Genomic DNA, 144,179 nt, shown 5'->3' with positions numbered 1-144,179 from the left:
TCTCTGGATGGCCGTGATAATCCCAGGTATCTCACGCTGTCAGCTTCAATTTGGTGTGTGGTCTGCATCTCCATGGTTTTGTCTGGGCTGAGGGGTCAGTCATGAACACTTCAGGGTTATTTTGCATCAGGCCACTTAGTCCTATCTAGAATATGGCAAATCACTCTTAGATCTAAGATAACAATTTAGCAGAAACAGCAGTCAGTGAGTGAAGTCAAATAATTTAAATGGTGCACTATGGATGTATTAAATTTTATCATAGCACTAACCTCTTCTATCAATTGTGTAAGATTACTTTTCTCTTGAAAGGCCAGTACCCTTAGAAGAAAGATCAATCTTCTCTTATTAATGCCTCTCTTAAACAGAGGCATTAAACTTACATATTTGCAACTTTTGCTTAACATTTATAATTAAGAATTTCTCCTTAATTTGGCGTAAATTCTGTAGAACTAGACTAAAAGATGCGTTCCATTTGCCAATTTATAGAGCAGGAGCTGGATAAAAGGATGCGGCCATACTGCTTTCTTCTCAGAGCTATATCTGCTCCAGTGCCTGAGGAGATGCCCAAGGCACAGTTGAAAGTCTCTATTTCTAATCTCTAGTGAGAGTTTGATAGGAAGAATGTGGACTTATCCTTCCTTGGCCTGAAATTGAGAGGAAGAGAGGGATGTGTGTGACTCCCCTCCCCATGTTCAGGGACTTTGCCATCAAAGCCTTGCATTATTCCAGGACTCCCCACTTGCCTTAGTCTGATGGAAAGAGCATTTAGCTGGATGGAGGAATCAGGAATTCCCCCTGAATATTGTGTGCCAAGGAAACCTTTTTTGTTTCCAGTAATCATAAAATAACCCATAACACCCAGATGGGTCTGACTCCTGGACCTCAACACAAATGTCCTCTCACTCTCTACTCTCTTTCAGATATAAAGGTAAATGCTATCTAAGCCACAGTAACCTTGGGATACTGTGGGCCTTGGGCAGAGAAGAGCACCTGTAGAAGAGGCAGTGGACCACAGTACTGGATCTGGAAGTCCTGAGCCTTTTCTTGTTGAGGAGCAGTGAGTACCTATTTGGGATTTCTGGTGAGTAACATCACCTGCCTCCTCTGACAGAACTCCATCATCATGTCATTGATTTCTCAGTCAACCATACTCTAAAGGTATTACTAGGAGAATCTGGTCTGTGAACCAACCCTCATAGCTGTGTCATAGGAATAGGTATAAGAATTTCAAGGAAATAAACATATCAAATGGTCACTGTGGAAGACTAATTCGCTGTCTACATTGAGTTAGCATTTGCACATTTCACATGACTCCACATCCATGATAAATGATGAAGAACAACAATAGGAAGCATGCAACCAGCCAACTGCTCTGAGGGCCCAGAAGTGCTGACTTTGGGAAACTGACTCTCCATCCTTTGGAAAACAAGGCTAAAGGGTCCTGACTTTTTCAGCACAGCCCTCTCCATGCAAACTGTCATTAGGCAAAACACTGGGTCATAGACCTGTGATTCCCCGCCAGTGTGGTGTAGGTGTCAGAGGATATGTTCATAAGAACATGGTAAAATGAGAAAACTCACAAAATGGAGTGAGTTTGTAAATAGGGCCAAGATTATTACATTTAAAGGAATTTTCCTTATTTTAAGATTATACTCGGGGATGTGGCAAGATGGCCAAATAGGAACAGCTCTAGTCTGCAGCTCCTAGTGAGACCAACACAGAAGAGGGGTGATTTCTGCATTTCCAACTGAAGTACCCAGTTCATCTCACTGGGACAGGTTAGGCAGTGGGTGCAGCCCAAGGAGGGTGAGCAGAAGCAGGGTGTGGCATCACCTCACCCAGGAAGTGCAAAGTGCTGGGGACCTCCCTCCCCTACCCAAGGGAAGCCGTGAGGGACTGTGCTATCCAGCCCTTTTCCCATGGTTTTTGCAATCCGCAGATCAGGAGATTCCCTCATGTGCCTACATCACCAGGGCCCTGGGTTTCAATCACAAAACTGGGCGGCTGTTTGGGCAGACACTGAGCTAGCTGCAGGAGTGTTTTTCATACCCCAGTGGTGCCTGGAACCCCAGCGAGACAGAACTGTTCACTCTCCTGGAAAGGAAGCTGAAGCCAGGGAGCCAAGTGGTCTAGCTTAGTGGGTCCCACTCTCACAGAGCCCAGAAAGCTAAGAAGCACTGGCTTGAAATTCTCACTGCAAGCACAGCAGTCTGAAGTCGATCTGGGACAATAAAGCTTGGTGTGGGGAGAGGTATCTGCCATTACTGAGGCTTGAGTAGGCAATTTTCCCCTGACAGTGCTAAGGAGGACAGGAAGTTTGGACTGGGCAGAATTCACCACAGCATGGCAAAGCGACTATGGCCAGGCTCCCTCTCTAGATTCTTCCTCACAGGGCAGAGCATCCCTGAAAGAAAGGCAGCAACCCCAGTCAGGGGCTTATAGATAAAACTCCCATCTCCCTGGGACAGAGCACCTGGGGGAAGGGGAGGCTGTGGGCACAGCTTCAGTGGACTTAAAGGTTCTTGCTTGCCAGCTCTGAAGAGAGCAGTGGATCCTGATAAGGAAAGATCTCCTAGCACTGTGCTTGAGCTCTGCTGAGGGACAGAGTGCCTCCTCAAGTGGGTCCCTGATCCCCTGTGCCTCCTGACTGGGAGATACTTCCTAACAGGGGTTGACAGACACCTCATACAGGAGAGCTCTGACTGGCATCAGGCCAGTGCCCCTCTGGGATAAAGCTTATAGAGGAAGGAGCAGGCAGCAATCTTTGCTATTCTACAGCCTCCACTGGTGATACCCAGGCAAAGAGCGTCTGGAGTGGACTGCCAGCAAACTGCAGCAGATCTGCGAAGAGGGGCCTGACTGTTAGAAGGAAAACTAACAAACAGAAAGCAATAACATCAACATCAACAAAAAGGACCCTCACACAAAAACCCCATCCAAAAATCAGCCCCAAAGATCAAAGGTAGATAAATCCATGAAGATGAGGAAAAACGAATGCAAAAATGCTGAAAATTCCAAAAACCAAAATGCCTCTTCTCCACCAAATGATCGCAACTCTTCTCCAGCAAGGGCACAAAACTGGACAGAGAAGGTGATTGATGAATTGACAGAAGTAGGCTTCAGAAGGTGGGTAAAAACAAACTCCTCTGAGCTAAAGGAGCATGTTCTAACCCAATGCAAGGAAGCTAAGAACCTTGATAACAGGTTACAGGAATTGCTAACTAGAATAACCAGTTTAGAGAAGAACATAAATGACCTGATGGAGCTGAAAAACATAGCACAAGAACTTCATGAAGCATACACAAGTATCACTAGCCAAATTGATCAAGTGGAAGAAAGGATATCAGAGACTGTAGATCAACTTAGTGAAATGAGGGGTAAAGACAAGATTAGAGAAAAAAGAATGAAAAGGAACAAACAAAGTCTCCAAGAAATATGGGACTATGTGAAAAGACAAAACCTACGTTTGATTGGTGTACCTGAAAGTGATGGGGAGAATGGAACCAAGTTGGAAAACACACTTCAGGATATTATCCAGGAGAACTTCCCCAACCTAGCAAGACAGGCCAACATTCAAATCCAGGAAATACAGAGAACACAACAAAGACACTCCTCAAGAAGAGCAACCCCAAGACACATAATCTTCAGATTCTGTAGGTTGAAATGAAGGAAAAATGTTAAGGGCAGCCAGAGAGAAAGGTCAAGTTACCTACAAAGGGAAGCCCAAAAGACTAACAGTGAATCACTCTGCAGAAACCCTACAAGACAGAAGAGAGTGGGGGCCAATGTTCAATATTCTTAAATAAAAGAATTTTCAACCCAGAATTTCATATCCAGCCAAACTAAGCTTCATAAATGAAGGGAAAATAAAATATTTTACAGACAAGAAAATGCTGAGGGATTTTGTCACCATCAGGCCTGCCTTATGAGAGCTCCTGAAGGAAGCAGTAAATATGGAAAGGAAAAACCGGTACCAGCCACTGCAAAAACACACCAAAATATAAAGATCAATGACACTATGAAGAAACTGCTTCAACTAATGTGCAAAATAACCAGCTAGCATCATGATGACAGGATCAAATTCACACATAACAACATTAACCATAAACGTAAAGGGGCTACATGCCCCAATTAGAAGATACAGATTGGAAATTGGATAAAGAGTCAAGACCCATCAGTGTGCTATATTCAGGAGACCCATCTCACATGCAGAGACACACATAGGCTCAAAATAAAGGGATGGAGAAATATTTACCAAGCAAATGGAAAGCAAAAAAAAAAACAAAAAACAAAAAACAAACAAACAAACAAAAAGCAGGGGTTGCAATCCTAGTCTCTGATAAAACAGACTTTAAAGCAACAAAGATCAAAAAAGACAAAGAAGAGCATTAAATAATGGTAAAGGGATCAATGCAATGAGAAGAGCTAACTATCCTGAATATATATGCACCCAATACAGGAGCACCCAGATTCATTAAACAAGTTCTTAACTACCTACAAAAAGACTTGGGCTCCCACAAAATAATAGTGGGAGACTTTAACATCACACTGTCAATATGAGACAGATCAATGAGACAGAAAATTAACAAGGATATTGAACTCAGCTCTGCACCAAGCAGACCTAATAGACATCTACAGAAATCTCCACCTCAAATCAACAGAATATACATTTTTCTCAGCATCACATAGTACTTATTCTAAAATCAACTGCATAACTGGAAGTAAAACACTCCTTCCGCAGCAAATGCAAAAGAAAGGAAATTGGCCAGGCACAGTGGCTCACACCTGTAATCCCAGCACTTTAGGAGGCTGAGGTGGGCAGATCATGAGGTCAGGAGTTTGAGACCAGCCTGGCCAACATGGTGAAACCCCGCCTCTACGAAAAATACAAAAATTAGCCAGGCATGGTGATGCATGCCTGTAATCCCAGCTACTCAGGAGGCTGAAGCAGGAGAATCGTTTGAACCCAAGGGGCAGGGGTTTCAGTGAGCCGAGATCTCACCACTGCACTCCAGCCCGGGCAAAGGAGCAAGACTCCATCTGAAAAAAAAAAAAAAAAAAAAGAAAAGAAAAGAAAAAAGAACGGAAATCATACCAGTCTCTCAGGCCACAGTGCAATCAAGTTAGAACTCAGGATTATGAAAGTCACTCAAAACCATGCAACTACATGGAAATTGAACAACCTGCTCCTGAATGACTACTGGGTAAATAATGAAATTAAGGCATAAATGAAGAAGTTATTTGAAACCAATGAGAACAAAGAGACAACATGCCAGAATCTCTGGGACACAGCTAAAGCAGTGTTAAGAGGGAAATTTATAGCACTAAACACCCACATCCAAAAGCTAGAAAGATCTGAAATCGACACCTGAACATCAAAATGAGAAGAACTAGATAAGCAAGAGCAAACAAATTCAAAAGCTAGCAGAAGACAAGAAATAACTAAGATCAGAGCAGAACTGAAGGAGACAGAGACATGAAAAACCCTTCAAAAAATCAATGAACTGTTTTTTTTTTAAAAGATTAACAAAACAGACTATTAGCTAGACTAATAAAGAAAAAGAGAGGGGTGGAGCCAAGATGGCTGAATAGAAACAGCTCCAGTCTACAGCTCCCAGTGTGAGCGACGCAGAAGACGGGTGATTTCTGCATTTCCAACTGAGGTACCAGGTTCATCTCACTGGGGAGTGTCAGAAAGTGGGTGCAGGACAGTGGGTGCAGTGCACTGAGCATGAGCTGAAGCAGGGTGAGGCATAGCCTCCCCTGGGAAGCTCAAGGGGTCAGGGAATTCCCTTTCCTAGTCAAAGAAAGGGGTGACAGACAGCACCTGGAAAATCGGGTCACTCCCACCCTAATACTGCGCTTTTCCAATGGCCTTAGCAAATGGCAGACCAGGAGATTATGTCCTGTGCCTGGCTAGGAGGGTCCTACGCCCACAGAGCCTCGCTCATTGCTAGCATGGCAGTCTGAGATCAAACTGCAAGGCGGCAGTGAGCCTGGGGGAGGGGCACCCACCATTGCTGAGGCTTGAGTAGGTAAACAAAGCCACGGGGAAGCTTGAACTGGGTGGAGCTCACCGCAGCTCAAGGAGGCCTGCCTACCTCTGTAGACTCCACCTCTGGGGGCAGGGCATAGACAAACAAAAGGCAGCAGAATCCTCTGCAGACTTAAATGTCCCTGTCTGACAACTTTGAAGAGAGTAGTGGTTCTTCTAGCACGCAGCTGGAGATCTGAAAATGGACAGACTGCCTCCTCAAGTGGGTCCCTGACCCCCGAATAGCCTAACTGGGAGGCACCCTCCAGTAGGGGCAGACTGACACCTCACATGGCTGGGTATTCCTCTGAGACAAAACTTCTAGAGGAACAATCAGGCAGCAACATTTGCTGTTCACCAATATTCGCTATTCTGCAGCCTCTGCTGCTGATACCCAGGCAAACAGCGTCTAGAGTGGACCTCCAGCAAACTCCAACAGACCTGCAGCTAAGGGTCCTGACTGTTAGAAGGAAAACTAACAAACAGAAAGGACATCCACACCAAAGCACCATCTCTACGTCACCATCATCAAAGACCAAAGGTAGATAAAACTACAAAGACGGGGAAAAAACAGAGCAGAAAAACTGGAAACTCTAAAAATCAGAGTGCCTCTCCTCCTCCAAAGGAACGCAGCTCCTCACCAGCAATGGAACAAAGCTAGATGGAGAATGACTTTGACGAGTTGAGGGAAGAAGGTTTCAGACAATCAAACTACTCCAAGCTAAAGGATGAAGTTTGAACCCATGACAAAGAAGTTAAAAACCTTGAAAAAAAATTAGACGAATGGCTGACTAGAATAACCAATGGAGAGAAGTCCTTAAAGGACCTGACGGAGCTGAAAACCAAGGCACAAGAACTATGTGACGATTGCACAAGCATCAGTAGCCAATTTGATCAACTGGAAGAAAGGGTATCAGTGATGGAAGATCAAATGAATGAAATGAAGCGAGAAGAGAAGTTTAGAGAAAAAAGAATAAAAAGAAACAACCAAAGCATCCAAGAAATATGGGACTATGTGAAAAGACCAAATCTACGTCTGATTGGTGTAGCTGAAAGTGACGGGGAGAATGGAACCAAGTTGGAAAACACTCTGCAGGATATTATCCAGGAGAACTTCTCCAATCTAGCAAGGCAGGCCAACATTCAAATTCAGGAAATACAGAGAACGCCACAAAGATACTCCTCGAGAAGACCAACTCCAAGACACATAATTGTCAGATTCACCAAAGTTGAAATGAAGGAAAAAATGTTAAGGGCAGCCAGAGAGAAAGGTCAGGTTACCTACAAAGGGAAGCCTATCAGACTAACAGCTGATCTCTCGGCAGAAATTCTACAAGCCAGAAGAGAGTGGGGGCCAATATTCAACATTCTTAAAGAAAAGAATTTTCAATCCAGAATTTCATATCCAGCCAAACTAAGCTTCATAAGTGAAGGAGAAATAAAATCCTTTACAGACAAGCAAATGCTGAGAGATGTTGTCACCACCAGGCCTGCCCTAAAAGAGCTCCTGAAGGGAGCACTAAACATGGAAAGGAACAACTGGTACCAGCCACTGCAAAAACATGCCAAATTGTAAAGACTATGGAGGCTAGGAAGAAACTGCATCAACTAAAGAGCAAAATAACCAGCTAACATCATAATGACAGGATCAAATTCACACATAACAATATTAACCTTTAATATAAACAGGCTAAATGCTCCAATTAAAAGACGCAGACTGGCAAATTGGATGAAGATTCAAGACCCATCAGTGTGCTGTATTCAAGAAACCCATCTCACATGCAGGGACACACATAGGCTCAAAATAAAGGGATGGAGGAAGATCTACCAAGCAAATGGAAAGCAAAAAACGGCAGGAGTTGCAATCCTGGTCTCTGATAAAACAGACTTTAAACCAACAAAGATCAAAAGAGACAAAGAAGGCCATTACATAATGGTAAAGGGATCAATTCAACAAGAAGAGCTAACTATCCTAAATATATATGCATCCAATACAGGAGCACCCAGATTCATAAAGCAAGTCCTTAGAGACCTACAAAGAGACTTAGACTCCCACACAATAATAATGGGAGACTTTAACACCCCACTGTCAACATTAGACAGATCAACGAGACAGAAAGTTAACAAGGATATCCAGCAATTGAACTCAGCTCTGCACCAAGCGGACCTAATAGACATCTATAGCACTCTCCACCCCAAATCAACAGAATATACATTCTTCTCAGCACCACACCACACTTATTCCAAAATTGACCACATAGTTGGAAGTAAAGTACTCCTCAGCAAATGTAAAAGAACAGAAATTATGACAAACTGTCTCTCAGACCACAGTGCAATCAAACTAGAACTCAGGATTAAGAAACTCACTAAAAACTGCTCAACTACATGGAAACTGAACAACCTGCTCCTGAATGACTACTGAGTACATAACGAAATGAAGGCAGAAATCAAGATGTTCTTTGAAACCAACGAGAGCAAAGACACAACATACCAGAATCTCTGGGACACATTCAAAGCAGTGTGTAGAGGGAAACTTATAGCACTAAATGCCCACAAGAGAAAGCAGGAAAGATCCGAAATTGACACCCTAACATCACAATTAAAAGAACTAGAGAAGCAAGAGCAAACACATTCAAAAGCTAGCAGAAGGCAAGAAATAACTAAAATCAGAGCAGAACTGAAGGAAATAGAGACACAAGAAACCCTTCAAAAAATCAATGAATCCAGGAGCTGGTTTTTTGAAGAGATCAACAAAATTGATAGACCGCTAGCAAGACTAATAAAGAAGAAAAGAGAGAAGAATCAAATTGATGCAATAAAAAATGATAAAGGGGATATCACCACCGATCCCACAGAAATACAAACTACCATCAGAGAATACTGTAAACACTTCTATGCAAATAAACTAGAAAATCTAGAAGAAATGGATAAATTCCTTGACACATACACCCTCTCAAGACTAAACCAGGAAGAAGTTGAATCTCTGAATAGACCAATAACAGGCTCTGAAATTGAGGCAATAATTAATAGCTTAACAAAAAAAGTCCAGGACCAGATGAATTCACAGCCGAATTCTACCAGAGGTACAAGGAAGAGCTGGTACCATTCTTTCTGAAACTATTCCAATGAATAGAAAAAGAGGGAATCCTCCCTAACTCATTTTATGAGGCCAGCATCATCCTGATACCAAAGCCTGGCAGAGACACAACAAAAGAAGAGAATTTTAGACCAATATCCCTCATGAACATCGATGCAAAAATCCTCAATAAAATACTGGCAAACCGAATCCAGCAGCACATCAAAAAGCTTATCCACCACGATCAAGTGGGCTTCACCCTGGGATGCAAGGATTATGATTATCAATAAATGTAATGCAGCATATAAACAGAACCAAAGACAAAAACCATATGATTATTTCGATAGATGCAGAAAAGCCCTTTGACAGAATTCAACAATGCTTCACGCTAAAAACTCTCAATAAATTAGGTAAATTAGGTATCGATGGGATGTATCTCAAAATAATAAGAGCTATCTATGACAAACCCACAGCCAATATCATACTGAACGGGCAAAAACTGGAAGCACTCCCTTTGAAAACTGCCACAAGACAGGGATGCCCTCTCTCACGACTCCTATTCAACATAGTGTTGGAAGTTCTGGCCAGGGCAATCAGGCAGAAGAAGGAAATAAAGGGTATTCAAGTAGGAAAAGAGGAAGTCAAATTGTCCCTGTTTTCAGATGACATGATTGTACATCTAGAAAACCCCATTGTCTCAGCCCAAAATCTCCTTAAGCTGATAAGTAACTTCAGCTAAGTCTCAGGATACAAAATCAATGTGCAAAAATCACAAGCATTCTTATACACCAATAACAGACAAACAGAGAGCCAAATCATGAGTGAACTCCCATTCACAACTGCATCAAAGAGAATAAAATACCTAGGAATCCAACTTACAAGGGATGTGAAGGACCTCTTCAAGGAGAACTACAAACCACTGCTCAATGAAATAGAGGATACAAACAAATGGAAGAACATTCCATGCTCATGGGTACGAAGAATCAATATCGTGAAAATGGCCATACTGCCCAAGATAATTCATACATTCAGTGCCATCCCCATCAAGCTACCAATGACTTTTTTCACAGAACTGGAAAAAACTACTTTAAAGTTCATATGGAATCCAAAAAAGAGCCCACATCGCCAAGTCAATCCTAAGCCAAAAGAACAAAGCTGGAGGCATCACGCTACCTGACTTCAAAGTATACTACAAGGCTACAGTAACAAAAACAGCATGGTACTGGTACCAAAACAGAGATATGGACCAATGGAACAGAACAGAGCCCTCAGAAATGATGCTGCATATCTACAAGTATCTGATCTTTGACAAACCTGACAAAAACAAGCAATGGGGAAAGGATTCCCTATTTAATAAATGGTGCTGGGAAAACTGGCTAGCCATATGTAGAAAGCTGAAACTGGATCCTTTCCTTACACCTTATACAAAAATTAATTCAAGATGGATTAAAGACTTAAACATTATACCTAAAACCATAAAAACCCTAGAAGAAAACCTAGGCATTACCTTTCAGGACATAGGCATAGGCAAGGACTTCATGCCTAAAACACCAAAAGCAATGGCAACAAAAGCCAAAATTGACAAATGGGACCTAATTAAACTAAAGAGCTTCTGCACAGCAAAAGAAACTACCATCAGAGTGAACAGGCAACCTACAGAATGGGAGAAAATTTTCACAACCTACTCATCTGACAAAGGGCTAATATCCAGAATCTACAATGAACTCCAACAAATTTACAAGAAAAAAACAAACAACCCCATCAACAAGTGGGTGAAGGACATGAACAGACACTTCTCAAAAGAAGACATTTATGCAGCCAAAAGACACACAAAAAAATGCTCATCATCACTGGCCATCAGAGAAATGCAAATCAAAACCACAATGAGATACCATCTCACACCAATTAGAATGGCGATCATTAAAAAGTCAGGAAACAACGGGTGCTGGAGAGGATGTGGAGAAATAGGAACACTTTTACACTGTTGTTGGGACTGTAAACTAGTTCAACCATTGTGGAAGTCAGTGTGGCGATTCCTCAGAGATCTAGAACTAGAAATACCATTTGACCCAGCCATCCCATTACTGGGTATATACCCAAAGGACTATAAATCATGCTGCTATAAAGACACATGCACACGTATGTTTATTGAGGCACTATTCACAATAGCAAAGACTTGGAACTAACCCAAATGTCCAACAATGATAGACTGGATTAAGAAAATGTGGCACATATACACCATGGAATACTATGCAGCCATAAAAAAGGATGAGTTCATGTCCTTTGTAGGGACATGGATGAAGCTGGAAACCATCATTTTCAGCAAACTATTGCAAGGACAAAAAACCAAACCCTGCATGTTCTCACTGATCGGTGGGAATTGAACAATGAGAACACATGGACACAGGAAGGGGAACATCACACTCTGGGGCCTGTTGTGGGTTGGGGGGAGGGGGGGGATAGCATTAGGAGATATACCTAATGTTAAATGACAAATGAATGGGTGCAGCACACCAACATGGCACAGGAATACATATGTAACAAACCTGCATGTTGTGTACATGTACCCTAAAACTTAAAGTATAATAAAAGAAAAAGAGAAAAATCAAATAGGCACAGCAAAAAATGATAAAGGAGATATCACCACTGATCCCACAGAAGTACAAACTACCATCAGAGAATACTATAAACACCTCTGTTCAAATAAACTATAAAATCTAGAAGAAATGAATAAATTCCTGGACACATACATCCCCTCAAGAGCAAACCAGGAAGAAGTTGAATCCTTGAATAGACCAATAACAAGTTCTGAAATTGAGGCAGTAATTAATAGCCTACCAACCAAAAAAAAGCCCAGGACCAGATGGATTTACAGCCGAATTCTACCAGAGGTACAAAGAGGAGCTGGTGCCATTACTTCTGAAACTATTCCAAATAATAGAAAAAGAGGGACTCCTCCCAATCATCCCGATACCAAAACCTGGCAGGGAGACAACAAAAAAAGAAAATTTCAAGTCAATATCCCTGATGAACATCGACACAAAAATCCTCAATAAAATAGTGGCAAACTGAATCCAGCAGCACATCAAAAAGCTTATCCACCATGATCAAGTCAGCTTCATCCCTGGGATGCAATGCTGGGTCAACATACACAAATCAATAAACGTAATCCATCATATAAACAGAACCAATGACAAAAACCACACAATTGCCTCAATAGATGCAGAAAAGTCCTTTGATAAAATTCATCATCCCTTCATGCTAAAAACTCTCAATAAACTGGGTATTGATGGAACATATCTAAAAATAATAAGAGCTATCTATGACAAACCCATAGCCAATATTATACTGAATGGGCAAAAGCTGGAAGCATTGCCTTTGAAAACCAGCACAAGACAAGGATGGCCTCTCTCACCACTCCTATTTAACATAGTATTGGAAGTTCCAGCCAGGGCAATCAGGCAAGAGAAAGAAATAAAGGTATTCAAATAGGAAGAGAGGAAGTCAAACTATCTCTGTTTGCAGATGACATGACTGTATATTTTAGAAAACCCTATTGTTGGCTGGGCGCAGTGGCTCACACCTGCAATCCCAGCTGAGGCAGGCGGGAGCCCGAGGCAGGCGGCTCACCTGAGGTCGGGAGTTCAAGACCACCCTGAACAACATGGAGAAACCCCACCTCTACTAAAAATACAAAATTAGCCGGGCATGGTTGCGCTTGCCTGTAATCCCAGCTACACAGGAGGCTGAGGCAGGAGAATTGCTAGAACCCGGGAGACAGAGGTTGCGGTAAGCCAAGATTGCACCATTGCACTACAGCCTGGGCAACAAGAGCAAAACTTCATCTCAAAAAACAAACAAACCCATGTCTCAGCCCCAAAACTCCTTGTCTCAGCCCCAAAACTCCTAAAGCTGATAAGCAACTTCAGCAAAGTCTCAGGATATAAAATCAATGTGCAAAAATCACAAGCATTCCTATACACCAATAATAGACAAGCAGAAAGCCAAATCATGAGTGAACTCCCATTCACAATCACTACAAACAGAATAAAATACCTAGGAACACAAATTACAAGGGATGTGAAGGACCTCTTCAAGGAGAATGACAAACCACTGCTCAAGGAAATAAGAGAGGACACAAACAAATGGAAAAAAATTTCCTGCTCTTGGATAGGAAAAATCAATATCATGAAAATGGCCACACTGCCCAAAGTAATTTATAGATTCACTGCTATTCCCATCAAGCTACCATTGCCTTTCTTTGCAGAACTTGAAAAACTACTTTAAATTTCATATGGAACCAAAGGAGCCCGTATAACCAAGACAATCCTAAGCAAAAATAACAAAGCTGGAGGCATCATGCTACCTGACTTCAAACTATACTACAAGACTACGGTAAGCAAAACAACAGGGTACAGGAACCAAAACAGACATATAGACCAAAGAGGAGACAGAACAGAGGCCTCAGAAATAACACCACACGTTTACAATCATCTGATCTTCAACAAACCTGACAAAAACAAGCAATGGCGAAATGCTTCCCTATTTAATAAATGGTGCTGGGAAAACTGGCTAGCCACATGCAGAAAACTAAAACTGGAACCCTTCCTTACATGTTATACAAAAATTAACTCAAGATGGATTAAAGACTTAAACCTAAAACCATAAAAACCCTAGAAGAAAACCTAGGTAATACCTTTCAAAACATAGGCATGGGCAAAGACTTCATGACTAAGACACCAAAAGCAATGGCAACAAGAGCCAAAATTGACAAATGGGATCTAATTAAAGAGCTTCTGCCCAGCAAAATATCGTCAGAGTGAACCGGTAACCTACAGAATGGGAGAAAATTTTTGCAATCTATCCATCTGATAAAGATCTAATATCCAGAATCTCCGAGGAACTTAAACAAATTTACAAGAAAAATCAAACAACCCCATCAAAAAGTGTTGGAAGGATATGAACAGACCCTTCTCAGAAGAAGACATTTATGTGGCCAACAAACATATGAAAAAAAGCTCATCATCACTGGTCATTAGAGAAATGAAAATCAAGGCTGGGTGCGGTGGCTCACGCCTGTAATCCCACCACTTTGGGAGGCTGAGGCAGGCAGATCACGAGGTCAGGAGATCGAGACCATCCTGGCTAACATGGTGAAACCCTGTCTCTACTAAAAATACAAAAAAAATTAGCCAGGCATGCTGGTGGGCGCCTGCAGTCCCAGCTACTCGGGAGGCTGAGGCAGGAGAATGGCGTGAACCTGGGAGACGGAGGTTGCATTGAGCTGAGATCACACCACTGCACTCCAGCCTGGGCAACAGAGTGAGACTCCATCTCAAAAAAACAAAAACCAAAAAACAACAAAAAAAGAGAAATGCAAATCAAAACCACAATGAGATACCATTTCACACCAGTTAGAATGGCAATCACTAAAAGTCGGGAAACAACAGATGCTGGCAAGGCGCTGGAGAAATAGGGACACTTTTATGCTGTTGGTGGGAGTGTGAATTAGTTCAACCATTGTGGAAGACAGTGTGGGGATTCCTCAAAGATCTAGAACCAGAAATACCATTTGACTCAGCAATCCCATTATTGTGTCTATACCCAAAGGATGATAAATCATTCTACTTTAAAGACACATGCACACATATGTTTACTGCAGCACTATTTACAATAGCAAAGACTTGGAACCAACCCCAATGCCCATCAGTGATAGACTGGATAAGGAAAATGTGGCACATATACACCATGGAATACTATGCAGCTATAAAAAAGGATGAGTTCATGTCTTTGCAGGAACATGAATCTAGCTGGAAACCATCATTCTCAGCAAACTAACACAGGAACAGAAAACCAAACACCGCATATTTTCACTCATAAGTGGGAGTTGAACAGTGAGAACACATGGACACAGGGAGCAGAACATCACACACTGGGGCCTGTTGGGAGGTAGGGGGCAAGGGGAGGGAGAGCATTAGGACAAATACCTAATGCATGCAGGGCTTAAAACCTAGATGATGGATTAATAGGTGAAGCAAACCACTGTGGCACATGTATACTTATATAACAAACCTGCACATTCTGCATATGTATCCCAGAACTTAAAGTAAAATAATAAAATAAAATAAAATAAAATACACCTACTATAGAATTAAGCCATTTCACTCCTAGGTAATTATCCAAAAAACAAAAGACAAAAAACAAAAACAAAAAAGAAAGCATGTATCCACACAAAGACTTGTGTATGAATGTTAATAACCATTTCATTTGCAACAGCCAAAAATAGAAAAAAACCTAAATGGTCTCTTTTGCTGATGCCCAGATAAACAAATTGTTGGATATCCAAACAATGGAATACTATTAAGCAAAAAATACAGTGAACTTCTGATACATACAACAAAAATGAATTGTATAATAATTATGCTAAATATGAAAAGCCATAAAGAGTTTAAAAAAATCATACTCTTAATTTTTATGTGATAAAATGTCCTTCTCCTTAATGGAATACTGTGAAGAGAGATTCTTTTTTATGGAATATTATCTGGTTATATGTGTGTGTGTATGTGTGTGTGTGTGTACAGATACACATGTGTATGTTTAGTGTGCTTACTTGGCAAAGGAGGAGTGGAAAACTCTTTGTCTTCTCCCCTTAACCTTTTAAGAAAAATTTTATTGTTTCTAAAGTTCCAGGATCTGGGAATCACTGTTTTGTTCAGTATCAATCATAATCCTAAAATACATAGTCCCAAATGTTGAAATCCTGAAAACTCAAAATCCGTAAAAATCGCTAATATCTAAATCGCTAATAACTAAAGTCTTGAAAATTATACCCCTGAAAGATTAAATTCCAAAAGTTTAAATCCTGAAAGCTGAATTCTAAGGAAGGAATTAGTGTGTTTTTGATTTTATGCAAGATAGATGCATTATGCTCGTTGCATCATGTTAGGCAGAACTATTACCTCTTTACTGTCGTTATTTGGAAATTAAGTATGGTTTAAGGAGATGCATATGGGTGCCAAGTTTTGTGGATTTAATTTTAGATGTTAACTTGAATGGATTAAGGGATACCCAGAAACCTGGTAGGGCATTATTTTGGGTATGTGTGTGAAGGTGTTTCTGGAGAAGATGAGTGTGTGAGTCTGAGTGGACTAGGTGGGGAAATCCTTCCCTCTGTGCTGGTGGACACCCTCTAATCGGCAGGGGGCACAGAGTGAACAAATATAGAAAGATAATTGGTCTCTGAGAGCTGAGACACTTTTCTTTTTCTTTTTTCTTTTCTTTTTGTTTTTTTGAGATAGAGTCTTACTCTGTCCCTCAGGGTGGAGTGCAGTGGTTCAATTTTGGCTCACTGCAACTTCTGCCTCCCAGGTTCAAACAATTCACCATGCCTCAGCCTCCTAAGTAGCTGGAATTACAGGCATGAGCCAGCACGCCGGCTAATTTTTGTATTTTTTAGTAGAGACAGGGTTTCACCATGTTGGACAGGCTGGTCTCGAATTCCTGACCGCAAGTGATCCTTCTGTCTTGGCCTCCCAAAGTGCTGGGATTACAGCTGTGAGCCACCGTGCCTGACCTGGGACAGACTTTTCTTCTGCCTTGAACATCAGAACTCCAGGCTTGCTGACCTTTGGACTCCAGAGCTTACACCAGTGGTCCCCCAGCTTCTGAGACTTTTGGCCTCAGACAAAGTTATAACATTGGCTTTCCTGGTTCTGAGGCCTTCTGAGTTGGACTAAGCCACATTACTCACATTCCAGGGTCTCCAGCTTACAGACTGTTGGACTTCTCGGCCACCATAATTGCATGAGCCAATTCCACTATTAGATTCCCTGTCATGTATCTATATACGTATCTTATTGGTTCTGTTACTCTGGTGAACCCTAACACAGATTCGATACTGGGAAAGCCAAATATTATTCCTTCTTACTGCATTTCTTGAAACACAAAGGAAGAGATCTGTGAAATTATCTCCATGCAAAAAGGCTGTGATAAATTAAGTGTACAAAGCTACTTAACTATGAAAGATATAAGTTTGAAAATTAATTATTATTGGTGTTGTGAAAGTAGAAAATTGTTTAATTGCAATGGCCAAGCAATAATCAGATTTTCAAATGGACAGCATATACTTACAAAATTTATAGGTTACAACCACTCTCTAAACACAAGTGCAGCAAGTATTTCGATCATAGAAGTGAAAACACAGAAGAAATCTCTTCTGCCAAATTATTCACTCACATATGACTTCTGCCACTTCCACATGGTGTCAATTTGCTATGCTACATATCTTATCTTTGCATCATTTCCAATACTGGAGGTATAAATTGTGTAAAAACTTTTAGAGAGTGCTAATTTATTTTATGCATTTTTTTTTTTTTGCAAATTTGACTCCACAAAACTGCATTGGCACAAGGTTCTTTCCGTGTAAGCATTGTGTATGTACATAAAAATGTTGAAACTTCCTCAGTAAATGAAGAGATGTCCCTTTTGTACATCTGCATTTGTGAAAATTCTCAAGCTCTCAACTCTTTGGGTGACTGCATATGTGGTGATGACCCCATCATTATCTTTGATTGATCTTATTAAAAGAATTAGGTTAGGGGCCAGGCACGGTGGCTCACGCCTGTAATCCCAGCACTTTGGGAGGCAGAGGTGGGTGGATCACGAGGTCAGGAGTTCAAGACCAGCCTGATCAACATGGTGAAACCCCGTCTCTACTAAAAATACAAAAATAGGGGTGTGGTGGTGTGCACCTGTAATCCCAGCTACTCAGGAGGCTGAGGCACGAGAATCGCTTGAACCCAGGAAACGGAGGTTGCAGTGAGCCGAAATTATGCCACTGCACTCCAGCCTGGGCAACAGAGTGAGACTCTGTCTCAAAAAGAAAAAAAAAAAAAAATTAGGTTGTCTGATATGGTATTTCAGATTACTGCAGTTATAAAGCTGGGAGCTCACAACTACCAACCATAGTTACATGGGTTTGTACATTTTGCTTTTGATGTATTTCTTTTTTAAAAAATAAACTTTTATTTTATGTTCAGAGGTACATGTGCAGATTTGTTATATAGATAAACATGTGTCATGGGGGCTTATTGTACAGATTATTTTGTCACCCAGGTACTAAGCCTAGTACCCCATAGTTATTTTTTTCTGATCCTCTCCCTCCTCCACCCTGGCTCCACTCTCAACTAGGCCCCAGTGTCTGTTGTTCCGCTTTTTGTGTCTATGTGTTCTTATCATTTAGCTCTCACTTATAAGTGAGAACATGCAGTGTTTGTTTCTGTTCCTGCATTGGTTTGCTAAGGATAATGGTCTCCAGCTCCATCTATGTTCTGGCAAAAGACAAGAGCTTTTTTTTTTATGGCTGCATAGTATTTCATGGTATATATTTACCATATTTTCTTTATCCAGTCTACCATTGATGGGAATTTAGGTTGATTCTATGTCTTCGCGATTGTGAGTAGTGTTGCAATGAACATTCGAGTGCATGTGTCTTTATGGCAGAATGATTTCTATTCCTTTGGATATATACCCAGTAATGGGATTGTTGGGTTGAATGGCAGTTCTGTTTTTAGCTCTTTGAGGAATCACTACACTGCTTTCTACAATGGTTGAACTAATTTACACTCTCACTAACAGTGTACAAGCATTCCCTTTCCTCTGCAACCTTGCCAGCATCTCTTATTTTTTGACTGTTTAATAATAGTCATTCTGACTGGTATGAGATGGTATCTCATTATGGCTTTGGTTTGCATTTCTCTTACGATCATGATATTGAGCGTTTTTTTTTTATATATATGCTTCTTGGCCTCATGTATGTCTTCTTTCGAAAAGTGTCTATTCATGTCCTTTGCCCACTTTTTTTATGGGGATGTTTGTTTTCTTTCTTGAAAATTTATTTAAGTTTCTTATAGATGCTGGATATTAGGCTTTTGTCAGATGCATAATTTGCAGATATTTTCTCCCATTCTGTATGTTTGTTTTTGTATGTTTGCTTACTCTGTTGATAGTTTCTTTTGCTGTACAGAAGCTCTTAAGTTTGATTAGATCCCATTTGTCAATTTTTGCTTTTGTTGCAATTGCTTTTGGCATCTTTGTCATGAAATCTTTGCAGTTCTTATGTCCAGAATGGTATTGCCTAGGTTGTCTTCCAGGGTTTTTTTAGTTTTGGGTTTTACATTCAAGTCTTTAATGCATCTTGAGTTGATTTTTGTATATGATGTAAAAAAGGGTTCCAATTTCAGTCTTCTGCATATGGCTAGCCAATTATCCCAGCACCATTTATTGAATAGGGAGTCTTTTCCCCATTGCTTGTTTTTGTCAGCTTTGTCAAATATCAGATGGTTGTAGGTGTGCAGGTTTATTTCTGTGTTCTCTATTCTGTTTCATTGGTTTGTGTATCTGTTTTTGTACCAGTACCATGCTGTTTTGGTTACTGTAGCCCTGTAGTATAGTTTGAAGTTGGGAAATGTGATGCTTCCTGGTTTGTTCTTTTTGCTTAGGATTGCCTTGGATATTAGGGCTCTTTTTTGGTTCCATATGAATTTTAAAATAGTGTTTTTCTAGTTCTGTGAAGAATGTCGTTGGTAGTTTGATAGGTATTGCACTGAATCTGTAAATTGCTTTTGGCAGTATGGTCATTTTAATGATATTGATTCTTCCTATCTATGAGAATGGAATGTTTTTCCATTTGTTTGTGTCATCTCTGATTTCTTTGAGTAGTGTTTGTAATTCTCATTGTAGAGATCTTTCACCTCCCTAGTTAATGATATTCCTAGGTATTTTATTCTTTTTGTGGCAATTGTGAATGGAATTACATTCCTGATTTGGTTCTTGGCTTGGCCGTTGTTAATGTACAGGAATGCTACTGATTTTTATATGCTCATTTTGTATCCTGAAACTTTGCTGAAATTGTTTATCAATTACAGGGGCTGAGACTATGGGGTTTCTAGATATAGAAACATATCATCTGCAAACAGGGATAGTTTGACTTCCTCTCTTCCTATTTGGATGCCTTTTATTTCTTTCTCTTGCTTGGGTTTCCAATACTATGTTGAATAGAAGTGGTGAGAGAGGGCATCCTTGTCTTGTGCTGGCTTTCTAGGGGAATGCATTCAGCTTTTCCCCAAGACATATTTCTTTATGAATACAGTTTGTCTGTCTGTCTGTTTGTTTGTTTGTGTTTTGAGATGGAATCTCGCTGTGTCGCCCAGGCTAGAGTGTAGTGGTGCCATCTCAGCTCACTGCAACCTCTGCCTCCTGGCTTCAAGCGATTCTCCTGCTTCAGCCTCCTGAGTAGCTGGGATTACAGGTGCCCAGCACCATGCCCAGCTAATTTTTGTATTTTTAGTAGAGACAGAGTTTTACCATGTTGGTCAGGCTGGTCTCAAACCCTGACCTCAGGTGATCCACCCACCTCAGCCTCCCAAAGTGTTGGGATTACAGGCATGAGCCACTGCACCCGGCCAGTTTGTCTGCTTATAACTGCCACACTTGTGCAACTGTTGTTAGTATACCTGAGTTTTATTCTTGCAAAAATCTGTCATTATCATTGCCTATTTTATTGCAAAAAGTGGCATATGAAGTGTTCAGCCATGTTTTTACGTGTTTCTCAAGTAAGTTTCCTTTTAAAAATGTAGGCTGGGTGCGGTGGCTCATGCCTATAATCACAAAAATTTGCGAGGCTAAGGTGAGTGGATCACTTGATGTAGGAGTTTCAGACCAGTCTGGCCAACATAGCGAAACCCCATCTCTACTAAAAATACAAAAAATTAGCTGGGCATGGTGGTGTGCGCCTGTACTTCCGGGAGTTTGAGGCATGAGAATCGCTTGTACCGGGAGGCAGAAGTTTCAGTGAACCAAGATTGAGCCACTGCACTCCAGCCTGAGTGACAAAGTGACTCTGTCTCAAATAATAATAATAATAAATAATAAAAATAAAAATGTAAACAAATGTCTTTTAAATAATTTTTTAAATTTATTTTTTCCAGAGTTTTATTTTTGGAATTTTGACTTTTCAAGATGGTGATTTTTGGGATTTTAAGGATTTTGATCTTTTGGGATTTCAACATTTGGGATTATGGCCTTCAGGATTGTGTCTTTTGGGGTTATGGCCCAAACCTGTATTATCCATGGGTTGAATCCTATAACACTGGAAGGTCAAAGTGAGAGAGTTCATCTTAGCCTATTGCTTAAAAAATTAATAAATTCTATTTTAGAGCAGTTTTAGGTTGACAGAAAAATGAGCAGAGAGTTGCCATAAACCTCCTTGTATTCCTCTACAAGTTTCTCATAGCAACATTTTGCATTAGTGCAATGTATTTGTTGCAATTGATGAGCCAATATTGATACATTATTATTAACTAAAGCGCACTGTTTACATTAAGCTTCACTCTTGGTGCTGTACATCAGGGTTTGATAATATATAATATATATCCACCACTACGGTGTATACTGAATAGTAGTACCATCCTAAAATGCTCTGTGTTGTACCTATTAAGCATCCCTGCCTCCCCTCGGCCTTTTGGCAACTGTTGATCGTTTGATTGTTGCTATAGTTTTGCCTTCCCTGGAAGGTCACATAGTTGGAATCATACAGTATGTGGCCCTTGCAGATTGACTTCTTTCATTTATCAATACGCACTTAAATTCCTCCATGTCTTTTTGTGGCTCGATAGTTTATTTCTTTTTATAATATTCCATTGTATGCCTATACTACTGTATAATATTCCATTGTATGCCTATACTACTGTTTATTTTTACATTCACCTACTGAAGGAGATCTTGGTTGCCTCCAAGTTTTGGCAATGATGAATAAAGTGGCATCTTACCCTGTTTTTTGCATTTAAAGATACATGATGTAGTATTAATTTGCTACCTATAATGTATTGATTATGAAATTTTAGAAAGAGCAGGAAATATTTTAAAAAATACTATTGGTAATCTCATCCCAAATATAACACTAGTAGCTGTTAACGTATATCTGTGTTTTCTTTTCTTTTCCTAAATCAATATCTATGTCTGAAAGCTTATTTATGCCTATATATGCCGCAATTAATTGTTCTTATAAGCTCGAGTATTATACTGTATAGTTTTGTATCCTTGTTTTTTTCTTCCCACTCAATATATGTACATCATGGGAGATGGGATATTCACTCCCTCAAGCATTTATCGTTTGTGTTGCAATCTAATTATATTCTTCTGGTTATTTTTAAATGTACAATTAAATTATTATTGATGATAGTCACCCTGTTGTGCTGTCAGATACTAGGACTTATTCATTAATTTTAATTATTTTTTGGTACCTATTAACCATCCCCTCCCCCTCTCCTCCCCACCCCCCGGCAACCTGTTTTGTTCATCGATGATTCTTCAGTACACAGAAGAGTGTCTACTAGGCACCCCAAAAACATCTGTTGAATAAGTGAAGGAATTGTATTTTTGTAATTTGCATGATCTCATTAGCTGTTACTTAGAATCAAACCAGAACTTACTTGTAGTAAAAGTTATTGCCTGTTAAATTGAGGATCAAAATAATCATGCAGTCTTACAGTGTTTTTAAGGAACTGATTTCTATAGCGACTTTCTCATATAGTTAGTGATGTCAATGTTTTTACCAGCTCATCATTAGTACGTTGTGCAACTTGAGGGTTTTTCAGTGATGGGGTAATATTGTTCCTGCCCTGCCCCTTCTCTTGAGAATAATGGTACACTGTTGCTAAGAGGCTGGTAAGGATTCAGCATTCTCTTGAGCAAAACAACACTGGTTTATGCTGGAAATAACTTTAACTTGGTGGTAGCAATGCGCTGCTGACAGGGTCCCAGCTATGACATGCATTCCTCACCATCTTAAGGCTTCCTGGACGAGAACCACTCACTGAGAGCAGTTCGTAAGGTTCATCAAGGCTGTGCCTTGCCCTCCATATATTTCCTGTAGATTTCCTGGGAAACCAACCTCTTCACTTCAGCTGACCTGAAATCCCCACAGGTACGCTCAAATGCTGTATTTGTTTGCATCCAACAAAGTGGAAGTACAGGGAGTGTCAGCGATAACATACTGTTTACATGGGTGATAGCTGGGAAGAGAAGTTCACCAGGAAATCCTGGTGAGACTCTTATATTCACCAAGGTGTGTGGCAGTGGGCAGACTCAGGAGTCTTCAGATTTCAGAGCAAGGACCTGCAGCATAAGCAGGAAGAGGAGAAAGGGTGCTGCCAGGGTGAGAAATTATGGAGTCAAAGGCCTGGAACAGATGTTACATACTTCTCAGTCTTAGTGAAGGCTAGCTCTGTTCAACACCTTGCAGTTCTATTGGGCGAGTTCATAAATTAAAGCCGTCTCCATAGAATACCATTCCAGACTAACATATGGGATTGACTTAATTTTTCCATTTAAAAATGCCTGCTTTATAGTACAAGCTTTAAAATTGCTTTCTAAGTAATGGATTTAAAAAAATCTGAGTAGGCGTGTATCCATGGTTATAGCAATGATGATAGCAAAGATTTCTGAAGATAGAGTTTTTGTCCTAGATTTTTATAGGGTTTCTATTTATCAACCTTGCTTCTGTTTTCCTTCAGCTCTTTCTATATGATCTGAAAATTTGTTTGCCAGTTTTTTGGTTGTTAAAAAATTTAACATTAACATTTTTATTTTACTCGTTAATTCATTTATTCTATCAGTATTTATTGAATACCTAAAATATGTGGAGTATTTTAGACACAATGGGAAATCGAAAACTTCAAACACTCTAATTGAATAGATGACATAAACAAATCTCAACAGGTAATTAAAATACAGTGTAATGTTTTAAGAACACACAAGAGGGGCACCTAACCAAAAATTAACATGAGAAGATTTTCAAGAGTAAATGCGGTCTAAACTAGAAGCAGTAAGAAGCTGGAAGTGGAGATGAGGAACAAAGAAGAGCATTTCAAGAGAAGGAGGCAGCATGTACAAAGGTCCTGAGGTGACAGACCACATGGCTGGTCAGAGATCTGAGAGTAGCTCAGTGTGATTAGTGTATGAAGTGAGAAGTAGGAATGGTGAGAGATGTGACTGTGGAGGAAAACTAGGTCTTTATTAGGACATACCTCAAAAATCATATTAAGGAACTCATATTAAAGACAATGGGAAATAATTGAAGGTTATTATGAGTGAGTAGGATTAAATAGTCCATTTAGAAAGCACACATTGACTTCCCCATGGAGAATAACTTGGTAAGGGACAATTTGCAAGGCAGGGAGACAGAAGATGGCAAATTATCCAGGTAAGGGTTGATGATAGCCTATCTTAGGATAAAGGCAGTGGACTTAAAGAGAGTAGGTGAATTTGAAAACCATAGTAGAATTACTATGATTTGATAAGTGATGGCCAGAGAGGGTATATACAGGAGAAAGATAAGGGAATGATATTGACTCTCTTGGTGTGGTTTCTCCCTAAAAGCAAGTCTGTGTCAATAACTGGGATGCAGAAAGTTTATTTTAGAGATGATCCCAAGAAATAAGAGTGAGAGAATGAGGAGAGTGTATTAGGGAAGGAGAAAATCTAATTCAGGGAAGGAAGAAAGCCAGTAAAGTATGCATTATTGAACTATTTATTGCTGTAAAACCCTGGGGCACATATTGTAGGAATTCCCTGAGACACCATGTTGAAAGCTTCTCAGAAGTGACCCTTTGAAAGACTGAAGACTGAGCCTTTCTTCTCTGACTCTCATTTCTCTTTGATTTAGGGTTGCCTCCAGGGATGTTAACTCCTCTATGCTTGAAAGCTGCTGAGGAGGTTATTAGAATTCTAAAGAAAACCTGAGGTAAAAAATATGAGAGAATGACTTGAAGTGAAACTACAATTAGAGGTGGGCTAAGAGGATATGATGTGGGACACAAGTAGGGTCTAATACAGTGACCATGTTTCTGGCACAGGTAACTGGATGAGCCAACACATGTTGAATTCTTGAAATATTTTTGAGACATCCATGTGGTAAGATCCAGTAGGTAGAGGGATACAGTCTGGCATTCAGAGCTGGTACCACAGTAATGAGTTTAGGAGCCACAGTCTAATCAGAGGGAGAGTATTAGTTTTCCAGGGCTGCCCTAACAAAATACCACAGGCTGGATGGCTTAAAAAACAGAAACATATTGTCTTGCAGTTCTGGAGGCTGCTGACAGGATTGATTTCTTCTCAGGTCTCTCTCCCTGGCTTGTGGATGGCTGTCTTCTCCCTCTGTCTTTACATAGTCTTTCCTCTGTGTGTGTCTGAATTTCGCCTTTTTATAAGAAAGTCCAATCATACTGTATTAGGGCTCACCCATGTGACTTCATATTACCTTAATGACCTCTTTAAAGGCCTTATCTCCAAATAGAGTCACATTCTGAGGTACTGGGGGTTAGGAATTCAGCATATCAATTTTTTTTTGTGGCGGGGCGGTGGGACACAACTAAGCCCATAACTGGTAGTAATCGACACAAAGGGAATAGATAAGGTGTTCAAGAAGCATGTGTAGAATGAGGGAAAGAACAAGGTTTGAAGGGATACCAACATTTAAAACGACTAGCATTTAACACTAACAAAACAATACAAAAAATGGAAGGAAAACTGGGAAAGTGTGGCTTCCTGGAAGTCAAGGGCAGGACTGCTTGAAGAAGGATGGGGTAGTCAGCCAATGCCCAGTGCTCCTGAGAGGCCCAGTAGAGGAAGATACTGTGAGATTGCTGAGCTTATGGGTTGGTGTTTGAAAAGAAGGTGAAAACTTGGGCTGGGAGAAGGAGCATCTTCAGGACACCACCAAGTAGGTGTATAGGTTTGGGTGCTGCTGGGAAGAAGCCGCAGGTGGGTGAGGAAAGGGCTAAAGAGGCAGGAAAGAGAGCAGCTGACTGGCTTGCAGCAGTGGAAGAGAAAAGTGTCCATAGCTCAGACACAGAATTCATCTTAGATGAGTGTAGAGACACCACATCCACGTAACTAGGGTGGAAGGAGGAGATAATGTGAAAAATGATTGGAGAGTAATAGGGGATGGTTATACCAGCAGAGCTTTGAGGGAGAGAGAAGTTCGTTTGAATTAAACTAAAGTTTGAAGTAAGATGTGATAAAAGAGCATACAAGTGTATGTTTAAATAATTTCTATGTTGTGAAGTCCAATATCACTTCATCATTGAAATTTCTCAAATCTTTCTTCATGAAATCAGTATTGTCACGACATCCTTTTAAAAAAGATGAGTTCAGTGGAAATATGAGCATAATGTATTAATAAAATTATTGTTATTATGTACACACATAGATGACTAAAATGCTGTTGTTATATTAACTAATGTCCAAAAGGTAGCTTGAATAAAACATATAGTGCTCTTCTTCTGTGGAGGCCTTGATAGAAAGTATAGCAATTTAAGAAACTGTAACAATTCATCCCTGATATTTTCAGTTAGCAAAGTTACAGTATCTTTAATATGCTGCTTTATCTTGCTATTAAGCTGCTGTTTACTACCTATAAACAAAGCAACCAGAAAATGGAAAAGACAAATTTATGTGGATATAAGTGGTGATTACTGTAAACTATCACATCATAGACTAATGTGATCATAGCCCCCTTCAAATTAGATACTGCATTTTATGAATACATTTAACAGTGCTCCTTAATTTTCTCTTTTTACTCAGTTCATTGTGCTAAATTTCTGCTGGCCCACAGAATAAGAACTGAGCAAGAAATCTTCATTTATTGCATATATTTGCATAATATCTGATTTCATGTTCCTCATCTGTAAATTGCCTTAATATCCAGGAGGAAGTTATTTTTTCTCATTTAATATAATTAATATAATAATCTTACATGCCAATGAAATTATAAGGTGGTGTTGCTGCTGAGGGATTTTAGTGGAAATTAAACTGATTTGATAGTTCAAAGTTCTTATCCCAGTTTGCATTTTATCATATATCCACTTAGATATCACAGAAAGGCCCTTTGGTCTTAAGTCCCTTAATTTCCAAATCTGTAAGATAAAAGTTAAACACCTCTTTTTCCTAATACATAGGATGAATGTGAAGATTAGTATCTGCTAATAGCTGTGGAAGGTGCAATATAAAGACATCATAATTTACCTTGGGATAAAATACAAGTGATAATGTATGCTGGCACAGCATGTATACTTTATATTAGTAGTAACTTCCAAATTCTTGAAAAATTATAACAAAATCCTTGCAAAATGTTACCATCCATAAACAAAGAGTGTTTATATCCAAATGGAAATTTTATGTACTAAATGTAATTAAAAATCTAAAAGCAAATGTATTTCATCAATTTTCTTTGAGGATATATGAAGTACCAGGGCCTGGAGTATGGTTAAAAAATACATCTATCCTGTCTTTTTGGAACTTACAGAGTCTAGTAAGTGAAACAGAGAATAGCTACATTAAAAATAAACATACAATATTACATGTCGTAAAGAAAAATAAAGTACAATAAATTACTTTGACAAAACTATCTTCTGGGGAGTGGAGAGTGGGATGAGGGATCATGACCAGAATGAGTGCATTCGAGAATGGGAGGAGAAGAAGTAAATACAGCAATTGTAGGTAACTCAAGAAATTTGCCAACAAAAGGAAGCAAAACAATAAGGCAGTAGCTTAAGAGAGATGTAGGGTCAAGGAAACTTTTAAGAGATAAGAGATAATGTTTTCTGCTCATGGGAATAATTTAGTATAGAGTGGAAAACTGGTGACCTATAAGTCTCCTAGGGCTGCTGTAACAAAGTGCCACAAACTGGGTGGCTTTACTGTCTCGCACACAGTTTTGGAGGCTAAAAGTCTGAAATACAGTTGTTGGCAAGGGCCATGCTCCCCTGAAACCTCTAGGGTAATCTTTACGTGCCTTTTCCTAGCTTCTGGTGGTTGCTGGCAATCTTTGGCTTGCAACCGCATAATCCAATCTCTGTCTTTGTCATCACATGGCGTTCTCCCTGTGTATCCCTCTGTGTCTTCACGTGGCTACCTTCTTAAAAGGACATCATTCATATTGGATCAAGGGCCCACCCTGTTAGTTAAGATGACCTCATCTTGACTAATTCCATCTGCAGCAACCCTATTTCCAAACAAGGTTTGAAGGAGGCTGAGTGGAGAGGATGGCTTGAGCCCAGGAAGTTGAGGCTGCAGTGAGCTGAGATTGTATCACTGCACTGCAACTTCGGCAACAGAACTCCTTCAAACCCTGAGTTACTGAAGGTTAGGACTTCAGCATATCTTCCTTTTAGGGACACAATTCAACCCATAACAAATAGAATGGTAGCTTGACAGAGATGTGGGGTGAAAGGAACTTTTAAGAGAAAAGAGACAATATTTTCTGCTCATGGGAATGATCTAGTCCAGAGCCGATGATATAGTAGGAGAAAGAAGGTTAGAATTGTGGAGACAAATAACTTGAGTAGGAAAGAGGATGAGATCCGTTGGAAGGCTGGTATTACAAGAAAGCATGGAAAATTCATTTGCTGTAATAGAAAAGAAGGCAGAGTTTAAGAATTCTGATAAGGTTGGGTTGTAGATTTTATGGTGGCAAAAGTTTCTGTTTTCAGTGTTTATATTCTTTTGGTAAAGAAGAAATAAATTTCCTTCCTTCCTTCCTTCCCTTTCTTGCTCTCTCTTTTCTTTCTCTATTTCTTTCTTTTTCTCTCTTTCTTTCTTTTTCTTTCCTTCCCTCCTTCCTTCCTTCCTTCCTTTCTTTCTTTCCTTTTCTTTCTTTCTCTCTCTCTCTCTCCGTCCCTTCCTCCCTGCTCACTTTCTCTCTCTCTCCCCTCCCTCCCTCCCTTCCTTCCTCTTTCATTCTCTCCTTTATCTTTTTTTTTTCTTTTTTTGTGATAGGATCTCTCTCTGTTGCCGAAGTTGCAGTGTAGTGATACAATCTCAGCTCACTGCAGCCTCAACTTCCTGGGCTCAAGCCATCCTCCCCACTCAGCCTCCTTAGCAGCTGAGATTACAGACGTGTGCTACCATGCCTGGCTAATTTTTTTAAAAAACTTTTTGTAGAGATGATGTCTCACTATGTTGTTCAGGCTAGTCTAGAACTCCTGGCTCAAGAAACCCTCCAGCCTCGGTCTCTCAAAGTGTTGGGATTATAGGCAAGAGCCACTGCATCTGGCCACGAATGTTTCTGATATGAAATTCAGACCAATGTCATAATCATCATTAGTATTCTTTTAGGGCATTGTGGGATATACTGGAAAAGGAAAGAAGTATATGAAAGCATAGCACCATGCTTGAGATACACATGCACATACTTTTATACATTTTGCATTTACTGAGCCTCTGCTATGTGGCTTTATGCTAGACACTTTATATATACTATCTACTTTAATCCTCACAACATTTCTAATGGCATTCCCTGGCCAAAAAATGCCTCTTTTTCCATATATACTTATAGTATCTAAATATTAAATAAGTTCACGTCATAGGCCAGAGGCTAATAGTGCACAGTCATGTGAACAGGTCCTTTGAAGGTTTTTATGTAGTCAGTACAAAGTTGAGAATCATAGAGTTTTACAACTTTTTAAAAAGAAATATTTAGGATATAGATTAAAGACCAATTAAAAAATAAAAAAGCAAGTATTTTAACAATTTTAAAATAATTGAAGGTAAAAATACACTGTGACCAAGCACACTTAGGTTCTTCATAACAAACTTCATGGGCTGATCAAACACTGCAGTCTCTTTGTACTTTAACCTGGGCTGTTGGCAAGAAGCCCGGTCAGTAGGCATTCTTTTGTTTGTTTGTTTCTCAAATGTAGATCAGCTTATTAATAGGTAATGGTCTTGATCATCTCTATCAATGTTTATATCAAAAGAAGATTATAAATATGAAATATGTATTGCTTATGATTTTTAATTTTGACTTCTGTTTTAAATGAATTGACATTTTAAAACAAATTTGTTCTTCTGTACTTTGTCTTTGATTTAAATTCACTCAAATATTTAAGAATATAGACCATATGCAAAGTGTTCTTGTCTGGTTAAGGCAATAAATTAATTTTCTACATATTCACATGCCAGAATTGAAATGTCAGATAACAAGTCAAGCAAAGGTTATACAAGGAAATGAACATCTATAAGAAAATGATGGCCTTTAGCCGATGACATGTTAATCTGAATGGTATAGTGAGAATACTGTTATCTTCAAAATAGGCTTCCATCAGTTCTGCCCTATAGACCTAATTTCTCCAGAGTGATTATGTCATCATAATAACTGTGGATTAGAGAGGATAATTATAGATATTATTTTTGTTGATGGTATTCTTTCTATAGTCAAAAACATTGAGTTCTACAGTGTCAACAGGGACACAGATGAGTTTAAAAAAGAACAGTGATAAACATTCTCTATTTATCTTAAAACCCAGGCATCTCTGAACTAACTCTGCAGACAGGTTTGTTATGATTTGGTCTGTGATGATGCCCAACTCCATTCTTCAGTTCTATACCTATCACACAGGCCAGGTGTAGTGTTTGCAGACAGTAATGCTAAACATCCTGCTTCCTTTTCTAGTCCCGTTTTTCTAATCTTACTCTCCAGCATTGGCTAAGTTGGAGGACTTACAGGCTTCTCTTAAGATAAAAGAGCAGAAAGAACATTTGAGCTTATCAGCTTTGACTTTCTGTCCTACTCTCTGGATGGCAAATTTATTTTGGCTCCATGTTTGTTCCAAGATTTTTCTGAGTATTTTTAAAAGATTCAAATCCCGGAATCAGAAAATGGTGAAGAACAAAACAGGCAGTGACCTAAAAGACATAATTTTGCATTGTAAAGATTGAAAAGTTTGACATAACATTGGTAAACGTTTTCTTTGTATTAAATCTCAGTAGTCTAAGTAGGAAGAAACAACTTGGAGCAGTTGCATTTTATTCCTATTTTAGATACTCATATGAAATATTTTTGGTGATTTTATTTTAGATTAAATATTTAAAGTTTATTTAGACATTTAGTAATATTTTAGATTAAAACTCTCTAACTTAATTACTATCCCTATGAAATATTTTAGATGAAAACTCTGTAATGTGGTAGCTATCCAGAATTTATTAGGTCACCTATTATATCTTACTCATTTGGATTTTAAGGTTTTAGTCTAAATTTTCCCTTTACATGTGGGAGGGTGCAGTTGCAGTTGGCAAGTTTTATGGAGCATAATAATTCTGGCCTTGGGGAATTTCTTTTCCTGCTAAATATAGGGTTTGCTTACTTAGTTCTTGTTTTTACAGCAGTAGGATTACAGTTCAAATATATAATAAGCCCTCAAGGTAGTTTGAAAATAAAGTTTGAAAATTACAGTTTGAACACGTGATTACACCTTTAATAAGAAAACAAATTGAGAAATGTCAAAGGAAAGAAGAACTTAATTCAATATGTGAAACATATTGTCAAACTCATCCTGTTATAGAAAATCTCTTCTACCTTCCTTATTTCTTCCTCTCTTTCCCTCTCAAATTCACAAATGATAAATAATAAAATATTGAAAACGAATCCATATGAACTCCCTATTTTGCTGGAATTAACTCCATCGTAGCAATTTATTCTTCTTTTAGATGAGAGAAATGTAGGCGATTAGGCAAATGGGACTTTGGAACAAAGCAAAGCACCTACTTATGCCTGTTTGTTGTTAACCTTAAAAAGATTCATGTGCTTTTGTCTAAGTAAGGTTACGCACTTCTTTTAACATCAAAAAATTATTTCAAATCTAAATTAGTTCCAAAACTGCAGTGGAAAGCAGATTTTTCATTTTTAGGAAGATAATAAACATGTTTTGATTAACTTGAATTAATGGCTGGATTGTAGTGTTCATAGAAGACATACAAGGTCCATATGTTGCCCACAGACTTTGAGAAATACACATTTACCAAAGAAGGCAAAGTGTACTGTTTGCAGACTTTGTAAGTCTGCAAGAATTAGGGCCTGGAACATAAAAATCATTGGACATCAGTAAATCTGTCAATTTTTCCATGGCACCAGACTTTATGTCTTGCAAATGTTTCTTCTGTCTCAAATACAAATTGAACATTTCTTTATGGTTCTTAGGATATTAGGATTTATTATTTTTGGATTGTAAGTTTCTTGTGTATTTAAACCATTATCTTTTCCTGTAATATCTATCCTTAGTTATAGTTTATTTTTGTGTAAATCATACTTTATTTCAAGTGCATTGATCCTCATTAAGGCTTTAATACAACAATGGCTTATATATAAATGTAAAACCACAGGTACCAAATATTGGTTTGTCATTTGTTTGTGCCCCCCAAAATTTTTTCTCTTCCTGAAGTGTACCAACCAAAAGTATCAGGACAGGAAATAGAACTGGAAAACATTAAAACAGTCCATGGTAAAATGAAAAATTCCACAGAAGTTTTTTAAAAAAAAAAGAGAGAGAGAACAGTGTTGTCTGCAGTGGGTTCCCTAGACCTGCAGAGAACTAATTTTCCATTCTAGAGAGGATGTGCTACCTAGCTTGTTTGATGTTGTTATGTGTGTACAGACGAGCAAGTAGTGTCACAATGCTGTAAATCACGTTCAGAATGACTTCTCAACCTGGTTTGGCCAGTTTGAAATTTTAGATTTCCTTGAATATATAGCTTATAAAATACTTTGATTTATGTCATCTTAACTAATTGCTGTAATAACCTCCTGAGATACACAGAATTGTTAAGGGACTCAAACTATGAATACTACAAAGCTGTTCACATTGTTTCAGTTAGAATCGGAACTCAAATCTTCATTCTTATTTCATTGCTCTTTCCACAACACTGTGCTGCCAGGAAACCTTGGATTAGAATAGTTGATGCTCATTCCTTAGAGAACATAAACCTCTTTCAAACAGGGCTTTATGATTTAACCACAAGTTACAGATGAGTACCTAATAACAGTGAGAGTAAACAAGTCATTTTACAAAGGTGTTCTGTGGCAAGAATGTGACGTGAATAAATATCTGGAAAAAACTGAAACTAATCAAGAAAATTCTTATATAGATTTAAGCTGCTAGTAGTGCATATACTGAAAAGAGAAGACTTTCTCTGTTTGCTTTTTAAATTTCTAATAGTCTCACTTAAATTCTTAAGTTAAAGGTATTTGCAAATTACATAAACCAAGGATATCATTAACAAAAACAAAAAATAAAAAAATGCAAATAGAGCTTATCAGTTATCATTTTTTGTTCTTAATTTTTAATATTTTAGCATGCATAAAGTTTCTGAGGTTAGGAGATTTGAAGGAAAAGAAGCGAAGGGAAGAAAGGGAAGAGAAGAGGCTGTAGGTTCCTGGTACTAAGGGGTTGATAACCCAGGGGAGAAGAGTTCCTTGTCATAGTTTCATTTTACAAGTTTGTCTAAGGCTAGGCTTTGTACTAAGCTCTTATCTTGAAAGCAAAATTTTTAATTGTTCTCACATGATTACATTTCCCAGCAGCTCAATTTCAGTCAGGCTTTTGGACTCTGATACTTAAGAGTTGGGAGAGTGGAGATATGGGAAGTACTCTCGTGGAGAATTATTCATGCCTGCTGTTCAGCTTACCCCATGCCGCATCAAAGACTTGGCGTTATTGAGAATTCAGAGTGAAAGGAGTTGGATGCTTTTCAAGGCTTCGTAAGACATTTATTTTAAATAAATCTCTGCTTTTTGGTTAGCTTTCGGTGATAAAGAAGCATGCCAGCCACGCAGCATGGGGTCTTCCTGTTTGCTGCTCAGGACTTTTTTCTTATCAGGTACAGGGAGACAATCTACTGAGCCTTATTCTCTCTGTCCCCATTTAGAGTCTACTCAAACTTCTTCCATCATCTACATTTTGATAACTTTTTATTCCTTTAAGTAAAACATGCCTTTTGAAAAAAGGTTAAGTACAGACCGGGTGCGGTGGCTCACACCTGTAATCCCAACACTTTGGGAGGCCGAGGCGGGTGGATCACCTGAGGTCAGGAGTTCAAGGCCAGCCTGGCCAACATGGTGAAACCCCGTCTCTACTAAAAATACAAAAATTAGCTGGGCATGGTGGCACATGCCTGTAGTCCCAGCTACTTGGGAGGCTGAGGCAGGAGGATCGCTTGAACCTGGGAGGCGGAGGTCACAATGAGCCGAGACTGTGCCCACTGCACTCCAGCCTGGGTGACAGAGTGAGACTCTGTCTCAAAAAAAAAAAAAAAAAGAGGATATAAAGGAAAACAACACATTTTTCTCCACAGAGAAAGGTATTTTTCTTCCCCCTTTGAATCACCTGTCCTCAGACCTACTTCTTAAAAGGAAAACATTGTAAACAACTTGGCACATATTCCTCAGACCTTGTTAATGTACACACAAACACGCATGCGTGCAGCTGTTTCATTGTTTTAAGACGTGTTCTGCCTCATATTTTTTTCATTAATTTACTCAGTATATTTCCATGTTAGTATATATAAAATTTCCCAACATTCTAATAATAATTTTAAAATTTATAGAATTATAAAGCACCAAAACCATGCTGAGATAATGCTGGGTAAGCTCAGGTGAAACAGCAGCCTAAAGGGTGGGGACACTGGTTCATTAGAAAATAATTAAAGAAAAGGGATGAAGAAGAAGCACTAGGAAGAACATAGGTTAGTATAATTTCCAATTTACTTTCTCAATCACATTCAAGTCATAAGGGTGTTATCCTTGAAACATTGACCGGTGTTTATTTTGTGGTGGTGAAATGGAAAAAGACAAGTTTGGGTGGGCTTCTGTTCCGGTCTAAATGTGTTACTTGGCCATACCGCTTAACTCTCCTGAGCATTCTTTTCCTTATCCCCTAAATGACAAGATTAGACTTGGTGTAATTTATGGATCTTTCCATTTCTGATTAGCACTTTAATTTCCTAGAAAAAAACCTGAGTTTTGTAAGGTATAAAGTAGTCTTTGTTCTGAGATATTCTTGATTGTTCTTGTCCATTTCCCATTGGCCCTTTGCTAGGCCTATTACACGGGTCATGTTACCCTACCATTCCAGCATATGATAACACCTGCATTCTGCTTTACAGTTGATAAAGAGATTTCACATACTTTATCACATCTGATTTTCACAATTATTCAGTGAGGTAAATTGAGCAGGTATTATTTTAATCCCCATTTTAGAGATTAGGAATTAAGTTAAGAGGGGCCTTGCAGAAATCTGATTCCTACCTATGCTGTCTCTGGTATGGATGGCTGAATAGACATAGATGGTCCAAATAGAATCATTATCTTGGTCTTATTTGAGCATTTTAGGTATGGCTTATTTGTAATAATGAGGACTAAATACTGATACTGATAATACAGGATAAAGAGGTTTAAATTCACTGAAGAGATTTTGTTGTTGTTGCCTCAGATGATCATAAGGAATCTTTGGGGACATCCTTAGACAAAGACTTGGAACTTTGAGACTTTTCCTGATTCTGCCAGATGCTGCCTTTATATTCCAGATTCTCCAATTCCAAGAAACCCCTTGCAGTTCTCTTTATTCTCTCAGGCCTCTCAGGGCATTTTATTTTGCATTTTCTCATCTTGGAATGTTCTTCCTTTTTTTTTGTCTTTCTTTCAAACTTCTACTTATCCTTAAAGCTCAGGGTTTGCCCACTCTGTAAACTATTTGCTCACTATCATCTGCAGACACTGGTGCTCCTATCTCTCTCCACCGCAACATTTAAAGTCTTCATTACAGCAACCATCTTTCACCTTCCTCCAACCTGTAACTACAAGCTACTTAAGAGTAAAATAAGGAGTCTCTTTTCATTCTTGTATTCCAGACACAAGGGACTGTGATGCAAATGCTAAAAATATGTATTAGTGAGTAATTTAATTTCTCACTAATTCGTGAGTAAATTAATTTCTCACTAATTCGTGAGTAAATTAATTTCACTGAAAATTATACTTTTTGTAAAATTTTAGATTTAATTTTAATGTAATTTGTTGCAGGAACTTTCTCCTTTCCTCATTGGTATTCAATGTTTAAATTTTAAAATTATGAGGTACTTACAGAAAAGTGGCCAGCACAGTAAAAATACTTTTATTCCTTCTGATCCATTTTAGAGTAAGTTGCTAATCTCATGTTATCTTGGAATAATGTAACATGCATTTCTGCATTTTTGAACCATTCCCTTGCTTTCAAGCACAGGGTGATATTCCAGGTTCATCCTGTTCTTTGTCTGTTTGCTTCTGGAATCAGCCCTTTTTCTAAGGGGCTCTGGTTCTGTTTAGTAGAGAATAGTAATATTTAGAAGCCAAGCTCAGTGCCCTAGTTTTGCTCTTTGATATTAGTGTCATTGTTCTCAGACCCTGTCAGTGGACAGAGCTGGTAATTATTTACAACCCTCTCTCTCTCTCTCTCTCTCTCTCTCTCTCTCTCTCTCTATATATATATGTTTCTACACTGCAAACCATGAATTGATACTGAGCTCTCCAATTCCAACCTAAGACCAGAGGGTTCGTTCATTCTAGTTTTCTCCCTCTCCATATTTGCAACTCCCTTCTGTGATGACGAGAAAACTGGCTATTATAATCTAATATATTTACTTATTTAATGAACCCCCTTATGTATAACTCATGTATTTCTGCTGCCATCCTCTTCCCCACTGATTCCTTCCTTATCCTCTTCGGGTTCTGACACACCATGCCAGGCTGCCATCCTCACTGCACAGACTCTGATACCTCATGCTACTGCTCTTCAGTGTCACCTCCTCCCCCTTGCCTATCTCTGACATTCTGTTATGACCACCATCAGGCCTGACTGCCTTCATCACCTTCTCAGGCTCTGACTCTCCACACTGGCTGACTCTTTCTCTCTCCCCTAGATCCATGGATGCTTCCCAGCTGTGCTCAGTCTCTGGCACCCAACACCTGGCCACTACTTTGGTGGGCACCCTACTCTTCCAGCTTGGGCTCTGACAGATCATGCTGGGAAGGATGCTCTGCTGATCATACTTGGGTCTGATAGTCAGTGCTTGTGCACACACATACACCCTTATCCCATTAGTGATGCAGCTCTGATTTCCCATGTCTCTTCCCAAATCTGGACACCTTCAGGACCCTACTTGGGCTCTTACTGTCCACGCTGTGTTCTCTCCTACTTAGATATCCTTTTTTTCTTGTTCAAGCTCCAACACCCCTCTTTGGGTCACTATGGCTCCCCTCCACACAGACACTGCTATACTCCACCCAACGACTTCCAGGCTGGATGGTAAGGAAGAGAAGGGAAGAAGAAGAGAAAGGGGTGTGCCATTTTTTAGATTTCCTTATTAGTCCTTACACAGAGAAAATGCATGCATGAAAATGTTTAGAAGAGGCCAGTTTGCTTCATATTTGCAATAGTCACAAAAGATATGAACTGAGAAAAAACTGAAATCATTAGAGAAAGTAAGATTTGAAGTTAACTCTCCGTTCACTTGGGGAAGTGAAGTCTTATTTCTTTTTTAGGTGTTTCATGTTTTGTTCTGATAAGTTACTTCCAAATTAGACACTTAGAAATAAAAAAGCTGGAATGGAGACTTGATATTCTTCTGTCCCAATTATCTTGTTTTACAGATGAGGGAATTCATCCTGGTGAGGTCAAATGACTTTCCCATGTTTCCCAAGTGCCTGAGTCAGAAACGTGACATTTTTCAACACCCTGGCCAGTGTACTTGGCATGCTACCCTCATTATCATTTAAAAGTACTCGACCTTTAAGGCAAATTTCTAAGAAAAATATATTTTATACATTATACATTATATTTTAAATTGGAAGTGTTTTTCTTTTGTAATAATATTACTTACAGAATTTGGACCCTAAAATTTATCTGGCTGGGTGCAGTGGCACAGGCCTGTAATCCCAGCTATTGAGGAGGCTGAGGTGGGAGGATCACTCGAGCCCAGGAGTTCTGGGATGTAGTGGGCTGTGCCAATCACTAAGTTTGGCATCAATATGATGACCTTCAGGTGTGGGGTGGTGGTGACTGGGGACCACCAGGCTGTCTGAGGAGGTGTGAACTGGCTCAGATCTGAATGGAGTAGGTCAAAACTCCGTGGTGGTCAATAGTTGGATTGTACCTGTGAGTAGCCACTGCATCCCAGCTTGAGCAACATAGTGAGATCCTGCCTCTTAAAAAATAAATAAATAAGTAAATGAAACATTATTTGGTTATGAATTGATTTGAAATGCTTGGGACCAGAAGTGTTTCAAATTTGGATTATTAAAGATTTCTGAATATTTACATATATATAAAATGAGATATTTTGGGCATGGGACCCAAGTCTAAACACAAAATTCATTAATGTTTCATATACACCCTATAAACATAGGCTGAAAGTAATTCTATATAATATTTCCAATAATTTTGTACACCTGTCAAATGAGGTCAGGTGTAGAATTTTCCATTGATGTCATTTCAGCACTCAAAAAGTTTCATATTTTGCAGTATTTTGGATTTGGAATTTTTGAATTAGACATGCCTAACCTGTAGTTCTTTGGTGATTATAGTTTATTAGACTGGATGATCTAGAAATTAGCCTTACCTATTTGGTAGTTAGTAACCTGAAATTTTCTGAACACTTTCTCTTAATTGCATTATGTTAACTGGGCTTAGTAAAGTTGGCATGCGGGTTGGTCATTTGTTTTACTGTTTCTTATTTTGTGGAGTTGATGGGCTGGCAAAATGTATGTGCATAGACATGAATGACTGATAAATAGATAAATTATATATTCTAAAAATCCCACAATGTAAGATTTGTATTTGTATTTTTATTATTTTCTTTTTTGAGGCAGAGTCTCACTCTGTCACCCAGGCTGGAGTGCAGTGTCCTGATCTTGGCTCACTGCAACCTCTGTCTCCTAGGTTCAAGCGATTTTCATGCCTCAGCCTCCCAAGTAGCAGGGATTACATGCGCGCGCCACCATGCCTGGCTAATTTTTGTACTTTTAGTAGACACAGGGTTTTTACATGTTGGCCAGGTTGGTCTGAACTCCTCATCTCAAGCTATCTGCCCACCTTATTCTCCCAAAGTGCTGAGATTACAGGTGTGAGCCACAGTGCCCAGCCAAGATTTGTATTTTTAAAAACCTTTTATATTTGTTAAAATCTAACACTTTATGAACAAATTTAGTCTTAGAAAAGCTGGAAATAAACAACTTGCTGGGTATAGATTAGCCATTTAGAGCATTCATTAATTTCCAAAAATCATTTTGCATCACGGAGGTCCAAAGGAAAAATAGGCAACAAACTATATTTTAAAATCCAATGAAAGGCTTGAAGAGTCCCACGAGCTGAGTGATTTAAGAGCACAACTGTGATATTAACTTACTTCTGGCCCTTAGGTGAAATATTTGCCCTTTTAGCATCAACATAATTCTGTAAATTATTATTAACAAATATGTAGATTTTATAATTGGAAAGAGCACAGTATTAAGATCATTTAGTTCATCTCCCTTCAGACATGAATCCTCCTACCACGTACTAAAGGTGGTCACCCAGGATCTGTTGAATTGAATCACTTTTGATCATGGAGAAATCACTGTCTTCCAAGGCAGCCATGCCTTACAATTCCACAGAAACCTTCCTCTGGGTGACTTTGCCCCATGACTGCTGCCTTCTGTCCTCTGAAGTTAGATATAATATAGTTAAACCTTCTTCCATATGACAATCCTTCAGCTTCGTCTGCCTAGATCCTTAGCCTCTGGGAATGTTCTCTACCTGTCTCTTTCTTCTGCAGTTATGTCTTTAGGTTCCTCTTCTAAGATTAAGATTTTTTCCCTTTCCCCATCTTTTCCCCTTTGTCTAGACTTAATGTCTCTTTAAAATGTGCTATTTTAGGAGGCTGTGCATTCTCCTGATGAAAGGCAAGAACGGCATCTTGAATTCTTTTTATTGTCCTTAGTCACATGAATGCAAAATATCTGAGACAGGTCTCAGTCAATTTAGAAAGTTTATTTTGGCAAGGTTAAGGATGTGCCCCTGACACAGCCTCAGGAAGTCCTGAGACATGTGCCCAAGGTGGCCGGGGGTACAGTTTGCTTTTATGTATTTTAGAGAGACATGAGACATCAATCAATATGTGTAAGATGTACATTGGTTCAGTCCAGTAAGGTGAGACAACTGGACGTGGGGGCTTCCAGGTTAGAAGTATAATAGACAAGAGACAAAACGTTGCATTCTTTTGAGGCCATGATCAGCCTTCCACTGAATAGACAGTTAAGTCTGGCCCAGTGAATCTGCATTTTTTGCATAAACATTGGAGAAGAGAAAGCTATCAGATATGCATTTGTCTCAGGTGAGCCTCAGAGGGATGAATTTGAATAGAATGGCAGGCAGGTTTGCCCTAAGCTGGTCCCTGCTTGATGTTTCCCTTTAGCTTGGTGATTTTGGAGTCTCAAGATTTATTTTCCTTTCACAGCCATCTAACAGTGAAGCATGGTTTCACTTTACACCTGAACTACTATATCCACCAGATGCAAACTGCCTCAAACACCACACTCACTTTACACAAACCTGTTGACATCACACCTAAGTCAGCTTTTCTTGAGCCCCCACATGAACAAATAAACATTCCTCTGATCTGCGGATATCCCGCCAGGAAGGGCCGGCTTGGGCAGTGCTGGCTCAGCTAGCCCGCCACCGCTACCATTGGATTTCCTCTTTCTCCTCTGATTTTAAGAAGTGAGAAAAAAAGCAATTCCTGTTAATTATGTAGACAATGCAAGGGTCTCCAGGCTCCATTTCAGGAAGCTGGTTTCATCAAGGTCACGAAAAGGTGCATGCGTCCCCGAGACCAGAGAGGAGTTAGGGATCCCGACGCGGAGGTGGCATCAGTTAACCCTCAGGGATGAGGGTGGGGAAGAGGGCATGGCTGATGCTGGGGAAGAGGGCATGGCTGATGCTGGGAATGAGCAGCGCCCGCGGAGGGAAGGCCGGCGGTCCTGCGCCCCGGCGTGGACGCGCGCGGGAGTTCAGGCTGGGGAAATGGGTCACCACGTGCTACAGAGGCGGGGACACGGCCCTCCTCCCCTTATTTGTGAAGAGCGCCGGAGCGGATCGCGGAGTTTCACCGCGGACCTGTCAGAGATACAGAGGTTGTGGGAGTGGGAGACAGAAAGAGAGAGATCCAGAGACCGAGTCTTACGTTGACACGCAGAGAGAAAGACGCAGAGACAGACAGAAACAAACAGATAGGAGAGGTGAGAGGCCAGCGAGTGCTTCCGATTAACTTGCCAAGCCCAGAGAAAATCCGGGGAGAGGGAGGGTCCCCTTTAAACGCGCAATCCCCAGGACTCCGGAAGAGCTCTTTTCTGCAGCTCCTTGGGGACTGCACGTCTCACTTCTAAGTTTGCGGCGGAGAGAATAAAGCAGAAAGACAGGAAGAGGAGGTGGAGTTCTACAGTTAGTGTGGTTTTAGTTTTTCCTAAGAAGTGGCGTGGTTTGGGGCATTATATCCGGGAGGAGCATATGTACGCAAATCCTGGGGCGTTTGCAAACCCGGATCCGGGGCGTCTGGCCCCATGCCCGGCCGGGCGTTTGAGGGCTACTGCCACGCAGCGTTTCTGGAGCCGGCCGGCTGGTGCCCTGGTGGCCTTTATCTCTGTCCCCCTTTGTCCTCTTTATCTCAGGCTCTCCAGGAGGCCGGGGGGCCCACACCGCCTATCGCTCCCCGCGGCTGCGCTGCCACTTCAATGCCCCGCAGGTCGCGAGCTGCTGTTCTTTCGAAGGCGTCGGAGAACCAGGGGCGTCCCGCGCCACCACTGACTCGGAGCAGCGCCGAGCACTGACGCTCCCGCCCTTGGGCACGGACGCCAGTGCGCCCGCGCGCGTCCCTCTGCGCGGCAGCCCGTCGCGGGCCCTCAAGGGGAAGCCCAGGCCGGGATGGCCCCGGGCCGGGCGGTGGCCGGGCTCCTGCTGCTGGCGGCCGCCGGCCTCGGAGGAGTGGCGGAGGGGCCAGGGCTCGCCTTCAGCGAGGATGTGCTGAGCGTGTTCGGCGCGAATCTGAGCCTGTCGGCGGCGCAGCTCCAGCACTTGCTGGAGCAGATGGGAGCCGCCTCCCGCGTGGGCGTCCCGGAGCCTGGCCAGCTGCACTTCAACCAGGTAAGGCCGCCAGGCCCGGGCGGCCCTCCGTACTGTGGGTGTCCCTAGACTTCACTTTGTATATGAGCCGTTTTTATTTGGGAAAAGTGCAGGAGAAAGAATCTTGTTATATTTCTCAAGTAGAAGGCGGTATCTGGTGACACTTGCTTTTCACTAGACGAGGCTGAAGGATTAAAAGGTTAACGTTGTTAAGGGATTTGGCAGCCAGAAAGTGCAGTTTTACGCCTGATGAACTGAGAGGTCCGACTCTGGTGATTGTAACATTTTATAGAAAACTTTATGAAGTAGTTGAGGGTGTGACGCCTCTTTAACAGATACTTTTTAGATGGGAATGAGTTACTTAAATCTTCCCAGAAAGATAACGGCTCGCACACTTCCTACAAGGTTAGCAAGGAAGATTATCACATGCCACCCTGGTTAACAGTTGCCCGGTGGGTAACTAGTGCTATTTGAAAACGAGATATAATGTAGTTTTGGCTCTTGTGTACATTACATGAGGCATTCAGGGCTGAAACAGGGGCGGCCTTGAGACCAAGATTCTAATTTGGTCATCCAGATGGTGGTAGACTAGGCTTATATTGTTAGTTCCTTGTCATATGTCAGGTCAAATATTTGATTCTAGTATTTCTCCAAAATGATTAAAAAAAACATTTTTCAGTACATAAACAGGGTACTACTACTAGGCATTTGGCAATACCTTGGGTTTAAGAACAAGCTTCAAACTACGTAGGATCAATTAAACATCATACCTCTTTGTAAACATAAAATCAAATTATTCCTAATCATTTCTAGAATAAATACTCTGTGATTGGGTAGTTCTTAAAATTGTGAAGTAGACAAAGTGTAGTTTCTGCATCCTTCCAAAACTGCTCTCCGTCTTTTAAAACTCAGTTAACTCAGTGCTTTGACTTGTTTTCCTTTACTCCTGTCCCACTGACAACTGATATTGGAGGGCAGAATACAGTATTTTCCATATTGTTTGTCGTTTTTGGACGATGTTAGTTTGTTACAAGAAGTTTTTGGGGTCCAAGATGTTTGGGAAATGCTGCATATTATACTTTGCTCTTGGAAATTTGGCGTTTCCTAATGAATGTGACTTTAGATTACAGTTAGGGAAACTGTAATCAAATAAATTCCATGCTAATAACATTATACGTAGATCTTCTTTTTGTTAGAAATATCTTACCACAATTAAAGTATATGGCTCTTAAGTAAAGTAGAACTTTCTGATGCCATGGCATGTCAGAGGTGGTCTCTCTTTGACCTAGAAGGGTTTTGTGGTCCCCTTATGCATGTTCTTTAGTAAATTGTCTATAGTTCCAGTTCTGGGCATGGTATTTTATCTGGGGTAATATCTGAGAAATGATGTGTTGGAAAAATGGAAATGCCCACAAATTATGTTAATATTTAAGAAAATAAAGTATTTGCTGGCTAGTTGCATTCTTTTCTTATCAAATAGGGGAAACAGCTGAGCTGACTCCAGTATTTCCAGGTAGGTATGGTCACATGCTTGGAAAGAAGTTTAGAGGATTGACTTGAAGCTGCATATCTGTAGCCCACACATTGTTTTGACTTGCATGACCTCCTCCTTATCTTGCAGTGTCTAGAGGTGTTTGATGAATTTTAAAGGGGCAAAAGACCTCCCCACACCACCTTTGCAAAGACATTGGAAAACATGCCTAAATTATTTAGGAAAATTGGTTAAGTGTGCCAGTAATACGATTCTCTGTTTATTAGCAGGTAGGATGTCTCAATAGGTAAAATTATATGTATCTTGACACCTGTTTTCTCATTCTTATGTTTGCATATTTAACTGCCCTCATTATGGCCTCTGTGGGCATCAAAAAGAGACAGGAAGAAGCCCATAATTACCTTGGAAAGAAAAGGAAGCCAAGGAAAATTTACCACTTAATAAGCCTCACAAACATCTCTTTGATGTTCTCACTTTTTTTTTTTTTTTTTTTTTTTGAGACTGAGTTTTACTGTTGTTGCTCAGGCTGGAGTGCAATGGCACGATCTCGGTTCACCACTACCTCCGCCTCCCGGGTTCAAGCAATTCTCCCGCCTTAGCCTTCCAGGTAGCTGGGATTACAGGCGTGTGCCACCACACCAGGCTAATTTGTATTTTTAGTAGAGATGGGGTTTCTACCTGTTGGTCAGTCTGGTCTCAAACTCCCGACCTCAGGTGATCCGCCAGCCTCGGCCTCCCAAAGTGCTGGGATTACAGGCATGAGCCACACGGTACCCTGCATGATGTTCTAAAAAGTCCTAATGATAACAATAATCATTGGTTAAACGATGACAAATGAAATACCAATGCAAAAGAATCCATTGATTTGCTGGTAAGTGATGGACTAGAGCCCACGGCATTCATGTATGCTCCAGTGCGAAACCACCCAATTCTGGAGTAAAATTTTAGGGTCATTAATGCTTACATACCCTAAGGAATACAACTTCAGTTTCCTCACAGGGTGGAATAAACAACGCACATGTCTATTGTGAGACACTGGTTTTTGGCTTTGAAAAAGGCTAAGAAGACAAAATTTGTTTCAAGGTCCAGGAATTTATTGAATCTTCTACAAGACTTAGTTTTCAAATAACATTGTTCTTTTGGTTGAAGGCTGTGATATTTATTAGGTCAGCTCTTCTCAGGTAATAGACTAATGAACTCTGGAGTTTTGTTAGACAATTTTGGAAGGTTTTCTAAATATTTTTCTTCTGTATCCTCAAGTAAGTACTACTAAATTAGCTTGTTGCTTTGGGATATCAAAGAGGTCAGAGTTCAAACTGTAGACAGTAGAACAATTGAGCCAATAGTTTTGCTTCTTATAGCTACTGACAGTGCAAAGAGTTAGGTAGAAGCAGTGACCCAAACAACAAAGAGGAGGGAGCCCTTTTAGCCAAGTGGGTCTCTGGGGCCCTCATTTCTGGATAAAGGTCTGATCTATTGAGGGGAGTTCCTAGAATACACAGGGAAGCCCCAGATATCTGGATACCCCTGGGTTATTAATCTAGGACATTTAAGAATGGCCTCAGTGCTGCCTTTTGTTTGTTCAGCTGTTCCTTTCTCATTCTTCAAATGTTCCTTTTCCTCATTTCCTCTTTCAAACACTGTATTTTCAAGTTCTTATGTGTAGATAGTGGTTAAACAGCCTGATAAAAGGAAGATCCTATTTTCTAAATTATCACACTGAGCTGCTGGAAATGCCTCCATTCAGAGTTTCTTCTTCTGATATATATTTTTTGATATATATCTTGCAGCCCATCTCCTGTATTGCACATAGTTTTTTTCTTCTCACGTTTCTACTGGTAGCCAAGTTCTGTTTTTAACCTTTTTCAATTCATGTTCAGTCTTCTCAAAGCAACACTCTTTCAAAAAGCCTCCATGAACTGTCTCTTAGCTGGCAAACTCTAAATCTTGAGCCTAGCATTTAAGGCCTGATCCTCGTGTGTCAACCTACCTCTCCAGACCTAGCACCCACTAAACTAAACTACTCACTGCTCTGTGGATTCCCATAAGCTTTTGCTCAACCACTTCTTAACTCATTATCTTCCTTGGACCTTTCCTACCTTTGACTGAAATGTTCTTCTTTTTCTTGAATTGCCCTGTGAAAATCTACTCTTTTAAGCCCAGTTAAACTTCACCATAAAACCTTTCTGGGGTATCACATCCAGCACTGATTTACTGATTTCTCTATTTTCTGAATTCCTGAAATATTTTTTACCGTGCTGATGTCACTTAACTATTCATGTGTGCAACAGACACTTTAAATGACTGCTGCACTCTAATTTGAATGGTTATTTAAAAATACAAATCTGATCGTATCATTCATCCTGTTAAACAATTCAGTGACTTTTAGATAAACTAAGAACACTTATAGTGGCTTTTCTGATTTGGTCCCTGTTTCTTAAACCGTATCCTTTGTCACAGTTCCAATCTTAATGGACCAGTTACACTGCGTGGTTCTCTAGAAATACCTGATTATGCTCTGGTATCAGTTTAGACATTACTTCTTCTGAGAAGCCTTTCTTGATCTTCTCAAGAGTATAGTCAAAGTCCCTTCAATGCAATCCTGTATTTCTTGGTGCTTGTGCAATTATAACATATTATATATTGCAATTATATTATAACATGTAAATTGTTTTATATGTATTACAGTTTTCTGCTTATGTGGCTATAACCCCTGCTGCCTCCCTCTACCCTCCAAAAGATTTTTAACAAGTTGAAGGGCATGGTCTGACTCCTCTCTCTAGGGACTAGTGTAGTGCCTGGTTTATAACATGTATTCATTATAATTTTTTTGAATAGATGGGTGAAGATGGTTTAAGATGAGTTCAATAATTTGAGTCCTCACATGACTTTACAGTCTATTGGAGGAGGTATGACATATGCACATATAATTATAATGCACGATACAGTGATATGCCTGATTAAGGAACTAACCCATTTATGCCTGAGATTGCAATTTTTTGAATTTTTGCAATCAGACCTTGGCAATGACCTTGAGCAGTGGGATATAAATAATTCCCACATGCTTAGTGTTCCAATAATGGAACACTAGGAATAAATGTGTTTAAAAACCAAAGTGAGATAAGACCTGTGTTTTCAGAACATTAATCTGACATGGGAGTGTGGAATGTATTGGAGTGGGTCAAGGTGGGAGCTAGGGAGCCATCTGCAGTGGATTTCATGACATGTAAGGACCACTTGAATTTGGAGAAAGTCGGAAGGTAATATAAAGGCTCTGCCTTCAGAGACTTCAAGAAGAGCAGGCATGGCTGAAGAGTATGCAAAATGCCCCAAAGATAAGCCTTTTCTATTTCAATATTTTGCCTGTAATGGATATTTATTTAAGTATTGTTAGATCTCTTCCTTCATTATCTTCTGGACCTGTGATGCCAGAAGGAGAAAGAATAACTCTGGGCTCATATTAATGGATGGCCAGGCTAGTGGTATGTAGCAAAAAGGAGCGTATGTATGTGTGTGGATACTGCAAACATGTTTTTTGCATTGCCTGTTGTCATCTACTGCACTTTTTCTTGGGGTGGGGGTAATGATGGGTTAGATGAGGATGTTTCTGGGAAGCACTGACTGTGGACAGAAGAGATAAAGAACATTTGTTCTTTTTTTTCCCCCCTTTATGTGCTGAGAAATGGTGGGGGTAAACCTTCTAGGAATGCCTTCTAACCTGCTTGTTCAGGTGAGAAACTGGAAGGGCAGGACAGAGGGTGAGGTTACCTGGGTCTCTTGTCAAGAATCCTCCAAGACAATGGCTCCATTCTGATCTATTAGATCACTCTCACATAAGTTGATTGTGTACAGTATGTTGATTGTATTTCAAGGCTTTGGGAAAATGAGGGACATTCGTAATTCATTTGAGTGTGATGTCAAGAGCTTAGTTTGCCTTGATGCCAGGTGTGATTGGGATCCATTAGGAAAATGCTTTTCATTCCTTTCATATCTAACTCCCAAAATCACATCTTTACCCACTATTCTAGGAGTCATATGAACCCTTTTATATGTAATATAATAATTATAGCTAGGATTTATTAATCTTTTACTGTGTGGCATTACTCCCTTAACCAATTTATTTGTATGATCACATTTCATACTCATACCAACTCTATGATAAAGGTCCCATTATTATCTTCATTTTATGCGTAAGAAAAATGTGGCACAGAGAGGTTAAGTAACTGGACCAACGTCACGAAGTAAGTGGTAGAACCTCAGGCAATCTTACACACTATGCTATAGTGCATTTTTTGAATTACAATCTAGAAAACCATACTTTCTCTAGCTAGAGCAACCATGACCTTAGATTTTGAACTACAGACAGAAGTTACTAGTCATCGACTGCCTATCTGGCTACATTGCTTAGTCACATTAAGGAAATGGTACTAGAGCTGTGGAGGCTACGATGATGATGACTTGTCTTTGTCCTCAGAGACTTTATAATTAAGAAACAAGATGGAGGCTGGGCGCGGTGGCTAACGCCTGTAATCCCAGCACTTTGGGAGCCTGAGGGGGGCAGATCATGAGGTCAGGAGATCAAGACCATCCTGGTTAACATGGTGAAACCCCATCTCTACTAAAAATACAAAAAATTAGCTGGGCATGGTGGTGGGCACCTGTAGTCCCAGCTACTCAGGAGGCTGAGGCAGGAGAATGGCATGAACCCGGGAGGCAGAGCTTGCAGTGAGCTGAGATGGCACCACTGCACTCCAGCCTGGGTGACAAAGTGAGACTCCATCTCAAAAAAAAAAAAAAAAAAAAAAAAAGAAATAAGATGGAAACTGTGAAAAGTAACTATGGAAGGCAAAGCTGCAGTAATCACGAAAGCAGACATTGTAAAACATATCACAAGGCCATATATGATTGTCACATGGATACTAGAAAACATCTGCCACTAGTTTAGAAAGGTGAGGGATTTTTTGGGGTTGGAAATGCCTCTTGGAAAAGTTATAACTCAGTCATTTGGCTTATCTGGTTTGGCTTTTTAAAAATTTATTGATTGAACTCTTGCTTATACCAAATGTGATGAATTTTCATGTGAATTACATGAATTCTTTTTTAGAGGATGAAATTTTCTTTTATTGTTTCATATATAATGAATTTTTTTAAGGGACTATATTTTGAGCAACAATAGTACTTTCTTCTATGGATAGACTTCAGGCATGTCTAGTATGAAACCTTTCAGTTCATTTGTCACTTTTATGCTAGAAGTTTTCTGCCAATGAATCCACTGTCTCTTCTGGCAGTTTAGAATGGAAATCTTCCCTTATGATGCCTCTGAAGCAATTGCATTCTTAACTGCACAACACTGGAGAAAGTGGTTTGTGCATAGGTGTTGGGGAATGAGTTGAAGCAAGGAGGGAAGAGTAGGTGAGCCGAGCCAAGTACTTCAACAGAATCACTGACTCTTAACTATAGGTAAGACAGTGCTACGAGGAGGCAGTTTGAGCTTTCTCACACAGCTATCAGGTGAACTTTCCATAATTGGGATAGATCTTTATTTCTCTCTAGGGATGTTCCCTAGGGATGTTCTCTCATCTGGGTGGGAGATTTGCAGCTGTTATGCTTTCCATGATTTATTCTTATCTTGGGATATATTGAGGGGCAGGGACGTAATTTTCTGCTTCCTAGTCATAAAAACCCATTACTTTTCAACCATAATAATCGTTTAAAGGTGTTTTCTTTACATTTAATATACTTTTGATTCTTTTTTTTTGGAGAAAAGTGAATTCCTTTTGGTGGTAGTAGGGGTTGGGGGAGAAAAATAGGAATATAAATAGAAATGGAAAATAAGGCCTGAAGTTGAGAAGGATCAGTGATCCTCAGGAAAAGAAAAGCAACATCTAATGAAGGCAATTTAATGTGGCTGGTAATGGGTTTGCAAGTTACTTGTATTCCAAGTGGTGTTTCCTCAAGGGATGTACACATTACTAAGTGCAAACAGCTAGTATTAGGGTCATTTACAATGCAATTTATTTTAAAAAAAGAATGTTACTAAACTCTATCTAAAAAACTATGTAATTTTCAGAATTTTCCCATTTCCAACTTTATATAACAGTAGATTCCTGTTTGTAATCAAAACTAATTAATTTATTCTCAAAATATTCCCAATTGTCTGTTTCAGTAGTCTTGAGATTTATTTTACAAAGAAATGAACCTTTCATCAAATTACCTTTGTGTTGATAGGATTTGGGAGCATAGAAAACATTCAGAATGGAGTCTTGTTTAATTTGGCTTCCGTCTCTTTCTAAAGATACTCTGTTGTTTTTCTTGGCCTGAAGTTTAAGGAGAATAAAAACAAAAATCTGTTGAGTCTAGATTAAAGGTGAACCTGAAATGTAGCATTATGCCTTCGAAGGCCAAATATTTAACACCTTGACTTTTTTTCTTTAAATAACTAATTGAATAGCTGGAGAAAAAAATCAAGTGAGCATTGATAATGCCTCTAAGTCTTTAGTTCTTTGAACCTAATTAAAAAATAATCCATAATTGTAACCAATTTATTTGGTGAGCTTCTTAGACCTCTAACTATCTTAGAGAATACAGCATAATGGTTTACAGTCTGGCTTCTGGAGTCAGGCAAGCTTGCGCTGAAATTCTAATTCTCTTGTTTACCACCTGGGAAATCACAGCCAAGTGACTTACCCTCTTTTTGTAATCCTTAGTTTTCACATCTGTAAATTGAGAAAAAAAGAGCCTTACTCATAGCACAGTTTTTTGGACTAGAAAATAAGAACAATATTAACATTTATTGAGCATTTAACATATTTCGGGCACTTATATATTTAGTATGTTATATGTGCCAACTCAACAAAGATATAAGACTTTTTTCCATTACCTATATTGCTTCCAATAACACATAATACAAAAGGCAATTTATGTAAAATACTTAGCATTGGGCCTGGCTCAAATTATGTGCTCAATACATAGTTATTATCATCATAATACTATGTTACTCGATATAGCTATATTATCCTTAACAAAATTGTCTTCATTGACGATCTGAACACCCAAGCGTCTGTCAACTTAAAGAAGAAAGCACAACCATGAAAAGACAACAAGAATTAATGAAAAAAAAGATCAGTGAGAAATAAGAAATCAGTCCAGTGCTTTTGATTTCAGTCTTGGTTTCCATGGTGACTCACCTTCAGAAAGGCTTTTACAGTTTACCTCCACTTCCCTTTCACCAAACACTGGTAGTAAATTCTTGAAAATGTAAACCTTAGGAGTAGAGACTAGTAATATAATTTGAGTACTTCAATATGCATTGAAATTATTACCTCTCTTCCAGAGGACTTCTGATGCTACATTTAGAAGATGGCTTTATTTTATTATTTTTGCCCCAGATTGGCATCAACACTGAAATGTGAATGTTTGGGGAACCATATAATACTTCCAGAAATGGATAGAATTGCGGTTTTAAATTGAGATCTACTTCTAAATCTGTATGGACCTCTGTATGGGTTTTGCAAGCTGAAGAATCCAGGACCTTCTGCATTTAGCTGAACCCTGTTGGATAGAAAACAGATAAGAGAATGAGAATTATTTTAGTCTAACTGGAAGAAGTGAGAGATGTATCTCTTCAGGGGCAGGGAAACAGAAAGTTAGCCCAAACTTCAGCGAACAGTAAAATCAGTAGACTGATTCTGAGCTTGGCAAAAGTTCCTGCTTTATATAAATATTCATCATATGTTCTATAAAACATGAAGTCCCTTATGTTAAGAGATGCATGCTATGATGGTACCAGGTAATAGAGTTTGAATGTTAAATCATAATGCTCTACAGTTTTCTTCAGGAGCAGAGTTCCCCAGAACGTAAGTATATTATTCGGTTACTTCACCTACACATTAGCATGAACAGCTAGACACTGGCTCTGTCTCTAGTCTTGGGATGAACACTGTTTAAGCAAATGTTGTGGGCAGGGCCTTTACTGTGGCAGAGGAAACAGGTCCTGTCCTAGTAAGAATATTTACTAACAATTATGGAGCACTTCTTGTGTTCCAGGCATCCTGCTCAGTTCTTCCTTACGCACCATTCTGTTAAACCTCCTGATCCCATGGAGTAAACACTCTTGTTATTCCCTTGAGGAAACTCAACCTTAGGTAGGTTAAGTAACTCACTTTAAGTCAGATGACTCATATTGGCAGAGCACGTATTCCATTCCAGGGTGACTGGATTCTATAACCGATGCACTTTCCACTGTTGCCTCTCATGCTGAAGAGTATCATCCCACAGAAGGACTTATTTTTCAAAAAGCCAAGTGCCTCTTGTGTCATCCAAGTGCCTGGATGTCAAGGTAGAACTAATGCCATTTTCTTGAAGCCACTGGGAACTGTACAATCATTTATTTGAAGCTGGAATATGTTCTCTGCTGATGTTCCCCTCTTGTTTGAGTGAAAAGAGGGAAAAAATGTCTTTTCTTCCCCTTGTTAAAGTTGTACTTGCAATAATCAGGGCCAGCCCTAAAACTCATTATTACTTCCTCTACAAACTAGTTTTTAACCTTGCAAAGTTATTTCCTGACAATTAACATTTGATACTCAAAACAATTTTGTGAGAAAATTGGGACATATCAGTTCCCTCAGAAACTGAGGTACGAATAAGTCATTTGGTAGAAGTTAGACAAAGTGCCCAAATTTTTCTGGGAGACCAGACATTCCAATTTTGAATCCTCAGTTCTTTTCCCTTGGGCTAATTTTAATCAGATGCTGTATTAGCAAGGCCACTGTGCTCTGACTAACCTGAATATTCCATGATCTTTGTGTTTCGTTTTCTGTGTATAACTGGACCATAGAAAGGTGCGAATGCCTGTTCTGTTTTCTCACCTCTCAGTCACTATTCAAACCATCGGTTCTGGCTTTTTTCTGTCCCCACCACTTTCCCGAAATTTATACCAAGTCACATGGAACCACCTTATTGTTAGGTTCAGTGAGTGCTTCTCAGGCCTCACCGCTCTGATAGTTTTGTTGGTGTTGATTACATCCTACTTGAAACACATTCTTTCCTTGCTTGCAGCTGTTTGTGCCATGTTTTTCTTACTTCTCTGGCTGCTGCTTTTCAATTTTGATTTCCTTTGCTCATTCTTTAAATATTAGTGCTCCTCAGGTTTTCATCTTGAGCCTGTTTTTTTTTGATGTCACACACTCTTTCTGTATATCTTCAAGGACTCATATGGCTGTGATTATTTATCTGTAGATGCTTTCTACATGAGTTGGCTTACTTTAGATTTCTCTCTTGAGATTCAGCCTTGTGCACCCAGCTGACAATTGATGTCTAACTCTTTTCTTTTCCCCAACTCAACAGGTCTAAACCTGTCTCAAACGAAACTTATCAACTCCATCTCTTTCTCCATCAGAATCTTTTGGTATTCCTATTTTGCCCATCTTAGTGATAGGTATTACTATCTGCTCACTGAACTAAGCTGAGAAACGATGTTAATATTGACTCCTCACTTTTTCTTTCCCCTTCCCATATCAAATGCACATAAGTCTTGTCATAATAACTTATAAATATCTCTTAGTTAATCTCTTGAAGCTCCAACATCCTCTTTGTGTAATGGGGAAAATTGTACCTACGTTATGGGATTGTAGTAGAGATGAAATCAGATAATATGTCTAGCCACTCTGTCTTTTGCCTGGCATGCTGTAAGTATTCAATACACATACACTCTGTTACTGCTGCCGCCCTCTGCATCCAGTCTTGCCTCACATGTCTCTTTCCCCTACATTTCTGCCAGTCTTGAATATATATATACTTTTTATTAGACTTCAAGTTCTGGGATACATGTGCAGAACATGCAGGTTTGTTACATAGGTATACGCGTGACATGGTGGTTTGCTGCACCCATCAACCGTCATCTACATTAGGTATTTCTCCTAATGCTATCCCTCCCCTAGACCTCCACCCGCTGACAGACCCCAGTGTGTGATGTTCCCCTCCCTGTGTCCATGTGTCCTCATTGTTCAATTCCCACTTATGAATGAGAACATGTGGTGTTGGATTTTCTGTTGCTGTGTTAGTTTGCTGAGGATGATGGTTTCCAGCTTCTTCCATGTCTCTAAAAAGGACATGAACTCATCCTTTTTTATGGCTGCATAGTATTCCATGGTGTATATGTGCCACATTTCCTTTATCCAGTCCATCATTGATGGGCATTTGGGTTGGTTCCAAGTCTTTGCTACTGTGAAAGTGCTGCAATAAACATATGTGTTCATGTGTCTTTAAAGTAGAGTGATTTATAATCCTTTGGGTATATACCCAGTAATGGGACTGCAAACCATCAATTGGTATTTCTGGTTCTAGATCCTTGAGGAATTGCCACACTGTCTTTCACAATGGTTGAACTGATTTATACTCCCACCAGCAGTGTAAAAGCGTTCCCATTTCTCCACATCCTCTCCAGTATCTGTTGTTCCCTGATCTTTTACTGATAGCCATTCTAACTGGCATGAGATGGTATATCGGTGTGGTTTTGATTTGCATTTCTCTAACGATCAGTGGATGACGAGCTTTTTTTCGTATGTTTCTTGGCCAAATAAATGTCTTCTTTTGAAAAGTGTTCATATCCTTTGCCCAGTTTTTGATGGGGTTGTTTGTTTTTGTTCTTGTAAATTTGTGTAAGTTCCTTATAGATTCTGGATATTAGCCCTTTGTCAGATGGATAGATTACGAAATTTTCACCCATTGTGTAGGTTGCCTGTTCACTTTGATGATAGCTTCTTTTGCTGTGCAGAAGTTCTTTAGTTTAATTAGATCCCATTTGTCAATTTTGGCTTTTATTGCCATTGCTTTTGGTGTTTTAATCATGAAGTCTTTGCCCATGTCTATGTCCTGAATGGTATTGCCTAGGTTTTCTTCTAGGGTTTTTATGGTCTTATGTTCAAATCTTCAATTTATTTTCAGTTAAGTTTTGTATAAGGTATAAGGAAGGGATCCAGTTTCAGTTTTCTACATAGGGCTAGTCAGTTTTCCCAACACCATTTATTAAATAGGAAATTCTTTCCCCATTGCTTGTTTTTGTGAGGTTTGTCAAAGATCAGATGGTTGTAGATGTGTGGCGTTATTTCTGAGGCCTCCGTTCTGTTCCATTGGTCTATATATCTGTTGTGGTACCAGCACTATGCTGTTTTTGTTACTGTAGCCTTGTACTATAGTTTGAAGTCAGGTAGCGTGATGCCTCCAGCTTTGTTCTTTTTCCTTAGGTTTGTCTTGGCTTTATGGGCTCTTGTTTGGTTCCATACGAAATTTAAAGTAGTTTTTTCCAATTCTGTGAAGAAAGTAAATGGCAGCTTGATGGGGATAGCATTGAATCTGTAAATTACATTGGGTAGTATGGCCGTTTTCATGATATTGATTCTTCCTATCCATGAGCATGGAATATTTTTCATTTGTTTGTGTCCTCTCTTATTTTGTTGAGCAGTGGTTTGTAGTTCTCCTTGAAGAGGTCCTTCACTTCCCTTGTAAGCTGTATTCCTAGGTATTTTATTCTCTTTGTAGCAATTGTGAATGGGAGTTCACTCACGATTTGGCTCTCATCTGTTATTGGTGTATAGGAATGCTTGTGATTTTAGCACATCGATTTTGTATCCTGAGACTGCTGAGTTGCTTATCAGCTTAAGGAGATTTTGGGCTGAGACGATGGGGTTTTCTAAATATACAATCATGTCATCTGCAAACGAGACAATTTGACTGCCTCTTTTCCTATTTGAATACCCTTCATTTCTTTCTCTTGCCTGATTGCCCTGGCCAGAACTTCCAGTACTATGTTGAATAGGAGTGGTGAGAGAGGGCATCCTTATCTTGTGCTGGTTTTCAAAGGGACTGCTTCCAGCTTTTGCCCATTCAGTATGATATTGGCTGTGGGCTTGTCATAAATAGCTCTTATTATTTTGAGATACATCCCATCAATACGTAGTTTATTGAGTGTTTTTAGCGTGGAGTGGTGTTGAATCTTATCAAAAGCCTTTTCTGCATCTATTGAGATAATTTTGTGGTTTTTGTCATTGGTTCTGTTTATGTGATGGATTACGTTTATTGATTTGCATATGTTGAACCAGCATTGCATTCCAGGGATGAAACTGACTTGATCGTGGTGGATAAGCTTTTTGATATGCTGCTGGAATTGGTTTGCCAGTATTTTATTGAGGAGTTTTGCATCAATGTTCATCAGGGATATTGACCTGAAATTTTCTTTTTCTGTTATGTCTTTGCCAGGTTTTGGTATCAGGATGATGCTGGCCTGGTAAAATGAGTTAGGGAAGAGTCTCTCTTTTTCTATTGTTTGGGATAGTAGCAGAAGGAATGGTACCAGCTCCTCTGTATCTGTGAATACTGATACAGAGCTGTGAATCCATCTAGTCCTAGACTTTTTTTGGTTGGTAGGCTATTAATTACTGCCTCCATTTCAGAACTTGTTATTGGTCTATTCAAGGATTAAACTTCTTCCTGGCTTAGTCTTGGGAGGGTGTGTATGTCCAGGAATTTACCCATTTCTTCTAGATTTTCAAGTTTATTTGCGTTGAGGTGTTTATAGTATTCTCTGATGGTAGTTTGAATTTCTGTGGGATAAGTGGTACTTTCCCCTTTATCATTTTTAATGTGTCCTTTTGATTCTTCTCTCTTTTCTTCTTTATTAGTCTAGCTAGCAATCTATCTATTTTGTTAATCTTTCAAAAAAACTGGCTCCTGGATTCAAAGATTTTTTGAAGGGTTTTTTGTGCCTCTGACTCCTTCAGTTCTGCTCTGATCTTAGTTATTTCTTGTCTTCTGCTAGCTTTTGAATTTGTTTGCTCTTGCTTCTCTAGTTCTTTTAATTGTGATGTTATGGTGTTGATTTTAGATCTTTACCGCTTTCTACTGTGGACACTTAATGCTATAAATTTCCTTCTAAACACTGCTTCAGCTGTGTCCCAGAGATTCTGGTACGTTGTGTCTTTGTTCTTAAAGAAATTACTTATTTCTATGTTAATTTCGTTATTACCCAGTAATCATTCAGGAGCAGGTTGTTCAGTTTCCATGTAGTTGTATGGTTTTGAGTGAGTTTCTTAATCCTGAGTTCTAATTTGATTGCACTGTGGTCTGAGAGACTATTATGATTCCCATTCTTTTATATTTACTGAGGAGTGTTTTACTTCCAATTATGTGGTCAGTTTTAGAATAAGTGAGATGTGGTGCTGAGAAGAATGTATATTCTGTTGATTTGGGATGGAGAGTTCTATAAATGTCTATTAAGTCAGCTTGGTCCAGAGCTGAGTTCACAGACTTGAATCTTTTTTTTTTTTTTTTTTTTGAGACAGATTCTCGCTCTCTCCCCCAGGCTGGATTGCAATGGCATGATCTCAGCTCACTGCAACCTCCATCTTTCAGGTTCAAGCAATTCTCCTGTCTCAGTTTCCCAAATAGCTGGGACTACAGGTGCCCACCACCATGCCCAGCTAATTTTTGTATTTTTAGTAGAGACAGGGTTTCACCATATTGGTCAGGCTGGTCTTGAACTCTTGACATCAGGTGATCCGTCTGCCTTGGCCTCCCAAAGTGCTGAGAATACAGGCATGAGCCACTGTGCCCAGCCAAACTGAATCTTTAATATGCAAATCTGAGCATGTCACTGTCCTCACATGACTTCCCATTATTGTGAAAATAAACTCTAAACTATTTGCCTGGTATTTACGGCAGAAGCATCTGCCCCCACTCCCATATTTCTCCAGCCTTATTTCTACTTTTTCCTTCACATTTCACCTTCAGTGCTGCTTTCTCCAGGAAGGCTTTGACAGTCCCATTACTTCAGAGTTGGCTAATACCTCTGTCTTCTCCAAATTCATGGAGCCTACCTCCACACTTACCAGGCTATGCTGCAGTTATATATGTCTTTTTTTTTTTGAGATTGAGTCTCTCTCTGTCACCCAAGCTGGAGTGCAATGGCGCAATCTCGGCTCACTGCAAGCTCCGCCTCCCGGGTTCACACCATTCTCCTGCCTCAGCCTCCCGAGCAGCTGGGACTACAGGCGCCCACCACCACACCCGGCTTAAGTTTTTTGTATTTTTTTAGTAGAGATGGGGTTTCACCGTGTTAACCAGGTCTCAATCTCCTGACCTCGTGATCCTCCCACCTTGGTCTCCCAAAGTGCTGGGATTACAGGCGTGAGCCACCGTGCCTGGCCCCTGCAGTTATATATGTCTTAATATGGACCCTGCAATAGTCTGTATGGTCCATGAGGCAAAGGACTGGGTTTACCTGGAAAGCCTCCGCTATGCCCATAACTAGGATAATGTCTGACATTTAGGCAATATTCAAGAAATAGTTGTTGAATGAATGAAATACTTGATAAATAACTTCAACCTTTTTAACTGATAAATTTTTAATCATTAATTTTAAACCAACATAACCTTCTAAATTAATATTCCTTTCCCTCCTCATCATCCTCTAAAAGGACACATGAACTCTCTATTCTGCTGGTTTAAGCAGATGATCTAGGCATCAACCTAGATGCATCATTTAATTTAATTTAAGGTAAACCAGCAATTCTGTTTTTTGTTGCTGACAATGAATTAAAAAAAAAAATAACAGAGAGATAAGGCCTGAGAAGCACCCATTGTATTTAGCAATAGGGAGGTTCCAGTGACCTTGTATAGAATAATTTCAAGGAAGTGGTGGGAATAGAAGCCAGACCACAATGGGTTGAGGAATGACTGAGAGGTGAGGAAATGGAATAGGTATTCATGCATTTCCATGGGTCTAATTACACACATAAAAAACATAAAAGTAATAGTACCTTAAAATTTAACCCATGGGTCATCTAAATAGAAGGAAATAAAGTTTTTATTAGTTTTAGTTTATGAACTTTCCAGGAAGTTTTTTCTTCTCATTTAGCCTGGGATTTTCTCTGTAGCCCGTTACTATATTCTTTAGGGCAACTTAGAAACACTGATATCAGGATTAGTTTATTTGTAGCATCAGGGCCACATTAAACTGATTCTAGGAAAGTTTCATAGAATGAGAAGAAAAACTTATGGCTGGAATATTTGCCTCCTCAGAGGTCCTGGTAGATGATTCTCAGGTTATTGATTTATATTTCTCAGAATTATATTCAAACACAGTGTGCTAGTTTGAAATCTCCTTTCATTCACCTTCTTTCCTTAATCTACAAAATTAGCAATTGTTTATAAATTGAGTGTCTTATGTGTCCAAGGACTTAAAAGGGTTGAAGAAGATATAAAAAGGAAGAAGTCCATCCTCTGTAGATTTTTATGATCTTATTGAAGAAATATTCATTTCATGAGAAGATAATAATACATGGAAGCACACATTAAGTGCTAAACAAATAGATAACAGGGATGTCTGGAGTCTGGAGAAGGGGTGGGTATAGCAATATTAGGCAGTGAAGATGGATTCCAAATGGGCCTTGCAGGACAGACAGGAGTTGGGTAGTTTGAGAGGAGATGTATCATATTCTAGGCAGGGGTCATGGGAGATGCAAAGTCACAGTGAAGTTAAAATATAAGGCTGATTATAACTGGTTAGAATAGAGTATTCATCTATCCTTTTACAGCATACTGAAGGGGGAAAGGAATATTAGAGACAGGCAAGTGAGGTTCTTAAGTGTTAGGACTTTAGACTCTTGGCATAAATGTGTACAATTTTTTTGAGACAGGGTCTCGCTGTGTCACCCAGGCTGGATTGCAGTGGCACGATCGTGACTCACTGCAGCTTTGACCTCCTGGGCTCAAGCGATCCTCCTGCTCATCCTTCTGAGTAGCTGGGACTACTGGTGTGCACCATCATGCTTGGCTAATTTTTAATTATTTTTGTCATTCAAGCTGGTTTTGAACTCCTGGGCTTAAGTGATCCTCCTGCCTTGGTCTCTCAAAGTGCTAGGATTACAAGCGTGAGCCACCACGCCAGGCCAGAAATGTGTAATTTTGAAGGTTTTTGTTTTTGTTTTTTTGGTATGTGTGTGTGCAGGGGGTACAGTTTGGGCAGAAGAAGGACATGCTGATGGGTGATGCATCAGTAGAAACAACCTTGTGGAGTTGTAGGATAACCACGATGAGAAAGGTATTGGATACGATTAGGTTAGAAGCTCCTGGCTCCTCAGTGAAGTGGTACATAAGGGCTCTCTCTGCTGGTGTGTCATTCTTATCTGCTAGATTCTCAAACATTTTGGTCTCAGGACCCCCTTGTACTCTTAAAAATTATTGAGAATACCAAAGAGCCTTAATATATGTGATTTATATCTATTAATACTACCATTATAGAAATTAATGTTAAGAAAACTTGAAAATATTTAATTTATTAAACATAACAATAAACCCATTCCATGCTAATTTTATTTTTTATTTTTTTGAGATGGAGTCTTGCTCTGTTGCCCAGGCTGGAATGCAGTGGCGCGATCTTGGCTCACTGCAAGCTCCGCCTCCCGGGTTCACCCCATTCTTCTGCCTCAGCCTCCCGAGTAGCTGGGACTACAGGTGCCCGTCACGAGGCCTGGCTAATTTTTTGTATTTTTAGTAGAGACGGGGTTTCACTGTGTTAGCCAAGATGGTCTCGATCTCCTGACCTTGTGATCTGCCCGCCTTGGCCTCCCAAAGTGCTGGGATTACAGGCGTGAGCCACCGCACCCGGCCAAGGTGCACTCATTTCTTGTGGCATCTCCTCAGCCCTGAGTTGAAGAAGCAGCATGCCCTCCACACTTTATCCTCAGAAGGACTGAGTGGGAAACCCTTGGTGTACAGCAAGGAAACAAAGGCTTTTGATCTTGGCAAAAATGGGATAATGCCCATGGGATTCCCTGGCAGATGATGGGAAGTAGGGTGGCCTCTGCCCCCTGAAGACATGTCAGGGGTGGGAAGCCAAGGATCTAGATTGGGTGTCTGTGCTCTGACACCACACCAGGCTTTTAGGGGTCTAAAAGAACACCTTCTCTTTTCAAGACAAGACCTTGAAAAGCTGACTATGGAATGGGGTAGGGCTGGGAAACTTGTCCATCACTGTGACAAAGACAGAAAATGTTGTAAACTTCTTTTCAAAAGATTGTTGTAGCTTTCAACATTCTTTCTTTTTCTTTAGTAAAATCTTTAAAGAATTCCAGCCTGCCTTTTGTTTAGGGGAACCTGGAAAAAGAGATTTTAAACAAACAAAACATGACTTAATTTTATTTTTCTTAAAAGAAACTGAAATACAAGTACATTGTTAAAAACTTTGGTAGATATAAAGAAGCAGAAAGGAAAAAAAATAAAATCACGCATAATTTTACCACTCAGGGATAAACACTGTTAACATTTGGAGCACAGATTTATCCTTATTTATAGCAGCGTTCTCTATATATTGTTTCATGATAATCTTTTTATCCCTAGCAATGTATCATAAAACAAGGCATCTTTCTTCTTTAAATTGTATATTCAGGAAAAGCGTTCTTCATCTTCCCTTCAAAAAGAGTTTTGAGAGTGAACATAAGTGTGTGTGTATGTATGTGTATGTATGTGAGTGTGTGTGTATATGAGTGTGAGTGTACATGTATGTGAGAGTGCATGTGTGTTGGTGGCATCAGTGCCAGAGTGACTTCAGTAAGAAGTGTAAGAAAACCTGAGGAAAAATGGAAAAATTAACTTGGGGAAACAGAGTTGGGGTCACTTGACTGGCCACCTCTTAAACCTAGAGATTATTTTTATAGAGTGTTCTTGGCTTAAACCTTAGAAAACTGTCTTTTATCTTGATAAAATAATAATGAGTAAACTTTGAAGAGGACTTTAAAGAGGGAAAAACTTCAAGAGAAGGTGGAGAGGGAGATTCAGCGTGTGTATATATGTATATATCAGGGAGATTTGGAAGTGAAACTTGAGTGCCTTGTAATTGAGGCAGTTTCATTATTGCAGGAAGAACAAATCTGGAAGCAATTTCCTCAGTCACTCTTGCTTTGAATGTTCCTGCTGTGAGTGTGGAACATGTAAGTCACCAATTCCATTGTTCAGTGAGCCCTAAAAGGATAAATTAATGGGACTGTTCACTTGTTTCAAGGGTCAGAAGTGGCCTCCCAATTGTTAAATTCAAACTACCATTTTAAATGTATGTATTTCAATTGCTCTCTTGGGATCTTTGGCCAGTTGCCATATTCAAAACACTTTTAGGTGACCCAATGATTATTTAATGGGAAAGAAACCTCTGGAATCCTGGAATTCATATTTACTTTAGTATTTATTAAGATGATTACTAATATTACTATGTGCCTGGCATGCAGTAGTGCTTGGTAAATAGGTGTTGAATGTATGAATGAGTAAATAAATGAATGAACCTCTCACTTCATTTTCTGAAGACACTTCAGAAATGTCTTCACAGCATTTTTGGAGCCAACTGCAAAAATGGTTTAAGTTCATAGCTACAAACTAAACAAAATTATGAAAAAGCAAAAAAAATGAAGTGCAGAAAGCGAAATATACCTAAAATTCTCACCCTAGTGAGAAAAGTTGGCTGATGTTTGAACTGTAGGATTTTTTTTTTTTTTTCTTGAGACAGAGTCTTGGTTTGTCACCAGGCTGGAGTGTAGTGGCACAATCTCGGCTCACTGCAACCTCCGCCTTCTGGGTTCAAGCGATTCTCCTGCCTCAGCCTTCTGAGTAGCTGGGATTACAGGCATGCGCCACCACGCTCAGGTAATTTTTGTATTTTTAGTACAGACGGGGTTTCACCATGTTGGCCAGGATGGTCTTGATCTCTTGACCTCGTGATCTGCCCACCTCGGCCTCCCAAAGTGCTGGGATTACAGGTGTGAGCCACTGTGCCTGGCTGGATTTTTTTATTTGAATAATGTAAGTACAAGGGCAGTTTTGTTACATGAATATATTGGGTAGTGGTGAAATCTGGGCTTTTAGTGTAGCCATCACCTGAATAATATATATTGTGTCCATTAAGTAATTTCTTATTGTGGGGTTATTTTTGAAGTCTGTCTCTGAGTGGGATCCTAAATATGGTTTAATAGTTAATTTAATTGTGCGTTTCAACTCACTATTAGGGGCAACAAAGTACATTCTCTGCCAGGGTCTCAATGATTCTTTCACTGAATCCTTCTCAGTGTTGGACCAAGACATAGCAGCCAGAATATTGGCTTACAAGTCAAAAGGCATGAGAAGACATATATCTGAATTCTGTCTTTAACACTTATACATTGTTTAATCTTGTACTGTTAGAAATTTGCCTTTCTAGACAGGATTTCTTCATCCAAATTTAACCTAAAATCTACTTAAGTGGTTGATTAAAGAGGTTATATGTGTTAAGCATATATTATGGTTTGCTATTACTGTAGTCCTTATATGCTTCCCAGAACTCTTATGATAAGTATTGCTTATAAAATTTATTCACCAACTAATTGCATACTCATTTGCATTACTGTTCTCTACATTAATTTTTTTGTGTATCCTGTCTTATTTCCCCAAGAATCAGATGCATCAAAATAACAAACTTAGCGCATGTATCTCCTCCTCTAGGAAGCCTTCCCTGACCTCATTCCTTTAATCACATGATATGTTGTGCATATTTTTATTTGCTTCTCTGTTTTATATGTGTCTCCTTTCTATGCTGAATGATGAGATTGTTGAAGATGGAAACCATGTCTTATTCTCAACACCTACTGGAATACCTGACTCAGAGAAAGTGTGAGCAACCTGTTCAGTTAATGAATAAATGAATGAGAATGAAGGAGAAGTGGAATGGGCTTCTATAAGAGCAGAACAGATGAAGATTATAGGTGGATTCTTATTAAACCTCTTACTTGTTGCATCTCTTTAAAGAACAGGAGATCGCCAATTACTTGGGGTGGGGGAAGGATGGGTTTCATGGCTTTCATCACAGCTGCATACATGGCAAATTTCAGAAAGTAGCTGTAGTTCTTACTGAATAACAACAGCTGTAGCAATCACTGGCAGGGCAGGGCAGGGTAGAGGTGACTAAAATAAAAGAAGCTAGACAGAGCTCTTTCAGACTTGGATTCTAACCCCAGTTCTGCTGCTGGCTCCCTCTGGGGCTTTGTAATGGTATTTAAAGTTGATTGTCATCGAGTCTAAATGCATTACAATAATCTGTGTCTCCCTGCCTTTACCTCCACAGAGAGAATACAACCACACCTAGCACTATCCTTATTGGGAATGTGAGCTACTCAGCCTCCCACAGAATCTCAATCTATTGCAAAACAAAATCTGAAACCATTTCTGGGGTGGCTTTTGAATGGGATGATATTTCATTTCTGGTGTGGTGTGAAGGCCTTGGTATAATGGTACAGGATCAGATGGTCTTACTGTATTGTATTATTTAATGGGTGCCACTTGATAAGACAACCAAGCAGAGAAGACAGCCTGTGTGTGAACAGGAAGAAGTGGGGAAGCTTTAAAGAGTGGAAAGGCTTATCTTTTTCTTTTCCTATAGGTTATGATGTAGCATTCATTCACTAGCTTTTAAAAGTGACTGTTAAATAATTACTTTATGTATCCATCAGTACTCTTTTATTTGTAAGAGTAAAAAAAAAATCAAGTTTAATTAGCTTAAGCCGAAAGGGAATTCATTGGCCCACATAACTTAAGAGTCAGGGTGCACATCAGCTTTAGGTACAGCTTATCCAGGGTATTGTGATGGTATTGAAAATCTGTTTTTCTCCACTTCTTAGTTAGCCTTCTTTCACATGGCAGCAGAAATGGTTTAAGATGTCCCCAGACTCACAGCAGGACTAGTGGAGAAAGAGTTTTTCAGTAGCACAGGTGAGTATAGGATCCAGACTGCTCTTACGCTTACCAAAATCACATGGAAGGGAGTTCCCATGGCAGTAAGGAGGTCTGTTACTAGATGGTGGGACAAAAACCCAAGGGTTACATGTCTTTCATCATTCCAGGAAGGCAAAAACCACAGACATCTACCAAATTTGACTGGTCTGGATTGTTTCTTATGTTTTGAGCTTAATTCACTTGGGCTTATGTGCTGGCTCTTTTTCTTGCTTTTGCACAAATCGTGTATGTATTCCCAAGCCTTTGTTCTTCTTTCTATATGCTGATTCTCCTGATCAGCTCCACTACTCCCACTCAGCTATGACCTCTTTGCAGAAGAAGCCACATCCTTATCTCTGGTCTCTACCTTTCTCAGGGAAAGCTCACCAGTCATTTGCATTTGGGGTCCCAGGAGCATTGCAACTTGAAATGTCTAAAACCAAAGTTGCCGCCATCCTGCCAAATGGGCTTCTCTTCCTAGGTTCCCTAATCACAGGGTTGCAGAACTTTGTTCCTTAGTTCAGCTTAAACTGGGTTCTTGTCACACGACCAGAAAAAATTAGGCACATAGACACATTGAAGGGTGAGGAGAATGGAATTTATTGGGCGAAAAGGAAAAAAGAAAAAAACAACCTCTCAGCAAAGCGAGCAGAGTTCTTGCTAACAGGCCCTCATCTCACAGATTGGTTCCAGGTCACAAACACAGGAACTGAAGAGGGCAGGCTCCTCCCCCCTTGCACGCACGGGAACTACCCATGGCTCCATCCTATTCTCCCACTGCTCAGGCAGGTAGAGATTCTCCGAGGACCCTCCCTTTTATCTGCCTCCTGCATCTATCAACAGCAGTAGCAGCATCCTCTTTCTACTCTCCCAGCATTCTATCGTCAACGTTGTTTTTGGCTATTTCCTCTGCATATCATTTCTCCCTCATGTGAGCTCTCATAGTTCTTTATTATTATGTTTTTTTGTGAATTTATAATTTCCTCTCTGGTTTTATAGACCTTCATGTATCTAATTTATTTCTGCCACGGTTATTTAAGTTTGCTGATGGAAGGCAGTTTTACTTATTTATCTTTGTACTATTTCCTTCCTGGTTGTCATCCTCCAGCTTTCCCCACTTTCTACTTCTCCCATCAATATTATACCTAGACTTTTATGATTTGATAAATATTTGTAGAATAAAGGAAGGAGTTAATGCAATCTGTAGTATAACTACATGGCTACTATACTTGATATTGTTAAAAAACCAGCGCCTAACAGCAGTTGAAGTGGTAAAAACAGATTTCATTCAGGAAACATTGCAATAGCAATAGGGGTATGTTAGAGTTCTCCAGAGAAACAAAACCAGCAGGATATATATATGTGTATATATACACATATATATACACATATATACATATATATACACATATATATACATATATATACACAGATATATACATATATATATATATATATGAGAGATTATGAGGAATTGGCTCATGTGATTGTGGAGCCTGAGAAGTCCCAGGATCTGCTGTCTGCAGGCTACAGATTGGGAAAGCCAATGCTTTAATTTAGCCTGAGTCTGAAAGCCCGAGAACCAGAGGAGCCAGTGGTGTAAACTCTAGAGGGAGGGTTGGAGATTGGAGAAAATGAAATCAAATGACCCAGTTCAAGCAGTGAGGAAGGAAAAAAGGGACAAATTCCTTCCTCTGCCTTTTGTTCTGTTCAGACCTTCAATGGGTTGGACTCACACTGGGGAGGGCAATCTACTTCGCGGAGTCCACCGATTCAAATGCTAATCTCATCTGGAACCACCCCGCAGACACCTCAGAAATAATGTTTAACACCCTAGAAATAATGTTTAATTTGGGAAGCCAGTGGCCAGTCACATTGACACAAAATTAATGATCACAAGGGGAAAAGAGACCTCAGTATGGAACTTGGCTCTACTTCAAATACAACATGGACAAGTAGGGTTTTACAGCCAAGGAGGAGCAGGGGTAGGAGTGGGGAGGAGGTCAGTGAATGGAAAATTACTAAGAGGAAACATTAAGGGTAGGGGGGATTTTGGTTAAACAGACCTAACAGGATTCTTGCTGAAGGCAGGACCAGGGTGATCAGACATGGAGGGTGAGGGAACTCTCTTTAAACTGAGTTAGAAGGTTTCTTGCTAACACTGGGTGATGCAGGTCCTGTAAGGATGGATGCTAGGGTCGAGGCCTGGGCTCAGAGGAGCCTGACTGCAGTTTAGTCAAGGAGAGAATCTTTGTCAGTATTGAAGCTTTCAGATCTTGCCACTCTTCAGCATTTATTATAACCAGATCTCAATTGTGTAAAATGCTAAGGAAGGAACTTGCCCTAATTCTTTGAGCTTCCTTCATCCTCTCCCTGAACCAGCCCCCCACTTTCCCATAAGGACATGTTTAGGAAAGAGGCAGAAAAACTTCTGATTCATAAAAACTGGTGAGGAAGAAGGAAGAGCAGAAGCGGAAGCCAAAATGCACAGAACTATTTGCTGAAACAGTTTTGAGCATACTTTGCGGTCTCTTTTCTAATATATACCTAGCCCCTACCTATAATGCTACCTTACTTTGGTGTTTCACACATATAAGGCCCATTTGAGGTCACCCTAATGTGGCAAGAGACCAGTGAATAGGAGCTTAACTTCAAACTTAGAAAGAGTCTTTATGAAAAACGTCAACCCGCTGAACACGAGGACATCTGAAACCTTAAAAGGCCACAGCAAACATCAGGGCAGCATGCTTGAGAACAGCAGTGTCATAGATACAAACATGAAAAGAAGTAAAGCTGTCATAAATGTGAAGGAGCTGGCGAAAGCACATGGAGTTTTATTAAGGCACATAGCATTCCGTACAATCATCCTGAATTGTTTTCTGAGGAGCACTTGATGATCCTACCCTTTCCGTAATTTGTTTGTTCATTGTTTCGGAGGTGAAAGCGTGTGCTTGTGCGGGTGTTTGAGCCTCCTTGTCCATGGTATAACCGGTTGGTTTTGTTGCCCTCACTCTTCAGGCGCTGGACTCTCATCCTGTTTGTTCCCGCTCTGGGAGGCACCACCCTTTCTAAGACAACTGCTTTCTTTTGTTTCTGGTTCAACTTTGTTAAGTCAAAGTACAATAAATATCAAGATCGTTTGAAGCCAGAAATAGGCCACTGTCCAAAACTGTGTTCATTTCACTTGCTGGTAGATAGCTATTTTAAATAAGTCAGGCTTGCCATTAATTCAGTTCTGCTGCACTGTTAGTATTCTGTTCTCATTCTCTTATCACGAGGTGAGCTTTGAGTTTTATCATCTCTACATCTCTGTGTTCTTCGTGGTGATTGGACAGTTGCCACTCTCCATGACTACCGTGACTCTCCCTGACCACCTGTCCAGCTAAAATTTCAACACAAATGCTGCACAGCTAAGCTATCTGATGGTATTAATTATATATTTATTTGACTGCACTGTTTCTTTTTTTTCTAATTGTATGAGGAGGGTGTCTTTAATGATGTACAGTGGGCAATTCTGACTTCCTTAAGGGTGGTAGCATTCAAGCTCATGACTGCCATTCACGGCAAGAAATACATTTTACATCATGATCCAGTATACATGTTCATGTTATATATGATGTGTAACTAAAGTTTGGTTAAGCAACACTTACCCTGTTATGTGTGATATAGTCTATAGTTTCTATTATTTTGTATTTTACTTCATTAAAAAATGCGGACTGTGCCTTAGCAAGTGGACGTCCTGATTCAGGAATGGGTTACAATTTGAGTCTGAAAAAGAACTGCTTAACAGTCATCAGGTGTTAGGGAGTCTTAGAATGCTAATTCTGAAAAGTCTTTGGAGATTATCTATAGGTATCTTCCCTTTTCCCTCCTATTTTACAGTTGGAGGAATTTAAAGTCCAAATAGGGTAAGTCTTCCTTGCAGGGAAACAGTGGTGCTCTCTGTGTGTGCTATCATGTGCTATCACACCTATTTATTCCTGGAAGCACACAGTGTCCATTGAACCACAAGGGCTGTCTACTTTTTGAGTCTAGCAATTATGCTTCTGGATGCCTTCCTGGTGATGAATAAACTGTGCACACTTTCCCTTCCCCAATTAAATCTTGAGGTATTTTCTCCCTCCATTAGTTTATTATACATCATTCTGAGCTAAAGGAAGACTGTTAACAGGGCATTGGGTGTGCTGTATCCTCTTCTGTGGATGGCATGCAGCTATCATTAATCATAAACTCAAAACAGTGGGTTGAATAAGGAACAATTTTAGGTACATACTTAGACATTAAGAAAATCTAAATGTGCATTTTCTGTAAGGTAGTTGTAATCTTAGCTTTGGACAACTGCATAGATCTTGGTGTATTTGATTATTTGATGTTTTTTCATTTTTCCTTTATAAACAGTAGTGATCTCCTTGTGTCAAAATATGACATTTTAAATTTCATTGTTTCTGTCATAAAGGGAATTACAGCATTTTATGGTCAAACAATTAACATCAACTTTTGAGTTATTGATACCATTCATAGTGTATTAGTCAGCTCAGGGTGCCATAACAAAATACCAAAGCCTAGGTGGCTTAAGCAACAGAAATTTATTTTCTCATAGTTGGAGACTTGAAGTCCAGACCAAGGTGCCAGAATGGTTGCTGTCTGTGAGGGCTCTCTCCTTGGGTTACAGAGAGCATTTTCTCGCTTCCTCATATAGCAGAGAAAGAGCAAGTGAGCAGGCTCTTTGATGTCTCTTTTTATAAGAGCACTAATCCCACTGGACCAGGGCCCCAACTTCATGAACTCATCTAAACTTAATTACCTCTCAAAGGCCCCATCTCCAAATACCATCACACTGGGGATTAGGCCTTCAACATGTGAATCTGGGGAGACATAATTCAGATCATAGTACATAGCTAAGGTCTTATTGGGGTTTAAGCATTGGCTGAAGCATGCAGATAACTTGCCTAAATTACATTTGTTAAAGACAGACTCTTCCATTTGAGTGAATGAATATTTTTCACACTATAATTCTTATGACATTCATTAGCATTTATTTTATAGTTTTCTTAATAATGCAAGTACTGTACATGGAAGAGAGCTTACAGTTAAAATGTGAGAACAACATTATACCTTTAAAAAATTATTTTTGCAGTTTTTTCCTAATGTAGATTCTAGTCCTCGTTAATAGTTAATGAATTTCTAAACAGCCCAGCACTATTTTCAAAACTTAATATAATATAGAAAACTACCCAACATTATTGAGAATAATGCATATTTTAACGAAAAACAGTTTGTGCAAAAGACATATTTTAAAACAACTTTTTATATTTATATTTATTGCAGTGTAGAGAAGAGAGGAATTTCTTAGCATGAAACTGTAGGAAGCCAGGTATTTGTCTACAAGAAATGCTGTAGAGAGCCATGCCAGTGACACACACAAAATATCCATTCAAACTGAAGAAAAGTAAACTAAGAGGGGGTACTGACAATAAAAAAATGTTTTAAAACCCTTTGTTTGAATGGTGTTGGTGCACCCCTAGTTTAAATAAAGTCCTTGGATATGCCCAAACCAATTTTTATCTTTTTTCTGCTGTAGGAAGGCTGTTGATTAAGAAAGGATTTTTTTTTTCTATTTTTCTTGTTTCTAGGTTTAAACTGGTGTGGGCTGTTTTACAACTTTAGGGGCCTCTCAGTTTCTGTGGTGGGCTTTTGTATAAAGAGTGCTGTGCATCTACATGAAATAGTCTGTGTCTCTTTACAGCATCTTTGCTTATGTGCTTTTACACATTATTATCACATTTTTTTTTGTTTATTCTATTTCAGTGTTTAACCGCTGAAGAGATCTTTTCCCTTCATGGCTTTTCAAATGCTACCCAAATAACCAGCTCCAAATTCTCTGTCATCTGTCCAGCAGTCTTACAGCAATTGAACTTTCACCCATGTGAGGATCGGCCCAAGCACAAAACAAGACCAAGTCATTCAGAAGGTATATTGGAAGCATTTTTTCTCTTTTATTTGAAAAGTCTATGAACCATTGTGAAATGAAGTTAATATGCCTCTTTTTCTGCTTTATTGCTTTTAATTAATCTACATAGAACTTCTTAGAATAATACTTATATTCTGAAAGTATTTCGAATAAAAGAATTATAACTCATTTAAGCTTCATAAGTTATGCTCTTCTCTTTGTTGAACCAAAATTACATTTAGTACACTTAAAAACTTTATAAAATCCAGTTCTTGATTTTAAACAATATATATTTTATGCTGTGCATATTGGATTGCATTTTATTTGGCTTATAATTGATCATTTCATTTCCATTATCTTTTGCTTACCATATTATTTTAAAGCTTGTCAGTTTATCTGCAGTTACCAATGAAGAGATAAGAGAACTAGCATGCTTCTAGTTTTAATTTTCGTAGGTGAAAGAAAATACCAGAGACTATTTTAAGTGACTGTAATGGTATTGCCATGAATATGGTACTTTAAAGGTATGATCTGATGCAAAGAAATTTTAAACCATAATAAAATATATGTATGCTTAAATATACAGCTCGCATGCTTAAATGTGTAGAAGAGTCACTTTCACCAATGAGATAAACCAATTGTTCAAGGAGTCTGTTTGAAAATTATGTTGGAATTTTAAATTTTCATTCGTTTGTTCATTAAGCAAATATTTATTGAATGACATACCAAGCATTGTTCTGTGCACTAAGGAGTCAATAGTAAACAAGAAGAAAAATTATCTGTCTTATTAGGGCTTACAGTGTAGTGAAGAAGAGAGATAATAAACATTTAAACAAACAAGCAAATAAACAACATAGTTTCAGAGTGAAAGGTGCTATGAAGAAAATAAAATATTAGTAGGTGAGGGATAGAAGGTGATGGTGGGTGAGTGTCATCTTAGATAGATCAAGGAAGCCCTCTCTAATGAGGTGTCATCTGAGCAGAAGGAGAGGGCCACAGCAAGGTCTTCTCTAGGGAAGAGCATTCTTGACTGAGGGCACAGCCAACATAGCTTGGCAATGAGCTTGGCATGAGTGAGGAGCAGCAAGAAGCTCCTATGTGTCTGGAGCCTAGTGAGTTGGTGGGGAAGGTAGAAGGATATATGTCCTGGTGGGAGATGGAGGCCAGGTGAGGAAGCCTTGTGGGAGGTGGTAAATTGATTGGGTTTTATTCCAAATGTAGTGTGAAATCACTGTACCATTCTAAACAAGGGAGTGCTGTGATCTCATTCAAATCTGTAAAAGGGCATTCCACCTGCCTAAAATGTGAAGAACAGATTGTAATGGGGCAAGAGTAGAAGCAGGGTGATTGGTCAGGAAGCGATTGCCAGGAGCTGATGCTCAGGATGATGGGGACTTGGACTAAGGTGGGGGAAGTAGAAGTGGGGAGAAGCAGTAGATTCGGGATGAGTCCTGGAGATGGACTTCAGGTTTATATAACCTAAATGGTTTGCCCTGGATTGATTGTGGGAGAGGGAACAATGAGTCAAGGCTTGAGCCAGAGAAACCTGAGAGATCGTTATACCATTTCCTGGGATGGAGAAGACTGGGAAGAGCTGTTTATTGTAGAGGAAGGGAGTGGTGAGGATAAAGAGTATAATTTTTGGCATGGTTGCTTTGAGACATTGACATACACAGGTAGACAGGGAGGTCCAGTAGGCAAAGGCATACAGACATTTGGAGAGGAGATTGCTTTCAGAGGAGAGGTCAAGACTGGGGATTTGCCAGTCTAGAGATGATATCTAAAGACACTGGGGCTAGGCACGGTGACTCATCCCTGTAATCCCAGCACTTTGGGAGGCCAAGGCAGAGGATTGCTTGAGGCCAGGAGTTCAAGACCAGCCTGGGAAACATAGTGAGACCCCATCACAACAAAAATTAAAAGAATTAGCTGACATGGTGGCATGCACCTGTAGGCCTAGCTACTTGGGAGGCTGAGGCAGGAGGATCACTTGAACATAGGAGGTCAAGGCTGCAGTGACCTATGATCACCCCACTGTACTCCAGCCTGGGTGACAGAGGGAGACCTCATCTCAAAAAAATTAAAATAAAGATGCTGTTCTGAGTGAGCTCATCTGACAGGAGTATAGATAGATAAAGAGAGTAAAGATAGAGAAGAAAAAGGAAGACTTAACAAAGAAAGTGCCTGTTTTCATTTCCGGATTCCTTTGTGTATGTACACTTCAGTCTCCCTCTTTATGAATAAAAGAAATAACAACAACAATGACAAAAATAACAATGATGATAGCCAATTCTTTTGTAATACTTACTATATGACAGGCACTCTTTGAAGTACTTTACATATTCATATATTAATTTCATGCAACTATATGATGTAGACACTACTATTCCCATTTTACAGCCAAGAAGACAAAGGTACAGGGAGTTTAAAGTCATTTGCTCAAAGTTACACAACTTGCATGTGGTAGAGCCAGATTCAGCCCAGGTTGTCTTGGCTTCAGAACCCATGTTCTCATTGATATTCTGTATTTATATACACAAAGCATAGAAATCACCAAGTATCATTTATCAATATAATTTGCAATTTTGTGAATAACAGTAATTTCAATTTTGAAATATTAGTAATTTTGAATTGCTAATTGTTCAAGCAAATATTTTTGCTAGAGTATATTTATATTTCTACAAGCCTGTTTAATACAGTTTGCATTTTACATTAAAAAGTAAATTCAGCTAATGCTTTAGGATACTACCCTTGACTAATAGTATTGCACAGTAAAAGCACAGACTCTGAAGCCAGTTTACCTGGGCTCAAATCCCAGCTCTGTAATTTTCCAGCTATGTTGAGAACATGACTTTAACCTTTTCCTGCCTCAGCTTCCTCATCTAAAATAGTACCTTTCTTATGGGCTTGCTGTAAAGATTAAATGACTTAGTATTTGTAAAGTACTTCGAACATTATTCAGTACCTACATGCTGTAGTAGGCCTGTTAGTTAGGTCTGTTAAATAACTACATCTAACATGTGCATAACTCTAGGTACAGGAAGTGAGGTTTCAGAAAAAGCAAATAGTCTACTCTGTGCAGATTACTTACTTATATTCAAAAGTAATTTTTTAACCCCGGTTGCTCTGTGCAAGTTAATTACTCATATTCAAAAGTAATTTTTAAACCCCAGTTGACTAGGTTACTCTTTCAGGAACCAGGAGTTGAGAACTGGGAAGTCAGAAGCAGGGTGTGAGAGGTAGAATTCTGGGGACAACACTACAAAGTCATAAAATGGAAAAGTCAGCAGTTCTAAGTTATGAGATCACCAACTGTTCAGACAGATAACCCAATAAAAAGAGAAATGCCTCTTAGGGTGCATATTGTCTTAGGAATTGAAATGAGGCTGGAGTGGAGTGGGATGGGGGGGAGAAGATATGGAAATGTTTCCGGGGGAATTTAGGAAACTAGTAGAGTGCTTGTTACTACTCATCTAAGATGTTTAACTTGGCACTCTATTGCCTTTTTGATGTGATATCTTGATTGTTTTATTTTAGTGCAGCTATATGATTATTTAATATCTCTATCGGTCAGTTACTTTAATAGTACCTTTATAGAATTGTTGGGATCATCAAATGAGTTAATATATGTAAGTGCCTAGAACAATGCCTGGCACAGAGGAAGAAGAATGTCTTTGTTCTTATACATGTGTTCATAGGTTCGCCACATTCCCTGGCCCCTGTGTTATCCTATTGTTTTTCTCACTAAGAAACACATTTTAAAATAATTAAATGCACTGGATTTTTCATATAACTTTTCACTTAATGAAGAGTCAAGTCTTTAGCTCATCCAAAGCAATAAAAAATCAACATAAAAGCAATCCAAATGATACAAGAATTTGAATACATTTATGTTGACATTTCAGTGCGTAGATAATATAAATTCTCAGAGGCCTCACATTTTATTTTTGAAAGTATTTCATGTGCTTTATAAAATGATATTGATGAGTACAGTAAACTGATGATAAGTTAAATTCTCTAGGAGAGAAATTAATTACATTTTAGTAATAATTTAATGGTCTGAAATTGCCTCACTTTTTGATGAAGTTACAGAATCGTATTTAATTCATATAGTAGATAAAATAAAGAATATTAATTGAAGCATCCTTGAAGATCATATTGTCCAACTCTGTAATACAACTAGTGATGTAAGTCTAAGTTCCAGAGAGGTTAAGTGGCTACTTGTAGGTGTAGTACCTAAGGTGATATGAGAGCTCCTGATTCTTAGTTTGTTATTCTTTTCACTGAATAACAGTGAATTAAATGAACTAACATTTATATCATGGTCTACTTACTAATTTTTTAAACATAATAATAATCAACATTTATTAAAGGCTTGCTATATTCCAGGGACAGCATTAACTGGTTTTATTTTATTCTTGTAAAAACTCTATGAAATAGGAGCTATTTTAATCTGCATTTTAAATATGAGAAAACTGAAACTTAGGGAAGTCAAGGAACCAGCCTATGATGCCAGTGAGGGGATGAGCTGGAATTTGAACACAAATCCTCTGGCTCCAGAGTTCACACTGTTAAACACCATTCTATACAGTTTCACAGTTAAATGGGGCCAGGCAAAAATTGAAGCCTGGGCTGTATGCAGATCTGCAAAATGGGTGTCATAATAGAACCATATTTCCTCACTATTAAAATGGGAAAAATAGCAGCACCTATCTCATAGGGTTGTTGTGAGAATTAAATGAGTTAAAATAGATAAAGTTCTTAGAAGAATCTTACACAGTGGACGTTCAATAAATGTAAACTACCATGACTGTATTTCTTTGAAATCTATTAAAATCTTTCAGGGTTCACTTATAAGGAGACTGGTCCCTCTCTGAAACAGATCGTTTGAGAAAGTCCCACGTATATATGGAGATGTCCAAGGAATAGATTCATACTAATGTATTCTTTTGGTGCTTCAGTTGAATGGAAACTCCAGACATTTTTTTCTGAATCATGTTCTAACAATACAAGAAGGGGAAGCTATGCAGTGTGCTTAGAATGTGATGAATTACACTCCCACCATCCCCCAAGTTGTGCTGATAAATGTGCAAGGGCAAAGAAAGTTAGAAAGTTGGATAAGCAGATGGATTGGTATTTCTTTTTGACAGAGTTCTGCTGCACCTTGAAATGGGGGATTTATTAATTCATTCAGCAAGGAATGTGTGCTTTTTCCTGGACAATTTTCTAGGCACTGAGGATGAATAAAACATAGCCCTTCTCATTGAGAATCACACAGTTTATATGATGTAGGGAAATATATCAGTGATAAAATTACTGTAGCACACAAGAAGTAGTAAGTGAACCACTTAGTTTCAAACAAAGAGTGATGGGAATCCTGACCAGCCAGGCAGTACTGCCTGGAGAGCAGGGAAGCTTGATAGAGGAGATCTTTGTGTTGGCTTGTAAGGCCACATATGAGTTTCTTAGGCAAGGAAGACAGGGAAGTGTTTTCAGACAGAGAACCACAGTGTAAAGGTAAAGCTCAGTTGGGAAAACAGTGTTTGGGTAAAGGCCATGTTGAGAAGGGGGTAAATAACACTGGAGAGGCTGTGCGAGGGTCAGTTTATGAGGGGCGATTTCAAATGGGGGCATGAGATGATCACTTTTGTGATTTAGTATAAGTCTGTAGGCCATGTCAGCTAGTAGGAGGGGCACCAGATCAATAACTGTCATGTTATATAAGATGAGGGAGTGAGAGGTGATGAGGGTCTGACTTCAAGACCACTGGCAATGAGGATGGAGAAGCTAGAGGTGAGAGATACCTGAAGCAGAACTGGTAGGGTTTGATCACCAGTTGTCTATGGAATTAATTGGTGGAAAGTGAAAAACTGAAATTGATCCTACTGTTCCTGTTATTTATGTAGGTAGTTGAACAAGGGTAATGGAGCAGGTGTTTGCAGGGAAGCTGATGAGTTTAACATGTGCATGTAGCTTTGCTTCTATTGGCACTTAACAATTTCTTTGCCTTTTAATTTTAGTTTTCAACATGTATATATCTTGTCTACTCAATGAGATTATAAATATTTGTTGAATGAATGAAGGCATGTAGGCTAGCGATGGATAGAAGTATGTTTGTGTTAAGAGAAATTCCATGTAGATCTACCATGATAAAAGGTGTGGAATTGAGAACTCTCTCCAAGTGGAATGTCTGTGGGGACTAGTAGTATTGTTTAAAGTGATAAGGTAATAAATGGGAATGAAGTGGGCTGTTAGGTGAAGTTGTAGGGCATGGCCAGGACCTGCAACTGATAGGAAAGTGTCTGGAGAAGATGCAGTCATCATGGTCAGTGCTGTGATGATTCTCGGGGTTACATAGTACAATTTATAATCTGACCTTTTCATTTGGTACTTAGCACAGGTGACTTTGTATCACTCTGTGTGTGTGTTTGCACGTGTGTGTGTTTGTGTGTGTGTGGTGGCAGGAGCCATGGTTTGGTCCACATCATCTAGGCTGAATGAACATTTACTAAGTTTGTTTATTTGTACATAGAAATTCTAGACTAACAATAATGATAGTGAACAATCTTGTGTTAATAAAATATGTATAATTCAGGAAAACATTTTTACAGTTTTTTTGAGTCCTTTGGGCTTTTTAAAAATGAGATTATCTCTAAAGGAATAATAAAGCATATTGCTAAAAAATGTGGGCCTGGGAGCCAGACTGTCCAGGTTCAAAATCCAGGTTTCTATCTGTGTGACTCTGGCAGCTTACTTGAATTCCATCTGCTTTGGTTTCCCCAACTGTATGAAGGAGGTAGTAATATTTCTCTTACAGAGTTTTGTGAGGTTCAGATAAGTTGACACATGTTGATCACTTAGCACAGGGCCTGGCACATGGCAAATGCTCCCTGAGCTGTAGGTGTTACTAGTGTACTCCACTGACAGTGCCATGGAGAAAAGTGGCCCACCATTTAAACATGCTTTCTGGATATTTTAAAGAAGTGGCTATGCAGAGGCAGCTTTCTCCTCTGTCACACTGTACTTTGTGTACAGTGTGTGGGGCCAGAGGCAAAGTCACATGTTGCACAGCCCTGAGGCCGGGTTGTATCTCAGCCTGCACCCACACATAGGTGACTGTCCTGGGTATGTTTCACTTGTGTTCCCGTTTTGTCCTTACACCAGCCCCTCTAGGATAGAGAGAGGGAAATTGAGGCCCAAAGGCAATAGGTCACACATGCCATTAGCTATAGAGCTTAGGATAGTATTCATTCATTTTATTCTAAGCAATACTTATCGTGTGCCTACTGGGTGCCAGGCCCTGGGTCTCGAGAGATGAAAGATGCACCACCTTTTTCTGTCACCAGCATCTCTTCTGTATGGAATATTTTTGCCTAATCTGTGTCTCGCAGGGTGAGTTATGTAATGCAGCCACTCCCTCCTGCCCCCATGTGCTCACTTCCTGAGTGCTTATTGCATCAGACTGACTTTAGTTCCCAGGAGGCTCCAGCTGGGGACCTGAGGTGCTGCTGGCGCCACCTTTTCTGAGAAGCTGCTGTCCTCAGGAGTCTGAAGACAAATGATTGTGACAAACTCAGTATTAGCAGCTATGGTCACCTTGAAGCTAGCTCACTGTGACCCATCTCCATCCCTGCCCTCCACCCATCATCCCATACCTTTGTCCTGAGGCTCACACTGCCCCTGTTTTTTCTTTTTTTTCAAAATGCTGTTTTAATCTATTCCATGAGCCATAGATGAAACTAGGTGGCTTGGCGCCTGTGGACCTCAGATTGTTTGTCACTATTCTAGATGTTCTCCAATTTCCCTGCAAGCTGTAAAACTCATTAATCCCATAATGATGATTTAGGGCTGATTAAAACATAAACTGTATTACTATTAATGCTTGCTATGCCATATTTGTATTCTCAGTTTTCTATATAGTTTTCATTGAGTAGATTTTGTTCTTTTAAAGAAGATATGTGTCTTAAGCTTTTAAAGACACTTTTAAGCTTAATGTACAGGAAAACATCATTTGGTTCCTTGCTCTGATTAATTTCTACTCTCTTTTCCCTCTGACGCACAGTTTGGGGATATGGATTCCTGTCAGTGACAATTATTAATCTGGCATCTCTCCTCGGATTGATTTTGACTCCACTGATAAAGAAATCTTATTTCCCAAAGATTTTGACCTTTTTTGTGGGGCTGGCTATTGGGACTCTTTTTTCAAATGCAATTTTCCAACTTATTCCAGAGGTAAGGATGTTGGCTATTTCTTTCTGTGAATAATTGTTTCTTTTGAACGTTTTAGCACTTTGTATGTTTTTAGCCTCCATAATTCTTACAGCATTTTATGGTCTGGTTTATAGTGTCTTGGATAAGAGAAAGCTGAATCACAGCAATTGTAAAGGCTTGTCCCAAGCTGCAGTGGATATCACTATCAGAGACAAAATTAATATTCTAGGAGGCCAGCCACTAGGACGTGCTCAGACAGCTCTGGGACACCTCAGAAGGCCTTAAAACTTTATTCTGCCTTGCACTTGGCAAATTTAATTTTTCCACACACTGTTTCATTATTTATTTATTTATTTTTCTAAAGAGCGTGCAATGTCAAATGTACTGCAAATGTCAAATGTAAATTTATAATGTATTTAACATATACCACTAAATTCCCTCATATATTTACTGCAGCTATAAGTGACTAGAGAGTAAATGAGAGCATGGTTGACAAACCTTTTCATTTTTTCCAACTGTGGAAAAAATATCAATTGAGGACTAATAAATAAACAGCAACTTATTTTTTTCTTTGATAAAATGTGTTATTGATCTGATCTTGACTATAGTGCACACTATTCAATTTATTTCAAATCTGTGTTGTGCCCATATAAGGAAGAGGAATGGAGGAAGGAAAATAAATGAAAGGAAAAGAGAGGCAATGTTGAAGAGGAAGGAAAGGAGAAAGAGACTTTCATAGAAGGGATCCACAAAGGGGAACTAGAGAAATATATGTATACATGGACTATATCTGCCACTCACAATGCACACACAGAGGGAGAGACAAACCCCATACAGAGAGAAAATATTAATAGTATTTCAGGGAGTACCACCCTCATCTCATAATTTTTAGAAAATTATAACTAAAGCTTCCTTTAATTTTTCAAGCTATACCTGAAAGTGGGCATATAACTTTTTAGAGTTATAGATTTATTATCATTATTTGATCTAGGACCTAAGATAATATCTATTTCAAAGCCTCAATTGTAGAGATAAAAAATGTTAAAATTTAGGGTGGTTAAATAATTTGATTACAGCCTTACAATCAGCTAGTAACAAAGCTAGGATGACAATACAGATTTTCTGATTTAAAAGAGTATTATATACATAATATATTTAATATGATATATGTATTATCTCATCTGCTTTATGGGTCAAAGTAAATTAAACAAACAAATACTGTATGTGGACTAAAGACTCTACATTTATGATGTTAAGGTTTTCTATTTTCTTGAAATTTAACAATATAAAGAATCTGTCTTTGTAATAATATCTCAAATTTCCATAGAGTTTTTTGTAGCAAAATGATTTTCCTTTTCTTATTTCACTTTATTTTCATAACCTCAATGTTAGGTAAATGGAACAGGTATATATATATATATATATATATATATATATATATATTTTTTTTTTTTTTTTGCCATTTTTGCATTGTATAAACAGGCACAAAGAAGTTATTCAAATGAAGATGCGGCCATGATGTCTCCCCAGAGGCAAACATAGGACAAGAACCCAGACATCTTCTATTCTGCTTCAGAGGGGAGATTTACAATGTGTGGAATGGTGTAAAGTTGTGGCTTTTCACCCATTAGTCTCTCCTCTGATTCTATTTATTTGAAGTTTATGTGTCTTGTCTGTTAGGAACATCTTGACTCTTTATAACTTCAAACTCTAACTCCAGTTCTTTGTCCTTTAAACAAAGACTTATTCCATTCTTATTGCTGTGTGTGTGTGAAAGAGAGAGAGAGAGTGGTGGCAATTTTAAATCTTCTTTTTGCTTTTATTCTTGGGCCTAGGCCTTGATTTATTTACCTTTTTAGGATTTATCACAGTTCTGTAGGTATAAGAGGATTTCTCTTGGGAAAACAGTAATCCAAGTGGCCTGCCATATTTGTTTTAAAAGTTTGACTCTGGATATCATGGACTAATACATTACTTTTAGAGATAGTAGGTAATCAATATCTCATTTATCTTCATTATCTAGACCTAATATTGTATTCTAAAGATGAGAATCAGAGCTGCTGCTTTATTGCTAAAAGTTTACTCTTTCAAGGCAAGTATTGCTGTAGGTGTTATAGGTGGGAAACTGTAGGATTCTCTGGTGGCTTTATTTAATGAGATTTCTAGTTGTAAGATTTTTGTGCCATCTCATACAGTTTTGTCATTCAAATTTCAAAGTTTTTGTTTTATGATTTTTGGCAGCTAAGTTCCCAATATTACTTGGATGTGAAGAGAGACTTAGAACATTGGTGAGAATTGTATACTGGTATTATTTTCCAGAAATCAAATTAAATTTCTTGGTTTTACTTGAATTGCCCTTTTTTCTCCCTTAGGCATTTGGATTTGATCCCAAAGTCGACAGTTATGTTGAGAAGGCGGTTGCTGTGTTTGGTGGATTTTACCTACTTTTCTTTTTTGAAAGAATGCTAAAGATGTTATTAAAGACATATGGTCAGGTAAATGGACTTTATTTAAAACATCTGATATTTTACCCCCTAAAGCTACTTTATATAGGCAAATAAAGACAGGAATTTTATTCTTAGAATTATGAGAATGGTCCAGTTATTAGGCTTGTGAGTTTAAGGAGAACAAAGAGTCAATATATTGACAAGTATAAGATAAATGCTTGATTCATGTTGTAAAATTTGGAGTTTTTTTTGTTTTTTTTTTCAAGTACCAGCAATTTAATATTGAATAACAGATGTGCATAATTCATATTCTATTCATATTCATCAAAATAAGAATGTATATGTATTCTAACGTGAACAAACAGTAATAGCAGAATCTAGTAAATGAAAATACATGTAAAAAAAGAGAAATTTTATATATCTAAAAAGACTTCTTTACATATAGAATAGACATACAATTTTCTTCTTAGAAATAAAAAGCAGTAAACTATATTTCCTTGTCTGTATGAATCATCTTTTTTCTTCTTATAATCTCTTTGGTTTTTGTTCCCATATAGAATGGTCATACCCACTTTGGAAATGATAACTTTGGTCCTCAAGAAAAAACTCATCAACCTAAAGCATTGCCTGCCATCAATGGTGTGACGTGCTATGCAAATCCTGCTGTCACAGAAGCTAATGGACATATCCATTTTGATAATGTCAGTGTGGTATCTCTACAGGTATATGTTGATTCCATTTTTCCTTGATTATACTGCATTCTTTATACTGTGTAAACATGACTGTGTATGCAGCTAAGTCAGTTTTTGTACATTTATGTATGTCAGACTTATTCCTATATATGTGGGGTAACTGGAATGTAAGTCTGCATTGTTTTTCCACCTTCCCTATATATGTTTACTCTAAACAAGTGAGTTAAGAAAGAAATTGTGGATCACTGGTCTGGGCTTCATTATTCTCTAAGGTTATTTACTATATGAGAGTTTCTCAATTGCATTTATACAATATTATATAGCAAAATTAATTCAGAGCATTTATTTTACAATTCTTTGAAGATCCAGAATCAAATAATTCTTTGATTGATTTTGAAATTGCAAAAAGAAAGATTTGCAAATTATTAAAATTGTTTTATTAATTGTCTGACTTACAATTGATATTTATATCCACATCTTCTAAATAATATTAATAGGCACAATTTCTTGAGCAAGTATCATATACCAGGTAATATGCTTAGCACTTAATTATTTGATCTCATTTACTTTTTATAACAACTACTCAGTGTAGGGATTATTTCTTATGTATTAGAACTATATTGGTTTCAAGTGATAGAAATCAAACCAAATTATATATGCACAAAGGAGAACTCACTGGAAAGATACTAGATGACTAATGGAACAGCCAAGCTACAGGAAAAACAAGAACCTAGGAACCATTAGAACCACTAGGACTCTCCCTCCTTCTCTTTCCTGCCTCTTAGTATCGTTCTTTTCTTTCACTGTAGGCCATCTTTTCCATAAGTGGGATACGTAGCCACTAGCAATTCCTGAGATTTGTCTTATAATTTCAGCTACTAGAAGGAAATTGACCTGACTCTTTCAGTCCTAAATCCAAAATCTCTGGCAAGTGTCTTCCTGGTCCAGCTTGAATTAGATGATCACTTCTAGACTAATCTAAGTGCTTAGAGGGCTGGGCCCCTTTAATGGTATCAAGGGAATGTGGATGGAGTAGAGGAGTGGTTATCAAAAAGGGATGCTGAGAAGATAGTATCACTGGTGTCTACAACAATTCTCATTTGACAGATGAAGAAAGTGGCACTTTAGATGTTAAATAACCCCTCCAGGTTTACTCAGGTAGTGAATGGCAGATCCACAAGCTATATAGTTAAACGTGATATAAAAGTGAACAGTTAAAAACAAAATAAAAAGGAAAGCCAGCTAAGGGGAAAAAAAGCAAAAAATATAGAGCAATTTGGAAGAGATTATTATGGCAAATACCTGAGTTTCCTTCCGGAAAGAAAACGTGATTGGTCATATGCTTCTCTCCACCTAATTAAGGAAAATCTCAAGTGTATTTGAAGAGCCAATTCTGTGTTAGCACTAAGCTAAGAGGGAATTATTTTTTGCAGTGTAATGAATGGTGCTTTCAGCCGAGTTTGCAAAGAATCTGGAAATGTTCAAGTATATAATTTCTTACAATAATAATTACAGTTAACATTCATTAAATGCTCAAGGACTACGCCTAGAACGTTAGATGAATTACTTCATTTGATCTTCCTAATAACCTAGGGGACAAGTGCTGTTGTAATTAGGAGAGTATGACTTAGAGGGGTTAAATAGCAAACCCAAAGATGCACAGTTCCTAATGGCAAAGCTTGGATTAGTACCAAGGCTGCCTTATACCGAAGCCTGTGTTCTTATATACTTTGCTGGACTGCCTTCCTTATGTTGCTGCTCTGCTGTAAGCAAGATGACAACATCAACTCTTAAATATTTATTTTTTGTAGTGGGGAAAAATAATTTGACCCAAGGATATTGCTTTCTGAGGATATATTATTTAATGCGAGGCACAGCAGAGAAAGCCTAAAGAATAGTAGTTAACACCCTTCCTTATACCATGTGTCTAAATTCTAGTTGCCTTATGCAAGCTTTTGGCAAATACTGGATTATAGTGAGATTGTGGTTGAACTCTGACAAGTCATTCAAGAGGTGTCAGTCAGCTATATTGCCAATTTAAACATTGATTAATAATTCTTTAGATACCAGAGGCAGAGGGATAATCTGCCATGAAATTTGGAGCCTAACTTGAATTCTTGCTCTGATGGAAGATTTTACTGTATCTTTCCAGAGTTAACAAGATAACTTTAGTCAGGGCTACACTTCTACAGAGAAGGAGCTTTGAACCTGGTCCAACCTTGAACAAGTTCTCCCCTGGGATCCTCAAGTCCTGTAACACAAAGCACGGAAGAGATACAGTTTGAGATACAGTTTGAGATTTAAAATATTTAAAGGGCTGATCACCTCCTTGACCATACTAGAAACTCAGTGTGACCTCTCCTGATTTCAGGAAAGTTCCTTCTGATGAACCTACTAGGATAAACTAGCTGCTAAATGTGCCTTGAGTATCAGAATGAGCTGATAGGAATATTTATATTTAGAAAGGAGGATGGCTGTCAAAGCCTTCAGCTTTTGTGAGAGGCTAAATTATTTTTTTAAATCATAATTAACAAATAAGTTTAACTTCTCCAAAGTTACATTTTAGTTAAAACTTTAAGGCTCCTGATTTAGGATTAGCTATGGGCAGAAGACATGTTTGCAGTAAATCTCTGCACCATGACAAAGATGAGGCCCTCGACATGATCCTGTTTTACATAATTTTGAAATACAATCAGAAGGCTGTTTTTACTCCACTTATGACAGTAGTGCTTTCATTTACATATTCAAGAAACATTTATTGAGTTCCTGTTCATTATCCTAGGCACTGGAAATTCAGAAGCAAATTCTCGAGGAGCTTACAGTTTATTCAATGGAAACATAAAATATAGAAATGAGCAAAACAAGAAAATATCATATAGTAATAACCTACCTTGATGAAACTAAAGCATGGTGATGTGAGAGTGATGTGTGGGAGCTTCTTTTGATTGACTGTTCAGAAAAGGTCCCTCAAGATGTCAGCAGGGAATTGTATAATGAGAAAGAACCAGTCATGCAAATATCGGGGAAGAAAATATGCTAAAGACTTTGAGAATAATCGAACAGGTCACACACAAGGGACCTGGAAGCTGAATGGTAGTGGACTTCCCCACATCAACGCTGGAGAGCAGTGGCACAATTCTTTCAATATTCTGAATGAAAACAACTGTGGAATTGTAAACCTAGGTAAACTACCTATCTAGCGAGAGGGAATAATGGAACTAGGATTCTGGAAATACACTTCCAGGAATAAGAAGGCAGCTGAAGAAAGAAGAGAAGGTGCGTGCCAGGGTGACAGCCCTGCACCAGGCCTTGAGATAATAGTTTTGACGCTAATTTCTTATGGGGACTATTTTCTCGCTATTTTGGTTGAAGGTATAGTCTCAAATAAATAGACATTTAAACAAATTGAGCAACAGACTGCAATTTTCAGTTTTATTTACATTGCACAAAAAATCAAAAGAAATGAAATTTAAGAAATAAGTAGGTCTGGATATTGCTTTAAGAGAGTAAGTATTACAATATAAGTGATAGTGATTTTAATAATAAAATTAAGATACTTTCTAATATTTTATATTATAAAAATAATCTAACCTAGGTGACCCCATTAAAAGTATTGAACATGATAATATAACTCAGGGTTCCATTTGTGTTACAAGTATGGATTTAAGAATTTTGTTGACAATTCCGGTTGTCACTGCTTCAACAACGTTTTTCCAAATTGAAAATAATAAGGAGCTCTCTAAAAATTACAGTGAGTTAAGAAAGGTGGTCTAATTGGCATTACTATCAATAGAATGTAAATTATGTGAACATCTAGATTATAAAAGCATAATTTTTGATCTTGCTGAAATGTAGAAAGAACAAAGACATGTTATAGAATACTTAAACTGTATGACTTAGGAATGTCTTTATTATTCATCCAAGCAATTCTGGCTCATTACAGAATACTCAGCTAAGCAATAATATTTAAATTTAGAAGTCTCTGGTGTTTTATCTGTGTTTAGTCACATAAAAATCATAGTTTCACACATATGTTTTTATTTTGTTTTCATGGAAGCATCTTTATCACAGTGAAATAATAGAAGATATTATTTAACAGTTAGAAGATAACAGAAGATAACATTTAACAGTTAGCTTGATTATAACTTTTAAATATTTAGACGAAATGATTTGAGAGTTCCTTAATACCTTTGCTCCAGGCCTAGTAAGTGTGAGGCACAACAGTCTATGTGGCATGTGTGTGGGCACGTGCATGCTTTTTGGGGAAAAGTGGGGGTCATAGAGGGGTAAAAAGGAAGATGTAGGAAAAAGAGGGGTGCACAAGATGCGATTTCCCCAGTTATTCGTTATTGTTACTAGGTAATGTGTCACATGTCACCTTGTGACACGCTTTGTGTTTTTCTCTTCGACTTTCCTGTGTAGCCAAGTGTGGAGTCATTTCAGTATCTGTGCAGCCGGGTGGGGCTCCCCAGCCCAGACACAGCCTTGGTGTTTGTTGGATGTTGATTGCTGAGGAATGTTTGGTACTTTGGGGAGGGTGTCAGCTCTTCAAGGCCACTAGAGGGCCCCTGGAGCTCGTTCCTCCAGCAATCTGTCATCAGTCTCTAATCTTTTTATGAAATTTCCTGTGCTTTCATTTAAGAATAGATACTATTAAATATAAAGTGATTTTTAGAAGTTGATTATTGTGAATTTTATGTGTAAAGTTGAGGTGCAATAAAATAGAATTTAGCTGAAAAGTGTGGAGGTGTTAGGGAGATTTTCTTTGTTGATGACTGATATGAAGTGACACTCTATGAATAGAATGCTAACCTTTTTCAGGTGGTTGGGCCTCCATGAGAGTTTAAATACACATAATTCATTCAACAAGTATTTTTCCAGTACTTTACATATACTTGGCACTATTCTAAGTGCTGACACATAGGGGACAGTGGAGAGGAGATGAGTACCCAGAGCAGTTTTCAAGAAGTAAAAGATGAGGTGAGACAGCAGAGTTCACAGATTCCAAACTTTCCACCCTTCCGTAACATAACTGAAATATTACACACTTGGCACAGAAAAATGGAAAGCACTCTTTTTTTAAAGTATGAAATACAAAAAAACTGACTGGAAGCTCCGTGTGTACATATATGCGTGGGGCTTGTCTGCCGGTCTTTTGGGTGGTGTGTTTTTCTCCATTCTTGCCTGGCAATAGGAAGAAGGGTAGAATATTACTGGCTATCACTTGGGAAGTGGAGTGGGAGGAGAAGGGGACTGGGGCACTAAGAATATTTGATGTAACACCCCTTTCTTTAGTACTGTACTTCACAACAGTCTTCAGTTTGCTTTGTGTCCTTGAATTGAGGGTCTCTCTGGTTCACTTTCCCCAGGGGTAGATTTCCAGTCATCATTTGGGGTGGCTGCCTTGCCACATTGGCTTGGAAGGAAGGACTTGAGGTTCTACTTGTTCCCTAAATAGACTTGCAGCCACTTCTCTTATGTTTAGTTCCGCTCTTTGCCCTCTGCCTTCAGAGTACTTGGTGCCTCTAATCCCTGAACTTTTTTGAGGTTCTGGGTCCTGCATCACTTTGCTTCTTGTTGACTTTCTTCCTCTGTGAAGTCAGTCAGAATTTGCCTTCCTCTTTCCATCTTCCAAAATACACATCTCAGTGCTGTCATGTTGTCTCTCTTTCCTCCTGTCCTTGCGGCTTTATGTCTTCTTTATTCCTTTATAAGGACATAGCTTCAGGAGGGCATTTCAGGACGGACTAGAGATAAATATGTATATCTGTTCTGCACTATTTCACTAAAAGACCATTTACTATTTTAAATCGTATAGTTCTTGAACATCACAAGATTTAAAAACAGAAATTAGTTAATTTCCCCTACAATAACAATTAATTAAAATAGAAAACTGTACAAATAATAGAATGACATAAGAAATGATTTCCACTGATCTTGATTGACTGGTACTTACATAAAAACAGTAACTAGAGGCAGATGATATAGCCAATCATGAGGAGAAATTCTGGGTTGTCTTTGCTGTTAGTGGAATTTCTCTCTCACTGGGTCTATCTCAGGGCATCCCTGCCCTGGGCAGGTTATTTTATCTGGCTTTACTCTATGTGTTGCTAAGGTCATGAAAATTGGTACCTGAATCCACTGAATTTGGCCTTCTTTCATTGATATGAAGTATACTTTCATTCATGAAAAACTGTTCTAAAGTTTTTTTTTTATTCACAAAATTCTTATTTCTTATTTTCTTACTTTAACAAGGAGACTGAGATGATTATTTGGAATCTGTGAACTCTTCCCTCTCACCTCATTACTTCTGTTACTTCTTAAAAAAACTACTCTGGGTCCTCATCTCCTCTCCACTGTCCCCTTTGTGCCAGAACTGGTGTCCTTTCTCCCTTTCAAGGCCAGTTCCTCTAAATATTCTCATCTTTCCCGTGGCCTCTTCCAGTTTTGTTTCGTTTTGTTGTTTTAGGACAGGGTCTCACTCCATAACCCAGGCTGGAGTTTGAAATCTCAAACTCCTTAGTCTCAAGTGATCCTCCCATCTCAGCCTCCCAAGTAGCTGAGACTGCAGGCACATGCCACCATGCCTGGCTAACTAAATTTTTTTTTTTTTTTTTTTTTTTTAAGAAATGGGGTCTTGCTATGTTGCCCAGGCTGATCTTGAACTCGTGGTCTCAAGTGATCCTCCTGCCTTAGCCTCCCAAAGTATTGAGATTACAGGTGTGAGCCACCACATCTGGCGTGTTTTCATTTATCTTTCCTGAATCTCTCCCTTTCCCGTGTCTACAAACATGTTCCATCTTTTCTACCTCAAGGTATTATTTTATTCCTCAATCTGCTACTCCCCAAGTTTTCTCAAACCTTCTTTCCCACAACTGTCCAACTTTTCTAAAGACTGGCTAATTCTGAAATAAGACTATATATGTTAGACATATTCTTAAATGCTTTACATATATTAACTCGTTTAATCCTCACAGTAACAACCCTGTGAGGCAAGTACAATTATTATTTCCATCTTGCAGATTTGGAAACTGATGTACAGAGAAGGTAAGGAACTTACCCAAGGTCACACAGGTATCACATTAGGATTGAAGTGCAGGAATCCTGTTTCCTGGTATGTGTGGTTAACTGTTACCTTACACTACACTGCCTATTGTTTCCATTTGTTAATCAGCCTTCCTCATCATCTCCTTACATGCTTAATCATGTACAGTTTCTAAATTCACTACCTATTCTCTGAACTTTCTTTTTAGAATAATGTAAGTGGTTGTTCTAGGCAGCATGCGATATTCCTCTTTTTAAAATTAAATTATTCATTTTTTTGAGACAGGGTCATTGTAACCTCAGACTCCTGGGTTCAAGCAATGCTCCCACTCAGCCTTCAGAGTAATTAGGACTACAGGCGTGGGCCACGAGCTATGTTCCTAATCCTCATTCACTCTTTCTTCCTGAGCCATTCCTATAGTTTAACACATAAGTGAGTACCTATTATGGGCTAAATGCTAGAAATATAAAGGCAGGCTTTTCACTGGAGTCCCTCCCCTCCCTGTTGAATTACTTATGAGGTGGTCTTGGTGACATGATACCATCCTTGCTCTGTCACCATTTTAGCTGCCGTAATACTTTCCTGGTGCTTCTTCTGAGTCTCCTTTTCTTGCAAAGCAGTTGGATGTGGAAGAGAAGCATAGGCTGTGGAATTACACAGGCCGTTGTTTGCATCTTAGGATTAAAATATGTTGTGTGATTTGGGAAAAAAATAATTAACACCTTTGAGCCTTTGCTCATCTGTTAAATGAGGAGCAAAGATTCTTAATTTACTGGATTTTTGTGAAAGTGAAATAATTTCTTATGGGTCAACTATGCAACATTGTGTCTGATACATTGTACACTTGTGATAAATATACATCTCCCTCCCTCTTCCATTTACCATTTTTGTCTTTTCTTAGTTTTTATCATAGTCATCTTATCAAGTCGTATCACTTCATCTTTTGCACCTTTGGGAATAGCTTCTAAATCTATATGCTTAATTATGTAAAGATCATCACTTAAAAGATGACTTCTTGTAATAAACCATATAGGTGTTTGAATCTATTTCTATATGTTCCCTCTAGGTTAGGGTAACAAAATGAGAAGATAAAATATATAGAATTCCATGCTTTCTCATTTTTCTTATCTACCTTAAAATTTGAGTAGATTTTCTAGAAAGTAAAGCTGGACTTTAAAAGCTCATAGGTAATTTAGTAATAAAGACAACCTTCTGAATATAAATGCCCACAAGCCCGCCTTTGACCTGTCAGATAAATTAAGAGAATTTGGAACATTTACTCTCTCTTAGTTGAAGAGAATCTTAAAGTCCAATATAATTTGCTATTCAAATGACAATTTATCAGGCTTTGCACCACAGATTCTCTGTTAGAGCCTTGAAATACCAGCTAGAGCCACTTGCCAAGGAAGGAAAACACTACATTAAGAACTACTTGCTTTTCCAGATAAAAGCACGTCCAAGTTATGTAAATTTGATAAAAGCATTTTATTTGATAGCTAATGTCAGGAGAGATCTAGGGTTATCTGTTGTGGCTCCTTATATTAGCTAATCATTTGGCCAGCTAGTGTATTCCATTCTTGTGGAGGCTGGTGGCATCAACATTTACACAGAAAGTTATAAAACAAACATTGGGCCAGGCACTGTTGGCTCATGCCTGTAATTCCAGCACTTTGAGAAGCCAAGGCAGGTGGATCACTTGAGTCCAGGAGTTGAAGACCAGAGTCCAGGAGTTGAAGACCAGCCTGGGCAGCAGTGAGACCCTATCTTAAACAAACAAACAAAATGTTGATATTGCCAACTCTTAGGTCAGCTAGTATAATCAAATAAGATTAGGTATGAATGTGCTTTTAAAGGTACAAAAATCTGTACTATTTACTTTATTTGGAGAACAGTCAGTTGCTTATGGGTGTCAGTCATGGACTACTTTGATATCCATATGAAAAGATAACATTCTCAATTGCGTGATAAACATTTAAATAGCATTTTTGTTGAGTTTATAATTTTAATCCTCTGGAATGTGCTTTCAGGTCCATGCAAACATAATTCCAATGTTATGAAGTTTTGAGTTCTGGAGATAATCTGTAGACTTTTAGGTTTTTCTTTTCCCTCTGTCTATAGTTTTTTATATACATATATAATATATATATTTACATGTATACACATATAAACACATATATAAAGTTTTATATTATATAATTAATGTGTATTATATACATATATATTATTATCTAATAACTAGATATGTAAAAATGGGTCATGGAGTATGCACACATTTAATTTTGCTGAATAACAACAAAATGCTCTCCAGCCTCTTATGTTTGTTTACCTTCTTATGAACAGCAAAAAATAATTCCTGTTTTCTCTTTGTCTTTAGCAATACTTGGAAATTTCAGACTTAAAAAGATTATTGCCAATTTAATAAGTTTGAAGTGGTATCTTTTTCTAATTTGTCTTTCTGATTATAGTGCGGTTGAGCATCTCATATGTGTTTTGGTCATAAATTTACTTTTATGTTTCCTATTCATCTGTTTTGCACATTTTTAGTTGAGTTTTTTTTTTCCTTAATGATTTGTGTTAAAGAAAAAACTATTCTGACACTTGTTAAAACAGTAAGGAAGAGTTTATTCAAGACTGTTGCAATAAGGGTTGCCTCTATGGCAACAGGGGAGAGAGATTGGGTTCAACTCTAAATAAAGTAAAGACAGGTTGGCATTTATAGCCAATTAGCAGAGAGAGGGGAAGAATGCATGGAATATTATTATTAAGAGAAAACATCAAGGGTAAGCGGATTCCTAGTAAACCAACTTAACGGGATTCTTGCTGAAGGCAGGCCAGGGTGATTATATATCACTTCGGGGATGGTGAGGAATGAAGAATTTTTAAAAAATCATTATTTGATTTTTCCCTGAGTCAGAGGGAACGAGGAATTTGATCAGATATTAAGAATGATCATATATAAAGGATGAGGGGATTCTTGCTAAACTGACTTGGCAGGATTCTTGCTGTGACTGAATTCTGCAAAAATGGACACAGAAATCGAAGGTAGAGGTCTGGTTGAGAAGAGACCTCAGAAGAGCCTAATTGAAATTTGGTCTAAGAAAGAGTCTGTCATTTGTAGGAGTTTTACATATATTCTAGATGTTAATTTTCCTTGATTAAATGATTCATAAATGTATTCTCCAAATCTGTGGTTTCTCTTTTCACTAAGATTTCCTTCCATATTTTCTTTCAAAAATTTTAAGTTTAATTTATTTTTGTATATGAGGATCCAGTTTTTTCGTGTATAGATAAGCAGTTATCCTCACTTCTTTTGCTGAACAGGTCATTTTATTCCTGCCATGTATCAAGTTTGTATGTATTAATGTATCTGTATTATGGCTTTCTAGTCTCTTTCACTTGTCTATTTAAAAAAAAAAAAACTCTGACCTACTACCACACTGCCATAATTATTATAGTTTTTAGTCAGCTATAAAGACAAGGTCTGTTCCTCACCTTGTTTTTTCACTAAAAGTTGTCTTTGTTCTTCCATATCAATATCATTGTGGAGATTTTCATTGACATTGCATTGGATTTAGAGATTAACTAGGCGGCAGCTTACATTTTTATGATATTTAAGATTTTTTGGTTTGGTAATTTACTATATTAGAAATATTTTTAAAATATTCTGTTAGATTTCTTCCTAATTACTTTGTAGCTCCACAGGTATCACAAATGATATCTTTTTTCCTACTGTTTTCTAGTTGATTATTACTGCTATGTAAGAGTACACTGATTTTAGTACACTGGTTTTGCGTCCTGCAGTAGTGCTGAATTCTCCCAGTATTGTTTTGTTTGTTTATTCTTTTGGACTTTCTACATCCATATTGAAGAGCAAAGAAGCCCTTTTTAATTTGTTTTCTAATTGTTTTAACTTTCATTTTTCTTGTCTTGTTTTATTGGCAAGGGCTCACAGGACAATGTTGAGCAGAAGTGGTGATAGTTGGTAATTTGTCTTGTTTCCAACTTTAATAGGAATGCTTCTAAGCTCAGTAGGTTGCTTTCTTTAGTTTTCTTTTTCTTTTCAATAGCCTTAATTAGATTAAGAAACATTTTTCTCAGTGTTGAATTTCATTGCAACTTTTTTCTTTTTCTATATTACAGCTAAATATAGGTAATCTGTACTTGGCTAATTTTTCTACTTTTAGAATTAGGGAGGCTTAAAGCAGAGTTAAAAATTAAATGAATGAATAATTATATTTTCTGGCAAAATTTGTGTCATTTTTGAATTACACATTAGTCATTAGGTGTTAATTAGTAACATGAACATTAGAGCAACTTATCTTTGTCAAAAGTACTTGAGTCAGGTAGATTTGAGTTTAAATCTGACTGATAACTAATCGGGTTACTTCAACTTCTAAAACTCACTTTCTTCATCTGAAAACTGGCAATAATATCTACAAGGCAGGATTATTATGAGGATTACATGAAATATTTTTAAAGTTATGACTAAGAGTAGGTATGCATTAAATACTAAATCTTATTATTTCCGTGTCTACCATACAACTATACATCACCATCATGCTCCTGAGAAGTGAGGGTGTTGGGGATTAAGTAAGAGAAACAGCATCTAACATTATGTATAGATGCAAAGCCACAAAGTCCTCTATTTCAATGACGGAATATTGAGCAGCTGTTGAAAGAGTAGGAGACTTGGTTCAAAGTCGTCAAATCATATGCCAGGTTTATAAGCACTTATCAACTGGAAGGAGGAAAGCATTTTATGCAGTGGGGTTTCTTGAAGACATAATGGGGATCATTTTGAAGATTCAAAAACAGATGGATTAGTTCATGTAAGAGCAATTTATAGCCAAGAGTGATATTTATGAAGGCTTCCAGAATAGACTAAGAGAACAGGGCCTCCATGGCAGTTTGCAGAGAACAAAATCAAATAGCAAGTTTGAGCAAAGGCTATAAAGGCAGTTGGATTGAATTTTTAGAAGTTAATTAAATAAATTGACAAATAATAATTGTATATATTCATAGGGTATAATGTTATGTTTTAATATTTGTACACATTGTAGAAAGATTAAACTAATTAACATATTCATCACTTCACCTATTTTTCATTTGTTTTGTGGTGAAAACATGTAAAGTCTACTTTTTTTAAAGCAGTTTTGAAGTATACATTATGCTATCATTAACTATGGTCACTATGCTGTGTAATAGAGCTCTAAATCTTATTTTTCCTTTCTAAGTGTAACTCTGTCCCTTTTGACCAACATCTCTCCTCCTCCCAGTCCCCAAGCCTCTGGTATCAAACATTCTACTTTGTTTTTATGAGCTCAACTTTTTTAGATTCCATGTGAAAATGAAATCATGCGGTATTTATTTCTGTGCCTGGCTTAGTACCCTCCCAGGTTTTAAAATATGCAGCCTTTAAAAAGAAGGAAATGACAGGATTTCCTTCTTTTTAAAGGCTGCATAGTATTCTCTTGTGTGTTGATACCACATTTTCTTTGTCCATTTGTCTGTTGATGGATTGAATTTTGATGGTTTGCTTCTTCCTGAGAACACATTTCCTAGTGTCAGGTTCATCAGAAGAGAGCTTGATGGACAAAGTCCCATGTGCTAGGCAATCCCATCCATAACAAAGGGGCATAACAAAGAAAAAACAGAAGAAACAGAAGAAAATGACCAGGGGCCAGAGTGCAATGGAGTGGTGGTATATTTTTAGCTGTGAATACAGGAACCCCTGTGGACCCTAGTATATTGGACCTTCTTTGAGAAGGTGTGTCTTTGTTTGCATTGCCCTGGCTCAGACAAATGAATGAGAATAATAGATCATCTTCCATAGTATGTTTATCTGAAGATAGAGAACTGGTGTGGGGTAGGGAGAGAACATTTTGGAATAATTTTCAAGAAAGAGGAGATTGGGAAGATCTGCCATGGACAGCAGAAACTTTGTGGGTAAGGTGAGAGGTCCAAAGTGTATTTAGGAAGTGTTGCTGTGTGGTGTGTGTGTGTGCTGAATAACTCATTCCTTGGTTTAAAAAAGGCTTTGGCAAAGAATGCATACATTTTCAATGCTTCTAAAGTTACATGTAGCTACTCTGGGGAACACTATTTTGCTGCAAGTAGCTGAAAGAAGAGGAAAGGCTGTATCTGGTAAAGAGATATAGGAAAAGACTAGAAAAGTAAACTATTTCAAGGAGTTTGTCATTGAAGTGAAAAAAAAAATGAGGGAGAAGAGCAGTTCAGTGGAGTATCAAGATTTGGGATTGTGTTAGATTTAAGACAGAGAGGAAAGGCCAGGCAGACAGGGAGAAGTTGAGCATTCAAAAGAGAATGGAAGTCATGATAGGGATATCTTATGGAGCGCATTTCTAGAGAAGAAATGAAAATAGAGTACAAGTGAAGTTGTTCACAATGAAAAGGAAAAGCGTTCTTATTCTAAGATAGGATGGAAGGTGGAGAAAGTGTTTGTGGGTGTATTGTGTGTTAGATGTTCTCAATTTCAGGCAGGTGGGAAGTAGGAATGAAGGACTGTGGGGTTGGGGAAAAGTGGGAAAGGCTTTTAATAGGCTCTCTCTTAGTGTGGTGCACGTTGACTAGCGATGATAATACATTGCTGAGTAGAAAGTCAGAATCCTCAGCCCTGAGCCAGTGTCCTCATTTTCAGGGGCCAAATTGTTGACTTTTACCTTCTTCACAACTACAGACTCAACCATGTACTACACAGCTGTGAGATACAGAGTGGTGGCCCATCTAGTTAGAATCACACACAGTTGTAGACAAGGAGAACAGTATGCCTTGAAACTCTGGAGTGCACTGGGAGCTAGGTGATCACATGAAAGTAGTCTGCTTCTTTGTATGAAGTTCCAGAAACATCATTATGTTCTTTACCTCCTGGAAGGCTGTCCCTGCTCAGATATTCTCTGAACCATAGTCAGTGTCAAAATCAGGTGAATTTAGTTCCAGACCACGGCAATAAAGTAAATATCACAATAAAGCAGGTCACATGATTTCTGGTTTCCCAGTGAATATAAAAGATATGTTTTCACTACACTATAGTCTATTAAGTGTGCACTGGCATTATGTCTAAAAAATGACATTGATATCTTAATTTAAAAATACCTTATTGCTAAAAAGTGCTACTGATCATCCAAGCTTTCAGCAAGTTCTGATGTTTTTGTAAGTGGAGGGGCGTGCCTCTGATGTTGACGGCTGCTGACCAGGGCGGTGGTTGCTGAAGGTTGGAGTGGCTGTGGAAGTGTTTTAAAACAATGAAGTTTGCAACATGGATTGCTTCTTTCATGAAAGATTTCTCTGTACATGCGATGCTGTTTGACAGCATTTTACCCACAGTAGAACTTCTTTCCACATTGGATGCCATCCTCTGAACCTCTACCACTGCTTTGTCAACTACATTTATGAAGTATTCTAAATCCTTTGTTGTCATTTCAACATTGTTCACAGCATCTATACCAGCAGTAGATTCTGTTTCAAGAAACCACTTTGTTTGCTCATTCATAAGAAGCAACTGCTCATTTATTCAAGTTTGATCATGAGATTGCAGCAATTCACTTCCATCTTCAAGCTTAACTTTTCATTGTAATTCTCTTGCTATTTCCAGTACACCTACCGTGACTTCCTTTACTGGATTCTTGAACACCTCAAAGTTATCCATGAAGGTTGGAATCAACTTCTTCCCAACTCCTGTAAATGTGGATATTTTGACCTCCTCCCATGAGTCATAAATGTTCTTAATGGCATCTAGAATGATGAATCCTTTCTAGAAGGTTTTCAACCTCCTTTGCTGAGATTCATTATAGGAATCACTACTATGGCAGCTACAGTCTTACACAATGTATTTCTTAAATAATATGACTTGTAAGTCAAAACTACTCCTTGACCCATGGACTTCAGGATGGATGTTATGTTGGCAGGCATGAAAACGACATTCATCTCCTTGTGCATCTCCGTAAGAGCTCTTAGGTGACTAGATGCACTGTCAATGAGCAGTAATATTTTGAAGGGAATTTCTTTTATTTTTCTGGGCTGTAGGTCCCAACAGTGGACTGAAAATATTCAGTAAACCATGCTGTAAACAGATGTGTTACCATCCAGGCTGTGTTGTTCCATTTCTAGAGCACAGAGTAAATTTAGCACAATTATTAAGGGCCCTAGGAGTTTTGGAATGGTAAATGATCATTAAGGGCCCTAGGAGTTTTGGAATGGTAAATGATCATTGGTCTCAACTTAAAGTTACCAGCTGCATTAGCCCCAAACAACAGAGTCAGCCTGTCCTTTGAAGCTTTGAAACCAGGCACTGACTTCTTCTCTCTAGCTATGAAAGCCCTGGATGGCATCTTCTTCCAACAGAAGGCTGTTTTACCAACATTGAAAATTTGGTGTTTAGTGTAGCCACCTTCATCAATGATTTTAGTTAGATCTTCTGGATAACTTCTCCATCAGAACTTGCTGCTTCACTTGGCACTTTTGTGTCATAGAGATGGCTTCTTTTGTTAAACCTAATGAACCAATTCTGCTACCTTCCAACCTTTCTTCTTCAGCTTTGTCACCTCTCTCAGCCTTCATAGAATTGAAAAGAGGGGCTTGCTCCTACTTTAGGGTATGTTGTGGGTGGTTTGATCTTCTATCCAAACCACTCAAATTTTACTCATGTCAGCAATAATGCTGTTTTGCTTTCTTATCATTTGTGTGTTCATTGGAGTAGCACTTTTAATTTCCTTCAAGAAGTTCTCCTTTGCATTCACAGCTTGGCTGTTTGGCACACAAAACCTAGCTTTTGGCTTATCTTGGCTTTTGACATGTTTTCCTCACTAAGTTTAATCATTTCTATCTTTTGATTTTAAGTGAGAGACATGCAATTCTCCTTTTACCTGATCACATAGAGGCCATTTTAGGATTACTAGTTAGCATAATTTCAATTCTCTTGTGTCTCAGGGAGTAGAGAGGCCCTACAGAAGGGGGGAAGATGGGGGAATGGCTGGTCACTAGAGCAGTCAGAACACATACAACATTAATTGGTTAAGTCTGCCATCTTATGGGGCACAGTCATGGTGTCCCAAAACAATGACAATAGTAACATCAAAATCACTGATTACAGATCACCATAATAGATATAATAATAATGAAAAAGTTTGAAATATTGTGAGAATTGCCAAAATGTGGCACAGAGACATGAAATGAGCACATGCTGATAGAAAAATGGTGCTGATAGACTTGCTCAATGCAGGGTTGCAACAAACCTTTAATTTGTAAAAATCACAATATCTGAGAAGCACAATAAAGTGAAGTTCAGGAAAAAGAGGTATGCCTGTACCTGTCACTCCTGAATAACTAATAGAAATAATAATGGTGGTAGTTGGTGATGTGATGTTGGTGGTACCTGTCATGTGCAAGAAATACACCCATACTTTGTAAATATTATTCATATGCAACATTCATTTAGGTGTAATTATCTTGATTTTACAGATAGGAAAGCTGAATTTCAGGGAGGTTTAACATCAGAGTAACGATTTGAACTTAGATTTGTTACACTCAGAGTTCTTTTAAAAAAGCAATATTACTTCCTGATTTGTATGCTTCTCATCAATTAAAATGACTACTTTAAATAACATCTAAGTATACATTTATTTTTGCGAAAAAATTCATATTTATTTGACTAGAAATTTTTGAGCATGTAAAACTAGAACTTACCGACATAAAAAATAGTTATTGTATAGTGTGATGAGTACTAGAGTAGAGGCATACGCAAGTTATTATGTTGAGAGAGATGTGGTGTGTGTTGGGGCGGGACGTGATGCAAGTGGAGTGGCGCATATTGGGATGGCACATGATGAAAGCGAAATGGTCAAGGATGCTCTTCTGAGAAAATCATGCTTGTATCCATCTTGACCTTGTATCCATCTTGACAGATATGTAAGACTTTACTGGGATAATATGGTTGGGCAGAACAGCAACTTAAGTGCAGAGAGTGCTTCCAGTCATTGTTTTTAAACATTTGTCATTTTCTAATTTTGAAACATTCAAGAAAGTGGCTGTAGAACAATGGTTTTTAATCATTCCCTTAGACAGCCGCTTGATGAAGCCCATTACCTGTTGCAACAGACCTACCAAATTTTGCATACAATTTAAAGGGGTTCATGAACTCACTGATGCTCCTCTATGACCTGCCAGCCAATACTCTCTGATATAGAGAAATACTTGAAAAAGGAACATAAATGCCTACGGGTAAGAGTAGAGGGCACTGGGGTAGCTTTTTAGCTATTATTATATTACATTCCTACAATAGCACTATGAAATTGGTATTAAGTCAACTTACAGCTGCATAAATTAAGATCCAGTTAAGTACAGTGACTCCGTCAAGTTCACACAGATAATAAACAGCAAAACTATGCTGAGGTCCCCTTCTGGGGTCTTGCATCCCAAGCTCATGTTTGCTCTGTATACATGATACTAATTTCCTGATGAGAATATTGCTGTAATAAGTTATGATTTCTAACAATTAGCTTACAAATGAACTTTTGTAAAACAACTTGTAGTGAGTTGAGGATTGCCCACATAGTGAAACCTTGTTAGTTTTGATTACCAGTCTGTCATAGCTGATAATTTATGATTTGTTTTATTTTGCTATGGGCTTGGCTATATTTTGGCAGCATCTGTAAAAATTTCTTTTGAAACAATTTTTTTTGGCAAGATTGCACCTAAAGCTTCTAAATTATCTAGAGAAATTCCAAGTTGTTATTATGTGTTTGATATGTTGTGTTAGTCTTATCCATACACTGTGGCAGGTTTTCTGAAGAACCTCAACCGTATCTCGCCTTTGATGCTGGAGAGCCCAGTTTGTTAGTGTTAAGTTCTGGAAAACAATAAAAGTGCATCTATCTAAACGTGTTCTATACTAAATTGCTTTCACTAATCAAGCAGGACTTATCCCTATTTAGAAGAATTAGTGAGGTTTTAGTCAATTAGGCTTGATGTCAAGTTAATTTTTCCTCCATTAGTGTAATGAAGAATTGCTGTGTTGTTCTGTCATGCATGCTGATTGATTAAAAAAAGTTAATAATGAATGCCAATTCATTTTTCTCTTGAAAAATGAACCAATAATATATGAGGTTCAAGTAAATTATTCTGCTCATCAGAAAGAATTGCTTATTCTACTGTGTGGAAAGCCCAGTGGCAAACCAGGGGAAGCAATGGAATATTTAAATACTTATTCTATTGCTGGTCAGTCTTTAACATCAGCTTTTTAAAAGATTGCCTTATAAAGGATGTCCATTTCATAATTGTTGGATGACTAAAATAGACCACTTTGTTTTCTTTGGCTTCTGCTATTTGCTTATTTAAAAATATTTATATTGTGCTCTATTCTTTGCATGCTGCATTCTGCAGTTTGGGAATACTGAATCAAGACCTGGTGAGTAACTTTTACTCAGTGGATTGCATGATGAAAGATTTGCCAAACCATAAGGTGTTTTATTGTAATAAATGAAATCCATCTCCCTTGAAGAAGCACTTGCAGAGGCAGAATTTATTCTACATTTTATTATTCCGTTTTATTTATTCTATATATTCAAAATAAGGATTCTAAATCAAAAAGATACCAAAGCTAATGCATCCTGTAAATGAAGTGTGGTCTTGCCAAACTGCTTTTTGAGGTTGACATTACTATATTGTATAGTAATTAGCAGACTGGCTCATGCACACATACACACATGCACACACACACACACACACACACACACTCACCTATAATATTTATTTGTCTCTACAATCATATCTATTCAGTTTTTTGTCTGAGGTAAATTTCCAGATAACAAATTTCACTTTTATAACTATTAATACTTCACTAATAATCTTAGTGAATAAAAAAAGAATTGAAGATATTTGAAGAACAATTTAAGTGCTCACTCTTAATAAAAGTATTAAGGGTTAGAGTTAGGGCATTGATTAGGTGGTGAAATTTGATTCTATTATATGTCTGCTTCTTAGATAGAGAATTTCAGTCCCGTTCTAAGGCTCTCAATTCAATTAATAACTCTTCATTTATTTAAATTAAGTGGTGACATTCTCCTGCCTTTAACTTTGCTCTCCATGCTAATTATTGGCTCAATTTATTTAGAAGTATTATTATAGAAGTTTTGAATCCTAATAAGTAGAAAGGACAGACAAATGTGTGAGCATAATTCTTTTTCGAAGTGGTTAAGGTATTATTACTTTTTATTTGTTATCGGGTATCAGAACATTAAAAGTAAAAAAAAAGAACAGACTTTATTTTACTGAATATCTTTCTACTTAGGAATATCAAAGTGCTTAATGAACATGACTTTATTGAACCTTTATACCAACTTAGTGAAACTGGATAAAAGTCAGAAACATTTAGCAGCAGAGGAAACACCAACAGAGATTACATTTGAAGGTTCCATAAGGCGTTCCATAAGGCTTTCCAGCCTCTGGTCTTATGCTTTCTAGTGTATCCTCCTCTATTACTAGGTTACAAAATATATATTGGAAAAAATAAGTGAGGGATCAGCCATCATTAATAGTTTCCTGGGTTGCAAACAAACACCCAAATCTAGAGATTGTTTCCATTTAGAAAGTAGACTCTCAAAAATTCTTTTTTGGACAAACATCAGTTTTGCAAAAATAGTCTGTATTTTTTCTGTAATTTTTTTAGTGTTTGTGACTTTGATCAAAATCCCAGAATCATGTAACTTTTATATTAAAACAATAATGGCAATCTTTAACTGGGCGTCTGTGATATATCAGGCTACTTTTGTGACAACATTTTATATTCTGAGTGATATCCTGGTCCATACATTAAATCAGTGATGCTATATGAAAGCGTAGGAAGATGGTATTCAGTCATTCATTCCATCATTTATCTTCTTCTCATGTATTCAGTGATCACCTACCAAGTGCCAAGCTCTGCTCTACACCTTAGAAATTCCATGACAAACTAGACAGAAAATGTTCATGCGCTCTGGCATTCTGGTTCATTCTAGTGGGACACACAGCCCAACATCATAGAGTTACAAATGCCATGCAGGCACTTATAAGTAGGAGCTAACTAATGTGTACATGTGGACATAGAATATGGAATGATAGACAATGGAGATTCAGAAGGGTGAGCAGGAGGGAAGAGGGTGCATCATAAGATATTACTTAATGGGTACAATGTACTTTATTTGGGTGATGGATACCCTGACATCACCACTACTCAATCTATACATGTGACAAAATTATACTTGTACCCCATACATTTATACACATAAAATACAAAAATAAATTTTAAAATGTGCTGCAGGGAATTAAAATGTGATATGATGATGTCTGGGTCACTATGTTAGTGTGGGTGGTCAGGGATGACTTCCTCAAGGAGAACACATTTAAGTTAAAATCAGAATTGTAAGAAGGAACCATCCATGTGAATATCAGAGAGAATAATGTTATGGCTGAGGAAACAGCGAGTGAGAAATCTCTAGGGTAGGAAACAGTTCAGTGGGTTTTCGGAACAGAAAGATGAACAGAGTAGGTAGGCACAGTGGATGCTTGTATAAAATGACATTGGAAAACATTCTAGATAGAAATTCTTCTTCAAAGTAAGCATTCCTGTGTTCTAACACTTAAACAGTGTTAATAATACAAGCCATTGGCTCCAAAATTACATTTTATTAAATGTTATAAACTAAGAATGGGCCAGTCAGGAAAACAACGTCTTTTGCAATCAATTTTTGCAATCTGTAAACAATAGATTATATGTAGTGGATTTGAAAGCTCTAGGATGGTGTTTTTGTTCTCCTCAACGATTGGAAGTATTATTTTAAGTGTGTGTGAAGTGTTAGCAATCCTCAGAACACCTCAGCACATTAGTTCAGTGTCTTCTACTCAAAACCAGAGGTACTTGAATCCTGGAGGTACTCCACCTTCCAGGATGGAGACTGGCAAACAGCAGTAAAATAATAATTTCTTACTTTATAGCAACAAGCTACTTAATTCAGAAATTCCTCATCTGAAAAACTCAATTCTCTTGAGCAGTCTCTTGACCTCTTATTGCATAGGCTTAGGAGTCAAATAGTCTGGGCACAAATCCTGACTTTTCCATTTTCTAGCTGTGTCGTTTTGGGCAAGTCCCTTCTTCCAGTGCCCTCATTTATTTCCTCTGTAATCAGGATGATGTACTCATCACAGGCATTTAGAAAAGCATCTTGCAAACAATAAATCTTTAACAGGTTATCTGCTTTCATTGCTAATATTCTTACTTTTATGCCCTCCCTTTCCAAACGATCTTCTGAAAAAATATGTAAGTCCACAAAGTTAGATGCAAGATGGTTGCCAATAAAAGTTTTCTGCCTTGAGAGCTGGGTGTGGTGGCTCATGCCTGTAATCCCAGCACTTTGGGAGGCTGAGGCAGGCGGATCATGAGGTTAAGAGATCGAGACCATCCTGGCTAACACAGTGAAACCCTGTCTCTACTAAAAATACAAAAAATTAGCCAGGCGTGGTGGCACGCACCTGTAGTCCCAGCTACTTGGGAGGCTGAGGCAAGAGAATCGCTTGAACTGGGGAGGCAGAAATTGCAGTGAGCCAAGATTGCGCCACTGCATTCCAGCCTGGACGACAGAGCGGGACTCCGTCTCAAAAAAAAAAACAAAAAAAAACTGCCTTGATCACTAGAATAGAGGGGGAAGCTTCTGAGATCCATTGACTGAAATGTATTTTGATATTTCATTTCTCTACTTAATTCAGCACCCCCCACCATTTAATTAAAAATAATATTTATTGAACACCCATTAAATGCTAAATTCTCGGCTAAAAAGAAAAAAAATTCTTGTCCTGTCAGGAGATTTTAATCCAGTTCTTCAACTCTCAGTAGCTAAGAATTGGCAAACAAACAACAAAAGCATCTCTGCAGTGAATTTTATGTTATATTGATGAACCAATTTGGAATTGATTAATGAACTTTTTTTATGCACACCCTTTCCATGTTGTGCATAAATGTCCATGTGTTTGCTCTTTGGAAAGACTGGAATACATGCTTCATGGGACAATGATTTGTGAACATGTCATGAGAGAAGATGTACTTTTACTATTACTACACCTTTATTTAGTCAACAAACACTCACTGAGTGCTTACAGTGCTACATTCTGGGTGAACAGGAACCAACAACACAGAAAATAAAATCCCGTATCTCCTAGGGATCACAGGCTTAGCTTGTTTGGCATGGAGGCTCAAATCCTGTTTCTGCACATTTCTAGAGGTATGACTTTGGTTAATTTACCTAATCTTTCTATACTTCGGTTCCCTCATTTGTAAAATGGGGATAATATCTATATATGGCTGTTGTGAAGATTAAACGATGGTATATGTAAAATGCGTAGGACAGTACCAGGAGCATAGTGAGAATGCGGCAGGAGGCTCTGTTATTACTATAAATATTATTATCACTACTGCTCTGTGCTCCAGTAGTGTTTTCTGTATATTGCATGCCCAGTTCTTCTTTTCTTAAATGGATCAGCACATCTTTAGAGTGGCACAGTGACAACTTTCAGAGGGAACGTGGTCCTGGTACCGTTATCCTGTGTGGCTCCTACTTCTCACGCTCCATGTACAGAGTAGAGACAGCCTCTGTTTTTCTGAACTATTGAAATATAAACCAGGGTGCCAGTTGCCCCTTGCAGAGAATAGCTTTATATTTGTCTCTCTGTTGGCACCTTGCCTATTCCTTATCACCCCCACTTGGTCCTAAGTGCCTGTTCTGTCATGGTGGAGCAGTTACCACTGGCTCTAATCTCTCTTCTCATCTATTTCTTTGCCTCTTACCACTTTCCCTAAGCTCCTTGACCGTGTGTTTCTAGATCTTCTCTGCCACAGAAAGCAGTCTCTCTTTTCTTGCACGTGAGTCACATGGAGTATATTAAGTGGGATCTTGAATATTTCGGTTCTTGACATAATTCATGTCAAATGTTAAGACATGACAGGCAGCTGCTGCATGGGGTTAGTTTCTCCACGGCATCCCATCCTACCCGTTTTCTCATATGAATTATTCTGAAAGCCTTGAGGCTGATCAGTGTAGATATTCCTATATTTTGGAAACACTACTTTTAAGGATCCTAGCAACTGATTTCTCCAACTTACATTGAAACTTAAACAATTTCCTGGTGCCTCCTGAATCCCTTTAAGATGTTGCAGTAAGAATGAGAGTTGTGTAGGCAGGGAGGTACATTTTATGGGCTTTTTATAAGAAATGATATCCTGTGTCCTGAATGTGTACCAGTGCATTAATGCCATCCTCATCTGTAGCAACAGTAAGCAGCCTTTTAGAGTGGTATAAATAGTCCATTAGGATAACCATAAATATTTAACTATTATTTACTTTAGATTCCATTGGCAAAGTAGTAGCAGATTTCTTGAAAACCTCTCAGGTTTCTCCTAAATTGATCTTTTCAAGGCAGTAAAAATGCTATGGTCCCAAACTGAAAATAACTGATTATTAATTAAACTACTAAAGACCAAAACAACTTTACCCACATTCCACAGAAGGATTGGAGAGACAGGAAACAACTTGCGAGGTTTCTAGAAATTGTTGTTTTCTTGTTAATGGTTATTTTAATTAGCAAAGAGAGTTTTGGAAATAGTTTTGAGCTTTACCTGAAACCAAATGACTGGAAGGTAAGTGCATTTGAATTATATTTGGTTACATGCATTAAAGATAAATAATTTCTCCTTTCTCATGTGAAGCTTCATTTTGGTTGTAGTTAGCTGACTTTTCAGGGTAAGGAGAAGGACCAAGTAATCACCAGCTATAAAATACAAACATTTATCACTGGAAAACCTAGTAATAAAAGCAAAGCCTATCAAAACTTTATATTTATAGAATGCATTTAACTCTTTTTAATATATTCATGTCTATGTAATCCTTTTGTTACTTTTTTCATGAAAACTTATTTAACAGTATATATAGTTCATAGTATTGTGTTGTGGAATGAGCATTAGACTTTGGATATGTCAAATCCTTTCCAGAGAGAGATGGCCCACTCAAATAAGGATAAATAATAAATAGAGGAGAGACAGTTTATAAAACTCTGAGCAGGGTGTAGGTGAACCACAGGGCAATAACCTGAGGCTAGTAACAGTGGAGCTGTCAACAACCTATGTCCAAAGGGAAAAGGGAAGAAAAAAGTTTCTCTAGAACCTGAAAGGAGCTAGTTTTGTATAGAAGGCTACTGTAAGTGGAACAGTGATCTTTAGTTGTGGACATAGCCAGCCTAAGTTAACCTTCAAGGAGGGAGCCAAGGGAATAAATATCCCGATCCCCACTCCTCCTTCCCTCCAATTTTGTTAGAGCTCACTGTCTGGAACCTGCTGAGCACCTGGACATGAGGGCCTTTGATAGAGTACCTACAGGTCTTATGGGGAAAGAAGAGCGGAAAGCAGATCTGGAGGGAGAAATGAAAGATACCGTGAATACTCTACCATTTTTCTCTCTATCAACCTCCAATCTTGTCCTCCATGTGGTTGACAAATGCATGTTCCTAACACAGGGTGTGCACAAAATCCCATCAACTACCATATCATTCCCGTGATGTCTTCTACTAATACTGCAACCTGACTAAAATATTGGTCCCCAGCAACACTCTTCATATAAAATATTGGGAGAAGAGGATGCAATTAAGGATCATTAATTATAGCTGCAGCTCACTTCTGGAGCTGGTCATGAGGCCTAAACTGCTCATTATAGGGCCCTCCATCGACAATACCTTCTGTATTTACCTTACTGTCTGACATCACCTTGACTGGATGAGTCATTTTCCAGTTAGGGCAATTGAAATCTTCATTTCTCTAAGATCTGAGTGCTTGGTAGTCTTGTTTTTATTGGGGGATCGTGGCTATTTTCCCTTGACCAGGACTATCGGGAAGGGAGTACTAAGAGGCATCCCACTGAATTCCCTGAGTTCTAAGCACTGTCCTTGTCTTCATTCTGTAGCAGAAAATCAATTCCCCCTGATCATTAGGTGTGATTACCCTAGCTAGCTATAGTGACTTTCTCATCTCTGTTGGTTCAGGGCCATAAAGAAATTTAAATTGCCAGTAGTTAGTCTCTACTTCCAGTGAATCAGAAAATGACCATGTTTCCTGGTTTAAGAATTACTGCCTTGGACAGTAGGGCCATCAAACTCATCAAGTCCAAGGTTTTGGGGACAGGAGGCAAGAATTCTTTTTTTTTTTAATTATTATACTTAAAGTCTTGGGATACATGTGCAGAACGTGTAGGTTTGTTACACAGGTATACATGTGCCATGGTGATTTGCTGCATCCATCAGCCCGTCATCTACATTAGTTATTTCTCCTAATGCTATCCCTCCCCTTGCCCCCCACCCCCCTAACAGGCCCCAGTGTGTGATGTTTCCCTCCCAGTGTGTGATGTTTCCCTCCCAGTGTGTGATGTTTCCCTCCCAGTGTGTGATGTTTCCCTCCCTGTGCCCATAAGTTCTCATTGTTCAATTCCCACTTACGAGTGAGAACATGCAGTGTTTGGTTTTCTGTTCCTGTGTTAATTTGCTGAGAATGAGAATGATGATTTCCAGCTTGATCCATGTCCCTGCAAAGGACATGAACTCATCCTTTTTTATGGCTGCATAGTATTCCGTGGTGTATACACATCACATTTTCTTTATCCATTCTATCATTGATGGGCATTTGGGTTGGTTCCAAGTCTTTGCTATTGTAAATAGTGTGGCAATAAACATACATGTGCATGTGTCTTTATAGTAGAATGATTTATAATCCTTTGGGTATATACCCAGTAATAGGATTGCTGGGTCAAATGGTATTTCTGGTTCTAGATCCTTGAGGAATCACCACACTGTCTTCCACAATGGTTGAACTAATTTACACTCCCACCAACAGTGTAAAAGTGTTCCTATTTCTCCACAGCCTTGCCAGCATCTGTTGTTTCCTGACTTTTTAGTGATCGACATTCTAACTGGCATGGGATGGTATCTTATTGTGGTTTTGATTTGCATTTCGCTAATGATCAGTGGATGATGAGCCTTTTTTCATATGTTTGTTGCCCACATAAATGTCTTCTTTTGACAAGTGTCTGTTCATATCCTTCACCCACTTTTTGATGGGGCTGTTTGTTTTTTTCTTCTAAATTTGTTTAAGTTCCTTGTAGATTCTGGATATTAGCCCTTTGTCAGATAGATAGATTGCAAAAATTTTCTCCCATTCTGTAGGTTGCCTATTCACTCTGATGATAGTTTCTTTTGCTGTGCAGAAGCTCTTTAGTTTAATGAGATCCCATTTGTCAATTTTGGCTTTTGTTGCCATTGCTTTTTGTGTTTTAGTCATGAAGTCTTTGTCCATGCCTATGTCTTGAATGGTATTGCCTAGGTTTTCTTCTAGGGTTTCTAGGGTTTTAGGTCTTACATTTAAATCTTCAATCCATCTTGAGTTAATTTTTGTATAAAGTGTAAGGAAGGGGTCCAGTTTCAGTTTTCTGCATATGGCTAGCCAGTTTTCCCAAAACCATTTATTAAACAGGGAATTCTTTCCCCATTGCTTGTTTTTGTCAGGTTTGTTGAAGATCAGATGGCTGTAGATGTGTGGTGTTATTTCTGAGGCCTCTGTTCTATTCTATTGGTCTATATATCTGTTTTGGTACCAGTACTATGCTGTCTTGGTTACTGTAGCCTTGTAGGATAGTTTGAAGTCAGGTAGTGTGATGCCTCCAGCTTTGTTCTTTTTGCTTAGGCTTGTCTTGGCTATACAGGCTCTTTTTTGGTTCTATAAGAAATTTAAAGTAGTTTTTTTCTAATTCTTTGAAGAAAGTCAATGGTAGCTTGTTGGAAATAGCATTGAATCTATAAATTTGGACTGTATGGCCATTTTCATGATATTGATTATTTTTCTCCATGAGCATGGAATGTTTTTCATTTGTTTGTGTCCTCTCTTATTTTGTTGAGCAGTGGTTTGTAGTTCTCCTTGAAGAGGTCCTTCACATCCCTTGTAAGTTGTATTCCTAGGTATTTTATTCTCTTGGTAGCAATTGTGAATGAAAGTTTGCTCATGATTTGGCTTTCTGTCTGTCTGTTATTGGTGTATAGGAATGCTTGTGATTTTAGCACATTGATTTTATATCTTCAGACTTTGCTGAAGTTGCTTAGCAGCTTAAGGAGTTTTGGGGCTGAGATGATGGGGTTTTCTAAATATACAATCATGTCATCTGCAAACAGAGATAATTTGACTACCTCTCTTCCTATTTGAATACCCCTTATTTCTTTCTCTTGCCTGATTGCCCTGGCCAGAACTTCCAATACTATGTTGAATAGGAGTGGTGAGAGAGGGCATCCTTGCCTTGTGCTGGTTTTCAAAGGGACTGCTTCCAGCTTTTGCCCATTGACTATGAAGTGGGCTGTGGGTTTGTCATAAATAGTTCTTATTATTGTGAGATATGTTCCATCAATACCTAGTTTGTTGAGTGTTTTTAGCTTGAAAGGGTGTTGAATTTTATTGAAGGCCTTTTCTGCATCTATTGAGATAATCATGTGTTTTTTGTCATTGGTTCTGTTTATGTGATGGATTATGTTTATTGGTTTGCATATGTTGAACCAGCCTTGCATCCCAGGGATGAAGCCGACTTGATCATATTGGATAAGCTTTTTAATGTGCCACTGGAATTGGTTTACCAGTATTTTATTGAGGATTTTTGCATCAATGTTCATCAGGGATATTAGCCTGAAATTTTCTTTTTTTGTTTTGTCTCTACCAGGTTTTGGTATCAGGATGATGCTGGACTCATAAAATGAGCTAGGGAAGAGTCCCTCTTTTTCTGTTGTTTGGAATAGTTTCAGAAGGAATGGTACCAGCTTCTTTTTGTACATCTGGTAGAATTCGACTGTGAATCTTTCTAGTCCTGGGCTTTTTTTGGTTGTTAGACTATTAATTACTGCCTCAATTTCAGGACTTGTTATTGGCCTTTTCAGGGTTTCGACTTCTTCCTGGTTTAGTCTTGGGAGGGTGTATGTGTCCAGGAATTTATCCATTTCTTGTAGATTTTCTAGTTTATTTGCGTAGAAGTGTTCACAGTATTCTCTGATGGTAGTTTGTATTCCTGTGGGATCAGTGGTGATCTCCCCTTTACCATTTTTTTTTATTGTGTCTATTTGATTCTTCTCTCTTTTCTTCTTTATTAGTCTGGCTAGTGGTCTATCTATTTTGCTAATCTTTTCAAAAAACCAGCTCCTAGATTCATTGATTTTCTTGAATTGTTTTTCATGTCTCAATGTCCTTCAGTTCTGCTCTGATCTTAGTTATTTCTTGTCTTCAGCTAGCTTTTGAATTTGTTTGTTCTTGCTTCTCTAGTTCTTTTAATTGTGATATTAGGGTGTCAATTTTAGATCTTTTCCACTTTCTCCTGTGGATATTTAATGCTATAAATTTCCCACTAAACACTGCTTTAGCTGTGTCCCGGAGATTCTGGTACGTTGTGTCTTTGTTCTCATTGGTTTCAAAGAACTTATTTCTTTCTGCCATAATTTCGTTATTTACTCAGTAGTCATTCAGGAGCAGGTTGTTCTGTTTCCATGTAGTTGGGTGATTTTGAGTGAGTTTCTTAATCCTGAGTTCTAATTTGATTGCACTATGGTCTGAGAGACCGTTTGTTATGATTTCCGTTCCTCTGCATTTGCTGAGGAGTGTTTTACTTCCAATTATGTGGTCTGTTTTAGAATAAGTGCTATGTGGTGCTGAGAAGAATGTATATTCTGTTGATTTGGGGTGGAGAGTTCTGTAGATGTCTATTAGGTCAGCTTGGTCCAGAGCTGAGTTCAAGTCCTGAATATCCTTGTTAGTTTTCTGTCTCATTGATTTCTCTAATATTGAAAGTGGGGTGGTAAATTCTCTCACTATTATTGTGTGAGAGTCTAAGTCTCTTTATAGGTCTCTAAGAACTTGCTTCATGAATCTGGGTGCTCCTGTATTGGTTGCATATATATATTTAGGATAGTTAGCTCTTCTTGTTGCATTGATCCCTTTACCATTATGTGATGCCCTTTTTTGTCTTTTTTGATTTTTGTTGGTTTAAAGTGTGTTTTATCAGAGACTAGGATTGCAACCCCTGCTTTTTTTTTTTTTTTTTTTTTTTTTTACTTTCCATTTGCTTGGTAAATATTCCTCCATCCCTTTATTTTGAGCCTATATGTGTCTTCTTACATGAGATGGGTCTCCTGAATACAGCACACTGATTGGTCTTGACTCTTTATCCAATTTGCCAGTCTGTGCCTTTTAATTGAGCCATTTAACCCGTTTACATATAAGCTTAATATTGTTATGTGTGAATTTGATCATGACATTATGATGCTAGCTGTTTATTTTGCCCATTAGTTGATGCAGTTTCATCATAGTGTCAATGGTCTTTACATTTTGGTTTGTTTTTGCCATGGCTGGTACTGGTTCCTTTCCATATTTACTGCTTCCTTCAGAGCTCTTGTAAGGCAGGCCTGGTGGTGACAAAATCCCTCAGCATTTGATTGTCTGTAAAGGGTTTTGTTTCTCCTTCACTTATCAAGCTTAGTTTGGCTGGATATGAAATTCTGGGTTGAAAATTCTTTTATTTAAGAATGTTGAATATTGGCCCCTACTCTCTTCTGGCTTGTAGAGTTTCTGTAGAGAGATCCGCTGTTAGTCTGATGGGCTTCCCTTTTTAGGTAACATGACCTTTCCCTCTGGCTGCACTTAACATTTTTTCCTGCATTCCAACCTTGGTGAATCTGACGATTATGTGTCTTGGAGTTGCTCTTCTCAAGGAGTATCTTAGTGGTGTTCTCTGTATTTCCTGAATATGAATGTTGGCCTGTCTTGCTAGGTTGAGGAAGTTCTCCTGGATAATATCCTGAAGTGTGTTTTCCAACTTTGTTCCATTCTCCCCATCACTTTCAGGTACACCAATCAAATGTAGGTTTGGTCTTGTCACATTGTCCCATATTTCTTGGATTCTTTGCTTGTTCTTCTTGTTTCTTCTCTAATCTTGTCTTCATGCTTTATTTTATTAAGTTGATCTTCAATCTCTGATATACTTTATTCTGCTTCATAGATTTGGCTATTGATACTTGTGTATGCCTCACGAAGTTCTTGTGCTGTGTTTTTCGACTTTATCTGATCATTTATGTTCTTCTCTAAACTGACTATTCTAGTTAGCAATTCCTCTAACTTTTTTTCAAGGTTCTTAGGTTCCTTACATTGGGTTAGAACATGCTCTTTTAGCTCAGAGGAGTTTGTTTTTACCCACCTTCTGAAGCCTACTTCTGTCAATTCATCAAACTTATTCTCCGTCCAGTTTTGTTCCCTTGCTGGTGAGGAGTTGTGATCCTTTGGAGGAGAAGCAGCATTCTGGTTTTTGGAATTTTTAGCCTTTTTGTGCTGGTTTTCCCTCATCTTGATGGCTTTATCTACCTTTGGTCTTTGCTGTTGGTGACCTTCGGATGGAGTTTTTGAGTGGCCGTCCTTTTTGTTGATGTTGATGCTATTGCTTTCTGTTTGTTGGTTTTCCTTCTAACAGTCAGACCTCTCTTCTGCAGGTCTTCTGGAGTTTGCTGGGGGTCCACTCCATCCCCTGTTTGCCTGGGTATCACCAGCATTGGCTGTAGAATAGCAAAGATTGCTGTCTGCTCCTTCCTCTGGAAGCTTCGTCCCAGATGGGCACCCGTCAGATGCCAGTCGGAACCCTTCTGTATGAGGTGTCTGTTGAGCCCTGCTGGGAGGTGTCTCCCAGTCAGGAGGCACAGGGGTCAGGGACCCACTTGAGGAGGCAGTCTGTCCCTTAGCAGAGCTCACTATGCTGGGAGATCTGCTGCTCTTTTCAGAGCTGGCAGGCAGTAACGTTTAAGTCGGCGGAAGCTGCGCCTAGAGCTACCCCTTCCCCTGGGTGCACTGACCCAGGGAGATGGGAGTTTTATCTATAAGCTTCTCACTGGGGTGGCTGCCTTTCTGTCAGAGATGCCTTGCCCAGAGAGGAGGAATCTAGAGAGGCAGTCTGGCTACAGTGGCTTTGCCGAGCTGTGGTGGGCTCTGCTCAGTTCGAACTTCCTGGAGGCTTTGTTTACATTATGAGGGGAAAACTGCCTACTCAAGCCTCAGTAATGGCAGATGCCCCTCCCCACTCCAAGCTCGAGTGTCCCAGGTTGACTTCAGACTGCTGTGCTGGCAGTGAGAATTTCAAGCCAGTGGGTCTTAGCTTTCTGGGCTCCATGGAGGTGGGACCCGCTGAGCAAGACCACTTAGCTCCCTAGCTTCACTCCCCTTTCCAGGGGAGTGAATGATTCTGTCTTGCTGGTGTTCCAGGCACCACTGGGGTATGGAAAAAAATTCCTGTAGCTCGCTTGGTGTCTGCCCAAATAACCACCCAGTTTTGTGGTTGAAACCCAGGGCCCTTGTGGTGTAGGCACCCTAGGGAATCTCCTGGTCTGTAGGTTGCAAAGACCTTGGGAAAAGCATAGTATCTGGGCTGGAGAGCACTGTCCCTCATGGCATGGCTCCTCATGGCTTCCTTTGGCTCCAGGAGGGAGGTCCCCAGCTCCTTGCACTTCCTGGGTCCTCACCCTGCTTCTGCCTCAGAGGGCTGCACCCACTGTCTAACCAGTCCCAAATAGATGAACTGGGTACCTCAGTTGGAAATACAGAAATCACCTGCCTTCTGCATTGGTCTGGCTAGGAGCTACAGACCAGAGCTGTTCCTACTTGGCCATCTGGCCTGTCAGTAAGAATTCTTTAAGTGGTGTATTAGGCATAAAAATAAGATAGATTACTTTATTTATCTGTTTATTTATTTAGAGACAAGGTCTAACTCTGTCGCCCAGCTGGAGTGCAGTGGCACAATCATAGCTCACTGTAACTCTCCCACCTCAGCCTTTCAAGTAGCTGGGAACATAAGCTCATGCCACCATACCTGGGTAATTTTTTCTTTCTTTCTTTCTTTTTTTTTTTTTTTTTTTGAGATGGAGTCTCGCTTTATCACCCAGGCTGGAGTGCAATGGCGCGATCTCGGCTCACTGCAAGCTCTGTCTCCCGGGTTCACGCCGTCCTCCTGCCTCAGCCTCCTGAGTAGCTGGGACTACAGGCGCCTGCCACCACTCCCGGCTAATTTTTTTATTAGTATTTTTAGTAGAGATGGGGTTTCACTGTGTTAGCCAGGATGGTCTCGATCTCCTGATCTTGTGATCCGCTTGCCTCGGCCTCCCAAAGTAATATATTTTTTGTAGAGATGAGGTCTAGCTATGTTGCTCAGGCTGGTCTCGAACACCTGGCCTCAAGCAGTCCTCCCCCTTGGCATCCCATAGTGCTGGGATTACTGCCAGGAGCCACTGAGCCTGACCTATAGCCCTTTTATGCTCACCTCTTGGTTCCTGGATTTGTGCATTCTCTATAGCAGAGACGACACCATATACTCGGCTGCCCAACCTATGGACAGAACTCCAACCTCTCAGGGTGTTATCTCTTGGCTTGCACCCTGGCTGAGGCTTCATCAGGACATTTCATCATTCTGTCAAACTGGTTGCTACTAGAGGGTGCAGGTGATGTGATCCATGAATTATATGGATTGAGCCCACTGTCTCACTTCCTTTCCTAAAAAATGGTTAGGAGATAGTTTTCACAGGAAACCTTGGCTATATATCAGGTGCACTATAAGTCCATGAATGATGGTCCTTGCAGAGGCACTGAAGGCAGGGAAGACATATATTGTATATGTCTGTCTTTGTGAGTCCAAGAGCATCCCCTTATAATGGGAGGAATCCAGTGGAATCATTCTGCTACCACATACAGCCACCTGGTCCTCTTGCCCTGTTGGACAGTGATAGCTTTTTGGGGGCTCAGCATCAGCCTTGGCTTTTGAAGTTTGGGACTTCTTTAGTGCTGGAAAGCCAGATCCCCTTGGTAGGAGAAGAGAATGCTGAACCTATATATAGCCTCCCTCTGCACCACCCTGGCACTTTATACGTGGGTCCATTAAGCAAACATTTGGATGGTTGATGAAGGATACTGAGTGACAATCAGATTTTCTTGTTCACTTTATTACTGAAGCTATCCTCTGTGATAGCCTTTTATGAGATTTAGTGGAATAGAATTAGATTCACATTCTGTACTTATTAAAAGAGGCTCACCCATATATTCTTCACCTCCTCCTTTGTGTCCGTCTTGTCGATGTCCTTATCTTTCTCCTCCTTTTATTCCTCTTCCTGCTCCTCTTACTCATGCTTGCTCATTTCCTTCTGGTTGTTCTCCCTGTTTTCTTTTTCCTCCTTCTCCACATGCTCCACCTTGTCCTCCTCCTAATCACCCTTCTCTTCTTCCTCTTCCTCATCCTCCTTCTCATCCTCCTTGTACTTGTCTTCCTCCTCCTCCTCCTCCTCATGCTACTTCTCCCTTTCCTTGTGCTCCCTATTCCCCTAGGCCTCCTCCTCCTCTACAACTTTCTCCTCCTTCCTTAAACTGTTCTGCAATAAGCCCATTTGTTTTCTCCATTTTAATTTCTAAGTACTTTTTTTGAAAAAAATTTTGTTTTTTGCCCTCCAATTTATGTTGGGACTCAACATAGTCTCCCTCTATTTTTTTAACTTTGGTGCATGATATTCTTTCTCCCCCATTCTGATATAACACTACACATAACATTGCTTTGACTTTCATCCCCATTAATAACTAAGTGAAAGATGTTACAAGTCTTGCTGAAGATTACACGGTAATTCTTCTCACAGCCAAGCTTGAACTCGGTTTTAGATTCCAGACTTAGTGTCTTTTCACTAGGTTGAATTGCCTCATCATGGCTGAGGATAGAAATAACCTCATATTTAGAGTAAAACTCAGACAAGAAAGCAAGCAAGTGGACAACAATAACAATAGAAAACAAAAATTTAAAAAGGAAAGAGAGAGATAGGCATATTCACTAACTGAACTACAGGAACTTGAATTTAGTGTTCTCTCTGCTCAGTGATTTAATTCTAGGTGAATTAAAAAAGAAGTTTCTGTGAATGTTTGCCGACTTTGGTTTGTTCCAAAACTATTAAAAATGTGTAACTCTTACCCTGCTCAACAGTATCATTTGGGACCAAAGCTCATAGAGCTAATATGAGGCATAATAAATAGAGTCAATAATATCTGTACTTAGAGGTAAGAGAATCACTCCTGATATATTAATTTAATTTCTTCTGTAAAATTAAGGGTGTTTGTATACAGACTCTGTATGTGATATCAGGTAGTCAAGACTTGGTTTTATAGTCTTCTTCTGAAATCATCACAATAAGGAAATTTTAAACATGTAATTAAATAAATTAGATTGGAAGATGAAAACAGCTGCTTTAATTCAAAATAATCTCATTAAGAATATCACGGCGTTAAGTTTTACAAAGCCCAGGTCACTTCCTCTGTGGCTTTCCCTATGACCACCTTTGTTTCTCCTGCAGCTGTAATTGCTTCCCGCTCTGGGGCATTTTTTATGCAAACTACCCGATCCACCTGTGCTAAATTATGATTGTTTATTGTGTTGTGCATTTAAGATACAGCTATAAAGTAAAAAAACCCACATTTTAAGAAAAGATAGAATTTTTTATGCAGATAAACTTTGTTAAAATAAAAAAGATTTGATACTTACTCAATGTTGCGTCAAGTGTTCAGAAGAGTTTTCTGAGAGGTGGGGAAGTCTCCTTGTGAATTACCTTCAGATCCTATTACAGAGAAGAATCCCCATCCCCGATACGTTTGTAGTAGTAAAGCACTGTTGCCAAAAATGCCCATTCACTCTTTTTTTGTATCCCTGGGTAAGTTTACCAACCTTTTTGTGCTTTAATTTCCTCAACTATAAAATGATGGTAACAGTTGTACTTTCCTCATAGAATTGTTCCAAATGAATTCGGTATTTGAAGTGCTTAGAACAGTGCCTAGCACATTATAAATGCTATGTGCCTTTGCTGTTACTATTTCTACTACGACCACATTGGTGATGACAATGATGATGAATCCTATTACTAACAGTTTCCCATTCATTTCATATTAATTTAAAAAATATTTGCTCCAAATGCTTTTATCTGTGCCTACAAACAAACAAAAATCCAAAGATGCAGATTTGCCACTAATGAAATAGTAAAGAGATGTATTGCAAGATTTAAGGTTGATTCTGAAAGTGTTGGTCCCCGAAGTGTTTGGAGTAGTGAAGTGACATTGGAGTAAATGTAAAACCTCTTAGATGGTTGCTCTGAAGTAAGCCCCTCTCTATTGGGTATATATTGCATGATTTTTTTTAAATGTATCCATATATATTATGACTTGTTTCTCCAATGTAAATACACCTCTTGAAGACAGAAGCTGTGTTTTCCATTTCCATGTATTTCCCATAGCATTCAACAGAGTGTTTTACAAATTTCAGAAGTTCAATAAATATAATGATTAGCTGCTTAGGTACAGGTGAGAGGAGGAGAATTAGGAATAAAATGTTCTCCAGTTAATTGCAAGCTGCTTTTGTACTTAAAAATGAATTTGCATTTTATCTTTTTCTACAACTTCTGGAAAGTGTTTTAGTTGGCATTTGTCGTGATTTTGTACAATTTTGTAAATTTTCTGGAAATCTAAATTCCTACAAAGAGTCCATCACAGGATTTTCTATTTTTTTATTGTTTCTACATGAAAGGAAGTGTTAGTGTAAAGGCTAGCCTGTTCCATTTACACTTCATGCAATTTGTTAAGAAAATAATTAAGCTTTGGAGCTGGTAGGGACCATATTGTTACAGCCTAAACCCTCCACAGGGTACCTGGAACAGAATGGAAACTGAATAAGTTGTTGATAAATAAATGAATCATTTAGTACAATGTCTTCATTTCACAGTTGAAGGAACTCTGTGATAACTTGCTCCCTGTCACATGGTGGCATAGGAGGGATTAGAACAAATGTTCCTGATGTCATCATGCTGTAGTTGTGGATTTCATATTTAAATTGTAACATGAAAAAGACTTTAAGTTTAGTCTTTGAATAACTTCCTTCATTTTAAATCTTGTGTATAAATAAATTTCTTAGGTTAATATCTGCTACATTTTAGAAAGGCAGTAGGAAGAAGTTTATACAAGTCAAAAGAATCGTTTTAAAGGGAAAGTAAAGGAAAATATCTGTTAGTGGCTTATTCAAGGTGTGTCAGTTGATTAATTTCCTTTCTCTCGACCATAAGTTTTCTTTGCTCTGTTATATATTATTAGGGTTTCCTAGTTACTCTAAAAGACTTTCTGTTGGAACAATTTGCTTTTCTCAAGACATAACCCATCTCCAACTTGTCTGTATTTCTGAGACTTTCAAGAAATGTTGGTTATCATTTTAATTGATTTTCTGCTAGGATGGAAAAAAAGAGCCAAGTTCATGTACCTGTTTGAAGGGGCCCAAACTGTCAGAAATAGGGACGATTGCCTGGATGATAACGCTCTGCGATGCCCTCCACAATTTCATCGATGGCCTGGCGATTGGGGCTTCCTGCACCTTGTCTCTCCTTCAGGGACTCAGTACTTCCATAGCAATCCTATGTGAGGAGTTTCCCCATGAGTTAGGTAAGGAGCTCTGCTCATATTGTAAAAGTCTGCTTACTTCTTGATTTCAGTGGAATGAGACTTTTCAGGTGACATGCTCTTAAAATCCTTCTGATGCACTAAAATGAAGACCTTGTTGGACATTGATGATTATCTTTGATCTCATCCAGAAGTAAAAAAAAAACCTATTCACTTGATATTTTCTTCTTCTTCTAGGAGACTTTGTGATCCTACTCAATGCAGGGATGAGCACTCGACAAGCCTTGCTATTCAACTTCCTTTCTGCATGTTCCTGCTATGTTGGGCTAGCTTTTGGCATTTTGGTGGGCAACAATTTTGCTCCAAATATTATATTTGCACTTGCTGGAGGCATGTTCCTCTATATTTCTCTGGCAGATATGGTAAGAAGCTTAAAATTTGTAGTTTGTTTTCATTTAAAATTTGGAAATGAGTATCTGGATTATAAGTTAACTAAGGGTGGCCTTCTGCTTTCCGCAGTGTGGAAGGCCTTTCTGTTGTAATTCAGAACAATCCCATTTCAACAGATCATTCTACTTGAGTAGTTTACACTAATAGTAATTTGCAACTGATCCTCACTGGTTCTTTAAAACATAATCGTATTGTTTGAAGGTGAAATGATTTGTTTTTGCTGAAATAGAGATATTTTCCTCTATCTCTATTCCCCTTGTGGTTGGTACATCTTGTCTTATAGTATGTCCCTATAGGACTTTTTCTCCTTTTTCTCCCTCTTTTGTGTCTATGTCACATTTGGAAGAGGAATAACTTATTAGAGTAAATAGCATTTTGTTATTTCAAAGTTCTAAACAGTGACAGCTTTTTGGGTTAAACTAAAACTGGTACACTAAAATTGGTAAAATTTTGACAATATTTATTTGACATAGTATATATTTATATCTGTTCAATGTCTGTGTCTTTGTATCTGTGTGTGTGTGTGTGTGTGTGTGTGTGTGTGTGTGTGTGCTCAAAAGAGTGTGCATGGCTGGGTGTGGTGGCTCATGCCTGTAATCCCAGCACTTTGGGAGGCCGAGGTGGGCGGATCACAAGGTCAAGAGATCTAGACCATCCTGGCCAACATGGTGAAACCCTGTCTCTACTGAAACTACAAAAATTAGCCGGGCGTGGTGGCGGGCGCCTGTAGTCTCAGCTACTCGGGAGTCTGAGGCAGGAGAATTGCTCGAACCCGGGAGGCAGAGGTTGCCGTGAGCCGAGATTGTGCCACTGTACTGCAGCCTGATGACAGAATGAGACTCCATCTAAAAAAAAAAGAGTGTGCATGTGTGTGTGTAAGAGAGAGAATATCCTGTGCATTTTCAAATAAATCATGGACATCTTTCTAGAAAATGATAATATGGTAGTGTATGAAAATCAAGGAATATTTCTTTTGCATTTGGAACTGGATGTATTACATACATAATTTAACAATTTGATTTTTTTATTTGCATTCTTACCTCCAAATTATATTTGTCTAGCTCTGTTCATTGTTCTCTGCAGACCCTCAGAAGAGCAAGGATTTCATCTCTTAGAAGCAATGCTACATTTATAACTTTTGTCACAAAATTAATGTCTCATACTATCTTATAGTCATTTTACTTTCTGATATAAGAATGGAATCTTATTAGAGTTGTTCAGTTTAAAGAAATAATACTAAGAGATAATACGCATCCTGGAGTGAGCAAAATAGGCACAGTTCAAGGGGCTTTTCCATTCATGGGGCTTTTCCTCTAGAAAGAGGGGATCCTTAAATTAAACAACAAAAAAATCACACAGATGACTAAATAATTACAAATAATAAAAAATGCTGTGAAATAAGAGAGAAAGTAGAATATATGATGAGAGATGATAATAAAGGAATCTAGAATAAACTAGGATTAGCTAGCAAAAGTGTTTTAGCAAGATATAAGGTGAAACGTGAAGGATTTAGTCCACTGAAAAATTAGAGAAATACAAGTTCTGGTACAGGTGATGGTGGGTGTGAAGATTTTGCTGGGTAGACTTGAGGTCATGAAAGAATGGGGTGGGTGAAGCATAGAGAGCAGGTAATGGAAAAGGAGAAAGAGAACATAAAATGAGGTAAATTCCATCCCACTGATTGATTCAGTTGGAGAAAAATACTACTTCAGTACTTTTACTCTTGTTGATGCCTGACAGAACTAGATATTCCTATTAAGCTATCAGTACTAAAACCTTTAAACATCCAAAGTAAATGATCATACCACCCACCACCCCTCCCAGCATTCTATTACAGGAGCACCTTGTTTTATTGCACATTGCTTTGATGTACTTTGTAAATGCTAGGTTTTTTGCACATTGAAAGTTTTTGGCAACCCTGCCTCAAGCAAGTCTGTCAGTGCCATTTTTCGAACAGCATGTGCTTATTTCCTGTCTCTGTCACATTTTGTTAATTTTTGAACTATTTCAAACCTTTTCATTATTATTATAATATCTGTTATAGTGATTTGTGATCAGTGATCTATGATGTTACTATTATGTTTTGGAGTGCCATGAACCACATTCATATAAAATGGTGAACTTAATTGACAAATGTTGTGTGTGTTCTGCCTGCTCCTCTGATCAGCCATTCTTCCATCTCCCTCTCCTTGGGCCTCCCTATTCCCTGACACCCAACAATGTTGAAATTATACCAATTAATAATCCTACAGTGGCCTGTAAGTGTTCAAGTGAAAGGAAGAGCTGCACATCTATTATATTAAATCAAAGGCCTGAAATGATTAAGCTTAGTGAGGAGGGCATGTTGAAACCCAAGGTAGGCCAAAAGCTAGACTTTGTTTGCCAGATAGCCCAGTTGTGACTGCAAAGAAAGGACTGATGAAGGAAATTAAAAGTGCTACTCCAATGAACACACAAATAATAAGAAAGAAAAACAGCCTTATTGCTGACATGAATAAAATTTACATGGTATGGATAGAAAGATCAAACCAGCTACAACATTCCGTTAAGCAACAGCCTATTTCAGAGCAAGGAATAACTCTCTTCAATTCTATGATGGCTTACAGAAGTAAAGAAGCTGCAGAAGAAAAACTGGACATTAGCAGAGGTGTATTCATTAGGTTTAAGGAAAGAAGCCATCTCTATGACATAAAAGTGTCAGGTGAAGCAGCAAGTGCTGATGGGAAGCCGCAGAAAGTTATCCAGAAGATCTAACTAAGATCACTGATGAAGGTGACTACAGTAAACTAATAGATTTTCAGTGTAGCTGAAACAGCCTTCTGTTAGAAGAACATGCCATCCAGGACTTTCCATACCAGAGAGAAGAAGTCAATGCCTGGTTTCAAATCTTCAAAGGACAGGCTGACTGTCTTACTAGGGACTAATGCAGCTGGTAACTTTAAGTTGAGGTCAATGATCATTTACCATTCCCCAAATCCTAGGGCCCTTAGGAATTATGTTGAATCCACTCTGTGCTCTAGAAATAGAACAACACAGCCTGGATGATAACACATCTGTTTACAGCATGGTTTAGTGAGTATTTTAAATCCATTGTTAGGACCCACTGCTCAGAAAAATAAAAGAAATTCCTTTCAAACATTACTGCTCATTGTCAGTGCATCAAGTCACCTAAGAGCTCTTATGGAGATGTACAAGGAGATGAAAGTTTTTGTGCTTGCTAACACAACATCTATTCCGCAGTCCATGGATCAGTCCATGGAGTAGTTTTGACTTACAAATCATATTATTTAAGAATAATTTGTAAGTCTATAGTTGCTGTAGATAGTGATTCCTCTGATGAATCTGGGCAAAGTAAGTTGAAAACTTTCTAGAAAGGACTCATCATTCTAGATGATATGAAGAACATTGTGATTTATGGAAGGAGTCAAAATATCCACATTAATAGAAGTTGGAAAGAAGCTGATTTCAACCCTCATGGATGACTTTGAGGTGTTCAAGACTTCAGGGAAGGAAGTAACAGCAGAGGTAGTGGAAATGGCAAGATAACTAGAATGAGAAGTGGAGACTGAAGATGGGACTGAATTGCTGCAATCTCATGATTAAACTAGAATGAATGAGGGGTTGCTTCTTACGGAGGAACAAACAGTGATTTCTTGAGACAGAATCTATTCCTGGTGAACATTGCTGAAATGACAACAAAGGATTTAGAATATTCTATAAACATAGTTCATAAAGCAGGGACAGAGTTTGAGAGGATTGCCTCCAATTTGGAAGTAAGTTCTACTGTGGGTAAAATGCTGTCAAACAGCATTGCACACTACAGAGAAATCTTTCATGAAAGAAATAAATTGATGTTGCAAATGTCATTGTTGTCTTATTTTAAGAAATTTCCACAGCCACTCCCATCTTTAGCAACCACTACTCTAATCAGTCAGCAGCCATCAAGATGGAGTCAAGGCTTCACCAGCAAAAAGATTACAACTCACCGAAAGCTCGAATGATTGGTAGCATTTTTTAGCAATAAAGTATTTTTTTAAATTATGGTATATACATTGCCTTTTTAGATATTATGCTATTGCACACTTAATAGTCTACAGTATAATGCAAATATATCTATTATATGTACTGGGAAACCTGAGAATTCATGTAACTTGCTTTATTGAGATGTTTGCTTTATCACACTGGTCTGGAACCAAACCCACACTATCTCCAAGGTATGCCTCTAAGTGACTGTTTTGTGGTTTGCCACAAGATGGCAACAGTTATCTAACAATATATCTGTCTTCTAGTTTCCAGAGATGAATGATATGCTGAGAGAAAAGGTAACCGGAAGAAAAACGGATTTCACCTTCTTCATGATTCAGAATGCTGGAATGTTAACTGGATTCACAGCCATTCTACTCATTACCTTGTATGCAGGAGAAATCGAATTGGAGTAATAGAAAATGGAAGATGGTGTTGTTAATAAAGGCATTTAATAGATAAAAACATCTCCAAAAGGGATTTTGAAGCTGATCCTATTTAGTTAAAAAGATAATTTTGCTTTCAACTGTAGGTCAAGAAAACTAATTATTGGCATCGGTCTGTGAAATAGTCCATTATTTGTTGTTAAAAATGCTTCAAAAGGTTTTCAGTGTCAGTCTGAGATGCGTGGTATATAGGAGACTTTGGGAAATACCTATTTTTCAGTATTTCTTGCATATTGGATATCACCATGAAGCAAGAGACATGCATTCTGTAATCATGTAGACACTCAGACTCAGGGGAAAATACAAGTTATATCCTGAAAGCCTTTAAAACTCTATGGTAGGATCAAAGATTCAAGTGGTTTCAGAGAGGTTTTATTTCAATTAATTTGTTCTAGTGCTTTCAAGAGCAAGTACATCAAAATGTAGAAGATAAAATGTATGCAACACTAATATAAATGATTCCAAGTCTTTAAGTAGCCAAAGGAAAAAAAGATTTCTCACAGCTTTTTGTTTTGGTTTGTATTTCAATCAGGAACTTGCAGTATTATTTTGAAAACCATTCGAAAATAATAGGAGTTAGGAAATTAATAAAGTTTTGCTAGCCCTGCTAAGTTCAGGCTTAGAGGCTTATCGCTAAGTGTAAACTTCACCAGATTCCACGAAAAGCTGGATAGCTTTTTTTCTGAGTTATGTTGTGGTTGCGCCCCTTACAAATGGCAGAACAGTATGTAAAGCTGGTAACACCTCAGTTTCAGTGCACCATGTGTTTGCTTTGTGAAGGTGAAGAATATGTTGGTTTAGAGAAAGAAATTGGATATAATTTTATGCAATTTACTTTTAAAGACGAACATAATTATTTAGCAGAGAATATTTTAAGAAATGCAAAACAACAGCTGGACTGCTGTACATCAAGGACTGATTAACTGGAAAACATATGTTACATATGTGTGATCAAGAGCCGTTCAGAAAAGACTTCTTTTGTGTTCAGCCTACACTTTTCCGTATGGTATACCTTGAAAAAATTAGCACACCATGGTTATTTTTCTACCTTTTATAAAAGATAGAGCCTGTTTACTCATTTAGAAGATAGAGAAAATTGGTCTAAAATTGAACATCCTAGATTCACACTCCCAAGTCACTTAAGGAAAGATGATTTGATGGTAAGGAAAATGATTGACAAAGCCCAACAATGATCTCAGGAATTACATTTTCCAACAGACCAAAAAATGTTTTCATGTAGCGGCAATGCAGATTTGGTGAATATTTAATATATATTTTAGTATGTATTTCACTTTATGACTGACAATTAAAAAATATTGTTTGACCAAATAGTAAACACCCTTTTGAAACCATGTATTGTGTCATTTGTTATTTAATATGTGTCCTGTTGAGTGACTACCATGTATCTGGTATTATGGGGGAGAGATATAAATAGGAAATCAGTGATGTGCTCAAACTGTAAATCTAACCCCGCCATGGCTTATTTCTATACCAGTTGCTTAGCATGGCCAACCCGAGAGTTGACGATTTTAATAGTCCCTGAATAGTATGATGATGATCTCTCGTTACTTAGTAGGGCCCTACCTAGTAGACTGTTTCTGCTTTACCACATCTACAAGGGTTTCTTTAATGAGGTGCTTAAATAAAAAGTGAACTAGTTGAGCCAAAACAGCACCACGAGTTTACCAGACAGTTAACATAGGCGTATCAACAGCTGATTACTGATGGCCTGTGCCAGGGGAACATTAACTTCCAGTCTGTCCTCCATGCTGTGGTTGGCATCATCTTCCTTTAGGTCTCACTTTGGAGACCAGACTTCTGTGCTCATTTAAGGTTCATTACAGTGCGAGAGGTTAACCCTATAATAAATAGATTTTGCAACACTGATGTTACTACAGCTTCTTTCTCACTGATACTTTGCCTTCCATACAACTGTGGGTGGCAATGTCTGTGTTTGATTGCTTTTCCTTAGCTTCTTTTCTGTGCCAGGTATGCACAAGGCATTCTCTCATGGCCATTTCTCTTCCACACTGGGAATTTCCAGCTTCTGGATGGTCCCAGAATCAGTGAGTTTACTAGTAAGATTTCAGGCAAGCTAAGGCAGCTGGATAAACTGAAGACTCAAAATACCTGTTTCATTAATTCTAAGACATGCATTTCCCCAAATGGTATGCTGTAATCACCAACAGCCGGGTAGCATTGTGGAGGTAGTTATACTTGCCTGAAAATGAAAATCATCTGTTGCAATCTGGTAAGGCTAAGAAAATGCCAGTAGCACTGTGTTTAGGATTTGATGGTGTATGATAACAGGGGATTATCTATGTTAGGTTTACTTTCCTTCTTATAAAACAGGTGTGGAAGGAGCAGTGCAGGGTTGGCATGACAGTCCCATGGTGGCTGGGAACCCAGACTCCTTTGATCTGTTAGCTCTGCCATCTTTAACTTGTGACTCCCACCTTCAAGATTGCTTCAGGCTCTAAGATGGTTGCTACAGATTCAGCCTTAAGGTCTAAATTCTACATAGACAGAAGGAGGAATGGGTAGAAAGGCAAAAAGTTCACAGCCAGCTCTTTCTCCCTCTTTAAGGAGCCTTTTCAGAAGTAATAGCCAATAATCTCCACTTGTATTCAATGACCAGAATTAGTCACATGGCCGTACCAATCTTCAGGAGAAGCTGAGAAACATTGCTTTTAGCTGGATACATTACCAGCAATAAAATCAGAATTCTCTTACTGAAAAGAAGCCCAGACTGGATATCGGCTGTCTCAGGTACAGACAGGCTTGTATCAGTTTAATTCGGAAGCTTATTACTCCAGATGGTTCTTATGCAGCCAGTTTAGGGGACTGCTTTTTGTAGGGATTCTCATGACTTCAGATCAATCCCTTGTCACTTTAACTATTTTAATTATACTGGCCCATCTGAGCAGTCTTTCCTAATAACCAGTATTTTTCTTTACACACTTGAACTACTTGTCTTTATAGTTTCTCTGCCTTAGCCTCTTGTGAGTACTATTTATTTACCTTGAAGAAATCCTATGTTTTTCACAGGATGATCTAAATTCTAAGGAAACAGAAACAAAACTCTTTTCTATGGACTTTGATCTTTCTATTTGAAGCTCTTCTGATTACTGGAGCCATATCCAGAACTATGAAACTAAGTACTATTAACACATACTGGCAAAAGTAAATTTAAAAAACCACTTATTTCTCCCCCTGCCCCATATGGGTTATTATAGCTAGTCAGTGCAAGAAAAGTTGGATCTGATATCCAGATGTGGTAAAGCAGAAACAGTCTACTAGGTAGGGCCCTACTAAGTAATGAGAGATCATCATCATACTATTCAGGGACTATTAAAATCGTCAACTCTCGGGTTGGCCATGCCAAGCAACTGGTATAGAAATAAGCCATGGCGGGGTTAGATTTACAGTTTGAACACATCACTGATTTTCTATTCATATCTCTCCCCCATAATACCAGTTTGTTATCTGATTCTTGTAGATAATTAAGTGGGCTACTGGTGATATCAAATCTGAACTTCACTAACTTTGGATATATACGGTAAGAATACCAAGGAACAATTTTAATGGGTAGAGCTTGCATGTTTTAAAGTTTATACAATGGCTTAATTCCTTCTGCAGTGACTGTGCATGTTATCCCCACAACAGTATAGACCAACTGGTAGTAAAACCCCAGTGAGGCAACACGTGGATAATTTGTTGCCAAGCTTATGGTCACCAACAGGATGTTTGCTTAGGGGTCATAGGAAAGAAAAATAAAGATGAAAAGTTATGAGTACAGGGGGAAATCTTGGAAGAATTCAAATGGGAAATTCTTCCCTCTCTCAAAAAGCTGAGGAAGTTTATAAAACTTGTTTCAGTCTGTATTTTGTGGCAAGCTCCATTAGCAGACCTCACAGACACTGAGGATGGTGTCTGTAGAGAGGCTCAGAGGAGGTCTGGCAAGTGCCTTTGCAGGTGAAGTGAGGAGAATTGTTGCTACCTCAGGTTGACCTTCAGTCCTAGAGTTTGCTGGGACAAAAGGTAGATGAATATTCCCTTGGTCTAGTGTGAGCCGAGTGGTGTGTAAGATCTGGTTTGGAACAATTTAAAATCTTGTGTAAGAGGGCTACTATCTTGAAAATAGAAGAAGGTCAGTACTGAGTGAACTTCTGGAAACCCAAGGACGAAGTCATGTCGGGCAATTGGAGAACTAGAATACATCACTTGGCAGGAACCCCTCTGAAGAATCCCAAAAGTGTCTATAAAAGAAAGGTTAGTCTTAAGCATCTGTCAGACAGACAGCATTAAGCAACATTTTGACAGTATCTGTCAAGTATGAACTTTTTAAACCCCTTTTCTTTCCTTCATCTGAGTGCTTAACCCTGGAATGGCCAAAAGCCAATTAGTGAACAATGGGGAGTAAGGAAATAAAAGAGAAGGATTCCTTCTCGGAAGTCTTTTTTTAAAAAATTTTATTATTATTATACTTTAAGTTTTAGGGTACATGTGCACAATTTGCAGGTTAGTTACATATGTATACATGTGCCATGCTGGTGTGCTGCACCCATTAACTCGTCATTTAGCATTAGGTATATCTCCTAAGGCTATCCCTCCCCCCTCCCCCCACCCCACAACAGTCCCCAGAGTGTGATGTTCCCCTTCCTGTGTCCATGTGTTCTCATTGTTCAATTCCCACCTATGAGTGAGAACATGTGGTGTTTGGTTTTTGTCCTTGTGATAGTTTACTGAGAATGATGATTTCCAATTTCATCCATGTCCCTACAAAGGACATGAACTCATCATTTTTTATGGCTGCATAGTATTCCATGGTGTATATGTGCCACATTTTCTTAATCCAGTCTTTCATTGTTGGACATTTGGGTTGGTTTCAAGTCTTTGCTATTGTGAATAGTGCCTCAATAAACATATGTGTGCATGTGTCTTTATAGCAGCATGATTTATAGTCCTTTGGGTATATACCCAGTAATGGGATGGCTGGGTTAAATGGTATTTCTAGTTCTAGATCCCTGAGGAATCGCCACACTGACTTCCACAAGGGTTGAACTAGTTTACAGTCCCACCAACAGTGTAAAAGTGTTCCTATTTCTCCACATCCTCTCCAGCACCTGTTGTTTCCTGACTTTTTCATGATTGCCATTCTAACTGGTGTGAGATGGTATCTCATTGTGGTTTTGATTTGCATTTCTCTGATGGCCAGTGATGGTGAGCATTTTTTCATGTGTTTTTTGGCTGCATAAATATCTTCTTTTGAGAAGGGTCTGTTCATGTCCTTCACCCACTTTTTGATGGGGTTGTTTGTTTTTTTCTTGTAAATTTGTTGGAGTTCATTGTAGATTCTGGATATTAGCCCTTTGTCAGATGAGTAGGTTGTGAAAATTTTCTCCCATTCTGTAGGTTGCCTGTTCACTCTGATGGTAGTTTCTTTTGCTGTGCAGAAGCTCTTTAGTTTAATTAGGTCCCATTTGTCAATTTTGGCTTTTGTTGCCATTGCTGTTGGTGTTTTAGACATGAAGTCCTTGCCTATGCCTATGTCCTGAAAGGTAATGCCTAGGTTTTCTTCTAGGGTTTTTATGGTTTTAGGTCTAATGTTTAAGTCTTTAATCCATCTTGAATTAATTTTTGTATAAGGTGTAAGGAAGGGATCCAGTTTCAGCTTTCTACATATGGCTAGCCAGTTTTCCCAGCACCATTTATTAAATAGGGAATCCTTTCCCCATTGCTTGTTTTTGTCAGGTTTGTCAAAGATCAGATAGTTGTAGATATGTGGCGTTATTTCTGAGGGCTCCGTTCTGTTCCATTGATCTATATCTCTGTTTTGGTACCAGTATCATGCTGTTTTGGTTACTGTGGCCTTGTAGTAGAGTTTGAAGTCAGGTAGCGTGATGCTTCCAGCCTTGTTCTTTTGGCTTAGGATTGACTTGGTGATGCGGGCTCTTTTTTGGTTCCATATGAACTTTAAAGTAGTTTTTTCCAATTGTGTGAAGTCATTGGTAGCTTGATGGGGATGGCACTGAATCTATAAATTACCTTGGGCAGTATGGCCATTTTCATGATATTGATTCTTCCTACCCATGAGCATGGAATGTTCTTCCATTTGTTTGTATCCTCTTTTATTTCATTGAGCAGTGGTTTGTAGTTCTCCTTGAAGAGGTCCTTCACGTCCCTTGTAAGTTGGATTCCTAGGTATTTTATTCTCTTTGAAGCAATTGTGAATGGGAGTTCACTCATGATTTGGCTCTCTGTTTGTCTGTTATTGATGTATAAGAATGCTTGTGATTTTTGTACATTGATTTTGTATCCTGAGACTTTGCTGAAGTTGCTTATCAGCTTAAGGAGATTTTGGGCTGAGACAATGGGGTTTTCTAGATATACAATCATGTCATCTGCAAACAGGGACAATTTGACTTCCTCTTTTCCTAATTGAATACCCTTTATTTCCTTCTGCCTAGTTGCCCTGGCCAGAGCTTCCAACACTATGTTGAACAGGAGTGGTGAGAGAGGGCATCCCTGTCTTGTGCCAGTTTTCAAAGGGAATGCTTCCAGTTTTTGCCCATTCAGTATGATATTGGCTGTGGGTTTGTCATAGATAGCTCTTATTATTTTGAGATACATCCCATCAATACCTAATTTATTGAGAGTTTTTAGCATGAAGGGTTGTTGAATTTTGTCAAAGGCCTTTTCTGCATCTATTGAGATAATCATGTGGTTTTTGTCTTTGGTTCTGTTTATATGCTGGATTACATTTATTGATTTGCATATGTTGAACCAGCCTTGCATCCCAGGGATGAAGCCCACTTGATCATGGTGGATAAGCTTTTTGATATGCTGCTGGATTCGGTTTGCCAGTATTTTATTGAGGATTTCTGCATCAATGTTCATCAAGGATATTGGTCTAAGATTCTCTTTTTTGGTTGTGACTCTGCCTGGCTTTGGTATCAGGATGATGCTGGCCTCATAAAATGAGTTAGGGAGGATTCCCTCTTTTTCTATTGATTGGAATAGTTTCAGAAGGAATGGTACCAGAAGTCTTACCTTTGAATACAAATTGAATTACTGATTGATGCATTGGATTGGACACTTTCAATAACTGACTTGAGACTATGTTTGTGTCTTGAAGTAATTGTAGGATTTTATATTCCTTCCAAAGTCCTGTGTGAGAACAGCCATTGTGCCACCCCAAGTTTCATCTAGGGGTAGGAGAAAGGCTAGCCAGTCCTTCACTCCCAAGCAGACAGTGAGGAATAAAATTAAAGTTGTTTAGTTATCCCTGTGAGAACTGCATGTTAATATACTGATTATATCTGCCCTTTAAAAATTAGTACTTACACGCCTGTAGTCCCAGCTACTCAGGAGGCTGAGGCAGGAGAATGGTGTTAATCAGGGAGGCAGAGCTTGCAGTGAGCCGAGATCACGCCACTGCACTCCAGCCTGGGTGACAAAGCAAGACTCCGTCTCAAAAAAAAAAAAAAAAAAAGTACTTACGACAAACCTGTGTAATAGGTTCTATTTTTAATGCTAGGCCAGGCTGCAGCTGAGAAGTTGCAAAGGAACCACATGCTCAGGGATGCAGCCAGGGAAGAGCACGAGAAAAGCCCTCCCACCCACACTGCTGACCTCTTACAGCAGCTGCAAACAGAAGGAGAGCCCTTTCCTCTTGCAGTATCCCTCCAGCACCCTCTACTGAGACGGCTCAATATCATGCTCACTGTAAAGGATGGGTGCTAAAGGAATTCTGTTCATTATGACAGAGCATGTATTTAGAATGAATGTGGAGTTCAGTGTTAGTAAGTTGGTAAGTGGCACAGGGAGACATTACTCTGTGACTAAATGACATCACTCTGTGGTGATGGGACTTTGTGCATTTGCAATGTTGGGGACATAGACTTTTCAACTGTACAGGATGGGGATCCACTCTCCACCCTTCTGTATCCTGCTTTTTGCCTCCAGAGACTGACCCACATGGACCTCAGTGGGTATAGCCAAATGGAGAACTTCAACAAGAGATTGGAGGAAGTGAAGAGAGGAAGGATAGAGTATCAATTTCCTTGACTATCCTCCTACTGGGTATCCTTGGGCTGCCTGTTTTGTTCAAGAAGGCCTTCTCTAGAGAAAAGCTTCTTATAGTATCTGTGGCTAAGGCCCAGCTTGTTTTCCTTATTTCCAATTTATCCATAGTTGGCACTTCTGTAAATAGAATTCAAAGAAATTACTAGAAAAATGAAATACAATTAAAAATAAATAAATAAATTATCCAGGGATGGTGGTGGACACCTGTAATCCCAGCTATTCAGGAGGCTGAGGCAGGAGAATTGAACCCGGGAGGCAGAGGTTGCAGTGAGCCGAGATAATGCCACTGCACTCTAGCATGGGTGACAGAGCAAGACTCCATCTTGGAAAAAAAAAAAAACATAGAAAACCCAACCCCATTTTTATTATTAGATAAACCTCATTTTTTATTAGACACAATTATTCTTTGGAATTGCTGTTGGAGTTTATAAATGCTTATTCTCAATTTCCATACCTAGTTCATCTAAAAAAACTGTTGCTGGGCCAGCACCTGCCTGTGGATTCCCCTCCTTTGGTTTTGGTGCCCACTATCTCTTTGTCCCTTTGGCCTAGGGGTAGTAACAGCTCTACTGTCTTCAGCCCTGCGTTCATGTAGCATCACTTGTGGTTTCCCTGCACCCCACTTGCATGTTTGTAATTAGTCCCTTTGTAAATTAATGGACCTGCGTCACCTTATCCTCATTTGAGCATGGCAGTTGTTTGTTTCCCTTGTGGCTATGATTGATCAGCAGTAAACGTCTTATCCTGGAAGAGGAGGTGACTGTGTGAATTTGGCAGGAGAAGGAATACACAACAAATGCGTATATGGGAATGAAGTTGCTACTCACTGAAAGCAAGGAGAAAATTTATGGGGATGAAAGATGATAAGCCATTATCATTAAACATTTTAGGGTAACAAGATGGAATTAGGTTAGATTAATTTGTATGATTAACTATGCATACAGAGAAAAATATCTAGGATGTTTTGAGAGACTAGTTATAAGTGGACTTATCACATTTCTGGCAGATAAGAATCTTTTGACTAGATAAAAGACTGTAACCAACTGTCCAACAACACGTCCTTAAGCATGAATAATCACGTATTTTTAAATAAAGACATAGATTTCTAGATGGGGAAGAATGAATATATTTTTATGATTGTTTATTGAACAGTTTATGCCTTATGGGAATCCTTCTCATGTAGATGTATCTACAGGTCACATTCCCTCACTTAAAGCATACTATGAAGTGCTGCGTGGAATATCTGAGTGAGAACACCGGGACTGCTGCTTGTGACCGTATTGCTGAGACGTTCCACCCATTCACAGCGACACTTATAAATAGACAATGTTTTTTCTTTGGGAGTCATTGTATGTGCTAACCTTAATGGTGTTACTCTAATAATTATGTACGAGCTTGTTAATGAAGTGGGAAACATTGATTTTAGAAGCTTAGAAACTGTGGAGGAAGGTGCTTCATATGGATCTTTCTACTTTTTGTATCTTTTGTGTTTCTATGAAAAAATCTTTTAATCTGTGAAAAGTAAGCCTCAGAATTCATGTCTAAGCATTTTGTAGAAGGATGCATGTGAGAAAAAGCACCTGCACTGTCATAGCGATCCTTTGGTGTTTTAAGATGAAAAAGTTCAAAGCATTTTAGAGTAGTCATAAGGATGACATTGTATAAGTTAGGAACTGGGTTGTCCTGTCACTTTGTGGTGACAAAACTGGTGAAAGTGGTATTAAAATCATTGCTGGATATGTTTGGAGTAATGCACTTCTGTTGATTGTTTCTGCACACCTTGACTTCTGCACACCTTGACTTCTGTACTTGTCCATGTAAAAGCTTCACTCTTTCTTTTAGAAACTGGTTTCTCCCAACCCCTACTGGAGATTGTCAACCAATGCACTTAACCTCACCCGTTTGCCACAAGCTGGGCAAGTCACCCAGTCTGGGTCAATTGTAATCTTTACACAGGAACTTCTAAGGATGTGGAGAGCCAAAGCTCTTGCCTCTTGTATTTGACCCCAGAGCTGCTGGTGGTCATGTTCCTGGCACAAGGAAAAACCTGGGAAAATGAGACGGATGCTGAGAAAAGAGTAGAAGCTATGGGGACTGATTGGAGAGAGTTGTGTTGTCCTTGGTTCTAGTTCCTGACAACTTTAGTACTTTTCAGTTATTTTTCTTTAGTTCCTTCAATTTTGTAAGTTACCCAAGTTATTCTAGTATCTCAGTAAGTCCTTTTTGGCTTTAGCTAATTTGATTTGGGTTTCTGTTTCTTGCAATAAAATTACATACATACATACATATATAACAAAAAGTGTGGCTATAGTGTGCATACCACTGAATAGCCTGCCTTTCTTCAGTTAGTATTAATTTGATTGTTTGCATTTCTTTTCTCCGTGTGGTAATGTTATTAATCACAACTATCTGGAACACCTTACCCCCAACACATATTTACACTCTACAGTTCTCTTTTGGTATCAATAATTGCAAAAGAGTTCCAGCTCAAGTTAAATCACAGGAAAAGGCTCTTGGTTCCAGTCATGGGAGGAGAGAAGAGGTCTGATCAGAAATGAATTTGACGTTATTCATTAAACCCAGGTCAAATAATCAAATGTTTCCTCCTCTGTGAAGTATTTTTCACTGACTCCTCCTCCAACCTAAGGAGGATTCTCCCATTTGTGCACAATTACTATTGAGCTGACTGTCCATGTTCTCTAACATAACACTCTCATTTGTGATATCATTGGTTTTCCACATGCCATGATACCCTTGAGAGCAGAGATGAGCTCTGATCTATCTTTATATCTCCAGGCCTAGCATCAGTAGACATTGAATATGTGTTTTATTGAACAAATGAATTCATTCATTCATTCATTCACAGAACAAGCTCAGAATTTTTTTCCTTATTCTCTACCATAGTTCCCTACAATGGTTTATCATAATTTCAAAAAGAGGCAAAGTTTGAACAATTAATTTTTAAGTATTATTTGGAAGAAAGTGAAATACAATTATTTCAACACTAACCCAGACATTATGCTTAAATATCAGTGAGTCATGTGCCTTAAAAAGCCAGATGTCTATAAAAATCAAATAATAACTTGACAACCAGGTGATGGTTGCTAAGAAACTGCATTTTTCTGTGAACACATGTTGTATGAAGTGTGGCCTACATTCATATCCTACATTAAACATCTTCCTTGGAGTTATCTATGAAGTCTGATTTTGCAGGGCTTGTCAAGGTATATAAGTTATTCCCTCAGTTATCCTGCTCCTGCTCTTAAAAATCATATGGTTCTATACATAGAATATTATTTCAACACCATTATCTGTTCTGAACTCAAGGTTGTTTAGGTTATAGATTGAGGCCCCTTTTGGCTCCAAAACTTTTCAGTGGCATCAAATGTTAGTTACCCTCTCATAGTTGTCACTGAGGAACAACCTTCACTTTTGATGTATTAATTGTGCTAAGTGAAAAAAAAGTAAAATATTTTCTAGTACATTAGTAGGGGATATCTCTATGGGATTATGAATCATTTTAAATTGGTTCTTTGTAAAATGTTAATATTGACTCAATTTTTTTCAGTAAACACGTACTTACCGGTAAATTAGAAGATAAATTAGAAGAAGTCTTGGTGGGATTTTTGAATTATTCAAAATATATTATTTTTAATGCTTTCCAATTTTCTTCAATGGACATGTATTCTAAAAAAGCTAATAGATGTGATTAGGAAAAAGGAGAAAAGCTAACAACTTAGAGGCCTGAAAGATTACGGAAACATAGTAACTCACATGCTTAAAACTTTACTATGTTCGTTCTCTTTGTCTGTTAGGCAAGGTAGTAATTGCATTATCTGGAGTATTTCACCTCCACATCTCTGCAATACCAGCACCTTCAACAGTGATTGGTCAGAGGTTGGCATATGACATAGTTATTACCATTGAGACGTGATGCTGTGTGTGCTGTGAAGTTTCTCGAAAGGAGTAAGGAAGATACAGCCTCTTCTTTCTAGGGACTTTGTTTGTAGGTGTGACACCTGGAGCAGCCATTTTGCTACTGTTTTGTTTCTAACTGTGTTCCCCGCCACCCTCCCCCACCCCCCCGAAAAACGATATGTTTGAGTTCTAATCCCCAGTATCTCAGAATGTGACCTTATTTGGAAATAGTCATTGCAAATGTAATTTATTAAGATGAGCTCATACTGGAGTAGAGTGGGTTCCTAATCTAGTATGACTGGTATTCTTATTAAAAAGATAAATTTGAATACTGGCTACACCATGTAAAGATGAAGGCAGAGATCGTGGTGATGCATCTACAATGTCAACAATTGCCAGCAAATTATCAGAATCTGGGAGAGAGGTATGGAATGAATTCTCTCTCGCAGCCCTAAGAAGGAACCAATTCTGTGCACACCTGAATCTTGGACTTCCAGCCTCCACAACTGTGAGACAATACATTTTTGTTATTTAAGCTACCCAGTTGTGGCACTTTATTACTGCAGTCCTAGCCGACTAATACAGCTAACTTGAGAGGAAATAGCATGGGGATGAAGGTGATGTGCTGAAGAAGCACAGCAGAAAGTGGAAAGATGGTCCATGAGGACATCCTTAGCCACTGAATTGACAAGCCTCTTCCCTGGAGTCCCTCTTCCTTGGGATTTTTTTGGTATGTGTAATAATCACTTTTCCTAATGGTGCAAACCATTTTGAGTTGCTCTTTGACTACTAGTAATTAAAGCAGACTAACCAAGTCAGCCCTCCCCAGTGTTCCTTTTTGCAATCTAAATTCTGATGTCCAGCTCCTCCCTCGGCCACTCCCTGTCCCCAGATGTCTCTCTGTAGATCTAAAGAAGAAAAAGAAGGATAAATCCTTTTTCTCCCAAGAGATCTCCCTGCTTTTGTGAAAAACACAAAGAAGGGCATTATCTAACTTTTCTCATCATTAGAAGTCAAGCCCGGCTGTGACTCCCGTTATGACATTTTGATGGCCACATTTTATGAGAAAAGCCCAAACAGACAGACCTGTCTGTAAATTCTTTCATCCTTTGCATTCTTTCCTTGACCGTACCTTACAGAGTGTTGATTATTGCAGGGTAGATGGAAAAGAAGCAGGTTCTGGCCTATGCTGTAGTTCATCACTTTCTGGAGTTATCTTTTGGGCCTGGAGTCTCTTGGAGTGAGGAAAGGAAGCCATTTTTATACTTTACTTGTGGTACAGATAAACTTCATACTCTTAGGAGGCTGCATGCACTCTCCAAGAGGAAGAGAGTGAAGAGGTTAAGAATTATGCCATCAAAATGTGCTGCTCTGGCATATTGACTATTTTGAATTACAGATATTTTAAAAACATCAGATATGAGGAGGTCACTGTGATCTTAAATCTGTGTCTTAACAGCAGGAGATGAAATTCCCACATGGGAGATGGCCTCCCTGTCACAGAAGGAATACCATTCTCTCTATCAATGATGAGAAATTGAAACTGAGAGAATTCTGTATAGACCTTGTTTAAGTAATTCTTATATTTTAAGCCTCCCCACATAATTTAGCTGCCTTTTCAAAACTTATTGTCCTTTGTGCAACCAGTATAGAAGCAATTGACTCTCACTGCATCCTTGGGTCTTCTTTTCCCTATATGGGCTCTTATGTCCTGTAAAACATGTATTAAATAAATTTGTATGCTTTTCTCCTGTTAACCTGTCTTACATCAATTTAATTCTTGGGCCCAGGTAGGACCCTAAGAGGACAGAGGTAGAGTTTTGCCACCTCTGCAAGAGAAAAGAGAGCTGCTCAGACCACCAGGCCTGGGAAATCTTTGATTTCCCAGGCTTTGAAGTGGGTACTGTGTCTGAACCTAGCCCTCTGAAACTTCCTGTTCCTGGACATCCCAGCTGCTAATGTGAGTTGTCCTTGCACTGGCTCAGGGCTGGGACATTAAAGGAATTTCTCTTTTGTTGACATAACAGTAGGATGGCTATAGCTAACAACAATATATTATTTAGTTTCAAGTAGCTAGAAGGAGGATATGAATGTTCCCAACACAAAGAAATGACAACTATTTGAGATGATGGATATGCTAATAACCTTAATCTGCTTCCTATACATTATACACATCACATATACATACATTGTATGTATAACATCACTATGTACCCCACAAATATGTGCAATTATTGTCAATTAAACAAATAAATTTAAACAAAGATTCCTATGGTTTTCTCATTTTCATGTGGCTTCCCTGTGTCTTTTAAGCTGCTAAAGTAACTCACACTTCCACAGAGGAAATGGATTTGTGGGGAGAGAATAATTATTTATACTCACATGAACTCTCCAGCCCCTGATCACCAGGCAGAACTCCTAACTGGTATTCTGTTTCCATTTGTGTTGCAGGTCATGGTGAGAGGTGACAGTGTGCTGGCAGCCCTTGCAGCCCTGGCTCGCGCTGGGTGCCTTCTCGGCCTTGGCGCCCACTCTGGCCGCACTTGAGGAGCCCTTCAGCCTGCCGCTGCACTGTGGGAGCCCCTTTCTGGGCTGGCTGAGGCCGGAGCCGGCTCCCTCAGCTTGCAGGGAGGTGTGGAGGCAGAGGCGCGGGCGGAACCGGGGCTGCACGGTGCTCGTGGGCCAGCGCGAGTTCCCAGTAGGCGTGGGCACGGCGGGCCTGCACTCAGAGCGGCCAGCCAGCCCCACTGGCCCTGGGCAGTGAGAGGCTTAGCACCCAGGCCAGCAGCTGCAGAGGGTGCACCAGGTACCCCAGCAGTGCCGGCCCACCGGCGCTGGGGTCAATTTCTTGTCAGGCCTTAGCTGCCTCCCTGCCGGGCAGGGGGACCTGCAGCCCGCCATGCCTGAGCCTCCCGGACTAGGAGCTGTGGGCTCCTGTGCTGCGGGAGCCTCCTGGATGAGTGCCGCCCCCTGCTTTAGGGCACCAGTCCCATCACTGCCCATGGGCTGAGGAGTGTGGGCACAAGGCTCAGGACTGGCAGGCAGCTCCACCTGTGCCCCGGTGCAGGATCCACTGGGTGAAGCCAGCTGGGCTCCTGAGTCTAGTGAGGACTTGGAGAAACTTTGTGTCTAGCTAAGGGATTGTAAATACACCAATCAGCACTCTGTATCTAGCTCAAGATTTGTAAACACACCAATCTGCACCCTGTGTCTAGCTCAAGGTTTGTAAATGCACCAATCAGCACTCTGTGTCTACCTGATCTGGTGGGGACTTGGAGAACCTTTATGTCTAGCTAAGGTATTGTGAATACACCAATCAGCACTCTGTGTCTAGCTCAAGGTTTGTAAATGCACCAATCAGCACTCTGTGTCTAGCTCAGGGTTTATAAATACACCAATCAGCACTCTATATCTAGCTAATCTAGCGGGGACATGGAGAAATTTTGTGTCTAGCTCAGGGATTGTAAATGCACCAATCAGCACCCTGTCAAAACAGACCAATCAGCTCTCTGTAAAATGGACCAATCTGCTCTCTGTAACATGGACCAATCAGCAGGATGTGGGTGGGGCCAGATAAGGGAATAAAAGCAGGCTTTCCAAGCCAGCAGTGGCAACCCGCTCTTGTCTCCTTCCATGCTGTGGTAGCTTTGTTATTTGCTCTTTGCAATAAATCTTGCTGCTGCTCACTCTTTGGGTCTGCACTGCCTTTATGAGCTGTAACACTCACTGTGAAGGTCTGCAGCCTCACTCCTGAAGCCAGCAAGACCACGAACCCACCAGAAGGAAGAAACTCCGAACACATCCAAACATCAGAAGGAACAAACTCTGGACACGCCGCCTTTAAAAACTGCAACACTCACTGCGAGGGTCCGCGGTTTTGTTCTTGAAGTCAGTGAGACCAAGAACCCACCGATTCCGAACATAATGGGTTTGAGGGATCTCCTGAAAAAACTTTGGCGTTTTTACCCAGGAATGCTGGTCTGGGTTCTCATCTTATTTACTCATTCATTTAAGAAATGGTGAATGGCCGGGTGCGGTGGCTCACACCTGTAATTCCAGCACTTTTAGAGGCCAAGGCGGGTGGATCACAAGGTCAGGAGATCGAGACCACGGTGATACCCCATCTCTACTAAAAAATACAAAAAAAAATTAGCCGGGTGCGGTAGTGGGTGCCTGTAGTCCCAGCTACTTGGGAGGCTGAGGCAGGAGGATGGTGTGAACCTGGGAGGCGGAGTTTGTAGTGAGCCGAGATCATGCCACTGCACTCCAGCCTGGGCTACAGAGCAAGACTCCATCTCAAAAAAAAGAAATGGTGATGGATTGGCCGGGTGCGGTGGCTCACGCCTGTAATCCCAGCAGTTTGGGAGGCCAAGGCTGGCGGATCACAAGGTCAGGAGATTGAGACCATCCTGGCTAACATGGTGAAACCCCGTCTCTACAAATAATACAAAAAAAAATTAGCCAGGCGTGGTGGTGGGCTCTTGTAGTCCCAGTTACTCAGGAGGCTGAGACAGGAGAATGATGTGAACCCAGGAGGTGAGCTTGCAATGAGCCGCGATAGCGCTACTGCACTCCAGCTGGGAAGACGGAGTGAGACTCTGTCTCAAAAAAAAAAAAAAAAAGAAAGAAATGGTGATGGATTGATATTCAGAGAAAGGTATTTTTGAAGCTGGTGTTCTTCTGTTGATGAATAAAGAATGGGAAATATCTTCCTTGAATGCTGTGGTTATCAAAGTTGAAATCAATGATTGTGAAGTATCCTTACAAAACTTGTGAGAGTAAAAAGGTTTCTTAAAAGTATGCAAAGAAACTCGGTCATTCCTCAGCCTAGTTATGACTTACAGAACTTGCTATTTCCAGATGAGTACAAAAATAGGTAATATTGATCAGAGAACATTTTATTAAATATAACACATGCTTTTTAGTGCCAACTTATTGTCAATAAGTATTAGCCACTAAGTGCTGCTTCTATTTAAATTATATTATTTATTTCATTTACCACTTACACTGTCACTTACTAAGTAAGTACTACTTCTGTTAAAAGTAATTTTCCAGGCTGGGTGTGATGACTCATGCCTGTAATCCCAGCACTTTGGGAGGCAGAGGTGGGAGGATCACTTGAGGCCAGGAGTTCAAAGAAGTCTGGGCAACATAGCAAGGGCCTGTCTCTACAAAAATTTTTTAAAAAAATTGGCCGAGTGTGGTGGTGCTCACCTGTAGTCTCAGCTACTCAGGAGGCTGAGATGAGAGGATCACCTGAGTCCAGGTTCTAGGCTGCAGTGAGCTATGATAGCACCACTGCACTCTGCCTGGGTAACAGAGGGAGACTCTGTCTCTAAAGAAAAAAACCTTTTCTTTTTGAAATTTCTTCTATGTATGTAATTATAAAAATACATTTCTGGGGTGATCATAGAAATACTTTCCTATTTAAAATTATTTTCAGTTATTAAATGTAAATTTATTTTCTGTTACTTAAACTTTTAGATTGGATCTTATATCACTGAAAACAATTCTTTACAGTTTATTTATTTATTCATTTGAAATTGGAGTAACAGCAGATGTGTTGAAAGGAAAAGTGTTTTGGAATCAGAGAGACCAGACATTAAATTCTACCTCTGATGACTACTTGCTGTGTGAACTGGATCACATCTCTCTCGACCTCAGTTTCCTCATGTGTAACACAAGGATAATAATTTCTGTCTCACTGAATTAAATGTGATCATGGATGAAACACCTGATATGTAGTAAACACTCAACTTTTAAAACCCTTATATTCTCTGAATATAGGCACTTAGGAAGTGTGAATGGTTGATATTTTATGGTTATAAGGCCATAGAGCTATTAACAATTATAAACAATATTAATTGATGCTATTTTTACAGTGCCACCACTATCCTAGATTTGTTTCCTTTTAATGTATGTGTGTGTGTATAGTAGGAATATTATTAATACACTGAAATGCCATTTTCACTGAAAATGTTGGTGTTTAACCACAGGTATGTAAGATCAGTAGGATTCCTGCCTGGATTCAGATGGATTCATTACATGACTTGTCATCTTGAGCTTGTCCAACAGAGAGATTTGTTTTGATTTTAGTTCTTTTTCTTTGATGACTTCCAATTTCTTTGTAGTTTGTGGTTTTAAAGCACACATTACTAATCTCTAAATGCCACAGATGTTTTTCCTTTTCTATATTGCATCTGTTGGAGAAAATATGATTTAATGTTACTGTAGCAATAATAATTCTAATATTTGCATAGCACTTGGAGCTAAGCATCTGTTTATCTCATATAATTTCATATTCATATTAACTCTGCATGATACATAAGACAAAGAATATTGTCTTCATAATTTAGATGAGGGAACCAAGCTCCAGAGAAGCTGAGATTTGTCTGAAATTAAAAGCAGGTTCTGGAATTCAGTGTTAATATTACCTTTGCAAGATTATTTTTTACTGTGTAAGGAACAGTTGGTTCTTAAGCTTGTTTGGACCCTGAAATTCTTTAAATCTCTGATGAATGTGATGGTGTCTCCCTCCATGTAACAGCAGAAATAAAAATATCTACACACATTTGTCTACTGTTCATCCTACCTTCCCAACTCAGCTAGTAAAGTGAACTTCAGTTTAGTAGCCCTGCTATGGATGACATTGCAATTCGCCTAACAAGACAACCTGGTTTTGCTGGTTTATGACACTATTCTAGCTGTTAAGTGTGAACACCCAAGGCAAACCCTTCTGTCAGCAATGCACTCTGATAATTTTCACCACAGATTGAGTAATTCATTTAAACTGTGTTACATGAACAATGAATAATCTACAAATGTTAACATATTTAAGAAAAAAGAATATTGTGTTCAAAGAAGCTTAGGGAATGCTGCATATCATAGTCTCCTCACAGAGGTTCACTTTAGCATATGAAAGACTCTAGAAGTCCTGCATTGACAAAAATTCTGCAATTCTTTTTGACCCAGCTTCTCCCCATATCATCAAACCACATAGCCATATACCCCGTCCTATTTGGGGTATTCTTATTAGCATCACCTAGAATACAATTTTGGAAATGGTGACCACTTTCATTCAATCTTGTGATCCTTAACAGCCGCCATTCTTCTTGCAACCTGCTGACAATGTTGTGGTTGCATCACTGTGTCCAGAATTGGTGAGTTCTTGGTTTTGCTGACTTCAAGAATGAAGCCGTGGACCCTCGCTGTGAGTGTTACAATTCTTAAAGATGGTGTGTCCAGAGTTTGTTCCTTCAGATGTTCAGATGTGTCCAGAGTTTCTTCCTTCTGATGGGTTCATGGTCTCGCTGACTTCAGGAGTGAAGCTGCAGACCTTCGTGGTGAGTGTTATGGCTCTTAAAGGCAGTGCGTCTGGAGTTGTTCATTCCTTCTGGTGGGTTCATGGTCTCACTGGCCTCAGGAGTGAAACTGCAGACCTTTGCAGTGAGTGTTACAGCTCATAAAGGCAGTGTGGACCCAAAGACTGAGCAGCAGCAAGATTTATTGCAAAGAGCAAAAGAACAAAGCTTCCACAGTGTGGAAGGGGACCCGAGTGGGTTGCCACTGCTGGCTCGGGTGGCCTGCTTTTATTCCCTTTCTGACCCCACCCACATCCTGCTGATTGGCCCATTTTACAGACAACTGATTGGTCCATTTTGACAGGGTGCTGATTGGTGCATTTACAATCCCTGAGTTAGACGCAGAGTGCTGATTGGTGCATATAAAATCCTCCAGCTAGACATAAAAGTTCTCCAAGTCCCCACTCAACTCAGGAGCCCAGCTGGCTTCGCCTAGTGGATCCCATGCCAGAGTTGCGGGCAGAGCTTCCTTCCAGTCTCGCACCATGTGCCTGCACTCCTCAGCCCTTGGGCGGTCGATGGGACCTGGTGCTGCGGAGCAGGGGGTAGCACCCGTTGGGGAGGCCCGGGCTGTGTGGGAGCCTACCGGGGGGTTTCTCGGGCATGGCAAGCTGCAGGTCCTGAGCTCTGCCCCGCAGGGAGGCAGCTGAGGCCTGGCAAGAATTCGAGCATGGCATGGGCGAGCCAGCAGTGCTGGGGGACCTCGCGCACCCTCTGCACCTGCTGGCTTGGGTGCTAAGCCCCTCACTGCCTGGGGCCGGCGGTGCCGGCTGGCCACTCTGAGTATGGGGCCCACTGAGCCCGTGCCCACCCGGAACTCACACTGGCCTGTGAGCACCGCGTGCAGCCCCAGTTCCCGCCCATGCCTCTCCCTCCACACCTCCCCACAAGCAGAGGGAGCTGGCTCTGGCCTCAGCCAGCCCAGAGAGGGGCTCCCATAGTGCAGCAGTGGGCTGAAGGGCTCCTCAAGCATGGCCAGAGCAGATGCTGAGGCCGAGGAGGTGCTGAGAGCAAGCGAGGGCTGCTAGCACATTGTCACCTCTCAATCCCCCCTCTAAACAGGACACCCCAAGTGCTGTTGGCAGTTTGGCTGATGACAGCTCTAGCTACTTCCTGGGGGTGATGAAGGGGTCCTGCAGTTGTAGTGTTCTCCAGAGGGGAGCTCTCTAGGCCAGTGAAAGTGCCAGCAGGTTTGTCCAGGGGTTGTCAGTAGAAGTTGTTAGTTGAACTCATTTGGGGTTCCATTTGTAAGACCATCTGTAGCTTGATGACCTTAATTCTAGAGGAAACAAATTTAACAAGGAGGTTAAAAATACAGGGCCCAAAGTCGAGTAACAGCAAGATGGTTGCCACGGGACCTAGAAAGGGGAGAAGCCAGGTTGTCCAACTCCAGAGGTTGGTATAAGAGTTTGAAAGGCGTTGTCTGATTTCAGAAGCCTTTTCCTGTAAATACTGGGTGGCATCTCATACTATCCCTGACTGGTTAGTGTAAAAACAACACTTTTCCCCTAAGAAGGTGTACAGTCCTCCTTTCTCAGCAGTGAGGACGTCTAGGCCTCGGTGGTTTTGGAGAGTCACTGCTGCCAAAGGGTCTATTGTAAAG

The 144,179-nt window shown here is 39.0% G+C and overlaps 1 protein-coding gene and 1 long non-coding RNA gene across 3 annotated transcripts; both read left to right on the top strand.

Annotated features, from left to right (window-relative positions):
* Positions 1–41,084: 41,084 nt before the first annotated feature.
* Positions 41,085–124,561, top strand: SLC39A8 (solute carrier family 39 member 8). Of its 2 annotated transcripts, XM_054485854.2 has the most exons (9): positions 41,327–41,449; positions 41,677–42,148; positions 70,212–70,374; positions 78,416–78,585; positions 80,937–81,059; positions 81,569–81,733; positions 118,125–118,332; positions 118,528–118,712; positions 123,030–124,561. In XM_054485854.2, the coding sequence occupies exons 2-9, from the start codon at positions 41,930–41,932 to the stop codon at positions 123,177–123,179; spliced, it is 1,383 nt and encodes a 460-aa protein (XP_054341829.1). In that variant the 5' UTR covers positions 41,327–41,449; positions 41,677–41,929; the 3' UTR covers positions 123,180–124,561. The 2 variants fall into 2 exon arrangements, with proteins under 2 accessions (XP_063520000.1, XP_054341829.1); XM_063663930.1 differs by lacking the exons at positions 41,327–41,449; positions 41,677–42,148 and adding an exon at positions 41,085–41,247.
* Positions 124,562–126,630: 2,069 nt separating this feature from the next.
* LOC134739448 (uncharacterized) lies at positions 126,631–133,042 on the top strand. Its single transcript, XR_010126085.1, has 2 exons — positions 126,631–126,768; positions 132,481–133,042. It is a non-coding gene; the product is annotated as an uncharacterized LOC134739448 (long non-coding RNA).
* The last annotated feature ends 11,137 nt before the right edge of the window (positions 133,043–144,179 follow it).

This window comes from Pongo pygmaeus, chromosome 3, assembly GCF_028885625.2.
Source record: "Pongo pygmaeus isolate AG05252 chromosome 3, NHGRI_mPonPyg2-v2.0_pri, whole genome shotgun sequence".
NCBI classification, from domain to species: Eukaryota; Metazoa; Chordata; class Mammalia; order Primates; family Hominidae; genus Pongo; species Pongo pygmaeus.
This window is presented reverse-complemented; position numbering and strand designations above follow the sequence as displayed.

Bases quoted from the DNA above. Each gene is read 5' to 3' on its own strand.
- SLC39A8 (XM_054485854.2), top strand. From the start codon at position 41,930: ATGGCCCCGGGCCGGGCGGTGGCCGGGCTCCTGCTGCTGGCGGCCGCC. The intron at 78,586-80,936 runs GTAAGGATGTTG...TTTCTCCCTTAG, and splicing joins TTTTCCAACTTATTCCAGAG to GCATTTGGATTTGATCCCAA. The intron at 81,734-118,124 runs GTATATGTTGAT...ATTTTCTGCTAG, and splicing joins TCAGTGTGGTATCTCTACAG to GATGGAAAAAAAGAGCCAAG.